The 125,773-nt window shown below is 41.4% G+C and overlaps 2 protein-coding genes and 1 long non-coding RNA gene across 4 annotated transcripts; 1 reads left to right on the forward strand and 2 right to left on the reverse strand.

Annotated features, from left to right (window-relative positions):
- Positions 1-10,832: 10,832 nt before the first annotated feature.
- On the reverse strand, positions 10,833-19,085 carry CIPC (CLOCK interacting pacemaker). 2 transcript variants are annotated; one of them, XM_033061581.1, is made up of 4 exons: positions 19,024-19,085; positions 16,948-17,122; positions 15,872-16,041; positions 10,833-12,344 (listed from the first exon to the last, which is right to left on the reverse strand). In XM_033061581.1, exons 2-4 carry the CDS (start codon positions 17,012-17,014, stop codon positions 11,466-11,468), a joined length of 1,116 nt encoding a protein of 371 aa, XP_032917472.1. In that variant the 5' UTR covers positions 17,015-17,122; positions 19,024-19,085; the 3' UTR covers positions 10,833-11,465. The 2 variants fall into 2 exon arrangements, with proteins under 2 accessions (XP_032917472.1, XP_032917473.1); XM_033061582.2 differs by lacking the exon at positions 19,024-19,085 and adding an exon at positions 18,537-18,813.
- A 12,647-nt stretch (positions 19,086-31,732) lies between these two features.
- On the reverse strand, positions 31,733-66,618 carry LOC116998362. Its single transcript, XR_004418366.1, has 4 exons — positions 66,313-66,618; positions 48,746-48,871; positions 47,770-47,923; positions 31,733-32,504 (listed from the first exon to the last, which is right to left on the reverse strand). It is a non-coding gene; the product is annotated as an uncharacterized LOC116998362 (long non-coding RNA).
- Positions 66,619-73,977: 7,359 nt separating this feature from the next.
- Positions 73,978-77,545, forward strand: IRF2BPL (interferon regulatory factor 2 binding protein like). The gene has a single exon (XM_033063424.1). It carries the CDS (start codon positions 74,594-74,596, stop codon positions 76,805-76,807), a length of 2,214 nt encoding a protein of 737 aa, XP_032919315.1. The 5' UTR covers positions 73,978-74,593; the 3' UTR covers positions 76,808-77,545.
- Positions 77,546-125,773: the final 48,228 nt, after the last annotated feature.

Genomic DNA, 125,773 nt, shown 5'->3' on the forward strand with positions numbered 1-125,773 from the left:
ACTACAATTGAAGTGGATGCAAGGAAAATGTGACAACCACCCATGTATTTGGAGGGTGAGAAAAATAATTCATGTTGGACAAACAAGCATCAACTAGAAACAGTGTTCAGTTAAAGAAAAGAAAATTATACATTAACATTTCAAGAAATACTTCCAAACAGCAGTTCTTCCACCATCAGCCTTTGGAATAAACTTTGGTTGGTGAAGTTGAAATTTTCAAATCTAGGGTGCTACAGAATGAAGAAGGTAAGGAACACTGAATGAGGAAGTGCCTGCTGTTGCTAGAAAAATAAATAGTCATAGTGGGAAAAATAAACCAGGGAAGCTTCCACTTTTTACCTAGTTGTTCAAGTGTAATCCAAGAGGAGCTATCCTTTTCTGTGTTTCACTTCTTGCCACCTCATCTGGGTTCAAAACATTTATTAGTATCAATGCTAATTTATTCAATAAAAGTACCAGGAAACAGAAATAGTTGTGTAAATAAAGTTATATATAGGTGATATGTGTTTAAACAGTGTTTTGGTCTTCTCTTCATAAGCATGGTATCAGAGCTTGATTCCCACATGGTTTCTGTTTGTAAACGACTGAAATGAGGCAATGATTCAGCAATGATTGAAAGAAGGCCAAGAATATCACAATGTTATATTCCTAAAGTAGTTTTTGTTCAATGATGAGTTACAGTCCTATTTCTCAGAATTTCAATAGGACTAAAAGATACCCTTAAGCTGCTTATGTTTCTACCCTTTTTCATAATTTTATGGACTGTCAGAATGACCACTCTGTGTCTGTGCAAATTGAAGAAAACATACTTACATTTCTATTTGACTTTTTCCTAACCTTGAAATGAACAGGGTATGTTAACTTCCTGTAACACAACTTTCAGATGGTTGGAAAAATGATGCCACCTAAGAACTGGTGATGTCAAGACCCTCAAATAGAGCAGCTACATAAACACTTGCAAACCGAGATGTCATAAAAGATTTAAGACCACTTTGAATTCTGACTAAATTTTAAAACAGTCTTCCTTATTCTTCTTTACTCTTGCTCCTTTTCCCCCTCCTTCCAAATAACACATGGAAATGTTTGTGATAAAACACAGTAGGTCATATAGAAAAGATTTACAGGGAAGAATTGGGAGACCTTTACAGTATGTAGGAAATACCAAAGATGAGAAAGAAGACATTTCATTAGCTCAGCCATTATTATTTATGAAACAACTAGAATGACCTTTTATACTTCTTTGATAAAATTTACTTACTGAAACCCCAGTAGAAATGTATCTAATTCATAATTCAGATTTCCAGCAAATGCCTAAAATTAAAGTTCATATTTAAGTTGAAGTGTTAAAAGGCTGTACAGATTTTCACTCCCCACATGAAGTCCCTGAGGCATAAGAAGCATTACTCTGATGGTCAGAAGTCTCCAGCACTACATCAGAAAAAGTAATGATTTTGCAGTTAACTACCCAAATGTTGAATCTTTTACAAATGTGAATTTTGGGAGGAAGGCTCAATCATCTGGTTTGTATAAGTGCACAAACAGCAAGACTGTGCCCCAACAGATTCTTCAAGGCATACAGAAATTCCACTGATTAATGCACTACTATAGATCAGAAGCCATCTGAGATTATTTCAAAAATTTACACTGTCTCAAAAGTCAGTACTTAGGAGTCCTGATCCTTTTTACCTTAGGCTCTGACAAATCCCAGCATCTCTCCAACAAAATTGTGCAAACTATGTAAACACATGAAAGCAAGCACGACACAAGCTTCGCAGATGAAGACAATAATGAAAACACTCAGTCCTACAGGTAGCACAGACCTGTATCTCAGTCCAGGAGAAAAGATTTGAGCATATTTTTAGCTTCTGTCATAGACATAATCCCATAACTGCAGCTGCACTACTCACACCATTTAACTAATGTGTTTTCCAGATATGCTGATTAGACTGCAGTACTCAGTAACTTCCAGGACTGCATTGAGGGCATTTTTCTGATTTCAAATATTGTATTGTTTTAGGTAGAATAATGTGACATCTGAAAAGTCTCCAGGCTTTTGACCTCAGTTTCATATGTTGCATTATTACAGTTATATGAAGAGCTTTATATGCTGGAAAGGAAAATTACATGCGTGGGCATAAATTAATACATGATGGAGGGGCACAGCAGATGTCTGTTGAAACCACAAAAGGCTTTTTTTGTGACTGCAACAAAGCCAGCTAACACTCTAGTCATTCCTCTAGACTTATCAACCTTGAGATATTTATAAATGTTTCCCTGGATAGGCATATAATTAGAGATTTTAGTCAGCTGTATTTTTTCCTTTCAGTTTTCCAAACCAAAAGAAAACAGTGTCTATGCTCACCTGTGGAATTACATTAGGCAAATTAACCCAGTGAGTATGGAGTTTAATCTATTCACATGAGACAAAATGTAGGTTAGTATAACTACACAAATGCTCAGCCTTTGGAATATCTAGCACCAGAACCATGATAGCCCACAGCTATGACTTGTTGTTCCAATTCTTATACAAGAAGCTTGAAGTGCTTTATAATAGGGAAGAAGTTTTGCTTTTCTCATTTTACAGCTGAGAAGATAAAAGTGCCTTCTACAAGGGGAAACAAGAAACTGAGCCTGGGGGCATCTCAACTCCAGCCATATGTTATTGTTTGAATTATTTCATGCAGCAGTACCAATGCCAGTGCCAAGTGCTTTTGAGGTGGGTGTGATTTGTGGGATTAAAGCAACAAATTGAAGCCTACAGCATATTTTTTGGCTGGAAGAGAGAAAGGAGCACTCAATGAAAGCAGCAAGTTAGTTCCTCTTCAACACCAAGACACATTTCAGCTTATATATCTAAATCAAATGGGGAAAAATCTTTGTGCCTAAAAATAATTTAAAAAAAAAACAACCTGGAAAATTGGTCTACTGTGTGGACAGTTACATTGAAATCTATTTTCACGCATCTGTGAGAATCATCTTTGGTAACGTTGGTGTTTAGTATTCTTTCCATTTCCTTTGCCTTTGTTCTTTCTCCTTTACTAACAGCTGCCACCTACTTATGGCATTAATTTTGTGAAACTTACTTAATCTTTTTCCACGTTCTTCATGTCAAATTGCCGAGATTTTAGGTGTCAGCCATATGGCAACCAGTCCCTCACTCAAAGTTCTCTTATTTTATCTTCTACCTGATGTGACAATTTAGACTGTAGAAAAGCAATGGAAAATTACAGTGCATTGACAATAGTGTGTGATTTAAAACAAATACTTTCTCATGCCAAGGAATTATTGAACATTAATATAATCTCTAAAGTAAGACTGAGAGCTGATGCTACACATTGCAAATATCACATTTTCATCAAGATCTTTTTTGAGTTAATAAGAGACAAAGGGCAAATCTCAAAATAAGGAAGAAATTCAAAAGCATATGTAGACAGTGAGTGCCTACGGCACTTGTAGGACATTAAGTGTCAACACAATTGCCAGTATCAATTTCATGCTGTTATTTGTGCTTAGGTTAGAGAAGTACTCACCTGGAGCTTGGGTGCCATGGAAATGTATGAAGATCCAAGAAGAACTGAGTGCTGCTATACTTGTTCTCATCCCAAAAGGAAAACAATCTCAGGCAAATTGAGACTTATTTTTAATCATATTATATTTTGAAGAGGCCTAAAATGGATGAAGTAGCCCATTTACTGAAAAATGATGTGTTAAGGACTGATCTTGCATCAGAACAGGGCATGATAAAGAAATTACAAAAGCATGCCTAAAGATAATCTAAGATGTGGAGAACAACGGAGTGTTTTCTTCCCTTCCCCATACTAATATGAGAGGTAGGCAGTGGCTTGTTATTGTTGATGTAATTATATTTTATGAAATAGTGAATGTCTGTGTGGCTACTGAGCACTTGGTTGTTACTGAGCTGACTGCCAGAGCAGGGAGATGAAGCAAGAATGTGGCACTCCTCTGAGGTGCTCATCTGCAGACAAACGGATGTTATAATGTGGAAAAGTGGTATCAAGGCGTCACTTGTCCCCTGGAATGGAAGATATCCATCTTCTTCCACTCACCCAACAAAGCTCACTGATACACATTTCACATCAGATAGCTGTAGTGACTCAGGCTGATAGGTGTTTAGATGCTGGAGAAGCAGTGGAATTTGAAAAAAAAGCAATTAGAAATTGCAATTATCCTTCCCATAACTTCGCTGGCTCCAGGATCAGGCAGAGGCAGTGAATCATTCTGCTTCTCCTAACAGCACTGTTTTAAGTTTGGCTGTGGAAAAAATGGAATGGGGTAACAGTTTTAATGCGCAGGCAAGTTGATCTTTGCATCCCAGTCTTTCAAAGAAATATAGGTTTTGGCCATGAGGTGCATGTTCAGATGGCTCAGCTTGTTTCTGAACTGCTAGAAGGCAGTCAGGGCCATTGTTTTATCTATGTATCCACATTTCATTCTCAATGACAATACCTCTCCCAGTTACAGTCTCAACATTCTCTACCCAAATGCTGCTACTGCACAGGAGCAGGAGCACTACAGCAACAGACCTCAGTGCAGTTACTGCTCTGCTCTGTCCCAGTTTGGGTTGGCTGCAGCTCCCACTATGCATCTGGAAGCGTTTCACTATTTAGATGATTACCATCAAGCTCAGACTTTAATCCTTGCAAAATAAGGATCAGTTTGCAATCAAATGCTTTGGAATACTTTCTGGCCATTTATCACACAATTAATCTCAGCAACCCCCTTTCAGAATGTTTTAAAAAAGCATTAATGTGTAAGTGTTCTGCAAGCATGGTTAGCGATAGGATGTTGAACAGTGAAAATAATTTTCACTTTGATATAGACTATCCTATTCTGGCTTTTGAGTATGTTTGCATATGTATAATATTACCATTTGCATGGGAGACAATACTTAGCAAGAACACAAAACAATAGGCATTGCTAACATTCACCCTGGGTAAAACAGCTTTCCCACTGTCCACTCGTATTTCACACTTTGCACACTAAACACTGCCCATTTAACAAAATAGTCACTGCACTGAACTTTGCCTGGGGCAAATGTAGAACAAGACTTATCCAGCATCATTATCTCTTATGCCATACAAAACCAGGTTTTTTTTCCTCACTTGCTCGGGATCACTCTATTAGTCTCCTCTCCCATTGCAAATAACTGAACAGCTTTGACTGGCTATGTGGGCTTCTGCGTCATCACTGTGAGGTGGTGGAACCACTCATCAAAGCTGGGGTCCTGTTTCTTGTACAGGCAACCCAAAACAATCCAGGTGAAGGAGATGAAGGTTTACCTCATTTCTTTAGAGAAATAACATCTCCCTTTCCCACAGTCCAGACTATTTCTGTAGTTCTTGAGATTCACTGAAAAATGAGTGCTATGACTAACACTGAAAAACACTTAAGCTTTCAGCCAAATGAATTCTTCATTTAGAAAAAAAACCCACCTGCGTTTTCCACTGAAAATGTAGAGATTGTCCAAACAGTCCTATCTGTTAAAAAAACTCCTGAGGATTAGTTTTCTGTCTGTTATTGGATTTCTTAGTCCTGGCCTAAGTACATGGCCTAAAAAGAAATCCATACTACTGCTATGGAAAAAAAGTAAGATTATGTTAAGCAAGTATGGTAAGAAACATTTCGGTTCCCATTAACTAAATTAGTTTAATCACAGTAAGGATACAAAGAAAACAATTCAGAAGCTGAAACTCCCCTTTTGGCCCTGGAAAGTCCATTTCCTCCATTTCTTAATATGCATGAGATGCAGAAGAAATCTTTGCTGGCGGTGCTTCAGGTCAAGATAAAAATTATAATGCTGCAGTGCACAATGGCAAAAACATTTCACAAAAATTTCTGTTGAGCAATTAGAAAAAAAGATGTATTTTTCCTCTTGGATCATTACAGTAGCTTGATTTCCACTTCAAAAAGTAATTCAAAACATTTCAAACAACAGTTATTATGCATTTTAAATTAAGCAAGTCTGAATAAGTTGTGACTGAAAATTTGACAGGGCTAATCAAGAAGCTCTCTAGACCATTAATACTACTTAAATGAATGTCACACTTCTAGGAAAGATTTCAGAGGACTGAGGGGAGGAAAGAACTAATACAGCATCAGTTTTTCAGAGAGTAGGCAGACCGATTTATTAAATTGACATAGCAGGAAATGGAAAGAAAATACAATAACCCATAATTTCCGATCATTCCGGGACATAGAAAGCAAAACTAACTAAAATTACTGAAACTTTTAAGAAATAGAATTGGTCAGATAAAACTGACTCTTTATACTGATCAGCTAGAATTAAAAATTGGTTGAAGGCAAAGCCAACACATGTAGTATTTATACTACTGATGGGCATTTAAAAGCGTACCACATGACAGACTGAAGCCAGATTTACACAAAATTAACTGGCTGGTATGAAATATGTTGCAATTATGGTTTCTGAATTGCATACAGACATCCATTAAGCACAACCTTCTATTTTAAAAATTGATTCTTTCCTATAACATTGTTTAATATTATTTTCAATAATTGAAATACAAGATAAAATTATCTTTCAAATCTCATCTAAAGATGAAAAAGTTTCAAAGGAGAAAAGCAGAGAAAAATAATGAATACAACCAGTCACTTCCTAAAACCAGCTTGCTTTGTTTTCTGTCTGCAAGCTGCATTCAAAGGAATATAGAAACATACAGGGGTTCACCAACCACAGAATCAACAGGCACAGAGATTATTTATACTTCAAATCTGATGTCATGGCCAAGACTGCTATAAAAATGAGGTAGAGTAGCAGGAGAGTTGATACTGTACAATTCTTTTAGCAGTCCTGTTTTGCTACTAGTGTTCCAATTAAATATGCAATTAAATTATTGTAAAGGATGCAAAAAAGAGTGACACAGAGAGAGGATCCAGAAGACTTGAGTCTATTTTGAAAAAGGAAGCTGAAGAGTGACTTGTTCAGTTTGTAAATGTCTACAGGGAAAACAGCATCATCACACCATGCCCTTCAGTTTAGCAGACAACAGACAAAAGATCTGACAGCTGGACATGGAAAAATGACAAATTCAGGCTCAATGTAAGAGGTCTGTGTTTAATAGTAAGTAATTACACTTTAAACAATTTGTGTGAATTCTTAATTCTAGGAGCTTTCAAATGCAGGATGCTTCTTCTAAGAAAAGCTTTTGTTCAAACAAGAATTTGAGGAAGTCTTGGAAACTGTTCAGCAAGAGAGCAGACTGAACACATGGTGTTTCCTTCTGCCTTCTGAATCAGATTACACTGGAACTGTTAAGTTTTTCTCATGGAAATACCTCAAAGGAGGTAGATTTAAAAAGGAAGGAGAAGTGGGCATGAGCATTTTGGACATGCAATACAGTAGGGACTGTATGGCTGCATTACACTACCACCTGAAAGAAGCATCACCTAGGTACAGCAAGAGTACAAAACTGGGTAGGTAGGGAGGGACTCTACATTTTTGCAGTAGAAATTATGAAAATGAAAGCATAACAGCATGCTGTGTTCAATGTAGTGGATGCCAGAAATTTTGCATGCCAGGAGATTGCTCAGCCCAAGCCTACAGGGGTACTATTCCTTACAGACCATTTTTAAAATGAGAAAGAAAAACAAGACAGATGCAACGTACCCAAAAGAAGAAATTGACCTTGGTGATATAAAGGTGAAGAGGCCTAACACGCTGCAGATAAACTTAAACATGTAAAGGAAAAGGTAGTCAGAAGAGACAGAAGCCTGAGATTTTCCTGCTTGAATTGTATCCATGCTTTTGTGAACATAAAATTTGCAAACACTGAGTTCCTAGTCTCAAGAAATAAAATTATTCCAGTTGATGGCACTCCTTTTTGGATATAAGGCAATGAGATTCAAGTTGTCTTGTCTGGTGCCAAGCAAGAGCTTTGACCAGAATCTCTTGTATCTTAAGATCTCATGCCATGAGGCTGCTGGGTGTTTTAGGCATGACTGCCTGGTTCTCCCTGCAAGAGTCATGTCTGAACAAAAGAAACACCACATAAAGACAGCCACATTTTGAAGAAATGTTCTGGTGAAAAGCTGGTATACAGATTTAGTTGGAGAATTTTCTTCAAGAGAAGAGTGCAACATTTTTTACTCCAGTAATTCTTCCAGTAGCCAAGATTCTTACTTCACAATTTCAAACTTCTGCATACCCATCTGACAGGATTAAGACACAGTGTAGGAGTTCACCCTGCACAGACGGTGAGCATAATGTACAGTCATCATGGAGACAACAGCTCAGAAATGGAAAAATCCTTCCAGGTTGTTCATGACAGATCTATGGCAGCGGTCACCCACCACAATATATTTTTAGAGTTCTGTACAGCCTCTTTCTATGCATGCTCCACCCAGAGACCCTTTAATTCATAGATACTGTTAAAGCTCACATGACTCTCTTCAGGGACATACATCATAGTATCACTTCTGTATCTGCACTTTCCCAAACAGGCAACATGCTGCTGTGGAGCTGTATTTAAAACATGCTTTGGAACCAGGGACTTTGCAGTTCAACAGCACTAAATAATCCACAAACTTTTCAAGTATATACTTTATTTCATTCATATTTCACAGTCAATTTCTGCAAAGTTTTAGCAAAAAGGTCATGTTCTCTAACAGAGGTGTTAGGCTACAGTATTCAGAGCTAGCAATGGGCTTTGAAAGTACAGAAAATATTTACATTCCAACTATAACAGTAGAATTTCAAAAAGACATAGTAAAAATAATCAAAAATACCAACATTTATTAAAACTTAATATAAAACCAGTCTGTCTGACCCCTCAAGCTACTTATAAGTTGTCAGCAACAGCTGAAGCTGCAGCAGGCCATGTGACTGATTAGATCAAGACAGCTGTCTTCAGCTGACTTCTTCATACCAAGTCTTGCTGCTTCAAAGATCAAAAAACCCTGTGAGATCATAGCTTACAGTTTCTGTTCAGAGGCTAACATTTCTGTTCAAATCTACTGGACCACTTTCAGATCCTCCCCAGAATCTGGACTTATGCAGTCAACTAATTTTTTGAATGCATTTCCAAGCTAACCTATTTTATTACATTGCAGCCAAGAAAGGAAAGCCCTTACTGTTTTAAAGCTTTATCAGGGCTCCCAGGAATAAAGGCAGCTAAGAAAACTGAATAGAATGGTGACTGATGAAATATTTATCACCAGAGACCTTCAACATCCTTTTTTTTAATAGATGTTGAGTTAAGGTTTCCCATTATCTAGGGATATGCTTCCTAAGGAGCCCCAGGTTTAAGTATGAGTTCCAGAGTGGATTTTTCTAGTTCAGTAAATACTATTTAAGTCTGGACTGATGCCCAGTAGGAGACTTCTAACCAGCTGCTGGACATTATTCACAGACTTATTGAACATATATTTATACAAATTACACCAGCTGAAAGGCCCATTAGCTGTAAGCACACCCACTTCAGCCCATCCTCCATACTGTCAGGGAAAAAGTACATGTGGTACTTTAAGGGCTGTGAGAGATTTCCACCAGCTAAGTCTCCTTAAGTCAGAAGGTACTGCCCTGCAAAGCAAGTTTTTCATTCCTTTATACTCTTCTAGAGCAGTGAAAATAGAATGGAGGTCACTGGTAGACTCATTTTTCCTTGTCTCAAACAGCTATGATTGGACTTCATTTTTCCTGCCTCCCTTTCATCTCTAGGTACTCTGAGCCCATCATCATCTTGTTTTCTAGGGCAATCGTTTCCTAAAAATACATATTCTGAACTTCAAATTCTCCTCTATATTTAATAGGTAGAATAAGAACTTCAGGAAAAGTAGGAAAAACATATGCTTTATCTCATACCTCACACTTCTAGGCCTATTCCATGTATTTCATCAATGGAATTGCCTCCTCTCCTTATAGGAAGTTCAGATGAAAGCAAGATCTTCTTCCTTCATAAATGGACAAAGGTATCATCACATCTATCCTGCCAAATGTCATCTGGTGCAGATATCACAACTGATAGATTATGTCTATATTGGACATGCCCTGCATCCTGCATTATTACATTGTACTTGCTGCCTTCTGGGTTTGCTGGCTGAGTTCTGATATCGCCAGGCTGCAAGTTATGAGACATGGTAGTATCACAACTATAGCAAGTATATTAAAAAAAAAAGCCAGAACAGAGTCTACAAACATTTTTAAACGATACCCATGTACTGCACCAGTCTTCAGCAGGTAGGCAGGATCCCATGAAAGGCACAGCTACTAGCTTGCTACAGCTCCACCAGAGCAAACCCTGCCACAACATTTCTCTTTAGGCCCATGGTTATACAAATAGGACTCACATGCCTCAGTTTTGTAAGACACATAAAGCATTTCTTTTCATCTGTATAAAAAGGGTGAAATTCCTTACAAGACAGAAGTCCCTTACAATTTCTGTAATCCACCTATTTCAGGAAGGACTGTAAAAGTATTCTCTACAGTCTTCCACAATACTGATTCCTAGAGGCATCAGAAAATGTAAAGATCTAGTCACAAATTAACAAGACATCCACTCTACTTTCTTCTTTTAACAACCTGAAACATGATAGAAGGAATCAACGCATCAAAATACCTAGTCACCTAGATGCCATGAGTTTTTGAAAACATTGTCACATAGAAAGGAACATACCACAGACATCCATATTCCTTAATGTTCTTAGACAAAGCAGTTTTCAATTTTCTACACAAGCTACTCTGGAAAGAATCCCTTCAGATTGCAGGGAGCAATGTAGTTAAGTGTCTAGGCAACTGCAACGAAATAAATGTCTGTAAAACAGCTTTTGTAACATGACTATGTGGCTCTCCACTAGCAAGGCCAGTTATCTTATGCACACTGTGGTGTTAGCAATATCTCAAGGCAAGCAGCCTAGGAATGCTATCAATCTATATGAAGGAAAAAATGTTTTGGAGTTCAAACTTAGGTAGATAAAATTTTTAGCAAGTTTGTCCAAACTGACACACCTCCCACCCTCACTACATTCATCATATTTCTCTAAATAAAATAAGGGGATAGGAGAAGGACCTATTTCACCTCACACCAACTCCCTTCACCTACTTGGAACTGATGATGGCCCAACAGTGAGGCCTGTTCTGCTGCTGCACTCTCAGAAATGACTATCTGAAGATGGGAATAAGATGGTTGCAGAATATTTCAAATGACTGTCTTCACTTCAAGAATGGGAACATGCCAGCAGAGCACATATAAACTTCTTCAGTCCAAGGAATTACACAGAGTAAGCATGAAATTCAAGGTCACCCTGCAAACACCCTGGGCTCTGTCTAGAACCCACCATGCTATTCCAGTCCTATAGCTGGCTCTAAAGACAAATTGTTAATGGCAATGCAACTTTGCAAATCTTGGTCTCAAGAAATGCTTGAAGTAGAAGTTTGAGACAGGAAAAAGGAGGCACAGAAATAACTTGACCAACAGCTAAGCACATTTTTACTACATGTTGGGATAAGTGGGGTCTTCAAGGTTGCTATCAGCCTTATCAGATCCTGTTAGAGATGCTTCTAGCTCTGCCCATGACTGTGGAGCATTGTTCTTTATTGCCTCTATGAAAAGCTGTGTTTGGTGCTTCAGCTGGTCCAGCTCAGCCTGCGTCACCTGGTTCTGATGAATGAGCTCCTTGGTTTTTAAAGTGATCTCCAGCAATCCCGACCTGCGTAGCACAACAAGTGTATTCTGAAAGCGTCTGCACTTGCTTTGTTGTTGCAAGAGCAGCTCAGGGGTAGTGCAAATCTCCTCTGGTATCAATGGAGGGCTCCACACTGCAGAAGGCATTGTAGTCTGTGATGCACTCTCGCTCTCATGAAGGGTGCACTTTGTTGCCTGCAGAGTTCCAAAAGGCAAAAGGGGAGTCAAACCTGGCACTTTCTGAGTGTCACTGGAAACATGATGAAAACCAGGAAGAGCTGACAGTTTTCCATTTGTCACCAGAGCTGAAGAACTTTGCTGGTTAGAATCCTGAGGGGTCTTAAAGCTAACTGGTACATGGGAAAAAGGACTAGTAGGCAAGCCTGTGCTCATTAGTAGAGGAGAAGTCTCCATCTTGGGTGCTTCTGTGCAGAATCGTTTATGGCAAGTGGCTTCCTGACATTCTTCTAGATCAAAGGAGTGATCTCTTTTGCAGGGCTGTGGTGCTATTTTGGGAAAAGAATTTAGGATGGGCAGATAATTAGTGGAGTCACTTCTCTTTTTCCCATCAGGGTGAGGATTAATGGGAGGTGGGATTGATGGACGAAGAAACACTAGCTGTGGCTGAGCTGGAATCACTTCAAATGATGGCTGCACAGTCCAAGACTGGAGCTGTGATGAACTCCCCTGAGAAGCACAAACAGCGAAAAAGCACAAGTCTTACAAAAGCATTGCAGAAGACAATAAAAACAAACTAAAATGAAACAGGTGGACTGTGCCATTTTTCCACATTTGATATATACTGTCCAATTAATGTGTTATGAAGAGTTTTCTATCAAACTCATCCTTCTCTTTCTCTGACAATGGAGCATAATGGAAAATAAAGTAATCCATAATCCTCTTACCATGCAACAGCAGGTATATTTAAAAACAATTCTTTCTGAATTTATATATGCTTTCCTAAGTGAGGATTACAGTGCAAGCTTACATTGTAAATTACACGTTTATTAAAAAGTTTGACCCAGACTTGGGGTCAAACCACAAGTGCACAGGAGAGCTGAAAAATAATTAAGTTTTCTGTTATGAAATATCTTAAGAGTCAAGGAAAGACTGAACAGACATTTTAGGAACAATTCAGGTTCCCTCTTTATTGAAAGACAGCAACTTAAATCTTATCAAATCTATCCTTATGGCAAGATTTTGAAATGGTTATTTAAGATACACAACAGCTGTTCAGGAAGTCTTGTAATCTGAAGTACAATACACAGTTTCAGTAAATTTAACATTATGAAGCAGAAAAAAGAGAGGCTGAATATCAACCAATGCAAGGAGAAAAGCCTGCAGTACACCCAGAGGAGTTTAACTTCGTACCTCTGGTGAAACAGTGCACACTGATAAACCTTAAAATTATTTTATTTCAAGAACAATGCCCAAGGTTTTATTCCCTCCCACAAGCCATACTCTGGAATACAGGGGAAAATATTAATTTTTTCAAGACATTACCTCTTTTTCCTCCAACACCTTACTACAGATCTTCATGAGATCTTCTGGCCAAAAACATGATTGGTTTTCTCCAAAGACATCAAATGGTCTAGTAAGAGACACTATTTCTTTCTAAAGTAAAATCTCACTTCTTAATATATTTAAGCCATTACTGCTACAATTATACTAATATATTGCCAATTTCAATTCCTTACAACTTGGACCACAATCGGCAAGCTTGCTGAAGGCACAGTTTCCAGCTACCACAAATACATCCTATTATTTTTAGTACTATATTAAGTTATCTGAAATCCATATCCTTTCCACCAGCCTCATAAGTTTTAAACTGGCAAATGCTAACATGCTTTGCTAAAGTCCATTCCCCCAGTAAAGGATTGGAACTTACCAAAAGCAGGTATTACCCACTGATTAGGACACTGAGACTTGGAGATAAGATTCAATTACCTACTCTGACACAATGTTTCTTTGGTTCAGTGGGCAAGATGCTTATGGAATAGGGGTACAGAAGAGCTACCTGTAAAAATAAATATTACTACCTTAACACAGAAGAAAGAACATTCAAAAGAAAGATGTAAGGAGTGAGGAAGCATATAAATACTGTAACTATACAAACACAGGACAGAAAATGTAGCCTTAAGGAGCAAGGGTTTTGAGCCAGAAGTTGCCATTTACTGCACCGCTGAACAGCACCTAGCACGGCAGAGCCCCAGTAATCATTGAGGCCAAAAGAGCTGTAGTAACTGTTTATCTTGCTCTTGGGTTTCTTCCTATCTGTTCTTTCTTCTTTTCCTTCTCACATAGCACTCTGCTCTTGTTCTCCTACTCAAAAGTTCATTTTTGGTAGAAAAGGTAATTTTTATTTTACTAACTCAGCAAATTGTTATGTGTTTTGTTGCATTTTTTAATGAAAGTTATGAAAGCTAACTTCCTGATGTATCAGTGTCACTTGTCTAAAAAGCCTTCCTACTAATTAAAGACTTTTATGAGACTTACAGAAACCTTACCACAATCAGCACTGTGTTCTAGAGCATTAATCACCACTCGATTTTTTCTTTAGCAGTATTAATGTTAGCTGTCTACATTCTGAAATTGGGCCAGCAGGAAACAGCAGGTAACCACCACTGTAGAGGATCACAGTGGTTCCAAGACAGAAGGATGATGTTGATTGAAACTGAAACTGGAAGAAATAAACAGCACTATCTGGATGCTTTTTTTTTTTTTTTTGGTCCAGCAAGCCCATGTGTTGAAAAGAACATTTTAAAAACATGATCATCTGAGCTAACTAGAGCTAACTAGGCATAATGAAAAAAGGCAGAAAGACATTATTACTCTGACCTAGACTTGGTGCTTTCCAATATTGTAATAAATGCTTTTCAATTTGACATTATTATCTTTAATCACAGGTAGTTAGATATTATGATGCACTGCTCAAGAGAATAAAATGTGATAATTTTATCCATCTCCAACTCCCCCTTGCCAAATTTCCTTTTTGCTATACTTTTTTTATATATACACACACATACATGTGTGGTTAGATTTTTTAAAAAAATCTCTCTATATATAAGCTACTTATTATTAGGTCTGCTTCCTCTTATTTGCAACACAACTTGCAGTTTAACACTGGAATCAATACAGCTAATGTCTTAATTTCTGACCTCTGGGCCAAAGGCTATCAACCTTTGGTGAAGCTTGCCTGTTCCTGACTTTTTATATAAAAACTTCAGCATTTGTTGACACAGTATTTTGTCCACACATCCAGGAATGTGACTATAAAATAAAATTGTCTCTTGTCAAGATAAAGCATGATGCTCAGAGAACAGAACCACCTTCCCCATAACTGCATAATCTGCTAAATACTAACAAGTTAATACCAGGTCTTGCTTGTTGTAGTAACGGGTTCAGTAGAAAAAGAATCAGGATCCATATTCTTTTCTCCCTTTCCTACTATATTCTGAGAAGTATTCTAGTTAAAAAAGAAAAAAACCCAAACAAAACATTGAAGAACTTTTGCTTTGCTCCAAAAATGAGTGAGTACAGAGTGGGAGGTCTAATAATTCGACAGTACTTTGGACTTCTCATATCTTCTGTTAAATCACTGAAGTTACACAGGGCGTTTCACAGATGTGCTGGAGAACTATACATTACAAAAGTACTGGAGAACATAAATAGGGAATATAATAGTTGCAACATGAGCCATCATATGCAATTAAGTGAAACAACTATTGAAGTAGAAGTACCACAGCTAACTTCAGACAATGATTTAACTTTTTCATTTATAACATTCTAGATTAGTGTTTTCCATTACATATAAAGTAATTCTAGAACTTAAGAATGAGGAAACAAATCTGTCATCCCACTTCACCATCTTTACTAAATGAAAAAGACAACACCAGTTTTCTCAAAAGGAAATCACCCTTTTCTGTTTGATCTTTGGTGCTATTCACAAAACAATCTTGAATATGCATTTTGGGGGGATTCACTTGAGACAAAGAGGTTTAGTAGATGGAGATGGAGCAGAGTTTCTCTATTTCATATTCCATCTTAGTGATTCCAGCTGCCTCTCAAAAGAACAGAGAGTCACATAAGAACTTCTTAAATTACCAGTTATCTTCTGGACTACAACAACATCACAAAATCTTTTTAGAAAGGAAAAACATTTTTTAAAAAATTAAGAACATGCAATATTTTTCAAGGTATTATTTCTTCCCTACCTGCTTAACCAACACATTTTTCATAACGACCATAGGAGACAGCGCAGGGAAGGAGCTGCTTGTGGTCCTTGGGCACTGCCAAGGTCCATCCTCTGCATTCCAACACAGCGCATTCAGCACATCCTCGGAGTCCGTCTGCTCCATAGCACTTGGGCACTCAGAACTTCCATCTGCCAGATGCAGAATTCAGCTGTTAGTTTTCCACATGTAACATGCTTACTACTGCCTTACAGTTCTAATATTCTGCCTTCTTCAACCAAGTCACAAAGAACAGCAAAGTTTAGTTCTGTAATATTAACAAAATTAAAGCTGCTATGAGAACTGCCAGAGAGCCTCTAATAAAAGGCTTTGTATTGCAGGTCAGCTGTTATCCAGACATTTTCTCCCCCAAAATCTATTACTTTTTGGCTTTTTGTGTTTAGTCTCCAAGGGACTGCATAGTACTATGAAGGTTGCTTTGCTTAAAAACTGATACAGAAAAGCACCACAGGCTCCAGCATTGCCACATCATTGTTAGCGATGCAGGCATTTTGTGTCTTGAGATTTCCTATCTAAAATCCAGTAAAGCAGCTATCTCTCATAGAAGTGCTTTCTTTCTCATTTAAAGGTAACTTTTGTTACTTTTGGCACACCTCATGCCTATTATTTTACTCATGTTACAACCATTCCTCTCTGGTTTATCCGGCTCTACTGACAGTATGGTCAGATCATAAGAGACACTGGGCAGCATTAATCCAACAATTCATTCGGCAAATGAATTCAACAATTCAATCACTGCAAAGAACAAAAAGTAATTTTGACATCTCCACTTTAGACTCTGAAGTCTAAGATTCTTCCATTAATTCTAAATCCCCATGCCACTTAAATTCATAGGATGAACTTCGTAACTTGGTAATGTTCCACTTCAGAACACTTTGGTGGCAAGACGATTGCAGGTGAAACACACCTTGCACAGAAAGGCCTTCCAAGGTAATGAGACACAGACTGGAAGGGGTTACTCAGATTTGTTAAACATCACAAATTAAAGCACAGCCTCAGCACAGTAACACACAGAAAGGGTAACTGTTTTTCTAAACCTGAATATCCGGAGTCTTTGTCAGATTCAGCTGCCGCCATATTGAAGCGATGGTTGAAGCTCTTCATTTCTGTCACTTTGCCCAACAAATCCTCAGGGGTGTCAGCAGGTGACTATTTTGTCTGAGTGCTTCCATAGTGCTGTGGGCAGTTTTTAACACCTTCTCCATTGAGGAACTACAAAAACAGTTAAGAACAAAACTTTAACTGAATCTAAAGAAAGTTCCATCAGTATAAGACAACACTGGAGGATAGTTGCTATCGCCTTTTATACTGCCAGTGAGCTAACTGTAGACTTTAAGAAATATCTCAAAATGCTGGAAGAATGAAATTTAGATCAAAAGTTCATGTATTGGAAGTGTCTTTCCACCCTAAAAGGTAAAACAAACTAAAAATTAAAGGCTATTCATAAAAAACATTAATTTCAAGAATTAAAATTACTCAGGGTGTTATTCAGCTTATGCAAGCTTTGTTGTCCCAAGGGCTGAACTGCAAAACAAGACAGTTGTGTTGGGTGAAGCACTTAGAACAAACACAGCTGAACCTGCAAAGCTGTGCTTTTGCTAACAGTTTGCTTCATTCTCAAGAGTAGAGTAAGTCATCAGACAAAAGAATGAGTGATCAGTGAACACACTGGGGGCTAAAGAAATCCATGCTGCTGAAAGAGCAACACACACTACAGTACACTCCTAGGGGAGACACAGCCTTAGAAATGCCCACACCCAGAGTGAAAACTTTGAAAGACTGAAACTAAAAGCTATGAAAATCAGAAATATGTAGTAACATTATGGTCTCCCACACTGCATACTTGTCACAACCTTCAGCTGCTTCCTGCGGGTGGGCAGCATCGTGTAAGACCAAGTTTCCTCTTCTCTTAAAGAAAGTAATTGAGAAATTGGCTAACATAGAACTGGTAGAATTAAGCGCAGAAATTATGTCTACTATTATTTGTAGAATTTTTTTTCCTATAAAGTAACCCACTGAAGTCATGTCTCAATGGTAAATTTTATATTTAAATTACAAAAACAGGAACTCAGGAGTCTGCATCATAGTCAGGCCAGCAGTCCATCAGCAGCAGGATCCACTACAAGCTACTTCAAATGACATTACAACAGACATTCTGGAATAACCTACGCCAAAATGCAAGTTTCTTATTCGGGTTCTGCCAACTTTGTTAGAAGTGTGCTCCAAAATCCTAAGTCTTAGCACCAGTACTGAATTCTGAAATGGGAACATGACTGTCTATTACAAGAACGATGGAATAATGGTCAGCAGAAGAAAGTTTCAGCAAGTAGCTACTTGCATCACTTTTACTTTCCATCTTCAGTCACACCTGCCTGGCTGCTAACAGGTATGGAACAAACAAGGTTACACAAGCGCAACCGAGATGCTATGCTTGCAATGGAAGAAGTGGTTTAAGTCCTGATCCACGTTTTCATTACTTAGCCCTTTCCAAAACAGATGTATTTTTTAAAGAAAGTGATACACAGAAATGTTAATCTAAAATAAAACCCCAAAACCCCAAAAAACCCAAAACCATCTCAAACCAAAACAAGAAACAGAAAGAGGGCTAAAATTAAATTAAGAACACCTCATCTGCCAGTTCTGCATCACTGAGGCTTTGAGAAGGGCTGACACATCATCTTCTCCCACAGAAGGAAGCAAAACACCACAACCACAACCGAAAATAAACAAACCAGAAGCGCCACTCCCCCGAGACACGGCAGTGAGAGCCCTCCTGCCCATCCCCGGGCCAGAGCCGCCCCCGGGCCCGGCGGGCAGGACCTCCGCCGCGCACCGCCTTAGAACCGGGGACCACGCTGTCGTCCAGGGCCGTCCCTCCGGCTGATCCCACCCAAGCGCCTCCCGGGCCCACACGCCAGACTCCGGCGGCACGAGGAGAGCCCACGCAGGCGGGCCGAGCCGCGCGGTTGCCGGGCCCGAGCCGCCGCCCCGCCACACGGCGAGGCGCACCAGCTACAGCACAGTCCCGGGGCCCCAGGGCCGCCACCGCTCGCTCACGGTGCGGCCGCCGCCTCCCGCCGGGCCGGGCCGGGCCGAGCCGGGCCGCCCCTCACCTGGGCGCGGGGCCGCCACAGCTCAACCGCGCCGCGCATGCGCCGCACCCGCCCGGGCACGCCCCGCCCTCACGGCCGCCGCGAGGGAGCGCGGGCGCCGCGCCCCGAGCGCGCATGCGCAGAGCGGGCTGGCGGGAGTGCGGGCCGTGAGGGAGCTCGTTGCTGTGACCCGGGCGTGTGAGGGAGCCGGCGGCGTGAGCAGAGCCAGGAGTTTGGGATGATGCCGGGCTTCCCAAATACTGTACAAAAAATTACGGTTCTTCCCCACACAGAAGGTTTGGCATTCATGCAGCCTCTCTCTCCATGAATGAGAGAGGAAACATAGGGAGACACTTCACATTTGAGGAAAGCAGCATCAAGGAGATCTCAAACTTGTCTCAAAGAGGGAAAACACGACAAGAAAAGGAATCACAGAATCAATTAGGTTGGAAAAGACCTTGGATCTTTGGGTCCAACCTATGACTTAACACCACCATGTCAACTAGACCGTGACACTAAATGCTACATCCAGTCTTTTCTTAAACGTTTTCGGGGATGTTGACTCCATCACCTTGCCGGGCATCTTGCTCCAGTATCTTTTCTGTGAAAAAATTCCTTCTCATCTCCAACCTGAACGTCCCCTGGCACAGCTTGAGGCTATGTCCTCTTGTCCAGTCTCTGATTGCTGGGAGAAGAGGCTAAACCCTGCGTGGCTACAGTCTCCTTTCAGCCTCCTTGAGAGAGTGATAAGGTCACCCCTGAGCCTCTTTATTTGTGGGGTGAACACCCCATTCTGCTTCTCACAGAACTTGTGCTCTAGATCCTTCACCATCTTCATTGCCGTTCTCTGGACTCATTCCAGCACCTCAATGTCCTTTCCTGAATGGAGAGACTGAGAACTGGACACAGAATTTGAGGTGTGGTTTCACCAGTGCCAAGTACAGGGAAAGAATCACTTTTTCCTGTCATGAGTGAAAACAAAAAAACCAACCAACTTTTACGTGGTTGGTAAGTGTTGGAATATGTGGATTTGGTTTACATGAACTGTGCATAAATCAAGAGCAAATAAACAGGAGGAAGTGAGTCCCTGGTTCAATGAAAAAACTAGAGTAGCTATTCTTGTTCTGAGAACTGCATAAATGCGTGCCAGCATCCAGAAATTTGTCCGAATATTTTGCATTTGGACATGAAAGCCGTTTCATTAAAGAAAGCTGAAAAGGCTGTGTGGAGGACCTGAGCAAAGACACAATGAATGTCTTAAATAGAAATGGAAAGAAACACTTTCATTGTTACGATGGTCTGGTTAAAGAACCTGAAATATGCTGATTAAAGGGGTCAACAAGATCTAATAAATTCCTCAATGAAAAAGAGAAGAACCTTAAATCTCAGCATGGTCTCATAAACTGTTTGTGTTGTCAAATGCAACACAAAAATGTCCGAGGTTACATGAAATGACACTATCATTTTAAAAACTGTGCACTGATGGGTTCCAGTTCTACCAATCTGAAATGCTGTGAGAGAACACAGTGACTCTTACTCTTAGGATGTATTTTTGAACACTTAAATGCCAGAGTTGGCTTTGATTTCATCTAAGCTGTAGTGTGAGATGTGTGATCCCTAGACTCTGGATTTGGATCCCTTACTATTCAGGAGTTCTGAGTTCTGAGGAAAAGCATGTTAAGAATGCTTTGTATCATTTGCACAGACATGGTCCTGGATTGCCTTGTACCCAGAAACAACCCTTACTGTTCTCCAAAGATGCCAGATTTCTGAGGATGTGGAGTATGTGTGGGTGCTCAGTGAAAATGGCTCACCAGAGAGCAAGTAACCTGTGTTCAGGACAGACAACCTGCTGTTGAGTTCAGGTGATTCAGAACAGATTTGGAAAATGTGATACCAGGCCTTCATCCAAGGGGCAGCAGGTAGGAGAATGAAATATTATACTGTTTAATAGAGAAGCTTTCTTGGATTGTCAAGGTAAACCTCTGTTCTAAATAAATCAAATCTTATCACCCGAATTGTCCCAAATTAAGTTGACTTAAACCTTAGGTTTATATTGAACATTATCTAAATTATTCCTCCTCCAAATATGCTGTTTTTGTAGTTTTAATAATATTTTTGTCATTGCCCCTTCTCTCCCTTTTCCTTTCATTTGGTTCTTCATTGATCCATGGTCTTATTTACTGTGTGAGTTCAGTGATGACTGAACTCACAGTTCAGTCAGTGGCAACAGGATGTTTTCCTTTTTCCTTATGTTATACAGTGGCTGATTTGTTTATCCTAAAGGTGAGTGTTTTGACTATAAGTATGAACTTTTTGTTCACTTCCCTGTTTATTCTGGTCATACAACAGGAAAAGAGTGAAAAGAATGTGTGTGAAGTATGACTGCATGTTTATTCAGTCTAGGTGATTCAACACTTATTAAAAAAAGGTGTTGAATCTCTTCTTTCAGGGGAAGATGCAGAAATCATCTTTCATGGCTTAAGAGGAACAAAGGCAAGTTTTTATCTAATGAGATAGTTAAATAATAGGTCTTATGTGCTTACTGAATGATTAATAAAGGCGTTGATGCATAGACTTCATAATGCTTGTGGTACAGAGGATCTTTTGTCCTAACACAGCAGTAGAAAGAAATGTTTGGCAAACTTTGGAAGTAAAGCATAGCCAGGTCAGAATGTGGTTTCGTATTACACTGTCTGAACTGGAAAGGTTAGGTCTGAAAACACCATGTACTCAATCTTTTTTCTTCACACGCTCATTGCTTTGTTTTGCTATCACAGACAAAATACAATGTAACAAGTACTATATTGCATTGAGTTAGTTTGCAAATAAATAATTTTATTCATCTCACTTCATTGAACCAGTTTAATTGTTATGATATTGTAATCCAGGTATCTTTTTCCTTCTGTTATTCACTTCTCTAATTTTAATACATAGATAGAAGAATATTGTTCAAATAATTCCTCTTAAGTTTTCAGTGGTCTCAACAAAAGAATGAATTCATGCAAATAAAGCATGTTGTTGGACACTAAAACAATATTAAAGCTCAAAATCTCTTTGAAAAGAAATTCCACGTATGTATTTTTTTAATAATTACTATTTTATTTAGTAAATATCAAAGCAGGAAACATTGTATGATCATATGCTCTGACCTGCAGTCTATCACAGGTCACAGAATTTCACCCAGAAGTTGATTTAACAAGATTTTTCTCTAATGGAAGTACTTTAGTAATGGCTCCTTTTATTCTAAATTTCATCTTTAGGTATGTATTCTTTTCAAAGTACACATCTTTCATGTTGCTATATCCATCTGCAACTTCATCTTTACCATAAATACATCCAATTTAAGGCAAGGCAGAATGAAGGTAATTTAAAAATAAGAAATTATTAACAGAAATGGCATATCAAGAATAAAGCACTTTTGATGCTCATACACTCTTCTGTACTGTTTTACGTTGGAGGAGAACAAAGGTGGATTTAATGTTCCCTTTACAGCTCCTGGACTTTTGGGCCAACTGAGGATTTGGGAAGCGGTTCTTAAGAGCAGCTCCAGTGGCTTTTAACCCTGGCAGCATCAGGCCATTGCAGCAGTCCAGAGTACTCTGGAGAGCAGCAAGCTCTTTTGTGTTCCCTCACCTCCCCAGCACCGTCATGTTCTCTGTCTGCTCTTCAATATAGTGTGTGGGAAGCTACAGGATGTAAGAAGGATAGCTTTACTTAATCAGTGCAGTGCTGTCAGGGAGATCTCCTCATGATAGTGGTTTTTCTAGTGGAAAAATCTACAGGATTTACACTGTTGTCATGCAAGAGCTACTATTTGCTCCAAAGCAGACTAGATTCATGTTGCTCTGGAGTTCAGAAATTATTTGGGTTTGTATTTCAGATGTTGGCTTTGGGAGCTTTTTTTCATAAGTGTTGAGTTTGCTAAGACCATCTCTACAAAGTCTTTAATATGGATTGTAACTTGTCTTCATTTTTCTAGTTGCATCTTAATTTTGTGAACCTGAGAACTGAGAAAAGCGTCTTCACATTGTACATGGCTTCTGTATGCCTGCGTTACTTGTAATAACCACTGGGTGTCGTGAGCTGCTTTGGATTACCGGATACCGAGAAGGACAAATTTAGTCCAATCAAGGACTGCCTATGGACTTTTTTTTTTCCGGGTGAAAAGGCCTTTGTCTAATTTACATAGGATTACAATAAGGAGTCCCTAATCCTACTTTAAAATAATGTTATTTGTTTAGGTAAATGTATGATTCTTGGGGCTGTCCTGTGCAGGAACAGTACTTGGACTTTGATGATCCTTGTGGGCTCCTTTCAACTCGGAATATTCTGTGATTCTTTATTTATGTACCAGAGGCAACTAATGCGAGATAGGAGTATTACAAACAACAGCTTAATTCTCTATATGTTTTATTCCTGTTCCCATTTAGTCATTCAACGGAATGACACCTTGTTTGACAGAAAAACACTAAGATATCAGTGGGCAATTAAAGAAATCCTGATATCATAAATGTATAACGTAGCAGAACTAAGGATGAATTGGTGATCTCAAATCGGTATTTTCCTAATTTTTGGGAACAATGTTTGACATGGCTGTGTTTGAGATTATGATTTTGGGAAAGATTTTGACCTGTTACTTTCATCATTTTGGCAAGCAAAGGAAAAGGCATGAATATATCACTATATACAAGGATAAAAAATGTACTTCGTGCAGAAGAGAACTTGAACCTTCGGTACAAACCTGTGCTGTGGAGGATTAAAGACCAGCCATATTAGTTGCACATGGGAGGATTACATTTCCTACAGACTAGTCAGTAGGAGATCATATGATGTGGTAACGTTGATACAGCCATGTGCTGTGCCTCACAGTATGGATAGATGAGCCAGGGATATAGACTGGAGGTAGGCTTTCCGAGAAGCTCAGATGCCACTGTGACTCAGTTGCTTTCCCTGTGGGCTTGTTCTGTTAGATGGCTGAACTAATCTGGTGTGTGGGGGTGCTCTTAGTAGTGGTTGAAGCTTTGCCTAACAGTATGGTTGTGAAACGTTCAGATACTAGAACCATCTGAAAGACACATATAGAACTATCTCTTGTTTTGCAGGGCAAATATTGTTCCCCTATTATAGGGAACAGTAGTGGGATATATTTTACCTTTAGCTTAGAAACCTGCACTGCACTGTCTAGCACAGCAAAACACTGAACAGTTTGTGTCCAGTGTGGCAGGAATTGTGAGGGCTTATGGGAGCAGATCAAGAAAAATCTGCTAAGTGCTGATTTTTACAGTGGATGGTGTATAATGTAGCCAAATTGAAGAGATTTTTTTGACACTAGAAAAAGTTGCCTTGGTCTTAGTACTTCACAGATCTTCGGACCAACTTTTAAAACTTGGTGAGTGTAGCAGCTCTTCTAAAGTCTTGTTAAGAGGATGTCAGTATCAATTAAAACGTGCTTTTGTTCTGGAGTCATTTATGGACCCTGCTGAGGTCCCTAATTACTGTTTGCAACCTATGATCAGGGAGAAACTAAAAACCAGTTTTTATTTGAAATGGTATAGCAGTATGGACAGAAGATATAAACTGGATTTCCAATCTGACTTCTGTTGTGCTGAATTCATGAGGAGCTACTGGGGGCTCACCAGTCTTGAAAATGGGACCACTTGTTTGTATGTCTGGGAAAATAACAGAGTTTCTATGAAATGTCTGACAGTAATTGTCTTTCATATTGTATTGATTTAATACAAGAAAAACCTTTAAGGAATATCTGTCAATATCTCTGAAAAGTTCACTGAAAAATTACATAGTTTACTTGTGAATATAATGTTAACCAGTACAGTAAAGAATTAAAAAGAAATAAAATTGTGGCAACATTCCTAATTGAAATCATTGAAGTCATTGGTTTTGTTAAAAACTTTTGAAATATTGGACTTTCCTAGAATGTAAAAATACTCTTCTTCTTTTATTGAAATTAATATAGCTCTCTAAATTTCTAACCTTCCAGAACAGTTTTATGTTTATCAGATTTCTCAAGTGTGACTGTTATAGTGGTCAGATAAAATGGAGGATTGCATAGTGGGAATAGGAATGCCTGAAAAATGTGGTTTTCTGATCCTAAGATAGTTTATGTAATTGAATTTGTGATACCCTGCTGTATTTTTTTTTCTTTGTAGTATTGCTGCATGGAGAGAAGTAGCATTGGTATTAAGTGTTTGTATGTTCCTGCAGACCAGAAAGAAACCTGTAATGGAATATCAGAAATGACAAGCATACCCAGGCTGTCACAATCTTGTCCAGCTCTGCTATGCCAGCAAATAAACTGTTTCAATAGGGCAAAAGCAAAATGTACTAAGGACAGTTGAATATTTACCAGATGTTATGGCATTTGAGGCTCCAGGACTAGCTCTGTGTAGATATAAGACTGAATTAGATTCTTTCTGTTTTGCCAAGGGCAGGAAAAATCATATCTTGTTAGGGAAGACAGTTTTTCTCTTTTTTAAAGGAAATTCTCCACATGATGGCAGTAAAAAACCTCTGGAATTCAGAGGAGGTTTGTTTCACCTTCAAAAGCCATAGGGAAAAAAACAAACCAAGATGAAGAACTGAGTATGTGACTGAGCTTTTAAATTTCCCATTTTTCTCCTGGTGGGCCTTAAATTCCCCAGATAGTTTTCCAGACAGCAAGGCTACATGCAGCCTGGAACAAGGAGAATAGGTCACCTGTCACATTATACTAGGCCACAGTGTCACTCACAGGCATGCCTTCAGAAGATATTTTTGGTTTCTTATGCTGTGTATTAATGTGCAGAGGGAGAGGATAAAGAAAAAAAGAGGTTGTGTTTAATTCCTATCCACAGACTTGTCTCTGCCCAAAGAACTTGGAGGCTGTAGCTCATCATTTCAAGTCACATAATAGAGAGCCCTTGGATAAGCACCCAGTTTGCCCCAACTGGGCATTTGACCAACTTGGTTTGATTGCTGTAACAATGCCAGACAGAGATTAGTTGTGGAATGAGTTTGCAGTTGAAACTCAGCCTGTCTAGAGTGCTTGGATATCTTGGCGTATGGAAGCACTTAGAGAGGAGTGTATTTAAAGAACCCAGAAGCAGCTGTGTGGCTAAAATTAAAATGCGTTTTTCTTGTATTGTTTTTGCTTGGTTTCCTGTTGCACACTCTGGACCTGTCTTATGAGAGCAAATGGGCAAAGGAAAGGGATGAGTCCAAGGGATGAAAATCAATCCTAGAAATTCCTGCTTTGCTTTTTACAGCCTGGATACACCAGATATTTGACATGAAAAGGCCTGTGGCTAAAACAGTCTTTGAAAGTCTGCTCTTTATATTCGTATGCCTTTCATTCCATTCTTCAGTCATTTAGCCCATAGATTTCCTTTTTGTGTGTGTACAAGGATTGCTGCTCCATTCCTTTCTCCCCACCTTTCCTTCCCAGAACACAGGAGGTCTAATTCTACCGTAACTAGCACCAAATGTGCTATAGCTGATCAAAATGTTTGTAAAAATATCTAATGTAAGTGGCAGAAAAGTACTGATGTGTAAGTGAAAGGTGCAACATTCAGATGTATCAGAACAAGATCTCTGATAAAGCAAGGTTAAAAATATAAAAATATAAAGGTTAGTTTATAATCAGTAGAGCAACTGCTCTTTTATCAGAAAGGTACAGTAATTTCATGACTATAAGGTGCACCAGATTATAAGGCGCACTTCTGGATTTCCATCAAAATTTTAGGCTTTAAGGTGGGCCTTATAGTCGTGAAATTACAGCAATTTTCTTTGAAAGAGTATATTACTTAGAAGTCTTAACATAAAAGACATTTAGCAATAAATTTATATTCAGATACTTCTGATGTGGGGAATTATTACCCCAGGATATAGTACAGGGAATTAGGAAATAGTTTTAAAAACTTGGTCAAGGTCATATAGGAAGTCTGTGGCAGAGTCAACAAAACATGAGAATAGTAAGAGCAGCTCCTGTTCACCACTTACCTCTCTGATCATGTGCCTTATAGAGATTGTAGAGCTTTGCAGTCAGACCAAAAACTTGTTTAGTCTGGTGCCCTAAAAGCTGCTTTGAAGCTAAGCACAAAACTCTTAAGTTATGGGCAGCTTGGGATATGATTCCATATGATCTTTTTAGCAAAGCAAAAGGACATGTTTATCTGTCATAGTGAATGTAAAGGAGGTATTCAGAGAAGCAAAACTGCACTCAACACCAATAAAACTAGTCATTCCATCTGCTTAAAATGCTCTGAAAATCTTTTTTAATAGATTAAAAAGAAAATAAGAATACAAATATGTGTTAAGCCATGCAGCTTTCCTAAAGAGTAAAAATGCCATTAAGGAATGAGATAAAATGACCAGCCCTCCTTGCCACTGATAAATGGGTAAGTAGAAGTCAGGGGTGTTAACTCCCCGGGTTTTGAAACCGTAGGCTGGTCAGAAGTAAGAAATGTGATTTCATGTGGCTCATCTATATTTTTTAAGGGGTTTGCATTCTTTGTGTACGTGCAGCTTTTCTGTTTGTGGCAAGTAGAGTTGCATACTGTAGCCTGAAACCCCAGGTCAGCAGCACTGGAAGGGTCATATTTTCAGTTTGAATGGTCAAGGTCTACTCTAGAGAAAAAATGAAACCTAAAAAACAGGGAGTGGTTAACAATCTGAATAAAACAACAAAACTGAAACTGTTACTTGTCTAAGTCAACTTCTGCAATCAGCAATCATTCTGGCCAATGTTTTGTGTATTCTGCTGAAATCTCTCAGGGGTGAAAGATTCAGGAACAGTAGCCCCATTAAAGGCTGCTAAAGACTGTGGCTTTCACAAGTACCGATTTTTTTTCTTTTTGTGGTTATACAGGTAATGCATCTCTGGTAACCTTGTACATTTTCTGAAAGAAGAAAAGATGGTGATTACATTTTCTGGTTTGTTTTTCCTCTTCAGAAACAGCTCAGTTGTGAATGACCCTGTGTGATAAGTAAGAGAAATTCAGTATGCAGTTTTGGTGCTACAAAAGGGCCCACTGGCAATTTCAGTGCATATTTCCCAAGTCTTCGGAAAGGTCATTGAGGGTCTCCATTACACGCAGTCTAGAGCCTGCTACAATTTTCTCATACAATTTAATCTGCTGCCTGGATGGCCTCCAGTGTACAAGCAACTGACAATCTACAGTCTTTGGAATTGATTTCCTGGAATTGTGGAATGCCTGCTTGGCCTCCAGATGACAGATGTGTGCTGGAGCTCTCGGTGCTGCTGCTCTACAGAGATGAGAGAAAATTTGCCTGATTTCAACATTTTCTGTAAGCTTTTAAATCTTCTTTTAGTGATTTTAGGGATGAAGTTATCACACAAAGGTAACTTGAAGATACAAGCATCATTCTGAGTGGGCATCATTAATAAAAATCCTTTGCTTTCTGTAGCATTTATCATGTAGGGACCTTTTTGGGCTTATAAACATTCTCTAAGACAAACACTGTATGAATCTGATAACTCTTGTCATAGTAATTTTGCACTTGGGGAACCAAAAATTAAAGGATGGATAAACGAGTTGCCAAAGTTCACACAGCAGGGCACTGTCACCATCAGAAAAAGTTTTTAATCTTAGAGTTTACTTCAAGCAATTAATGTGGATTCATGCTATAGCTCTTTTGTCTTCAGTAGGATTGTACCTGTACTTTATTTAAAGCATGTGAAAAGTACATGTTCGTCTTAATAAGCAAAATATCTGCATAAGTAGGAGAGTGAGAAAATAACTTGAGATTTATAACCTATTTTCCAGTCTTAAGACCAAATATTCCTCTCATTTTTCTTCTGTGTATAGCAAATGCTCCTAAATCTGGAGTACAGGTGCCATTTACTTTCTCTTACAGTATATAGAAGCAAACTTCAAATCTCAGACTGAGTCAGCAGAAAAAAACCCAAGTGATGAATGCACAGTGGGAAAAATTTGGGGTTTTCATTGGAAAAACTAATATAAACAGTTCCTTGAGAATGGGTGTTTTTCCTTTGATGATTGGCTAAGCAGGCAATCTGAAACGTGAATGACGTGTTCTCCTTTCAAATCTAGAAATGTTTCTTCACACACAGAAATCTGGAATAGAAAATAGTAATTGAAAAGCTGGGATTCTTAATATGAAACTCCTACTCAACTCACATGGTAGTGGTTTGTTAAAATGGCTCATTTGGTGGAAATATGAGGGCACACATGGTGGCTTGTCCAGAAAGAGGATATATACACCTGATGACAAAATAGGGAGATTTCCATTGCAATCCCAAGCCAGAAATACCTATTGTATAAGGCTTTAATTCAATTTTGGATTTTGTGGGGTAGCACTTTTTTGGGGTGTTTTTGCTTTCTTTGAGAAACTAGCCAAATGCTCAGCGGCATGTAACTTCATAAAAACAGGGAAAAAAGTAGACTTCAGCAGGAAAGGAATATACAGTGACAGAGCAAAAGAAAAAAAATGTGTCAGCCTTGATACAGAAAGTAGAGGAAGCAACTAGAGAGGTTAGAATAGCAGCTTTGTGCTAAATAGAATGTGGATGGGAACATGAGAATGAAAGAGAACTTGTGTGAACATGAAATGGAAGTATCCATGATCATTTTGAAGGGAAGGAGGGAGAACCACAAAGTAGAAGAAAAAAGATTTAGAGAAAGCAGACTTCAGCAAACTCAGGATACTGGGAGATCACATGTCATGGAAGAGAAATTTAAAGGAATAAAGGAATTAGGCACTTCCTGATGGAAAACATGCTCTTTGGAATTTAATGATCCCAATGCAAGGAAAGAAAGCAAGTGTATAGCAAGAAGTCATCTGGTTAAATCATATACATTGACCTCAAACATGTGAGTCATACAGGAAATGAAAACTATGTGCGATTACTAGGATTAGTATAAAGGAATGCATAAGTATGTGGGGACAGAAATCAAAAAGAACAAAGCACAGGAGAAGTTATAATTAGGAGGAGCAAGACTTACCTTTAGTAAGCTATCAGCTAAAAAAAATCTGTTTTTATAAAGGACATTACTGTTTATGACTATGGAGTTCCTACTTGAATTCTGTAAGGAATAAGAGAAAGACTGAGAAACTATTCTAAGCTGAGAGAGAAAACTATCAATATCTTGATCAATTTAGTGCCTTTTTTGTTTCAGTATTAACTACAGAATGTAATGTGGCTAATATAATTATTATGAAAAATTAAGGACCGTGATCTTACAGACTAATAAAACAGACTCTATCTTATTTAGAGCACTAGCCAAAACTATTTAAAGCTGTCAGCAGGGATCTCTGATAACATAGGAGATGCTTGCAAAGGCTCTAAGGGATTGAAAAAGGAAAAATGTAGTGCTTAAAGGATAAAAAAGAAGCCAGGGAATTTTTCATCAGCCACTTTAATTTCAATTCCTAAAAAAATGCTAGAACAAATAAAATGAACAAATAATCAAATGAGTTATGTGTAAACATCTGGAAGATAGCAAAGAAATGGCTGACAGACAGAATGGATCTGTTGAGAGCAGCCCACATCGAACCAGTCTGTTTTCCTTGTGCTTTGCGCCAATAGATCTGTGAACAGAAGAGCAATAATAAATGTTGTGTATTTTGACTTCAGCAGGTTTTCTCACCATCTTTACATATCATATGTATGCCACGTTTTCCTAAGCAAAGCAGGAGAACTTGATTTATGAGGAAATTTGGAGAACTCTATGAGATAATCTGAGGTGAAACATGTCTTCAGATGAGGCTTCTAAGCTACTCCAGAAAGAAGGAGAATAATTTTTCTCCATGTTCAGCATAGGACAAGAAATACAAATTTTAAAATTAAGCTAGAGAAATTCTAGTTAGATATTGGGAGGAATAAGTGGAAATAATGAAGTACATGCATACGTCATGAAGAGATGATGTCAAATCTCTGTTACTGGTGTTTGTTATGTTCACATTACCTTGTACTCAGAAATGTTACTCATATTTTTGCCCTGCATCAGGACAATAGATAGATGGGATGAGTTTTAAAGTGGCATCTTATGTCACAAATTTGCCCTTCTCCAACCTTAGCTGTCCCAGTCTTGTGTCTGTGTCAAAAAATTTTTAGACAAGTGTGATGACAACCAAGCACTTTTCAGCGTTTACTTTCAACATTCACTTCAATAACATTTTGTGAAAAGGAAAGAGGTATTCTGATTTTTTAAATGCAAATGTCAGAAAGAGCTTCTCTGTATCCATGTAAAGTTGGGGGCAGAAACTGTTAGACTTATATGCAGTTGATATTTAAACCAAAAATAGGTTTCATTGCAAAAATTACCCACCAACTGTAAGCCATCTTCATTTTTCCTTTTCCAATGTTTTTCCTCCACAAGCTTTTTAAAATACTGTATTGGAAGCTTCAAACTGACTTCCAATTTCGTTAGAAATTTTTGGCTTCACATAACAAAATTCTGGAAGTGGTATCTGCAGTTCAGGTGAAAATTGTGATGTCTATGTAAAGTGCCATCTCACCAAAGGACATCACAAGGCTTTAGCACTGCCCTACTTACAAAAGAAGAACTTAGAGCATTATTGTTATTGCCTAGTAACATGGTAAATCACAGAACAGTGTGTGAACTGTTTAAGAACAAATAAGTTTTAGACCTACAGTGACTTGAAAAATATCAGCATTCTTAAAAAAGAAAGAACCAAAGAAGTTAGGTCTTGTTTTGCTTTTATTCATCTCCATTTTTGTACATTGAATATTTATGAAATAAATATTATAAAACGACAAAAAAAATTGTACTAAGCATAGTTACAGAACTGGAAGCCTTATGGGTGAAATTTATTATATTCTTAGCCACAGGAAAAGAGACATGGAACTAAATGTTTGATATAGTGAAGGAGAAAATTGGTAAGAATACAATGTAATCAAGAATGGATTTGATCTGCTAGAAATTAATGGAAGATAAGTCATTGAATGTCATGATTAGCAAATCTTTTTTACATTCTCCAGAGTGTTACCTTCAAGAAGTGGTTATTTTTATTTTTAGTAAAGGGGATAGTTTTTTTTATTAATACAACAAATAGGTAACCTAGAAGTAGTTATAACTAAAATTTCATGTATATTAACGTGCATTGAGAAAGGCAATATTAAAAGACTTAGTGAGAAAAAGTGATTGGAAAGACTGAAGTTATGAAAACAGCTCATTTTTCTGAAGTGAAATGTAAGCATTGTCAAGAGTTGTTAAATCTCAAGATAAAAAGATTTCACACTTATTTCAAAATGAAAATTAGTTTCTTCAGAGTTTCTACATCAAATGATTGAAGCTTTGTCTGTTGAAGTAGAAGAGAAAACATGGGTTTGATGATCTTCCAAGTGAGACATCTTCAGTGTCATTGAAAGTTAGCCACAATGAAAATGTAATTCCCTACACTAGGTCTTCCTGCAGGTCTTAACTGCAAACTCCTTTCAGAGCATTCTCAGTTCATCTTTGAAAACCACAATATGACAGATCAATTGGTGACTGCACCTTAAAAAAAAGACAGAAAAAGAAATTAAGTCAAAGACTTGAACTTGATAGAAAGTTGCAACCTTCTTTTTTTCTAAAAACATCATCTTCAGTGTAGCACAAAATGAGCAATTTGAAAGTGATTGAAGCACTTTGCCCTGAATACTCTCGTTCAGACAGATTTAAATTTGTGGTTTCATATTAGATACTACAAGTGAAGAGACAGAGGAAAAAAATTAAAGGAACAACTAAAAAAATCAACTTTGACATTAAGGCAGATGGTTCATTGCACATGAGAAATGATCCAATAATGGGTACAAGTATCCATAGAGAAAAACGGGTTCCTGCTTGATGCTATCGATTTTGTGTCTGAAAAGAAAAGCAAAGAATAGTGTGTCCAGGTTGGTATGGATGTTGCCTGCAAGTTCAGAAGAAAACCAAAGGAGGGATCTTTTTATTTGTTCTAATAGTGGAAATAAGGAGAATAAAGCTATTTACCTTAAAAATCACTTTAAACATTTCTAAGGTAGGAGTTTCGTATACATTGATAGTACAGTTGTGAAATAATGTAGCTTTTCACACCATTATATGGCACATTTTGGATGTTGAAAGATTTTCCTGCAACCATCTATCTCATATTTGTTTGTGATACGATATCCTTAAAAACAAAGAGGATTGATGCTACACCTTCTCAACAACATTCAGAGGAACTCTGAATGGGCAAAATTTTGGACTTGATTTTTATTTGCAGAAAGACAATGACTTGCATGGCATAAAGTGACCTAAACACACCTCTAAGTCCATTTTACAGGGTCCAGGCAGTATTAAGTAATTTTTTGGTGAAAGGAAATCAGATCTAAAAGGTCCCTATACTTTCATAAGAAACAACACAGGCTTTCAAATTTGTACTGAGCCCAAAGTGTGGTCAAAACACAACAGACTTTACTGTTGTTTTTTTTACAGAGGTGTTACATTTATGAAAGCTATTGCAATGTGGGTTTGGCAGATAGAAATTTTATGGACATGCAAGTCTACAATCATGGTCATCTAATTAACAGCTAGAACCACACAGGGAGAAAAAAATATTCTTTGATTATTTCTAGAATTTTTATGATTAGAAATGTTATTTAGCCAGCATCATTGATTATTCATACAGTTGCCTGGTTTTTGTCTAAATTAGGAAAAAGTAGCAGAAATATGGAATGTAGACTCTAAGCCTACTTTTCTTCCTTCTTTTAACACTAACAGGCTTTGTACATGACATGTATGGGAAGAAGTGATGCCACAATTTATGTCAAAAGAGTGAAATTTGGGAGATGAATCACAGTGAATAGATACTCAAATTCTGGCAGATGTCAGTTTTGCAAAATATATACAGTTCTGTTCAGCAAGCTCGGTATGCGTCTCTGGTGATTCAGATTTATTTGGTTGAACAGTTAATCTTTGAAAAACAGTTTTTCAGTAGTCTGGAATGGCTTGTCAGAATCCAGCTGCCAAATACCCTGAGCATTCTTTGTCTCTACTCATCTTCCTTCCTCCTGCTGGATCTCCTTTATAAAGGGAGAACAAATGGTCCATTTCCCAAAACTCTCTGAACAGATTAGCATGGACCATGATTTTTCCAGACATTGTTATTCTGGAGTGCCATGGTACCAGAGGGAAAACTGGTAAAACCTTTTTTCTTGCATCTTTAATCTGCTTCCTCTTGCTAAGAGTGGGAATAGAGTAAATAAAGCAGCTACCTGACTTAAAACAGAATGAGGGAGAAAGGATAATCATAGGTCAGTTAGATGTACAGTATTTGTCAGGAATGTAAGAAGCACAGAACCAAGTAGGTTTGGTAAACAGAAGAGGAGGGAAGGAAGTTCTTTAATAGCAGAACATGTAATTAAACCTGAGTCCTGGTGTTCTTTCGCTATCATAAAATATATCAGATATCTACTAGCAAAGTGCATCTGACTTACTTCTATGCTGTGATCTATGTTGCATTTATACTGGTGATTTTATTAGTGGAGTCTGACTCTGACAGCAGCATGTACTGAGAATTTAAAGATTAGAACCCTGTTACTACAGAGATCATCATCGGTCCATTTGATGGAATTTGCATTCACCCCTAATTAATTATTTATTCCATGGCACTGGGAGAGCACCAAGGTTATGCTTACATTCTAGAAGGTGACCAGACTGTCCCAAGTAATTACAGATCTGTTACCCTGGCTTCAATCCATGGTAATACTATCGAAAGTTATTAAGAATTTGGTTTTTTAAAAAAGAATTAAATAATGGAAATACAATGAATGCCAGTCAAAGTTGATGTAAAGAAAATCAGTCTAGTCAGTCTGTTTGACATTTATGTTTACTAATTTACAGAGAAAACATATACGTATTCTTATAAGGCAGTTGAACTGTGACTAACAAAAACCAACCTAATTCAAGAATGAACCTCATACAGTCTTGAAAAGGCACATGCTGCTCTGGTTGAAGGACTTGCAAGACAAAAACGTAGTTGTTAATTGGGAGTCATCATGAATGGAGTTTACCTTGCACCAGGCTGGTGGATGGCTAATGTTAATCCATATTTATCACATTATTTTAACAAATAAATGGTACCAAGCACATTTGTTAACATTTGCAGATAATCTAAAAATAGGAGAAATAGAGAATACTGAGTGAAGCCAGGGAAGTCTTACAGGACCACTTGGACTGGTTGAGTATGTTATGGCCATTCAAAGGAAGTTATATTGTAACACTGACAAAAGAAAGATCATGTCCTTATGAGCAGAAAACGCGCTGTCCGTTCCTCTGTAGGAAGAGGAGCTGTTTCCTGGAAAAACAGATTCTGATAAAGATTTCAAGGTCACAGTGGACAAATGAATCAACATGGGTTCCTACTGTAATGATTTGGCAAAAATAGGTAAATTGAATTGGAAATGAACCACTTGAGAAGTCATTTAAATTTTGCATATGGAATTGATGCTGTAATCCTGACTAACTATGAGACTTGCATTTTAAAGAGAATGGTGAGCACTTTGAGCGGATAGAGAGCCACAGAAATAATTGTGGAGAATTTTTTTGTAGTTTGAAAACTGAAGAGCCCAGTCTGCCTATTTCATTTTTTTTTAATAGAGGAGGAAAGAGAAATTTTTCAGAGGTGATTTGATTACAATGTATAATTACTTTCCTGTAGAGAAAATCTGACCTTCTAAAGAGCTATTCATTTTAGGGAAGATAGGCATAGTACAGTAGCATCCCTTTGTTCTGGAACCTGGATTCAAATAAATCCGGGTTAGGAACAACACTCAAAAATTTTTGGTGGTGATAGGCCAAACTACAGAGGAAGATAGAGATTCTTCAACCCCTAAGATGAAGATTTGAAAGTTTCTCTAAAAAAATATGAATAACCTTCAGACCAAAACAGGACTGGGGGCTATTTTCTTGCATTTGTGAAAAATAAGTAGCCTTAGTATGAGATAAAATTTAATAGACTGTGATATACCAGAGATTCCAGTGAAGGGTTTTAAAAATCTTTTCTGACCTATGAATTTAGAGGGGGAAAAAGGCATTTTACTAACAAAAATACCTCAAAATAGTTTTAAAGTCATGCATTCAGAAGGGGCAAAACAGAACGTAGACTTCCTGAACAAATTTTCTCCAAACTGCTATGAAATAGTCCAGTTACATGTTCTTAGATGTTTGAAGTCATGTGGAAAATAGATAATGCATAAAAGGTACTGCTTGGATAGAGCAGTGGAATAGTACCATGGAAATACTATGTGGTCATGCAGTTATAAACTTATTCTAATGAATATATATGAACAAAACTACTGCTGTCATTTACAAGCTTGTGAATGCTTGTATATTTAACATCTGTGACCCTTTAATGGGAACAGTGAGGTCAAAGGGAATGAGAAAGAGGCCAAGGCAAGTAAATAGGAAGAGAGTATCCTGAAGGCAGATCTCTCTGAGATGGCTATAGGGTACTTTAAAAATATTGTGGAAGAAAACAGACCTCTTTTAGGGTCTGTTTCCACATTCAGAAGAATTATTTAGATCCAATTCCTCTTTTACTTTGTTCTGTTTTAGGTTAACTTGGAAGAAATCTTAAAGGATATTATGTTTGATTGATCGGTTACCTTGTTTGTCCCAGCATACTAAGTTGGCTGAGCAGAGCTTGATGGGAGTCTGGAGATGCTGGAATGAAAGAAAAGAGATGCCATTTCTCTGAATTTTGTACATGTTCTCCAGTCTCAGGGATGATGGAAAACTATGATTGAAGAGCTGTGAGAACTCTACATTTTATTTCACATTTCTGTAAGCTGAAAATGCAGATAGAAGAAATGTCATAACTCTCTGAATAAAAGAGAATAAGAACTTAATTTTAGTGATTTCTCCCTGTTCTTAGATGCATATAATGGCATATGGATGGCTTTTTTCTGATATATGCTGCCTCAGGAAGAACTTAAATGGGCTTTTCTGTTGGAATAGTAATAGTAAAAAGAAAGCAATACAAAATAAGAAGCAAATATAACAAATCAATGAATCCACGTGCTCTTCTGTTTACAGTCTATAAACTTACATTTTACATGGTATACACTTTTTTGTTCGATAGAATTTCATGGCATAAAACTTAGATGTTTATTTCCCTTTGCAAATCTCCCTCATCATTCTCCTTTCATGAAATAAGGAATGAAACCAATGCAATAACTTTTTATTCCCACTAAATGGAAAAAATGCAACCATCTTGGTGCCTCTAGCAGGAAGCAGTGGTGCGAATTATATTTTCTTGTGAATGTTTTCATGTTTTCAGTGATACTCTTCTAATAACAGTGAGCCAAATTATGTTCATGGAGTTTCCTTTATACTCTTTTATACTATGTTGACCATTTCTTATATCACATTAACCGTAGTGCTAATATAAGATGTGTACTTTAGTTCTTTTGGTGACCTACTGTATTTAAATATGAAAAGATATTTTATAAGGTGCAAGTGTGGTCTTCATGATTTGACAATTAAATGTAGAATAAAGATAATTACATTCAGAGGGCAAGGATAGTATACCCAATGGGAATAATGATAGGATAATAGAAATTACTATCACCAGTTTGTAAGAATGTAGAAAATTTAGAGTTCTTACCTGAGAAAACAGGAAACCTGTATTATGTGCCAGAAAGAACTGGCACTTGAAATTGCAACTCCATTAGCAAGGATTTTTAATTAATCTTTCAATCCTGTGGTGATACAATGGGATTGGCATATATCAAAATTTGTTTGTTTTTAAAAAGAGATGGGAAACCTACAGGATTGTTGTTTTGACCTTGATGTTGTGCAAGGTCTTAGAAAATGTTTGAAAGGGAGGAACAATCAAGATCATGGAAATAGAGATAAATAGAGATAAAATATGAGATAGTTTGAGCAAAAGTAGATCAAGCAAACCTCATATTTCTCTGATAGGATGAGGGTTTTCTTCAAAAACTGCAGTGTAGTGGACCTGATATATCTGGGTTTAAACAAAACATTTGAAACTGTGTTCATGGAGATCTTAATTTAAGCAGAAGAGGACACAATTTGTAATTTAAAACTATCTGAAGACTTACAATGACTTTTTTTTTTGAAGGAGAGGTTGTATAAACATAGAGAATTGATTTATTGATTCATTTTTCAAAATTAATCTTATGACTGATTCTCTTTACTCATTTCACATTAATGAACCTAATTCAAAACCCAGTTTGTGCTTGTGAAATTTGCAGATAATGGAGAGTTAGAAGGTATTAGTAATATTGAGGAGAATTTGCCATAACAGATTACAGTCAGCAGGAATCATCACAATGAGAAAAAAAATTAATACTGCAAAGTCATGCATTTAGGGCCTTCTGCTGTGAGCTGGAGGCTCACTGGTCAGCAGGAATGCAGGAAGTTGAACCTCTGTGTTTAATAGGATAAATGCACTGGTAGTATTTTTTCAGCTATGAAGAAGGTCTTGTAAAAGTCAAGCCCAGATTTCTCCTTGGATATTGGAAAATATTGATACAATTAAGACAAAATAGTGTTAGATCTCATCTAGATTACTGGTATCAGACTGAGTTTCTTTACTGGAGAAAAAAAGTGAATTTTAACTGGAACAAACCCAAGAAAGGTCTTCAAGGCCCTTTAATGGAATGATTAAAAAGTCTGCTGAAAGGAGATTAGAAGAACAGGGCTTGGTTTGACTGACCAAGAGGAAGATTCAAAGAGGCTATGACTACTTCTAGTAATACATTTGGGGGCAAATAGCAAGTAGGGAGAAGAACAATTAAAGTTAAAAGATAAGATTAGATGGATATGAATTAATCAATAATGCATTTAGACACGAAGTTGAAAGAAGTTCTCAAGCCATCAGAAAAATGAACTTCTAGAACTGTCTTCCAGATACAGTAATGGGTGCAAGGAATCTTAATGGCTTGCAAGGTGAAGCTTTGTAAATTTAGAGCAGACTAAAGATGGTCATGAAGTTAAAAAGCAAAGCTTGTGAAATAAGGCTGTGTGCGTTTGGTTTTCTGTCATTCTTCTAAGAGCACTAAAGGAAGGTTTTCTCTCCATGTACAGATGTGTCAGGAAGTATTTCGTGGCACAAGCTTTGCTGTAAAATTATTAAGTAAAACAGAATAAAGCCAGAAAAGCTGGTAATGAGATACAATGGAATAGGCAAAAGGAAAAGCTAAGTACTGGCATGGTTTCTGTCCTGTGGTACAGGACAGGAAAGCAAAATGACTGTCTGCTCAAACCCAGGTTCCAGTATGGGCTGCAAGGTTTCCATGGCTGATATGTGCAAGGACAGAGGACTGAGCCCACCCATACCCACTTAATAGGTAAAGTTCTCTATCTCCTGTTGGATCATGAGCTATCAGTAATAATTGTTTGTAATTATTGTATTTTATTATGTATCACATGCCTCTGAGTTTCCATTCATTGCCTAAGGAGGAGGAGAAAAAAATATTTTTTACTTCACTCCTTTCTGGTAGTATAATTTCATTTTTGAAATATTTTTCACTCTCCCAACTTTCTCTGATAAGATTGGCCATGAGATGAGCTTTGATGGGATTTTAGTTTTCCTGCACTGATTTCAAGTCAGAATGAAAACTGTTTTAGTGGTCAAATTGGCAAGGATCTTCTTGAGGGAGCAGAATGGGGTGGAGGGTGCCTTTCCTTGTATGAAGAGTGTTTCACTTCGGTGTCATTTGAGTTCAGCCTAACAAAACCCCTGTCATTATAGGAGCCTCAGAAGTGATTTCTGGAAGATGGAAATGGTGCATGTTCTTTTACCTGTACTGTACTTCTCCATTCTGTGTACCAGGATTGAACTGACACATGATATTGATATGATATTGATATGATTCAGAAACTATTGTTTTATTGATGAAGAATAAACCCAAGTTCTTGTTTGATTTTATTACCGCTTGGTAACATTTTTCTCAAGAATTGAATTTCTAACTACAGCTTTGTGATGAGTTACCAGCTGACTGACTGCATTCCTTCTAAAGTTTGAGCTAGGCATGGTATACTTCATCACTCCCTGAACTGCTGTTTAGTACTGCTATATGCTTTTCTGCATTTGAGAGTTTGGATTTAAATTATGGGACAGAGAAATTTGTAATCCTTATCGTGCTGTCATGAAGAGAGCAGTTTCTCAGACACATTGTGCTGAGACATTAACATTTATCATCTTAGATTTTTATTAAGTTATTATGACTTTACTATTAAATATGATATGAAATATAAAAACATATCCTACCTTAAAAGGGGTTGCAATGATTAGACTCCAAACCAGACAAATAGTAAAGGAAAACATTAAGTGAAGTAGTTCACATTGTAATTTAGGGTAAATAAGTGTTTTTATTTCCAGAAAAGAAAAATGCAGCCCAAATGCCAGGTGTAAGAAATAATTTAAAGGACAGATGAGCAGTTCTAATGGGACAAAAATATTGCCTTCTACCACTTTCTAGCTTTGACAGAGCTCTTGACGTAACTGAGCTACTAATAAAATATTCAGTCTGCTTTTAAAAACTGTGAGCTAAATTACCGCAATATTCCAAACATTTGCACAGAGGTAAATGTTGTACCTATTTATAAATGCTGCTGTGAAGGATACTGAACTTACAATCTAAGTGCAATGAAACCAATTTATTTATCAGAGATTTTATTTTCAGATAGTCACACTAGACATTGGTTTTCAGAAGAAACCTTTCTCACGAAAGAAAGAAATTTGTAAAATTTTAAGTTATTTTTTTAAAAAATCTTGAGGGTAGGTTCCTGACATTTTGACCTTTCTCAATATGGCACATGCATTCCCAGTGTTTGTTGTTCCAGGACACAGATACTGCCTTTATGCCATTAGAAACTGTTAATGGGATATGGTATTGAAAACCTTTCGCTAGGGGATCCAGAATACATTGTATTTAGATGCATCCAGAATATATAATCTGATGTATCCGGAATACATCGGGGTACTATTCTTAGCTTAAGAACTTTGTCTTAAGCCTCTCCACTTAAACCTAAAAAGATAGGAGCTCTCCTAAAAATCATGTAGGTGTGGCCAATACAGTGCTTTTCATGGAATCTTTCAAAGGAGGAATTCTCGTATAAAGTAAGACTAGAAGAAGTTGTAGGGAAGCCATGGCCACCTCCTTCACTTATAGGTTTCTTTTTTAGTTTCTTGCTGCCTTCCCTGGGAGAAATGTATTCCTTCTGCTCTCTACCCTGGATTTTATAGCCTCCCCTACTAGGAAGAGAAAGAGTTCTTCTTTCCAGTAATCTAACAAGTCACAGCTGTTAGTTCAAGCAGCATGAAGGAGCTGCTTTCCTGTTTTCACACAGGGGGAGAATTTAAATGCAGAGTGAACCAGGAAGGGGTATATGCGTGTTATCCCTGACACTGAACTGTTAAGGGGTTTCTAGTGCAGAAGTTTTCATTTTCTCAGAAGAAATGAAGGAAACCAGCTCCTGTAATTATGAGCAAAGAAAGGAAGAGAAGGTGCTCCAATGGTCTATTGCATCTGTTGATCTGTTTGGTCAACAAGCAGGGACTTAAGCTTCTTGCATCCAGACCGACTGGATCATTCATCTATAGCAATGTGCCACTTAACCTGGCCTGGCCAAGGTTTCACCATCACCAGCAGCTCAAGTACTTGGAGGTACTTGTAAAGGAAATATCAAATAATCAGTTACTGCTGCCTTATCATCTCTAGGAATCATTTTCTCTGAATTAAATGAGGGTCCAGGAAAATTACTACTTTGTGTAAGGGAAGTCAAAGTTTAAAGACAACTTTAGGTTACCAGATTTCTGAAACCGATAGATCCCATCTTTCTGTCATAAACCCCTCAGAGTTGAGGGCCTAGCTTTTGAAGCTACACTTAATAAAAATCATGTTTAAGCAAGAGAACACCTTTGAAGCCATTGCTGATAGTTCAGGTAGCTCTAGAGTTCACTTTCTGACTTCAATTTTTTTCCAGGCATTCTGTAGCATGGGCTATTGGTGCTAAGATTCTGCTCATCTATCACCCATTCCTCTGGCAGGAAACCTTGTTTATATACCTGTCACTGCATAGAAATTCAGGCATTATCCTCTTTCAGGGGAATACTACTGCAGATGATTTTCAGACTGGCTTGTGACACGCCTTGCAAGTATATTTATAGTCAGGTACACTCACAGCAAGTGATCAATTAAAACCTTTTCATTTTTTTTTAGACGGAGAAAGAGGGGTAAGAGTTTTGACATGGGAGAAAAAAGAAGCAAAGCAAGGTCTTTATTTTGCCCACCAAGTGTGTACAGTTAAGTTTAATCATTCCGTATAAAGCTTTAAAAGATGGTATTAAGTGTGCCTTCTAGAAAACAAAAAAGTGGACAAGTAGAAACAATTAGCCAGATGGAATTGGCATGCTGGCACCAGATACCTTAGGTTGGTTTGTTCATTGGTTTACTCGGTCAATTTAAAAAATGAAGATAGTTGGGGGGGAAAAAATGGCATAGAGGGTGAGTGTGACTTCCATTTGTGTCACAGCACACAGAGTAATTTTTGGAAAGTGGCAGGTTCAGCATTCTTCTTGGGCAGACTTTTCTTAGTTTTGAATTTTTAAGGAAACCACTTTCTGGTTACTGGTACATGGAGCATTGTGCAAATTGAGGATTGTTGTGGCTGCCTGCATCAATCCTTCTTTAGAGAGAGACCAAAAATAAGGAAGATAGGAAAAACCAGAAAATAATTTGTGGGAAGACAAGGCACACCACTACTTGGGGGAAGAAAATATTAATAGGAATCTTAGTTCATATTCTAAACATTAAAGAATCATTAAAGATTACATTCATTAAAGATTTATCTAAATGTGGTGGCACAGATATCCAGTACTGTCTCCTCACTCAACCATTTGTGTAGCTTTTTTAAAGACAATTTTTAAAAAGCCCTAAAGGAGAGATAACAGATATTAAACTGGGTAGGAGAAGATGAGCAGGAATGCATAGCAATTCCAATGATGAAATTTGTTCCATCCTTGTCTCCTGAGTTGTTCAGTCTAACAACCTTCCGGTCCACAAACCTAAAAATGTTGCCAAATAGCTGCAGAAAAATAATTTCCAGAAAAGGGTGGCATCTGATTTATTTCCTGCATCCTATCCTGTCTTGTTGTGGTTTTGGCTGCAAGACTGCAAGTCTAAAACTGAGAGAAGTGTCATCAGCCCCTAGAGACAGTGTCCAAACAATTGAACATGTTTGGAGGAAAGGTTTATTCTTTGGCTCTCTCAATGCTTGTAGCTGCCAATTATTGAGTAGTTATGGCCAGACAGACTCACTGTGGTTCATGGCTGGCTCTTGGTTCAGAAGTATTTGGAATTTTTCAAGAAAATCTAGGGAAGTGTCCAAACATTTCCTCAATGTTCCTTTGATATTTTGTGTTGTTGATGGCCTTTAGACAAGATGGTTTCTCTCAGAAACTCATATCTCAGAGACTGGGCTAGTATAAGAACTTAAATAGGGAAATGTGAATTCCTTTTCTGTTCGTCTGAAAAACTGGATTCACTGAGATCTCTTCAGCCCAAGGCAGGCAACTTTTAGGAAGAGCTGAAAGCCACTGTGGCTGAAAGCCACAGTCTGATTTCAGGGCTTTAGTGAAACTTGGCTGTTGCAGGAAATCTTTCCATTTCTGGGATTAACAGCAGTCCTCTTTTAGGAACTGGCTACTTTCAAAGACAACAAGAATCTGTCAGATCAAGAAAGAATGCAAAAAACCAAACCCCTCTTGACATTGTGCCTCTTTTTGCCCCTTCTAAAATAAATAAAAATTGCCCCGATATCCGAAGTTAGAAACGAAGTTGAATATAGATATATTTGCATTTATGATTATAAGTGAGAGATCTAAAGCCAAAGAGAAGATGGTTTTATTTCTCTCATGATGATGCTTTATCTTGCCTTGTTTTTTGAGTCATTTGTTTTGAAAGGTTCAAAAGAGTAAGGATTCTGACTAGAAACAGAACCAAAGTCTTGTCCTCTTCTACTTATGGTATCTTTTTCATGAAACCCCTGGGATTAGCTCAGTTGATAAGAACATGGTGCTAATAATGCTAGTGTTGTGGGTTTGATCCCTGTATGGGCTTTCATGTAAGAATTTGGTTCATTTATCCTCATCCTTTCCAGTTCAGAGTATTCTGTGTTGAACTGCCTTTATCTTGAAAAAACGCGTGGAGAGCAATACATGGCCATTGTGAAAATGTCAATCTTAGAAGACATTGCCAGGAGAAAGAGTTTATATTCCCGTATTCTTTTCCCAAATGCCCACACTCAATAAATATACACATACTGGATTTAAATTTCTGTAGTTAGGACAAATACCTCAGTAGAAGGAAATTCTCCATTCTTTGCTAGAGAACAGTAGTGCATCCTTTCAATATTCAGGATGAATTTGTGTCTCTAGGCTTCTGAATCATTTCCACCTATTTCTCAGTAGAACAAGAAAGTACATAATGTTCTTGGTGGGCTGTGACCATTGCCTTTCAAGTTGCAGTCCTTCAGATCTTCATTAGTCCTTAGGCTATCATTGAATGCTTGGCAATGGTTTTGTCTTATCTTTGTTTTTAATGTCTGCAGGTGAATATCTAGAGGACTTGCTTATTAAAGATCAGTTTTACTGTAGAGTAGTTCATGCCTTCTGGGAAGCATTACTTTCAGAATCTCTGTCTTAATAAGACTTCTTTTGCCCCATTTCAGATTCTTCCTTTGACAGAGGCCACTTGGGGTCTCAAAAGGACTCTAGTTTGCATGTGCTTAGACAGCTTCTAAAATTTAGTGTAGACAGAAGATCAAGCTATGTCCACTACAGAATACACAGGTTACATTATGTGTTAATTTTATACTGAAGAATGATATGCACTTTGAATATGATCTATACCAGAGAAGGAGAGTTTGAAGTACAAAATAAGCATTTGAAGTTTGGACTTGATGCATTTTCCATCAACACATCGAAGACTGGATCCAATACTGACCAAATATACTTTGATGAATGTGTTATTCTTTTGGCCTGCTCCAAAACTTGTGATTGGTTTCCAATCAAACAAACCCAAGCAACTCTTAAATAATAGAATCACAGAATACCAAGTTGGAAGGGGACCTTGAGAATCATCTGGCCCCACCTTTTTTGGCAAAAGTACAGTCTAGACAAGAAGGCCCAGCACTCTGTTCAGCTAAATCTTAAACTGTCCAACTCTGGCAAATCCACAACTTCCCCGGGGAGACTATTCCAATGGTTGATTGTTTACATTGTGAAAACTTTCCTGTTGTACCTTACAGAAATCTCCCCAGGATTAGCCTGTACCCATTAGCTCTCATCTTTTCCATGGAATTCCTGGAATAAAAAGGAGTCTCCATCTTCTTTGCCCTGTAAATACTGGCACATGATGATCTCTCCTCTCCGTCCTTTCTCATGCTGAACAAACCCAGCTCTCTTAAAGTTTCCTCACACAGAAGGCTTCCCAGCCTTTTGATCATCTTTATGGCCCTTTTCTAGACCCTCTCCAACCTGTCCACATCTTTATTTTGTACGGCAGGACCAAAACTAAACACAGCATTCCAGGTGTGTCCTGACAAACACTGAATAGAGCGGGATAATGAATGACTTCTTTATCTCTGCTGCTGATGCCCCTTTTGATGCAACCCAGCATCCTGTTGGCTTTCTTTACTCTAGCATCATACTCTTCTTTCAGATTAAGCTTCTTGCTCACCAGGACTCCCAGACCCCTTTGACAGAGCTGCTCCCCAGCCCAGTAGATACCAGCCTGTGCTGCAGTCCTGGATTATGTTTTCCAAGTGCAAGACTTTACACTTGTCCTTGTTGAACTTCCTAAGGTTCTTGTTAACCCTCTTTTCCAGCCCATCCAGATCTTCCTGGAGGGTTGGCTCTCCCTAGAGAAGAGTCTACTTCATCAATCAGTTTGGTATCATCAGCAAACTTTGGCAGAGTACACTTGATGCCATCTTTCAGATCACTTCTGGAGATACTAAACACTATTTGGCCAAATATCAATCCCAGGGGACCTACACTTGTGGAAGGTTGCCAATTTGAAAGGGAGCGAATCACCACCAGCCTCTGAGTGCTGCCTGTCAGCCAGTTCCCCACCCACCATTCAGATCACATGAGTTTCTCTGGGAGGAGGCTGTGATAAACCATTTCAAAAACACTGGAAAAATCCAGATGGACAATGTCCACTGCTCACCCCACAACTACCAAACAGGTCACTTGTGTCATTGAAGGTGATCAGGTTTGTCAAGTATGACTTGCCCTTGCTGAATCCATGCTGGCTTTTCCCAATCACGTTTCATCTGACTTGTGATAGCCTCCATGATAATTTCTTTCATAACTTTCCCAGGGACTGACGTAAGACTGATAGGGCCTGATCTTGTAACTTCCTGGATCCTCCTTTAAGCCCTTCTAGTAGATGAGGGTGACATTAGCCATCTTCCCATCTTCTGGGATGTCCCCTGGTCTCCATGAGAGAACAGCTTTGCAATGATATCAGCCAGCTCTCTTATCCTTGGGTGATTATTGTCAGGGTCCTTCCATTTGTAGGGATCAAGCTCCTGTGATAGCTGACATACTAACTCTTTCTTTACTGATGGTAGGTTTGTGTTTGCATCAACCTGGATTTTTGTTCCCAAGGCATGCACCCCAACAGTGCTGGTAAAGACAGATGTGAAGAAAGCACCGAGAACCTCTTCCTTTTCAGTGTTGTTGGTGACGGATTCACCTCTCCTAGTTAACAATGGGCCAGTATTTTCCTTCTGTTTCTGCTTGTTGTTTACATACCTGAAGAACACTTTCTTGTGTTTTTTTTTTTACATGTCTGGGCAACTTCAATTTGAGCTAAGATTTTGCTTTTCTAACTGCACCTCTGCACACCCTGGAAATGTTTCTGTAGTTCTCAATGGGTGTTTGTCTGCTTTTCCATCTCTTGATATGCTTCTCTTTTGGTTTTGAGCAGACTGAGAAGCTCTCAGATAAGCCAAGGGGGGTATTGCTCTGCTTACTTCCCCTACCTTTAAAGGGTTATCAACTGCTTTTGAACTTCATGTTTCTCAGGTGAAAAATACCAACATAGAGAAAACTTTGCAATCAGTATGTTATAGCCTACCATTTACATTAACCAGCTCCCTTTTCTGTCAACCAGGCTACAGTGCTTCTTTGTGCACCAGAAAGATCTGATAGCATCAGTTTCATGGCAAACTGTGTTCATTCTCACAGAGTTTTTCTCTTTAAAGAAAAAAAAATTGAGGACATCCAATCCTGGGCTTTAGAAATCAAACATCATCAGAATAGGCTTATCCAGATGGTATCTCTCGTTCCAGGGCAGTCCACTTGCCAGATTTATGCCCAGAAGAGTCCCTAGAAATTGTGACATCCAAGCATCTTTCAACTTCAAAGGTGGGACAATGATTCTACCCTAGCTCTGGTTTGCCAACAGCTCATCAAAAGAGATTTATATCTTCTGGATGTGTGGTAAACATGCACATTAACAGAGCTCTTCCACATTCATTGCTGGAAGGAAAAAATGTCATCTTCTTTTACTTCAAGAGAATACTTGAACCCCAATCTGCTTCTGCTTGCAAAACAGAGAAACTAGAGCTTATTTTCCAGGCACAAGAGACAGACACAACTGAAACAAAATGTAAATAACCAAAATCTCTCACTCCTTCTTCTAAGATTCTGAACAAGGAAGCAAACTCAGTCTTCCATAACCAAGTTATACAGTATTTGAGAAAAGTGCCTTACCTCTCCCTCACTGCATTCTCACTCAGCTCAACAATCAGCTTTGACTTTGCTTGGTCCAAGCTTCTTTGCACAGAAATTGCACAGGAAACTCCTGGCTGCCTGATGTTTTCAGTCTTCCCATTGGATCTCTGTTGGTTCAGGGTAGGAAGGGATACTACAGAACAAAGGAGTTATACCTTCACTAATCATGAATCTCACAGGTAAAGCTTCAGACTAAGTTACTAAGGCTATTAAAATCACAGATATGAGGTAATATTTTTATGAATTAGATGCATATTAAAATGCAGAACTGTTAGATTTTCCACATGACAAAAGGTTAATAGTGAGGAGCCACAAGGTACGATACTAACTACTCCTATTGCACGTAATATATTGAGCAGTTACTTATAAAAGGGGGAGTGAACAATGAGATGGCAGATACTGCAGATGAAACGAAAGCTGGAATTCATATCCAGCTCTCCTAAGAAATCTCCCTGATCCATTGCATCTTTTATCACAGCAGATTCTTTTAGTCCTTTTCACTGTATTCATGAATGTAACTTTCACAATACAGCATCCCTGCAACCTTATGCTTCCCATTCTGCTGAGTGTGGTTTAGAGCTTTTCATTTTTGTTTTCAGCCTTGGGCTGTCTTGTAAGACTGAGTCCATGTCCCAGCCTGCAGACTGGAAGCACTTAATTAGTATTCAGGGCAGGTACTGAGGGAGGCTGTCTCTATGCGACAGCTCTCAATCCACTCCTCTGATTATTATGGCTCATAGAAAAGAGAATGCAAGTGAAATGGAAAAAAAAAGTGGAAGAAAAAAATCACTGCATTTTCAAATATAAAAAAATGATATAAAGTATCTGGTAATATCGAGTAAGAGAATGTATGTGGTTCTGTATTAGTTGACAGTCATTCCTCCAGTTAATTTAAAAGCAAGTGTCTGTTAAAGATGGTCACAAGGGAAGAAGCCAAACCTCAAATACAAATTACCTGTTGAGTTTATTATGGATGCTTTTAAGGGAGGGCTCATGACATTAATATGAAAAGCATTGTAGCACCAAGTAAAAATCCACTCTGTTGATAATTTTCTTGTTTTCTTGTTGGGCAGATGGCTTCCTATCAAGATAGCAAAGCCAAGCCCATTGTAAATTTCTGCATTTTTTCATAGGGGAAAAAACAAGGAAGTTAGGGAAAAGTATTATTATTATTATTTACCTGAGGTTTTTTAGGCAGCATATGAAACTATAGGCAAAAAATACTACATTTTGCTGTTGTCTTTCATCCTGATGATAGAAAAATGTTTCATAAATAATCAGATCCTCTCCCCTTTTTCCAGTTGCATATATCCCACGTGGCTGCTTATTCATGGCTAAAATACTGCCATTTCTGGGTAGTAATATTGCAGCTGTTTAACAATGGATTTTTATGCTATACAATAGTTTCAGTACTGAAAACTACAAAAGGAATCACATCTAATTTCTTCAAATGGGATTGTAGGGTGTAACCACCTTTTATATGGTAGTTGCCTTACCTTGTGCCAGAACTCTTGTCTTACCTTCCAAGAAGGTTCAATTATGCCATCTTCTTCCTCCCTGGGAACCTACCCTAACAGTTAACTAACTGGTTGAGGTAGGGACAGCGCTTTTCTTCCTGTTGGCTCTATGCCTTTGTGCTGAAATGAGCACAAGATTTATGGTTCCAGAAAAACGGCTGACAAGAAGGGGCAGGACTCACTCACCTGGGTACTCTGAGTTCTCACCGTTAAGATGCAAGCCCTGGGTTCAAGAGCATTTCACATTTCTCTCCCATTATGCATCTTTGTGCAAGATCACCACTAATCCTTTTTGAGATTCTGATTGGGACATTTAGTTTTCTGCTGGCACAGTACAGAAAGCTAAGGTACCTAATTCTTGAGGGTCAGGCAAATAAAATCAGTTGTTTCAATATGTACATTTTTGTATTGGAAGACAGTGGATTATTCCAAAGAGTGCCTATTTTATCAGAAGAAGAACCCAGGATTTTGATTTTGGAAAATTTACTGTGATCATCTACGAACAGCTAGTCTTTTCAATAGTGAGTAAGATGAAAACAACGTTATAGAAATTGTGGAGTCAAACTTCAGATGACCAATTCAAGATCAATTGTAACATCACTAGGAGAGAAACATTTCCAAGTTTCAGGAGGTGCTGGATTTAAATGTTCACCAATCATGTATAAACCAGAATGATCAGTTTAATTATTTGCATGCAGACTTACGTAACATCAATAATCACCACTGTAAGTGAAAACTATAATTCCATGAAAGAGAAGTGACACCAAGAATGGTGGAAATGAAATCCAAGTCACTGTGTGTTGGAGCTGAAATTTCCAGGGCTTAAGCTGCTGTGTAGGCAGTGTGTGTATAACCTAGCATCTACACTTTTTTCTGCTGTGAATTTACAGTTTATTTCACAGTCCAGTTTCTGTTTGGGGATGAAGCTGATTGTTTACATAGCATAATAATTATCATTTATGACTAATTTTGATGAGACTAAAACACTAAAGGGATAGACAGATTCTTATTGTTTTAGGGGCCCTCGGCACAGTGATGACGGCTCTAAACTCTAGTTACAATTAAAACTTTTCTCAATATGATATTGTGGCTAGTATAGTGCAGAATTTGTTATTAGAATTGTAGGATTTCTACAAGCAGAATCGATGTAGTACAATTTATAAATAGCTTAATACAGAATTTATAATACAATTTAGGAATTCAAATTGCCTAGACCCTAACTTAACTTATGGTTTCTAGTCACCAAGACCTCTGCAGATCAGACTAGATCTTAGACACATTTTGCAGTGTCTATATAACCAGTATAACTTAGACTGAAAAATCACATAAAGAATCCAAGTCACTTAATCCTCAGAGGAAGCAAATGACTGTGGAGACATCCTTGGCCACGGGGGTGTCATGGGTCTCGCTGTTTATCAGCATTTCTTGTCCAAGTTCCCCCTTAGGACTTGTGACTAAGACAGTGCTTTCTGTGCTGCTGTTGGGCTTCCCTGTCCTGTGACAGTGTCTGGGACCTGGGACCTTCCAGGCCAATAAGGAAGGAAGTAATCAGCCTGATGCCCAGGAATCTTGATACTGGCAAGGAGGGGAAGAAGAAATCTGTTTGCTTTGTGTATTTGGTTCACAGGAACTTCAGGGCCTGATAATGATGGGAAGGGAAACTCATACACAACTCGCTCTGTCACAGAGGATGACTTTGCCTCATAAAATGGTGCTAGATATGCTAACCATATTATCAGGAGTCTTGAGCAGGGTGTACCAGTCACAAACTCCTAGAAACATGAAGTAATTTTATCTCTCTTTGAGATAAACACAAGCAAAGAAAAGCCCTAAATTCATTTCGGATACAGTTCCGAAGCATCAAGGTACTGAACCTTCTGCAAACAAGTGTAAGGGTTTTTTAGCATTGACAAAGCAATATCATTGTCTGTAAGTAATTCTTCAGAAAAGACAGAGATATTTATGGTGACATTGTAAACTGTTTCAGCCTGAGGCTCAATGGCACAGAAAATTTAAATTACAAGCAACTAAACCAAGGCCTTGTAACATCAAGTGTTAGGTAACTAACATTCTATTTGACCAGGTCTTGACAAATGCAAAACTTTGCCAGTAAGATCTGAGACTGTAATAGGCAGGATGCATGTACATAGATACATGGGACTCAGAAAGCACAACTGATTAAAAGCAACCCTGACAGAGATCAGCTTTGTTTCACTGGCAGTATTTAGAGAAATCAATAAACAAACTAAGCAGACTAATTGTTGCAAAATAATATTATAAAGGGCTTTTGAATTCAGTATAATAGATTTTGTTAGCAAGGGTGTTCAAAACAGAAAAATTTATCTTGATCATCTCCTTTCAGCATTTTTAGTTGCTATAAATTGTGACATTTCTGAAGACCTTTGTATGAAATAATAGTCTCATAACAAAACAATTTACTTATTTTGGTAGTTGGCTGGAAACAAAACCACATATGCAAGTGTAAAATGGAATAATTTTATCTTGCAATTTATGTTAGTTTCTATCTTCTGTAGTCCACTAGCATTTATGTAGTGCTGTTGATCATTAAATGTTTTATTGTCAATTTATTCAAAGATACTAAAATAACTGAATTTTAAAAATAGATATAGTGGCAGTTCCATTTTTTTTAATATAAAAAGCTAATTGGAATCTCTGTTGCAGTATGTGGTATTATTACCCATACTAGGTGAGATTTTCAAAAGTTCTAAATTTTGACCAAAATACTAATTTGTGTTCTGTCTTAGATCAGAAGTTCTAATTTAATACAGTTACCATATATCCACACTAATTAGAAGTATAATTAATTTTCTAGCTGTATCAACACTGGACTACTACATCAGAAATGGATGATCTGCCAGTTACAGCGACAGTTGTTTGAAGAGGATGATCTGGACATTTATTGATATTTTTGAGAAATACTAGGCTTAACCTGGCACATTATAGTTTACCTGACCCAGGCAAGAGCCTACGAGACTATGCTAAAATTATTGATGCCCTATTGTATCTGTATCATACTGGTCTCCTCATCCCTTATCCATCTTTACAAAATACAGGCTTAATTTATGCAAAGGTTTTCTACTGAAGGGGAAGCTAATAGGTCTTGGGGCAAGAAAAACTTGCTTTGATTTGTAGGCAAACAGTAAAGATTCAACCTGTGCTAGACATTATCAAGTTCCAGGTCTCCAGAGATATCTCGACAGGAGTTCTGGCCTTGCAAGTGCAGATTCTTCCTTGCAAAACTTGGTGTGTTGCTGGTGGACAGTGAGAAATAGGAATTGATGGGAGGAGAGATAGCAAAATGTAAAAGTATTTCTGTTCCTTTTCATCATATTAATAAGTCTCTACATGACTGCCTCCCAAACCTTCTGCTATGTTCTTATTAGTGCCCAAATCCTCAATTATTTGTTTGCTCAGGATAAATAGTTTATTGCTCTCCTTGGGCTTTTTTGCAAAGTAATGAGCTAATTGCAAAATGAACACTGCCCTACAATAATGTGGCCTTTTACGTTTTTCAGAATTTTTAGGTGCTGGCACTTTCTTTATGTTACGTTCCCCTCACCTTCCTTTGTTTTTGGAAAACTTCCTTTGGGCTTTTTGTTTGTGCCAAAATAGGCATCTTGTAGATGTAGAGGGAGAAACTTCTTACAGTGCCCAGAGGGACACTGCATTGATAGGAGAAAAGCTTTTCTAGCATAGTAGAAGAGAGCTCCCACCAAATGCATGTAACACAGTGACTGGAAAATCACACTAATTAGCCTTTGGCTTCCTTTTAGGGACTGGAGCCAATGAACGTTCCTGGGGAATAAGACATCACTCATGAGAGGCTGAAGGGTTGGGTCGTGAGGGAAATCAAGGAATGAAAAGAGTGGCTACAAGAAATGGGGAAGAGAAATGACCATTGGTGGTGGCCATATACTCACATATCTGCATTTTCTGAGCATGCTGTGATTTCTGCTACAAAATAAACTCTGACTTGTCTCCCCATTAGGAAGCCAGACTCTCTGCCTACCCTGGTGTTTTTAAGATGTTGCTAGGTAGAACTCTATTTGCAGCATCCATTCTGAATGGAAAGGCTCTCATGGGCCTCAGTATAGAAGTTTTGGAGGACATGGTAACCTTGATGAGTTGATCGAAAACTCATTTATTCTCTATCCATCAGGAGTTCAGTGCTTGATGAAATACTCATGTTTGCCTCCCTGTCTGGTAGGACAGCATGACCAGGAGAGCATAAGATAGATCGCACTGATCAAACTGTAATCAATATCCTAATGCAGAAAATACAGGAATCTCATGTTCAGTGCTTACATTGTGTCATGATGTCCTTGTATTCTTCCTTGTACTCAGCAAGGTTCTGTAAGTCAGAAAGTGAAATCTCTTTTGAATAACTTTGTTGAAGGCCCTCTGCACCAGGTACAATTAATCCCTTGGCCCATTTCTCTCTGAGCATACTTTCTGGGTAACTGTCCTAGGATCTTGTGTTGTTTTTGCATGGCCTGGTTTTGATAGTGGGGGGTGGCCACAGAGTTGGCTTCTGTGAGAAACTTCTAAAAGCTTCCCCCATGTCTGGTAGAGCCAATTCTTGATGACTCTGAATACAGATCTGCCTCTGGCCAAGGCTGGGTCAATTAGAGATGATGGTAATGCCTCTGTGATTACATATTTAAGAGGAGGTTAGAACAAAAGTAATGGTACAGTTTAAATTCCAGACAGACAGGAGAATATGTGGTGAGTGTATGTGTGGGAAGCAACATTGAGACACCAAGGTCAGTGAAGGAGAGGGAGGAGGTGCTCCAGGCACTGGAGCCAAGATTCCTTTGCAGGCCATGGTAAGGACCATGGTGAGGCAGCTGTGCCTCTGTGGCCCATGGGTCCACAGGGATGCAGAGATCCACCTGCAGCTCACAGGGATCCACAGGGGATGTGGAGATCCACCCACAGCCCATGGGATCCATGGGGGATGCGGAGATCCACCCAAAGCCCATGGGATCCGTGGGGGATGCAGAGATCCACCCAGAGCCCGTGGGGGAGGTGCCCATGCCGGAGCAGGTGGATGCCTGGAGGAGGCTGTGGTCTAGTGGGAGACCCAGTGAAGAAAGAGGGCCCTGGTCCCAGGCTGGAGCAGCCCATCCTTGAAGGACTGCACCCCGTGGAAGAGTGACCCAGTGACCCATGCTGCAGCAGTTTTGGGAGGACTGTCTGCCCGTGGGAGGGATTCATGTTGCAGCAGTTTTGGAAGAACTGCTGGTCATGAGACTGGGCTCATGTCAGAGAAGTTCACAGAGAACTGTCTCCTGTGGGAGGGTCTCACAAGAGGACTCCTCTCCTGAGCAGTGGAAGCAAACCTTGGGTGACAAAGTGACCAAGACTGCTGGCCCCTCTCCCTCTGCTGTCGGTGGGAAGGAGAGAGAGATTGCATGAAGAAAAGGTGTTTTTAATGGCTTGTTTTACTTCTCATTATTCTCCTCTGGTTTTGTTAGCGATAAACTCACTTTGTATCTCTAAGTTGAGCCTGTTTTTCCCTTGGAATGTTTTGTCCTGGTCCTTATCTCAACTCATGAACCCTTTGTTAAATTTTTCTCTCCTCTGTCCGGCTGTAACAGGGGAGGGTGAGTGAACAGCTTTCATTGGCATTTGGCCAGTGTCAAACCACGACAGATCTCAGGGCAGCACCATTTGGGTATGTGGACCTGAGCACATCTGAGCTGGCCAGCTGACAATTTTGCAGTCACTGCAAAGCTAGTTGCAAGAGTCAGGAATGTCCAGGCTTTGTGAACAGGTCTCTGTGCTTTTGGACATGAGGATAAAGCCCATCATCGTCCTGGGCAGGCTCCAATTGTTTGCACAGAGTGACTCCTTATCTAAAGTGGTGCAGTCACTGTCCATCCTCTCTCTGTAGAATGTGAAGCAGTCCTCCCCTGCATGCTCAACTTCTTCCATCCTCTGTTTGTTGGAGAGATGTGTATTTGTTAGACTCTGCTATAGGAGTAAGCTAGATGATAAGTAACAGAGGTGTTCTGTTCTGAACAGAACAGTCTCCCTTTGTATAGAGTGAGGGAGAGTCTTGCAGCTCCAAACTCTAGTCACTGAGAACCCTTGTGTCCCATCCTACTCTGTGTCTAGGTTAGTTGCTCAAAGTCTGATCCCATCCAAATCCATAGCAGCAGAAGTTGCAGCAAGAGGCACCATGAGTATGTATCAAAGTTGGACAGTGCTGGCTGAAGTCCTGTTTGCATACACACAGGCTGTGTGATGCAAGTGAGTCAGAGTGGAACACAGGCTGCAGGGACTGCTGCTCCTGCTTATTCCGTGTGTGCTCAGAGAGTGTAGGCACATCTTGCCCTCTCAAAAGGTCCTCATTTTGGAATAGTATGTGCAGCCCATGTCATATCCCCAGGTATATAAAATGACATGTCTAACAAAGATGCAATGAGAATATGTGTTTTCCCAGTGTAGCCATTGTTACAATAAAGGCTCATAGTTACAAGTGGTGAGAATATATTACTTCATATATGTGTCTCTGTGTGTTTGCTTGTGAGAGACAAACTGAGTGGTATTCAATGTCTAAATTATTCAAAATATTTAATTCCATAATGAGATATAGCAGTAGGAATTTGGGTGAATCTGGGATAAAGGAATACATGCTAAGGTTTTAGGATGTAATCTTGGCTGACACAGAATGGGTGACATTCGTTTTACTCCCCTCTTGTGTGCTAGAGATTTTCTGCTGGTAAAGGGAGGTCTTTTAAAGGAAGTCCTCCTTTATTATAGCCAAAACTGATCATCCTGAATGCATAACACTGAATGCCACATATGTTGGTATGGCAAAAAAAAACAAAAGCAAAAGTTACAGCAAACTCTAAAGTAAAACCACATATTTCACAAGTCTTAAATGCTCTACATTTAAATAGGAAAAAGAAGGAATTGGTGTAGAATGTTGTTGAAGCTATTAGAAAAATATCACTAGTTGTTAGTTTTTAAGGTATGCACAAAGGTTCCCAACCCATAATTTTATGAATCTTTCTATCTTTAGATACATCTTACCTAGGCTCATATTCAGCTAAACATTTAAATATAGACATGAAGTTATTTATACTCTAACTGGCCGTGATTCGAGTGGGTCGTAGAGGAGCAAAATGCTCACCAAAGACACTATTTATGGAAAGGACTTGGGAAGCCATAACTTCCTGCATTACATAAACTTCCTGAGTCAAAAAACTAGAGATAGATTTGGCTCATGTTCCTTCAGCGTGCAAGGTCTGCTAATGCATAGCAACTGGCACAGAAAGGCTGACTCGAAGGCACCGCAAGGGGCCATCATGACTGCATCTCATGTAAGTGCAAGAGCTAGGGGGATGATGGAGTAGCCCTGGAAATAGGATCTGCCCTGCTAAGACTCCTGGGTGGTTGCAGCACAGAGACAGCTTGGGGCTGACTGACTGTCATTGTCTGAGCAGCAAGTGTTGCTTTGGCAGGGAAAAGAGCCTTCCATTTTCTGGAAAGTTCCCTTCCTACTGTTCAGTGAGCTCTGTGGAGTTTTGCCAGCAGGAGTCGTACTGTGCAGACTAAGAAATTCCTCCTCTTTTTCTTTTGTTTAAACAGACTAGGAATTAAAGTAGATTCAAAGTGGATCAACCTGCAAAACTGTCAAATCCATGCAAAACCAACAACCTGGCAGTCAACCGGCCATAGCTGTAGCTACAGTAGATCCCATGGTATGCTGATGGAAGTCAGGTTGTTAATTCTTACTGTCTTGGACAAAATCCAACATGTTTTATTTTCTGCTTCCTTCAAGCTCTTTCCTGAACTTCCAGTAACAAGTTAAGTAGCATTCTTCATGTCTTAGACTAAGCTTGTGAACTGTTGCTTGCATTATGCCCTGGGAGATGATAAACTCATATAGGAAACCATGTTATTCAAATGTACATACCTGTGGGTAAGACCCTCTGAGGTCCTGCACAGTGCTTAAATACAACTCTGTAGTTTTGCTGAAGAACAGCAGAAGGAGCTGAAGAAGGTTAAAGCTGAAATGGTATTAACAAGTCTTCACAGAGTGGACAGAAAAGGATACCGTGCAAGCAGAATTTTCTTCTGACTCAGCCTACAGATTTGATCTAGCTCACCAAAAAAAACATGCATTACAACATTTTAAGAAGTACAGCAAAGCCCATTTCTGCATTCTTGGGTGCTTCTGCTAAGTCCAAAGGGCAAAGTTGCTTCAGCATAGTCCATTGTTTGTTTTGGAATCTCAAAGATTAAAGATGTCTACAAGTGTTGGTAATTTTCATGATTATTGTTAAATATTTCCTTTTATTATCTGTATCATAGCAGCTACAGTTTACAAAAAAAAAAAAAAAAAAAAAAAAGAAAAAGAAAAAGGTGAGTTCTCAAGTGCACCCTCACTGCTTCCTGTCTCTGAGCACAGGAATGCTCTGTGCGTGAGGAGACTCCGACTCACACGTCCCAGGAGACCAGCCTGACCACCAGATTGCAAGCTGTTTTGGAGGCAGGCAGTCTCCACCCTTCCTATTGAAACTCTGCCATGCTGCAGAAAATAATTTTATGTTCATTGGTCCAGAGAAAGAGAAGGGGGGTCACAGGGAGTAGAGAAAACGTAAGAGAAAGCATGACTGTGCTGGTTAAGGCATCCATCTGACAGATAAAGCCTGAGATTCCCTTTCTGGCCTTCTTCTTAAATATTTCATATAAATAGTCACTAGATAAAATGCAGAAACAGATGCTTTGAATACTGTTCTCAGAGGTGCCTACTTTTTCCCATGCTCTATATAGGAAATCTAGACCCAGAACAAGAGGTTCTGAACTCCCCTCTAGGAATCCAGTACCTTTCACTTTGGCACTGTGGGGTTGAAGTTCTGTGTAACTAATTTTCATACAGGACCTGATCATCAGGCTATCACCTCAGAAGTCTATTTCAGAGGTTCACAGTCTCCATCATATTTCTCTTCCCAGGTATTTGGCACTGATGGGGTTTTTTTTGTATTCCTTCTTACAAGTGCTCTGTTATTCCTTTGGCTCTTATGGATAACTTTAAAATGAAAAGCTTCTTAAATCAGATCAAACTTTATCTTTGGCTAGGGTACATTTTTGTTTTGGCCTGTTACAGAATGCAGCCATTTTCCCATTACAGAAGTTTGACAATCCCTGTTTTCAGATAGCAAGCTAGATTGGAGTTGTTTTCCTAATCAAAAATATTTGTTACACAGTTTGGTGTTTTATGCATTTTCTCCTAACACTGCCTGGATTGGAATAAATACATACCCTTACAGATGAAGTTTTGGATTATATTTGGAGAAAAACTGACTTTGAAAATTAGGAAAATCAGAGAATCTTTCCCCCCTCCACCCATTCCCCACCCCCTTTTTTTTACTAGAACAGTCTGGTAAGCAATACAATTAGCTTTTTGGGGATTCCATTTCTGACCTAAACTTCTACACTTTTGCAGTGATTTACTTAAACCTGACTGGTTCAGCATTCTGAAAGGGAGCACTGGGAAGGGGTAAATGTGCAGTTCTTTATGACCAGGGGTGTCTCACTGGTGTGAAAAACATTTGGAAATGGGCTATGATGGTGACATGAGTTGCAGGACAGCAGTGAGGGCCAGAAGTGGCAGACTGATTTTCAAACACACTTACTTAAGAAATTAGGTTTTATTTCTGATGAATTGAGGATTGGGTTAAATTTTTTTAAAGTATTTGTAATTTGGATTGTGAATCAATAGCATTGAATTGTATATGTAGAGGTCAGCCTCTTTCAGGTCTCTAAATACCTTAACAGTCCTGCTTTTAACAGAGGAAAACCAGTGTGGCCTAGTGTTGTGAGTTACCCAGTTTGTTGGTTTAATCTGCTTTCTGGTGGGCAGCTGCATCAGTCTGGCATGCTTGTAGGCAAGAAAGGCTCTAGGTGACATTACTAAATGGGAACAGACAGCAAGACCAAATGTTTCTACTTACAAGGATGGATAGGAATTTCAATACAACACCAAAACTTTTGGACCTAGTTTTTTCAGGAAGCTTTGGCACAGAGTATTCAATGTCCTTCAGAATTACCATGCCTTGATAAAGCTGCCTCAATGTGTGTTGCCAGCCTTGAGCAGGGTTATTCTCTGGCCAGTGCTGTAAGGTGTTTCATCACACTCTTTGTTTGAATATTTCTAGTGGTGGAGACAGATGTTTCATTGAGTTGAAGAAAGTGAGCTTGGGCTGGTGGTTCAGGAAGCATTTTTGAGGTGATGAGGAGAGCTACTAACACAGGAAAAATTGTCTATAGAAGAGTTTTCTGTAGTGCCAGAACATTCTCTCTTTTGGCCAGGCCACGGCATCTCATCTGATCACTGGGCTTGCCAAGACACAGAGGAAAGAATTTGACTTCAGTGGTTCACAAATTACACAGGTGCCAGTATGTCCTTTCCAGACCCTGTTCTGGAAGCAACTCCTCCATCTCCAGTTACATATGAGCAGTCTAACATGTTTTATTACTTTCTCAAGCAGCAGCTTATTTCCCAGGTTCATTTGTATCATTTTCCTGGATTGAACCTGGTTCCAAACATAATAGGATGCTGGCTTTAGCCCCATTCAGCATTCAGCTTGAGAAGAAATTATAGGCATGGGCAGTGGAAGAGGACAGGCTAGCGCCTTGTTTTGGTTACAAGATCTAGGCAAACAACTGAGTATCTTTTGAACATTTGTACAATAAAAAGTGTGATTAGGGAAAGGTAACTCACAATAAATGTGGTTCCAGAGGTCTGAAATCCTGTCAGAGGGAAGGGAGGAAGGGAGGAAGGAAGGAAAAAAGAGAGATATGTTTCCAGGTGCATTTCAAAGCCTCCATTGTCACACATGGATGGTGAAACTCTAATTAGAGATTAAAAGATATCTGGGGTCAGGAATAAATGGCACCCAGAATATTTTTGTTTTCCACTGTATACAGGGATGCAAGAGAAGCATTATTTACAGCCGTACCAGGTAGACAGAGTTTTATGTTTCATCCCAAAATATAAAAACAAATCATAATCTGAAGAAACATAGCCATTCTGGGGGAAGAGACAGTAGCTGTTTCACTGCACAAGAGATTAACACTATAAAACAGGACAGACACCAAAACCCTCTCCTTATCCTGCATAAAAACAACAGTTTAAGAACACAATATAGTTAACTAGCTTTGCATTTTAGAGATATACTAAATTCAATACTTCCAGATTTGTGGGAAATGTCCTGGGAACATTAAGAAGATCACATGTCCAATTGGTAATTTTATTTCTCATTTGAAGGGTTGCATATCCAATAGCATGGGCACAAGTTTATGATGTAGTGATGAATTTTAACAAGCCCTTCTGGATTCCAAGTTTGCCTTGGTATTTTATCAAAGGGCTCAGCAGAGTGAATGCTATTTAGCTGTGAACCATAATAGTAGCAAATGAAGAAGATAGTGAAGATTTATATAGCTTTATATTTAATATGGGGAGTTTCTAGAAGGAGTCCGTAAGTAGGGACTGTTGCCCAGGCTCCAAGCTTTGGCCAAACAGTTCTTGGCAGGCTTTAGAGAGGGTGGTGAAAATGCAGCTTTAAGCCATCCTTACATCATCCTAGGGCTGTCTCCTTGCCAGTGTGGTCCCTTGTGTAAACTGTAACACCAGCAGAGCTACTGAATTTTGCAGGGGTTACCACTGTACCCAAGAAATTACTCTGGTAGCTGGGAATCCATGAGAAATAGGCTTTGCCCAGCCATTTCTAAACTGTATGCCTTTCACAAGGATTCAGGAAAGGAAGAGCCATTGCAGTCTCTGCAGTGGCTGCAAACCAGCTGAGGCTTTGCACTGGCTGATGCGCAAGTAGCTGGCTGAGCTGCCTCACAGACTCCATTGCAGTGATAATGTGGTGAAAAAATAGCTTTCAGTGTCTGGAGGATCTGGCCCGTATGCCTGTGTGTGCATATGCAGATGCATGTGATGTCAGTGAATGTCCCCTGCTCCCTGCAAAGGTCACTTTGTCTGAGATTTTTCATTTGCTTCAGAATAAAGCAGCCCCGAGAATGTAATGAAGGAAATGAGGTCTGAAATTTGTTTCCTAACATCCATGAATTGCAGCACCGAGCGAGGGGGAAAGCCTTCAAATCCCTCTCTGCCCTCTTGGATAGAATTCTGTTTGTAGCTCTGTAATAATCAGCAGACATCAGTGTCTGCTACAACTGAGTATTTTTGGTATCTAATTGGCACTTAGACACTAATGTGATAGGAGCTTTAGAAATAGCTAAAGCAGATAAATATTGCTTCTTTTCCTGTGTGTACGTCTGTATCGTCTGTGTGAAGCTGTGTATTAATGTGAAAAATTCCCTGTTGATTTTAATGGAATGCATCTCTCTGTAGAGAATTTGCTTCTTTCAAATCTGCAGTAATGTATAGAAGAGATAATTTTTTTGTGTGTGCTGTGAATATCTAGAACAAATTCCCGAAGTATTATTTGTGCAGAAACTGTGAATGCTCCCAGCTTGCAAATGAAGTCAAACCCTTGTTAATGTTTACAGTAAAACAGCTGTTCTCAGCATTTCTTCCTGAGCCTCAGCTACTTTAGCTCTACCATACTCAGCCTTACATCATAGCAGCTGCAATAATAAGAGACTGAAAGCGGTCAGAAGCAGCCAGTCCTGCTAAACCACACCTTTGTTTAAAAGAGATTTTGGATTGTAAAATGTCTCAATTGCTAAATTTTTCAGCCTGACTGGACTCCATGCATGGGCTGGGTCTTCAAAGACCTAGCTCACCAAAAGCACATAGGCACTGCAGAGTAAAGCAGAACACAGGCTCTTTATACATTTTCCTGGGAAACTTTCTGTAGATCCACACTGGGAAATGTTCCAAGGCTTCACAGAACTAAAGATAACAGTAATAAAAAATTGGACTGGAGCACACTGACTTTTAAATGAAATAGCTGAGCCTAGTACAATTGCATGGCAAAGCCTTTATAATTTGTGCAGCAAGACTTTACTAATTTACACAAATAAAAGTAAGATCACTAGAGATTACTGAATTTTAACAATTAGCAGGCATGTAAACAAACAACATTCTAGGAAAAGAGAAAAAGCTTCAGCATGCAGGTTACTTTCAAGACTAAAATTTCTTTGTAAATATTTATGATTGCTTAAATAATAAATGCTACAGGATATGTTTCATAAAAATAATTAGGTGTTAGCAGAATGCAAAATAGAGCCATTGCCCTGCTCAGTCTTCTTTTCAGAAAAGAGAGGGCATAATTTTTGTGCTAAGTATATAGTGTTTGGTCTATTGACTTTCTGCAGTGTCTACATTGTAGAAATACATGAATAATCATAGGAATTTAAGAACATTTTAACATTAGATGTCTATGTGTGATTTACTGAAACCTTTTCTGCTGAGTAGCAGAAATAGGTGGTTTTTAGCAGGTAAGAGAAAAGGTGTTTATTGTTGCTTTATTGCATTACATAGGAATTGGATAAAATATGTAATTTTTATTTTACTGACAATAAAAATTTGAAAATCAAAGTAAGTACATAGGATTTATACAGTTGAAAAAATTCCAAATAAATTTATAGGTCCAAGGGGTTATATTAACAGCATTTTCACAGTTAAAATTGAGTGTGAACATGACAAATACCACCTGTGACACCAACAGCAACCTTTGCCAGTCTTGTGATTCACAGGGTGATGTCACAGACTGTCAGATGATGTCACTGATGTCCTAAATTATGGCAATGGATTGGGAGAGAGGGACTGTCACAGTCAGACTGCTTACTGAGTTTACCAGATTCCACAGCATGTTGCCATCAAAAAGACATAGTAAGAAATCTCAAATGTACTTTACAATACAAGAAAGACAAGAAGAAGCAAAAGAGACCACACAGAAGAATTTGTAGCTTTTATTGCTACTTGATACAGATACTTTTTTAGGGACTGTAGATTCCATTGGTACATTGTAAAGACAGTGTAAAGTGGAAATTAGTGTGTCAAAATTGTAATAAATTGGACCATAGTTTCAGTAATGAATCATAATAATGGTGAATTACTTGCCTTGAAATAATTCTTTGAGATTCTTACAATTTCAGGTTGTAGTTGTATGAGGTATTGACCAGCAAAATAAAATACATACCCTTTCTTGAAGAGTATAGAGGCTAAATGTACAAGGACTATGAAAGGTAATAACATGAGATGTAATATCCAAGCAAATTATTTAAAGTAACCATAGGCACAAATGGTACTCCACACTTTTATCACAAAATCCTGTACTGTCTGGGGAAGAACTAAAGAACACCAGCCTCCAAAAAAGCTATTTTATGTACCTTCAAACATCTATATTATATATACATCTATAATATGTACATATATATATTTTGTATACGTAATTCACTGCCGAGTACTTTTAAAATATGCACATATCAATGACATAAACATTTTGTAACTACACACCCGAGCTAAATATTACTGAGCTGTGTGCATTTTTCTTTGAGTTTCACTGGTGCATTCAAAGCATGATTAGTTTGTTTCTTTTGGCATAAATTGTCACCTGAACCCCTGAATAAAAATATTGCTTCTACTCTGTCAGATAGAGAGAATATATTCTGACTCTTGCTCTAGGTACAAATGTGTCTGTCACATTTGAAAAGGCAACAGTTAAATACACGTTTCTGCTGTCAGAAATGCAGCTGTTAAACCCTAAATAATATCTATAGGATTAAGATCCAAGTACTTTACAAGAAATCTATATGCAATTACCTTTCCACATTTCCTCCCTATCCCCTATCATAGACTATGGAAGATAATTTAAGAAGAGCTTTAGCATGGATGCTTATCTCATTATCTCCATTTTCAGGTAAATGGAGCAAGCAACTTCACTCCAGCAGATTAGTAGCAAAACAGTACACATTCCTCTATGCTAAATGAATGAAAAAAACAGGATTGAGCCAGAATGGGAGCAGAAGGAGAGAGATGGGAGGGTTTTTTAAAGGAGTTTTCTGAATAATCAGGAAATCCAGTGAGATAAACAGAATGTGGCGAGAACAAGCCAGAATTATCAAATTACTATGACAACCATAGGCAAGAACCCAGAGAGAGTCAGGTAAAGATATTACCGTTAACTTAACTTTTTTTTTTTTAATAATAATCCCAAGAAATCCAGAAGGAATATTTTCTTTGGCCTAGCTCATTGTGGTGCAAAGGCTTGTAAAATACAGCCTTGTTTGTAATTTTGAAACTGCTTTGTAAATGTATCCAAGTAGCTTTTATCTGGATTTGAACATGCTGATTGTTTTAACCATCAGGATTTGATGTCAGATACAAAACTTAGAATCACATATGCTTTAATTTGCTTGAAAATTTAAGCTACAAGAGAATTCAGAAAAGGTAGAGGGGGTGTGTGGGTATGTGTGTACACACACACTGAAAGTGTGTATTTCTCTGTTACTCCTTAAAAATTGTCTCTTACATATTTTTCAAATGACTACTTTCTTCATTCAAATCTTTGATTAACACATTCACAATCAAAAAGCTTTAAAACTGAAGGTGGTAAAAAAAATTAAGTAAAACCAAAGTGGAGTGAAAATCAAATAAGTAAGACTGGCGGTGTTTATTTTAAAAAGTTACAGGTTAACCAGAAACTGGTTAACCAGATTATCTGTTGAATATGGCTTGAAATTCTGTTTTAATGTTTAATTTCATATAAGACTGTTCAGATATATTGGAAATATACAAGTATACAGTTCAGAAAGGCAGAGACCCATGTTTAGAGAAGGGAGAATGTGTTCACATGGGGGGTGATTGGCTTTTTTCCCCACGTTTAAACCAAGCTCTCAGGCTGTTAACAAAATTCCCCCAGTGCTTTGTCTTTCCTGTTTTTGTGGCACTATCTGAACATATACTGCATTTTACATGTTTCTGTAAACATAGATGCATGCCCATATTGATCTTTTTAAATGCTGCCCTGAAGTTTGCTGCATGGTCAGGGAGAGAGTGATGCACTCCATTGTTCCCTGCTATGATGTCATGCTCAGACTTCGCCTTGGTTAAACAGAATTCAGTTTACTGGACTGCAGCAAAATGTCTTTAGGGGAGATAAATCTATTGCTGTAGCAGAGATGGAAAGAAATAATGTGGGGGAAAAAAAAGACAACGTAGGGAAATGAATATAAATTCTGACTAAAATATTTGCTGCTCCTCTACACCTTTACAGAAGTAGATATGCACACTCATCTATACACACACTCAAACTGTGCATAGCTCAGGGGTGTGTTTATTTTAATCTTGAGAACTAGGACAAGCTGAGATTCACTCTCAGGACTTGCATCATCACTAAGATTGCTCTTAAACATGCAGTCTTATATCACTCTTTTATGTTCATTCTTTTCACTCACACTAATCACACACGTGGAGTGACATAATGGGTCTAATCCTGCTAGCTGTCCACTGATGTTAATGAGAGCTAAAGATATCAGGCATGCTACAACATCCAGTGGTAGATTAACTCATTTCCACATCATCTGAAAACTCTGTGTAGGAATAGTGAGGGAAAGAAAGAGGATAGCCTTTCAATTATGTTGGGAGATCCTGAGCTAGAAGAGAAATCTGAAGGGACTGAGTTGGGAGAAGGTGGTCTTTCCTTCTCACTTCCTCCCTCCTTCCCACCCTCTTGGCCTTCAAAAGAGCCCAACCAACCAACCAAACAAAAAACCCTGGGGCTAGTCCTTCCCGATTAGGGCCAGTTGGCAGGTATGTGTTAATCTTGTTCCCAGCACTTCGGAGGAGCCACGCACAGAGGCTCACCCTGTCTTTTCAAATCAGCACTTCCTGTCGTTCAAGAGTTAACCTTCCCTAGAACATTTATTTCACCATCTCAGAGAGAAAAAAAAAACAACACACACACACACGCACACACACACAGAGGAAAAAAAACAACCCAACAACAAAAAAATACCACCAAAACCCAAAAACCCCCCAAACCCAAACCTGCAGAGCTGAGAGGCTGCAGATCACAAGGCCATTCTGATAGCCTCCTGTCCCCATGGCAACAGCAACGGCATTTATCAGTTCCTTATGAGAGCAGGCACAGCAAATCTGCATTGCACATGGCAGCCTTCCAGCCTTTCAAATGAAAGAGCACTTTGAACTGCTGCCAAGTGTGGAAGGAGCAGAGCTGTCAGGACTGCTTAATGCTGGCAGTTTGTACTTGGGAGCCTTTCAGTTCCCAGAATCCTTCAGCATGGCAGCCTGCCAGGTACTTAGCGGAAGCTAAAAACTAACCCCCAGACCATTCACTGCAGTGCACTCAAAATTTTCCACATGTACCATGTCACAAGTGCAGACTGTACAATGAAAGCAAACGCCTTCTGCTTGGGATTCTAATTTTATTAATAATCCAGGAAAAAGCAATCAGAGATTAACTGGCTGACAGCACTACGGTATAGCCACTGTTTATAACTCAGGGTGTGTATGTCAAATGTGTATTTCATCCCTTAGAAACAGAATTAGCTCAGACAACAGGGGGTGCACAGCCCTAAATCTACATGCAGTACCTGAATGTGGGGAGATTGGTGTTAGCAGAAGGGAGAGGGTAGTTATTTACAGTGGGGTATTTTTTAGCAGTCATTATCAAATGCATAGCAGTGAGATGTGACACAGAAAAATAAGACAGTGTTACTGGCTGGCAACTATTTTTTGCCCTTACCCTCTGCATTTTGATGACATTGTGACAATCTTGGAAACTGACTGATGAGCATAGCAGAGATACATGGCTCTTGGTGGGTTTCCTTTCAGTGGAGAGTTTTCATTGAACTTTTTATTGTTTTGCATTACCCAAAGCACAAGGGCTTCTATTGGCAGAGGAAACAAATTGGCACCGTTCTGCTTTTTTTTTTTTTTTTTTTTTTTTTTTTTAATCTGCACTGAGATCAAGGGCAAGGGCTTCATTTTCCAGCACTAGTCATAAGCCTTTAGCACAAATAGAATGAAAATTGTCTGTCGCTCAGGCAGTTGGACAGGGTTCAGGAAAACTATGTCTGGCACTAATTCCAAAGGGAGGAAGGTTTGGTTCAATCCAGCGTCATTAATTTCAGTAAACTGTTTTCACTAGTTTATATCCCACTGTTCAAGAGCTGTTTATTATCTTTTACTAACTAATGTATTTTGAAGAACAGAGTAAAGAAAAATACCTGATATTACGTACATACATATATACTCTCACATGTATGTATACACATAAATGCATATGGTATGTGAGGATGTATTCTCAATTGTTTTTACTTTTCTGTTTTTCTAGACAATTGCTTGTTCCTTACCTTGCCTTCCCATTATAAAACACATTTATAATGCCGAATATAAAATAGTAAAAATAGCCCAGAAGCAAAAGAGAGAGAGAGATGAAAAATCCCTGGAGCAAGGACAATCTTCACAAATTTGTGAATTTCACCAAAAAAAACAAAAAAGGGAAAAAAATTAAAAAAGGAAATGTAGAGTCTCTTTTTCAGCTTGCAGCTATCTTTGGCTGCTGCTTGAAGATTTGACTTAATTCACCCAGGCAGTAGTGTCTAAAAGTAATACACCAAGACAGTTAATTTTGGCACTTAGTCTCCCTTAGGAATTTTACCAACAGTCTTTGAAAAGAAAGTAAATTATCTTTTTTTTCCTCTTGGTTTCTCATCATAGCTCATCTTGATATGTGCTAATAAAAGAAACTGCCCCCACCCCCCTTCAATTCTCACCATTATCCTCTGTCCATATCATCCTTCTTTCAATAACAATATTAATCAGCATTTGTAACATGGTCTTGGAGAAAAAGTGGGTTTTGTCTTTTCAGATGGCCTAGTTAGAAAGGAAAAGGAGGTTATGTGAGTGAAATAACTTAAGATAGTGTCAGGGTATCTTTTTCTTTTTCTTTTTCTTTCTCTTTTTCATTTTCTCTTCCCCCCTTTCCCACCTCCCTCATTTTTTTGGAAAACACAGTAAAGTTTTGTTCAGTTCTCAAGTGTTATTAATCACTGGTGGAGGCCAAAAGCAGGGATATTTTTCTTGGCAGCACGTTTTGATAAACAATCTGTGTATGGGGTGAAGGGAGGGAGGAGCCTGTCTTGCTGGTAACTAAGCTAATGTTTGGCAGATTCTTAACTGTCACGAAAGTGCAAGTGGCTCTCAGTGGGAATAGCCTTAAAAAATGTACCGATTCAGTTGATTCATTGTTGTTGATTGTTTACTACGTCCACAGGATGTAAGATGAAAACAGTCCAGGAAAAAGTAAAAATAACAACAGCGGAGGCCCCAGCTCTGCATATCCCAGCCTGAAACACTCTGCCCAGTCGCTAGTCCCTCGCAGAATGAGCAGAATTAATTATAGGTGTCTTATTTTGCACTGTGAGATTTGGCAAAGGTTAATGTGTGGAAATCTAGGCTCCCAGGCAGGTTTTCAAACCTTAAAGACAGCTGTAGAAAAATCAGGTGGGGTGGGTGTCAAAGAGGAACCCCTCAGTGCTTCCCAGGGCAGAAGCGAGGGGCTGTGGCGGGGGACTTGGAGAGCAGCGGTGGCTGCGGGCAGGGCAGGGCAGGGCAGGGCAGGGTAGGGCAGGGCAGGGCAAGGCAGGGCAGGGCAGGGCAAGGCAGGGCAGGGCAAGGCAGGGCAGGATCGGGCAGGGCAGGGCAAGGCAGGGCAGGGCAGGGCAGGGCAAGACAGGGCCGGGCAGGGCAGGGCAGGGTCGGGCAGGGCAGGGCAGGGCAGGGCAAGGCAGGGCAGGATCGGGCAGGGCAGGGTCGGGCAGGGCAGGGCAGGGCAGGGCAGGGCAGGGCGGGGCAAGGCAGGGCGGGGCCAGGCAGGGCAGGGCCAGGCAGGGTTGGGCAGGGCAGGGCAAGGCAAGGCAGGGCAGGGCAGGGCAGGGCAGGGAAAGGCAAGACAGGGCAGGGCAAGGCAGGGCCAGGCCAGGCCGGGCAGGGCAGGGCAGCTCCCGCCCTGCTGTGCCCTCGGCTCCGCGCTCCAGCACCAGCGTGGAAATGGGACCGGGAAAAGCAGAGGAAAGGAGACGCAATGTCTGCTAAGCAATGTGTGTTAAGAAGAGTTCTTAGGTGGGAACGCAATGAACTCTATATGTCAGCAAGGCTCACTACCTGAAAAATGGTAGGAAAAAACCAGAATTATAATGAGATGAGAACTGAAACAATAAACAGAAACATGTAACTACTCCTATTCTTTGTAACTGAGTGTTTTGACACTTCCTGGCAGCTTCTAGCAGAAGACAATGTTGTTTAACTTTTAATTTGACAAAATTATGCAACTTCTTCCTGAAGTGTTTGTGTTTTGATTTGCTGAACACACTCTCTTTACCACCAAGTGCTCTGTTCACTGCTAATCTCTGCATTGTTTTGAAGCCAGTCATTTGATTATGATGGATTTTATTTGCTATTCTGAGGTAAATCCATGTAAATTACACTTTCTGGAGTGTGCTATCCTTCTCGTTCTTGCATTTTTTCCCGGCTGTAGCTACTGTTTCGATCAGTAAAGAAAGAACCATTTCTGTAGGCGAGTGTCTGCAGAAGAGCCAGCTGCTGTGTCGGCTGCAATGATCAGTGCCAAAACTTTGTAGACCGAGCAAGAAAGAGTTAAACATATTCCCAGGCTGTGAGCATTCAGAGCCAGACCAGACTGTTCATTCCCAAGCTGCTGAGATCATGGGCTCCTAATTATTATCGCTTGCAAACTTTGGGGCTGTCCTATAGTCTGCATAATTAACACTGGACTGCTGATCGATAATCCACAGTACTCCTCTTTCATCCAGATCAACAGTAGCCCCCGTGTTTTGGGAGCTCATGTCTGGAAGTGGCATGGAGCAGTGCCTGGGGTGCAGCCAGGCCACCTGGGTTTTGTCACTTCGTCCTTCATGGTGTGTTGCATCCTCTGCTTTCTGTACCTGCTGGTGGTACTAGGAAAGGTAGCGGCCAGCTCCCGCACACTGTATTTTGTATGATCATTTTGATTCTTTCATTTAAATCAATGCTTCACCTGCTTAATTTTATTGTTACACAGACCCATATGTGCATGTGTGTACTTTCAAATAAAGATGCTCATAGGAATAAAGGGAAAGGGATTATGAGATGGCAGTATTTATCCTAGGACTGAAAGGAGAGAATTAGTAGATTTCACTTCTGATTGTGAAAATTATAGTCCTTGTCCCTTGGGACTACTGGCAGGTCATAAACTTTGGGCAATCCCTGCAGAATCCCTGATGCTGCATCCACAGTGCTGACTTGTGTTCCTGCACAAAAAGCAGTAGCTGGGTAGCAATTGTTCACAGCCGCAGCTCCATTCCTCCCTGCACTCCCCTTCATCTCACTAAACAATCTACTGTTTGGGAGATTCTTACGCTATTTTTTGTTTGCTCGCTTCTTTCTTTCAGTTAGCCAGATTAGACACCTGAATGGACTCATTGTTTGGGCTTCCTCTTTGCCTTCTCCAAAAGTAATATTAATTCCTGGATTATTTCAGAGCTAAATAAACATCAAGCGTGTTTAGTATAAATCCATCAAGACCGCTCTGGATTGCTCCTGTCCCATCACTCACATGGCAGAAAAAGGCAGAAGGTGAGCAGGAAAGCTTGCTGCTAGCCTCGCAAGGACAGACAGCGCTGCCATAGATGGGAAGCTTGTTACATTGCCACTGTTCAATCTATTTTTCCCTACCCAGATTAGATTGATACTGACAAGTCGTTCCCTGTGAAGGTGCCACAGCGTGGCATTTATTTGCATTTACATTGCAGTTCTCTTCATCAATCAGCTTTGCAGAGATCACTGCTGCTGCTGGCCATATTGTTGCTATGCTGACACTTCATTCTTAAGTGCTGCTTGCGTAATGGTACAGTACGTGCCCACGACCAAAGTTTAAATCAAAGTTTAATCATTATGGAAAGACAAACATATTTCCGCAACTGTGTATCCTGCAAGTAAGAGTAAAGGCAGTTTGGTCGGGTCACAGATGCTAATCTCTCTATTTTTCTATTCACAAACTATATAGGGAGTTGACAGCACCTGTAAATGGTTTTCTGAGGCTAGATTATATCTAAGGTGATTATTATTTACACCCACTATAAAGACCGCTCTTGTGAGCCAAGAAGTCTGTTCCTGTGAGGTGAGTTTACCAAAAAAGGGCTTTCTTGAAGGAGGATTCAGTAGAGTGAGGATCCAGGGTGAGGGGTAGTTCAAGCACATGGAATGCCTTGTCATGTGTTGGATTTGTGTAACCCGGGGACTGAAATACAGTCAGGATATGCTGCAGTTCTGCATTCCCAGACATGCGGGATGAAGGGAAAGCTTTAGCTCTCTCAACCCGTGTTTTTTAAGCAGAGGCTGACCTTTTACCACAGCCCAGTTCTGCTCCTCATATGAAGATCATCATGCGGGAGTAAAAGGATAGGAAAGGATCTAACATTCCAGTATGAATCAGAGGGAACACATGCTTGTTTAGTCAAGTAAAAACATATTAATGTAGAAATCCTGCAGCCATCACTAAATCACTGTGGCTGGAAGCAAAGACTTTTACTTTGACCAGCTTTCATCTGCCATACCTCTGTGAAGCTTCTGTAATGTCCGCAGTTTATGTGTGAAATTTCTAAGTGTGAAATTCACTCCCCTTCAGCGCATCTTCTTCAGCCAGTTTGCACACAGGCAATTCACATAATTCAAATACTTTTCTATCTCTACTTACTGCTTCTACCAGCTTCCCCTGAAAAAGTCACTTTGTCACAATTTGTTTTCTAATTGTATTTTATCTTGTCCTACCATTTCTTTAACTTCAACGTGTGCATTTCATTTAGCCTTCCCTATAAAATAATTCCACACATATATAATAAAACTCATTTGGCAGCTGTATAGATTAGGACCAGACACATATAAAATGCTTTAGACAACTGAAATTGGAAATGACGCTTATTGGTGATATGAAATGAAATATTTAAAGGAAGGTGGTTTTTGTCATGTCAGTTCCAAAACGTTATTAATAGAATAGAAGGTATCTTTCCTCGTCGGTGCTGCATGGCTGCTGAACGTGCCGGAGTAAGGGAGCCGTGGCACCTCGCCATAGAAATACTAAGTCTTTTTAAAGCACAGAGGGAAACCTGCAACGGACGGGGGGTTCGGCGTTTCTAGCAACAAAGGAATCAGGAAGAGGTATTGAAAGAAAGAAATCCATCCAACACAGCCCAGCTGGGAGATGTTCCTCGTTCGCCGAGCGTGCGGGCGCTTCCCCCCCGGCCCCCGCCCTCCCGCGCTGCGCGCTGTCTCCGCGGGCACCGTGCGCCCGGCTGCGCGCCAGTGACGCGATGCCGGTGGCCGCCCGCAGCGCAGCGCGCCGGGTCCCGGCCGAACCGCGTCCCCGCAGTGACAGTTTATTATCCTTTGGACGCAGGCAGCGATGTCGGTGTTTGCAAAAACAGCCGCCGACTGCAACGAGAGCAAAAGCGGGTTCTGCAGAGCCCCTCCTGGCCAGTACGGGCACCGGCGTGGCCGCGGGGCCGGGCGGGGAGCGGGCAACTTCGGGGATCGCGGGCGGGAGGAGGCAAGCTTTGGGGGGTTTTATTTTGTTTTCCTCCCAGTAAAATGAATTCTCGGCTTATTTGCATGAACCGAGGTTATTTTGAGTAATTTGCCTGTTAACAGTGTTATGCAAATGTTAGCTAGCTGTTTAAAGGGGGAAATAGAAGAAAGGGAAAAAAAAAAAAAAGCCGTGTGTTCTCACAACGCCGGGGAAATCCTATGTCCCTTTGCATTAGCGAGATGAGATCACAGCGATTACTCACCTGCCTGGCCTCTCCTACACCCTTGAGCAATGCACAGCACTATCTTTCCCAGCCCAGCCTTAAACACTTGGCAAACATGGCTGGTTTAAACAAATCAAAAGTGGAAGACCTTCTGATGCAGTCACAGGCTTACAAAAACTGTGTCATTCTGTCACTGAGATCACTGAAAGAGAAACACGAAATCGGATATTAAGGCGGGATCCCCCATTTGCCTCAGCAGCCGGAGCGCACGGGAATCCCACCGACAGTCGCGGTGGCAGAAAGCCGCGCAGCCGTCACGGAAGCAAAGCGGGGCGAACCGCGGGTTTACAAAATCCCGAAAGCGAGACATCTGAACTTAGAAAGCGCAGTCAGGAAAAAAAACAAAACAAAAAAACAAAACAAACCCCCTCCCCCCCAAAAAAAAACCCCAAACCAAAAAACAACACCAACCAACCAAAAAAAAAGAAAAAACCACCACCACCACAACGACGACGACTGTGCATGCGCGCCCTGGCCGCGGTGCCGCGGCGGGGGGCCGGCAGCGCGGCCGGGAAGGAGGGTGAGGGCGCGATCTGGCGTTCAAGTTTCCAAACATAGCCGGCAGCGCAGGCTGCCCGCGCCCCGCCGCGCTCCAGCTGCGGCCGCGCCGGGGAGGGCACGGGCAGCGCGCCGGGCATGCGCGCCCCGCGCAACAAGTGGGCTCCGCGCCGGAGCCGGGGGGAGGGGAGCGGGGCGCGGGCGCTCGGCGGTGACGCGGGGCCCCGCCCGGGTGCAGCCGAGCCGGGAGCACGGCGCGGGGAAGGGGAGGGGCGTCGCGGCGCGGGGGGAGCGCGGCGCGGCGGAGGGGGCGCGCAGCCACACGCGGCGGCGCGCAGCACCCCGCGCTCGGACTGCGAGCAGCGGCGAGGATGTGAGTGAGGAGCAGGCGGCGCCGCTCGCCACGCTGCTGCCGCCGCCGCTGCTGCTGCTCCCGGACTGGCACAGCTCCGCCGGCGCTCAGGGAAGCCGCCGCTGCCGGGACCGAACAGCTCCGCGCGTGTGCCCCTGTCTTGCTTACGGCCGTGGATCAGCACGTACCGAACTGCAAGCTCACGAGGCAGCCGTGGCGGGTGGAAGGTGACCCCCCCCCCCCCCCCCATCTTCCTCCGTGCACCTCCGCCTCCTCCCGGAGGAGGAGCAGCAGCAAGCGGAGAGCTAGAGAGCGCAGGGAAACAGAAGCGGCTAGAAGGCGACCCCCACCCAGCAAACCCCCCGGAGGAGCAGTGGAAGCGATTCCCAGCCCACCAGGGCAGCAGCGGCTGCACCAGGTAGAAGCAGACATCTCCGGCAGCAGGAGCCAACTAAAAGCAGACGATCCCCCTTGCTGAAACGGGCAACAGGATCAGGTACGGAGAGCCACCGCCCCCCCCTTGCAGCCCGGGGGGGAAGACTGAGCCAGCCCCTACGCCGGCGGCAGCAGCTCCCCAGCCAGCAGCACCATGTCCGCCGCGCAGGTGTCCTCGTCGCGGAGGCAGTCATGCTACCTATGCGATCTGCCCCGCATGCCCTGGGCCATGATCTGGGACTTCACGGAGCCCGTCTGCCGGGGCTGCGTTAATTACGAGGGCGCCGACCGCATCGAGTTCGTGATCGAGACGGCCCGGCAGTTGAAGCGGGCTCACGGCTGCTTCCAGGACGGTCGCTCCCCGGGCCCCCCGCCGCCGGTCGGCGTGAAGACAGTGACGCTCTCCGCCAAAGAAGCGGCGGCGGCGGCGGCCCAGCAGCAGCTCAACCATGTGGATGCCACCTCCAAGGCGGCCTCGGCAGGGCTGACCCAGTCCAGCCTGGACCGCTACGGGCTCAGCGCCGCCGCGGCGGAGCAGCGCAGCCGCTTCGAGTACCCGCCGCCGCCAGGCAGCCTGGGCAGCAGCCATGGCGCCCGCCTGCCCAACGGGCTGGGGGGGCCCAATGGCTTCCCCAAGCCGCCTGAGGACGGGCCGCCGGAGCTGAACCGGCAGAGCCCCAACTCCTCCTCCTCCTCTTCCTCCTCCCGTCGCGGGGCGCACGGGGGGCTCGTGTCTGGTCTGCCCCCGGGGGCCGCCGGCGCTCAGATGAACGTGCCCCCCAACCTGCTGCCGCAGACGCTGCTGAACGGCCCCGCCGCCTCCGGCGTGGCGCTGCCTCCGCCGCACGGGGGCCTGAGCGGCCGCGGCGGCGGGGGTCCTGCCGCTCCCTCCGCCTCTTCCCAAGGGGGCACCTGCGGCGGCGGCGCTGGGGGTGGCGGCGGCTCGTCCTCCGAGGCCTGCGGCAAGCGGCCGGGCTCGGTGTCCAGCAGTGACCAAGAGCGGGAGCTGAAGGAGAAGCAGCGTAACGCGGAGGCGCTGGCCGAGCTCAGCGAGAGTTTGCGGAATCGGGCCGAGGAGTGGGCCAGCAAGCCCAAGATTGTGCGGGACACGCTGCTCACTCTGGCCGGCTGCACCCCTTACGAGGTGCGCTTCAAGAAGGATCACGCCCTACTGGGCCGCGTCTTTGCCTTCGACGCCGTCTCCAAGCCGGGCATGGACTATGAGCTGAAGCTCTTCATCGAGTACCCCAGCGGCTCCGGCACCGTCTTCTCCAGCGCCTCCGGTGTGGCCAAACAGATGTACCAGGACTGTATGAAGGACTTCGGCCGCGGCCTGTCCTCGGGCTTCAAGTACCTGGAGTACGAGAAGAAGCACGGCTCTGGCGACTGGCGGCTCCTGGGGGACCTGCTGCCCGAGTCTGTGCGCTTCTTCAAGGAGCTGGTGGGCGCCGACATGCTCCCGCAGCCCTACCTGGACGCCAGCTGCCCCATGCTGCCCACGGCGCTGGTGAGTCTCCCGCGGCCGGGGGCCGGGGCCGGCGGGGCGCAGGGCACGGCCGCCGCCTCTAGGGGACCTGGCGGCGGCGGCGGCGGCGGTGGCGGCGGGGCAATGCGCAAGAGGAAAGCGTCTCCAGAGCCCTCGGACTCGGCAGAGGGGGCTCTGAAGCTCAGCGACGAGCAGCAGCGGCAGCAGTGGATGGCCAGCCAGAGCGAAGCGCTCAAGCTCACCATGTCGGCCGGGGGCTTCGGGGCGGTGCACGGCGGGGGCCCCCCGCCGCCGCCACCCCTCGGGCCTCACTCCAACCGGACCACGCCACCCGAGTCCGCCCCCCAGAACGGACAGTCCCCCATGGCCGCGCTCATGTCGGTGGCCGACACACTGGGCAATGCCCACTCGCCCAAGGACGGCAGCTCGGTGCACTCCACCACGTCCACCCGCAGAAACAGCAGCAGCCCCGTGTCGCCGGCCTCTGTGCCGGGCCAGCGCCGCCTGGCCTCCCGCAACGGGGACATGAACCTGCAAGTGGCCCCTCCTCCCCCCAGCACCCACCCCGCCATGGACCAAGTGCACCCCCAAAACATTCCGGACTCCCCCATGGCCAACAGCGGGCCCCTGTGCTGCACCATTTGCCACGAACGCTTGGAGGACACCCACTTTGTTCAGTGCCCCTCTGTGCCCAGCCACAAGTTCTGCTTCCCCTGTTCCAGAGAGAGCATCAAGGCCCAAGGGGCTACTGGCGAAGTCTACTGCCCCAGTGGAGAGAAATGCCCCCTAGTCGGTTCCAATGTGCCTTGGGCATTTATGCAGGGCGAGATCGCGACCATTTTAGCTGGGGACGTTAAAGTGAAAAAGGAGAGAGACCCTTGAGTAAGAAATCCAATCCCTTCAGACTCCTGAAGATGTAGAATTGTGAATATAACAAACTGCAAAAGTTAGTCTTATGTATAGACATTATTTTCGTCGTATGTTTCTATATTTTGAAACAAAGGTATGTACTCTTCTTCATTTGAAGGATAGAGCTGGTTTTTGTTAAACAGAATATAATATTGTTTGGTTACTACATAATACCTGTTCTCATTTCTTTGGCAGTGTGTTGGCTAGGTACAAAGTTAATAGCCCTTAGCGATTACCTGCTGCTGGTGTGTATTTTTGTAAATGTATGCACTTCTCTGAAAGAAGAAGAAAAACACAAAAGACAAAAAAAAATTTGCCAAGGCCAGTGTTGATGCCTAAAAAATTGCTACAAAAATGGTGACAGCTTATGTTTTACAAGCCCTGAGTGTTAGTCTTTCACTTTTTTTTTTTTTTTTTCGTTTTTGTTTTTTCGTTGAAAAACGGTGGGGGTGGCTGTGGGGGGAGGGTATTTTTTGTTGCAAGTTTGTAAGGAAAATGTTTCAGTTTGTTTCTATTGATCTGAACGTTTTTAATCTTCATGTGTTTTTTGTTTTTGCTTTTATTGATGCACGGATGCTTTTGAACAGTAGAGCAAAATGCTGTACATGAGAAACATGCTCTGTTTGTCCTTTATACATTTCTGTAGTTAACAGAACACTGTAATGTGCCTTGGAGCTTAGTAAATTGTAATAAATTCAATTGATATTAATACTTCTTGAGTAGCAAGTTTTATTTTTCTCTAAGCTTAGGCAGTATGCCCAAGCCATGTTGCCTTTTTCAAGGTCTCCATTATACCAAGAGTCTGCAGTTCATTGTGATAATTGTGGCACTTGTATGCACATTTTCACTTATATGTAGTAAGATGATGATGTTGATGGTGTTATCAAACTTACTTAAATCTTGGCACTGTGCCTATTTACATTTCACCTTTAAAGTTGCAGTAACGGTTGCTGACTAAGCATTTTCTATTTACTGTTCCTGCATCTCATTTCCTCCTCCCTTCTCCTCCCCCCCACCAGCTCTCCAGCTGCAAGCTGTTTGCAATACAGGACGTGTACATTGCCTGCCCAATTTAACAAGGCTTGAGATTTAAAATGAAGTCTTTTTTTTTCACAAAAAAGCCCCAGCATCACGTGGTTAATAATTTTAGTTGATTTTTAAGAGTGGTTTTCAAAGTTTGACATTAGCCACAAATTCATGGTAAGGCAGGACTGTAGCTGAACAGAGCACAAAAAAGGGTAGCAAGAAATAACAGCTTCTACAGTTGGTGTTGCAGCTGGTGAGTTGCTACCCCATTTAGGCACTGGCTTTTCATAACTTGAATGATGAACAGTTCAGGGGCTTTATTGTGTTTGTAGGCAAGGAAGCTTCCTTTAAACACTGAAGTGAACGCTTTCTTTTTGGCAATGATTATATGTGATTCTTTGTATAATTATCTATGCTGTGTGACATTGGCATTTTCTGGAGATAGGGGAGCAGTGTAATACCTGTTAAGTGATCAACAGGCAAAGTAAATACACAGGCCTCATGCTAGCTAGAAAATGCAAACAAACCTAATGTGAACTTTGTCCTTTCCAGTGAGGCAAATGGAGGAAAGAAAGGAAAACCTGAAACAAAACCAGCAACACTGCAGAAATTCTTTGCAGTTTGACGAGCAGAACACAGAGCTGCTCCAAATGCAACAGTATCATAGGTTATGAGCTCTTAGTTTTACTGTATAGTAAGGATCCCCCCCGCCAAAGCCCCATAGTTTTATAAAGGGAAGTCTGAATGGTATTTGGTATCTGCTTGGTCTTAATACATACTTGGTTTGTATTGCTGATGGGAAGGATGGAAGGATGGTAGAAGCCTTGAGACTATATGCTTAGTGTGCCTACAGATCTTTGCAGTCTTGTATAGATACACACTCTGGCTGTTTAATGTGTGCGGGAAGGGGGTGGGGTTTGTTATGTTTTGAGATTTAGTATTTGGCATCACTATATCTGTGATTTCAGACAATGATTTTGTGTGTATATATATGTATTTATTTTTCTTCTGCCAAGTGATATATCGGTGCTTAAAAGTCTCCAAACATACTGTTCTTATGTAATAGATCGAAGAAGTAATGCAGAAAAAAGAATGTTTTGAGTTAATTGTTAGAGTCAACCTTTATGATTTAACTGTTGGATACAACTTACATGTTTTTTAGAGTATGGATTTGTACTGATCCTATTTTCAATTATTTATAAGCATGCAATTCTCACACAGTAGTTTATTTTTAAATTGTGAGATAGGGGGACTAACATTGTAAGCTCATGACTGGCAGAAAAAAAAATTGTATACATGGTTAAAATTCAAGTTTAAACTTAAAAACAGGTAATATTCATTTGTGAGTGCAACTGCCATTAAAAGAGAAGAACTACTGGCTATTCAACATTTAATTATATCACAGAAGCATGAATACCCTGATTTATATAAACAGAACCACTCCTGTAATCTTGAAATCATTAATCAGTAGTTATAGCTAGAAAGAGACCCATTTGGTGGATTTTTAAAATTTCAGATAGTTTTTGAAAAGCTTTTGTTTTTTGAAATGTAAGCCCACTTATGAGATTAATCAGTTTGATTTTTAGCAGGCAAAGGAAAGGTAAGGTGCAGTAGACATAGGTGGAAAATAAGCTTGAAGTGAATTGCAATACTGCAGTTAATTAAAGTTAACCATAGCTACGGGGTGTTTGTTGTATGGAGGTTTTTTCTAACCATGTGACCTTTTCTTTTACTCTGGCTCATTAAGCAGCCAGTCTGGGCATATTAGCCAGCATTTCTTTGAACCCACTCCATAGGTTTTTATCTTTCTGAAGATGTCCACAGCTGACAAACAAGCTGTAACCTTTTTTTGAGGAGGAAAAGGAGCTGCCGAGTGAGTCTCATGTACAGAGATTCAGCTGCTTTCTGTATTTCACAGTAATGCTCCCATCCCCCACACTTGCCAGTTATTTAAGGTACAGCCCAATGTTTGCTTGAATAAATGGTGTAAGTTAATTTATTTGTCCAGGTGGTCACTTATTGTGCTTTCATTCCTTCTTTTAATGGGGAAGTATTTAAATGGTTTATTTTCCCAGCGAGGGTTGTTGTGTTTTGCTTTTTTGGTTTTTTGGGGTTTTTTTCCCAGTTAGATTATTCTTGACATTTCTTTTAATAGCCTTGTAGCCTATTTTCTTAGAAATGGGTTAGAACATGTGTGTCACTGGATGTTTGTTTTTAAGCATTGGCAGCTGTGTGTGAGTTGGAGATAGATATGTTTGTGCAGTGAAGAGCTGCTATGTCCATTTGGGGAAAATACTACACAGTTCCAACAGGAGCTCGAGTTTACCAATGGTAACTGGTGTAATTTAATACAAACCTTGTTATCTTTCTTATTTGCTTAGCAATGTTGTGCATATGAGCATGCTCACCTCCCCAAACTAGTTAGGACTAACATTGTTTTGAAACTGCAATCTCTTCAAATAGGCTGGCTGCCAGCACAGCTTTGCAGGGCTGCGGCAGTCGCTGGAAAAAGGGTTGTCTGCTTCTTTATGTGTCTTGTGAGCTGAGATTTTCTTCCCCTCAAGGGAAAGGGCTTTGTCTTCAGAGCTCTCAGGTTCCCAGTTTACTATGCAGTAGTTGCCTTGCAGCTTTCCTTCTTCCTAGGTCTTGCCATTTTTCTTTTTTTTTTTCAGTATGCAGTCATTGTCCATTCATTGTAGGATGGATCGCATTGTGCATTAGCAGCCTCTTTCTCTGCCAAAGTGACACATCCTGTAGATCTGCAGCAGAGTACTGAACTGTCACTGTAGTGCTGACTCTTGTAAGGCTATTCTTGAAGCAGAGCAGCTTGCCCCTTGGCGTTCAGCCATCAGAATCCATTACAGCACGCATTTTCTACCCAAAACATAGCTCTGTCCTTATAGAGTTGTCCTTACAACTATCCCCCAGAAAACGCAGCGGGCATGGTTATACCTTTCTGTATAGAAACATGCACTGCTGGGTTTATCTTCAGAGTGTCTGAAAGCCATGTAACCAAGCTTTTGCTGTTTCAGCCCCTGCCTTAAAATCTCTAATGCAGTTTTGGGAAGTGGAATGTCTCTGCTGACAGTGTGGTGTGAAAAGAACAGCATACAAGGTCTTTTCCCAGATGTATGTCTTAAAAGAAGAATTAGGCATGTGTGCACTGACTGAGGCTACCACAGGGCTCCTCTGATGAGCCAGACAAACATCTCTGTCTCCACGTGTTTGCCACAGGGTAGCCCAGCCCCATGCTGCCACCCCTGACTGGAAGGCTCTGCAGGAATCCAGTTCTTCCTGGGAATGGACTTGCCTAACTACATGAGAAGAAACATGGGAGATTACATGTCATTTCAGGTTTCTGACAGCAAACCCACTCTCTTTCAGCCACTCAGGGAACTGTAGGGCGAACAGCAGAAGGGAGCAGTTAGACATGTGAATGGGAGGGGGAGGATGCTCACCAGAAGTCTGTCTGGCCAGTACAGTCTGTGACTGGTTGGACTGGCTGAGCTACTTGGGGCTAGATAGGTTCAAGATTCCAAAGTCTGACTGCAATGAACCATGCTGGTGTAAGTCTGCGTTGCCGAAGGTGGACGCAGCTACCCTGAAGTGTCCTCTCTCCCCCTCACAACCCTGCCTATTGCCGTGTTGAGGCTGCATTCTCCTCGCTGCTGTGCCTTGCCTTCCCGAAGCGTCCTTGTAAGGTTTTTTTGGAGGCGGTGGGTGCAGGGGTGGAGGTGAGGAAGGTCAAGCTTCTTAGGTTTCAGCTGATTTGGCATCCGCTCACAGCCCTCCTCGCCCTCCCCCCTCTCCGTAGCCCTGCTCGGCCATATGCACTCGCTGCTGCTTTTATGACCCTTTGCAAAGAAACCTATAAGACGTGAACTGCTGCCAATATCAATTTATTTTCAGGAAAACGCCCCCTTCCTACACGATCATTTTTAACAGCGAAAAGACTCTGGTTTTCTGTCGTCCCCAAAGACCCTATAATGGAGAGCCGCGTCTGTCTCTCTGGCTGGCACTGCTCTCCCGGCAGTACTGGGTGTGCCAGGCCACCCGTTCGCTCAAGTCTGCATCATGGAAGCCGAGCCTGGCAACTCCACCGCAGCGCGGAGCGGCTTGGCACTGCTGCGGCATGGCAGCTTAGGCAGGGACTGAACCGAACTGAATCAAACCGGGCTGGGCTGGGGAGGGTCGCCAGGGCATGCAGTTGCCGCTGGGTTGGGCCGACCTAGACAGCCATGTGATTGCCTGCCTGTCCGCCTGCCCTCCTGCCTGCCCGCCTCTGCGCAGGGGTTGGGAATGGGGACATGAAACATGTCTGTGCAGCTTCAAGGAGCCGAGCAGAATTCCCCACTGTCATCATCCTCCTCCCCTCCCTCCCTGCAGGCTGCCAGAGGGGAGGGCTGATTACAGCTCCGCTATTGTTCAAGTAACCTACAAATGGATTTGCATGGAGGCAGGTTGGGAGGGGCAGAGGGTGGGATTTATTAGCAGCAGCTAAATTCGTCGGGATTACTATTAGACTGAGAGCTTCTCAATGGGAATGATCCCTGGGTGAGCGATGGGGTGGAGGGGAGGGACTGGAAAGCTCCTTTTCTGCAAGTAGGTGAAGGGGTGGCTGACTCCAGCCGAGTAGGAGAGGCAGGCAGGGTGCAGCTGGCTGGGGACGGCGCTTCACCTCGGTTTAAACTGTAACCCTCTATTCCAAGCACGCAGCTCCTGGCAGCGCCGCTCATACCAAAGCCTTGACTCAGGGTTATCTGCATGCTGGGTAATAAGCAGCGTCACCAGAGGAATGTGCAGAGAAAGCAGCCATGCTGCTGCAAGCCTCCGCTCGCTCCTCAGGCAAACCACTGATTTAGCAGCCTGCTTCTGTTTCTGGGCTGCCAAACTGGCGAGGCGTAGGGGGCTTCTCCGGGGGGGACAGCCCCGAGTCGGTGTGAAGCCAAAACAGCATTTTGTCCTTCCTTAAGCAAGTGCTTTTTATGTAAAGGTGCCTGGGACTTTGCTAACCATACTTGAGAGCTGTGCCTAGGAAAGCGTGAAGCTACTCCTCAAGTTACGGCATTAGTTTATCCATTTTCTAGATGGGCAATCTTAAGTGTTTGAGCCAGGGTCACACAGCAAATGCCTATCGGAACAAGGGAGACGATGGCCATTGGTTGCTGCCTCAAATGCTAGTCTCCCTTCCTCTGGAATAAAAGCATGGTATTGCAACAACTGTGCAGCTGAACTGCAAAGCACTTGTGTGACACAGGTGTTTGGGAACAACAGCGTTCAGTGCCAGGCCAGTTGCCTGTGGTGTGCATGCGTCCTTCACTCTGATAGCTCCAAGGCTGGAGGCTGTTGCTGCTCTGTTCTTGCTGATGCAACATACAGAGGGCTGGGGTGAAGGAGAGTGCATACCTGTGTGTCAGAGGTAGGAGCTCCCCTTTGGCTATGATGGAAAGCACACCCCGTCCAAATCAAAGACGGGACAGGGTTGCTATGAATTGCTGTATTCCGGATTATCTAAGGCAATCTTACTCTTCACTGCACACATGGCAACAAGAGACAAGATCATAGTGTAGCTCAGGTTTTCATTTGAACATGTCCAGACTGGCACATTGTTGGAGTAAGGACAACACACTTTTGTAGGTTTGATGTATGTAAGAGCTAGGGGCAAAATTAGGGAGGGAGTGGGAAGCCTGAATATCTGGTCTGCTACTGGAAAATATAGGCCACTGACTTGTAGGTGTTGGAAGTTTATTTGATCTAACTTGATATGCTAGACATTTTCTCTTAGAACTCTCTCAGTGTCTATTACTGATTTCTGTAAAATAAAAAGACTTAGGATAAAACATTTGAGATTAAAACAACTGAAAGAGCTCTTCCTGCAGCAAAATTTTGGAGTATTTTTTATTACTTGCTCAAGTATTGTTGATATTCTTGACTCCCGGTTACATGTAAAGATAATTTCTTCCTGAAGAATTCAGACTGCTTTGATAAGAAGGGTCAGTTGGCACATTTATGGTATCCCATCTCCTGCAATGAAAGATTATGCTGTGTATCTTATCAAAAAGATGCAGCCTTTCAAGAGCTATACCTTGCTAAGTGTATATACTCATTTTTGACAAACATTTACTGTGGTTTTGAGTGGTTTTCTGACTAACCCCCAGTTCTTCACCCTCCCTTCAGCAGTTACTTTTCTGTTTATCCAACTGTACTCATTCAGCTGTGCTCACTGCACCATTTCTGCTGGAGGGGAGGCAGCAAGAGGTGCAGGCATCAAGGACAGTATCAGTTGTGTGATCTGTGGATATCTAGTAACGTTGTACTAACAAGGACCCATGGCCTAAGATAGATTCATTAGTCAGCAGCCTTGATAGAAAGTCTAGTGGCTTATGTGACACTTAAATATCAGGGAGCAGTGCAGAAATTCTCATGCTCTTTTGTACCTGTCTTTCCTTATGCTAGAACCGATGACAGCATTTCTTGAGAACTATGCTGCACATGCTTGATACAAAGAGGAGCTCCTTTCAGGTTTTTGCGTGATTAGTTGCAGGTCTCTGCACAGATCTTCCGTGTTCTGATGGCTGGATTTTTACAGTACATATTTTGCAAGTTACAGCTTGAAGCTTCCTCCTTGCAGAAGGTTCTGTCATTTGAAGGAACCCCACCCTGCTCTCCCTTGAAGATGTGCAATCCTAGGCTGTGTTTGAGCATGCCTGGGGAGGCAGGTGCAGCCTGGCTGGATCCTCAACATTGCCTGCAAATAAACACTGTTTAAACAAATTGCACTAAAAAGAACACTCAAGATTCAGGTAATAATCAGGACAAGTTTTATTCTGTAGTCTCCATTCTGTGCTTTTCCCATCCCCTCTCCCTCTGAGTTATAACCCAGAATATATGACACGATCAGATTGCTATGGAAATAATTTACAACATAAACTATATAACAATAAAAGTTCTTAAGAGCGCCTTTGTTGAGCACAATGTTGAAAACAATAACATCAGGTTAAAGTCACTTTAAAAAACCACAGATTTTCTTTCTGTTGTAAATTTATTGGAGGGCATATGCAAAATTAAAGGTTTATTTTCTAATATTTTAAGGGAAATCATACTTCCAGCATAGAACATGTAAATACAGCTGTATTCTTCCTCATTTCACCAGCACATGCATAGCTGTGAGATATGTCCTTCAGCTCAGAAAAGATGAAAGATGCTTAAAGCCAGTAAAATTCTTCAAACCTTAGAAGGAAGGGATCAGATTAGAGCAAGGTTATTTCCCTGCTAGAAGCAGGACCTTCATGCTCATGTCTTTGTCTGAGTCTGTGGGAACTGCAGGCTATCACCTGCTCCAAATAATTTCCTCCTCAGATGATCTTTGTAGAATTGCCTGATTCCTTCCCAGCACTCTGAGAGCCTCCATATTTATATTACTTGCTGCAAGCATTTAAAGCATCAGTCCTTGGCAGCGCACACATCCTTACTCTCAGGATCTTGTCCAAACTAAGTTCTGGAGTTTGATGGGGACCCATCCCATTACCACACAGACTTCTCAGTCACGTTCTCTTTCAGGGTTGCAGAATCTGTGTACTGATACAGCAACTTTTTTGATGCCTAAAGATGGCTGGATCTGGATAGCTTTTTTACTAAGCTTCTTAAGTCTTTTTGGTTGTTGTTCCCTAAAAAATCCTGGCAATGTAGTTACCAGACTTCTCTTGGTTTTTCATTTGGTTCACAGTTCAGTTCCCACACAATTTAAGACCATTTGGTCTCAATTCAACGTTACACCACTCACTTACTACACAGGAATTTCTCTAACTGCTCTGTTGAGCAGCTCCATGTCTCAAATGGCACACATATCTGTATATGATGGGCACGTACCTGTATATGCTCCAGTGAACAATCCCTTCCCTTGTGCAAGTTTACATGTCAGCTGTGTATCATTGGAGTATCCCTGCTCTCTGGAGGACCTTCTGTAAGCTGGTGTAGGACTAATAATTCTTCTTTACCTCTAGTAGCAAAATGCTATCGTTTGACATGAATTCATTCCCTCCATGCCACTTCATCATGTTGCTCATGGAGGAATTCTTGGGGTGGCAATCCATTTCAGATCTAGCAGCACACCCTGTGGAAGTCATTCCAAGGCTGTTTTCATCTCTGAACACACAGGTAGTGATGTTCCCTGGGTGTAAATGAACTCATTACCCATTAATGTAATGCATCCCAGATGCATTATGGAGCCAGTCTCAGCCTGGCCAGAACAAGAACCAAATAGCTCAACTCTCCAACACTCTCTATGCTGCATGGCCCTCGTTTGTTGAGGGGAGGTTTCCTGAAGCTACTCAACTTTAACCCTCCACAGCAGCAGCATTAGGCATCCAGAGATCCAGGTGTGCATGTGTGTTTTAACTCCATCAGCCCTGAGCTAAGCTGGCCCAAACCACCTTCTGCCAGCCCAGCAGTACTCCCAAGGCCCCATGATGGTGTACTTTGCAGCAGTCTCTCCTGCTGGAGTGCCAGCTGCGGTTCGAGTTGCTTTTGTTGACTCTGCAGGAAGAGTGCCTGGTCTGCTACTGGTTTTTCACCAGCAGATAAATGACATTGCTGTCTTTCCCTCTCACAGCACAAGAGTCCATTGAGATGTACATACCTATTGGTTTTGCCAATATCTTTTATGTAATTGTTTTTTTCTTAGTAATACTGTCCATTTGTCCATCAATGTGCTTCGTGGTGCACAAACTTTTGGTTTACTTTCCCCAAGGATTTCTCTGTCTCAGGGTCCCAAGTCCATTCAGTCAGCAATTTGTCCCCTCTTGTGCATATCTGCTTGCTGCAGCAAGGCAAACCACACAAATTCATCCATTAAATTTGCTCCCACTACTAAGTCCTTTCTGTAATTCCTCTGGCTCCTTCTCTGCTGGGTTTGATGATTTTACGTAGTTGGTTTGCTCCAGGATCACGGGTAGATAGAGGAGAGGCAGGCTACATTTAGCAATTTGTTTGTAGCAATGTTATTTGTGGTATAAGCACAGCAACTCCTACAAAACATTTTTTTTCTCTTTAGGAATTTGTGAGGTGAAATTAGATTTGTATGACAAATACAAATGATGAAAGGCCATGAGTCATTGTTCACTTGGAAGTGTGATAGATGTCAGGATTAGAATGAAGTACACCTTACTTGGGACAGAAGAACTACTGTTGTTTTTTACCTTCAGAGCTTGAAATACGTATCACAGAGTTCACAAAATATTCTGAGTAGGAAGAGACTCACAAGGATCATCAAGTCCAGCTCTTAAGTGAATGGCCCATACAGGGATCAAACCCACAACCTCAGGGTTGTTAGCACTGTGCTCTAACCAACTGAGCTATCACTTACAGATACATTCACATTCTTGGCCTGCAGGATTTTCCCATGCCTCTTACAAATTCCTGAGCTTACAGAGGTGGTGCTGAATTGCCTCTGTATATGTTTCCTTCTAGAAATGAAATTGCTGAGTGTTGAAAGGGAGGGTTGCTGTCAGGAAAGATCAAGAATTGGAAATGTATGTCTTTTGGGATGTGTGTCAAGGAGATCTGGAGATCCTTAACCTGAAATAGAGGATGAAGTAAGAACAAGTGCCGGTGGCAAAGGCAAGAAAGGAAAATTATACAAACTCTATCCTTCAGCAGGTGAGGATGAAAAGGAAAGGAAAACATGCAGAGTTTTCTGGGTTTAAATGCTTGAGAGATGTTCTGGAGCTGTTGTGATAGACAGAAACATAAAAGCCAAATAATTGCATAGTTATGAGCAGCAAAACTTTGCAGAGCAGCAGAAGTGCTGGAAATAAAATTAATTGCAGTTGATCAATAGGTTGTGAGGTGGAGAGTCCCTCATTACCAATTTGTTGATGAATAAGAAACAAAGAAGTTCCTGCAATGAGAGGCAATTGATAATGAGAAGCAAGATTGTCACAAGGTGATGGCTCGTAAATGTGGATCTTGTCAAGTACCTTGGTGATTCTTGTGGTTATATTCTTGGATCAGCCAAAGATGTGCAACATAGTTTTTAGAAGACAAATACATGGTTGTCTTAGAAATGCTTATGATTTAAATCTAAAGGGAAAAAACCAAGAGGGGATGTTGAAATGTTTGAAAATTCTATTTGAGCATAAAAAAAAAAAAATCATACCAGTAGGATTTGGCACACTGCTGACAGGTGAATGATCCAGATAGTAGCAGGTTTTATTTATGGCATATGCAGTCATGCATACTGTGAGGAAATAATTTTCCGAAGTGTATTGCCTAGTTTTATTAAAGGTATCAGGGTTTTTGTGGGGAAGTCTGATTGGCACTGGATAACTTATTGGAAGCTCATGTCTATAAAATGGGCATCTGATCAGAAAGTGAATGCCAGGATGCAGGAGGAATGAAAGGCTGGATGCAACATGGAACTTTGTACTGCCATGACAGGAACCAAGATCTGCCCTTACCTGAAAGAGTATTGGAAACCCCATCTGAAAAATTATAATGAACTGCTTAAAGGGGTTTGGAGATAAGCCCATGAGAACAGTTAGGGACATGCAAAAATGTCTCTGCACCACAGCAGAAGTGCAGTTGTTTATTTATTCTACAGCTAAAGCCCCTTAGTATGCATAAGAGTTTGTAGACAAATAGGACAGGTCTGTGCCTGAGAAGTTTGCCTTCTGAGCAAGATGGAGCACAGCAAAAGGAAGCAAACCAAAATAAATGTGTTGGTACATGTGCAGAGCAGGGAGGCAGTAGGAGGCAGAAAGAGCCATGGGAGAGGAGAGGTCAGGGTCAAAGGTATCACCAGAGCCCTCCCAGGGTGTGCACTTACCTTCCAGTAAGGCAGGCCCCTCTAGTGTTGCTGTGGTGAGGAAAAGCTTCTTGTTTCATCTGTGAGGTGTGACCTGTCTGCTTACAACTGCAGTACTGTAGGAAATACCCTCCAGACTCCACAAATGGTTTGCACTGGCTTCCTTTTCTATATATTCAGATGATTTTACGGCAGTTCCATATTTGTGTGCAACAAAAAGCAGGTGCATTGCACAAACAGCAAAAAAAATTCAATTGAATTCAAAAGCAAATTTTGGGGGACTTGTGTTGCTGTGCTTTAATATTCATGAACTCAAGATTTCATTTCATACAAATGAATTTTAAGTTGAATTCTAAACATGAAAAAGGTAATATTGCCCATTTTATTATTAACTTCATGCTAGGTTACCAAACATGATACAAAATCGGTATCATTTGAGATGTGTAATTAGCCAGCATATCAGTAGACCTAGAAATGTTCATCAAATAATCATTTTGAGTGATGAAAATCATGAGTATTTTCTAATCCAGTTGCAGCTAATTTCAGTAGAGAATAAAATAGTATTAATAGAATATGTTTTTTTGTTGCATATTACTTGCTCAGTTCTAGCATTATATATGCAAATCAGGTAATTTTGTACCTAATTGCCTGATTTGCATGCATAAATGTAGGTTGCACATGTGCAAATGATTTCATTCAAATTTAGTATATGCCTAATATGTAAAGTGGCTGAAAACTTGAATCTATGTATCTGAATAACTCAGAATTTTTACTTAAATAAAAACCAAAATTTGCCACCAGCTTTGGAGGTCAGATGAAGCAGATGGCCTTCTTTGGATGATTTTGCAGGTGCAGTAAACCTGGAGTTATAAATTTTTCTAGTGAAATGAAGAATGTTGTGAATGCCCAGTGAGAGAAGTAAATAAAAAGGTTCGTGTTGCTTTAAATGCCATAAGAAAATCACAGAAAAATGTGACACTTGCCAAGTGGAAGAAAACAAAGTCACTCAAAAGAAAATGTGGCTTTCATAGTCTTAGATGATTCATCAGACAATGAAACCTAAGATGAAAAGTGTGAAAATACAATACTCAAATTTAAGTGCATTAAAAACTCTTTCAGGTAGTATCATGGCTATGAAAGGAACTGAAAGTTCTTGTGAATTAAGTTCTGTGACTTTAGAAGAAGGAGATTCATGGGCAAAGGATAGAACAAATATGCATGCCATGCCATGCATTTCACCTCTGATCTGGAATATAAAGAAGATCCAGACTTGGAAGATTAGCAGGAAAAAAAAACCCAGGCTCAAGAGCCTGTTTTGTTATGAGTCTTTCTGAGGAGCTCCCAGTACTGGGATCGAGTGCATTGTCACCAGCAGTTTTCATAATGATGTGGAAGAGCAGGAAGTGTCCCTGAGGAAGGGAACTAAAATTACCAACAGCATTTTTACTGTGGCATCAGCTGTAGTCTAATAAACAGTGGTAGGCTGTTTTTTCCCTATTACTCAGAGCTCCTCTGCAAGCTTAATTTGCATACACATGGGTGACAACTACTGCTAAAATAAGCATGTAGAAAAATTGGAAGCAATTTAGAGGCACATATGGACTCACAGTTCCAAATTCTCATTCACACTAGTAAGAAGTGCAAGCAGGGTCAAAACAGGTATGATATATGCTTCTTCCAATGTTCTTTCATATTGGCAAGAACTCTAAAAAATTATGGGTGTAAATTAGAATTTGGCACAAAATCCTTTTCTGTCCTTCTAAGGGCCAGTCTGTCGTAGCCCTGCTGACATGAGTATGGTACAGATGATTTCTGACCTGTAGCTTTGCTAATAAGAATTTCAGTGTGTTGATGTGTTTATAATAGCAAAGACATGCCTTTCTGGGAAGGGGCTATTTTATTTCAGAGAAGGAGACAAGATGGAGCACATCTTACTTTCTGTAGGAATACACAGCAGCAGGCATGCAGGGGAAGGTAAGGAGGGCTGCCAAGCACTTTTGCATGGTGTGTTTGGAAGCTTGTGCTCTGGGTGGGAAGCCATGTGAGAGCTGGGGCCACAGCTCTTTCAGTCTCCTCACCTAGTGAGCCTGTCCCATGCACAAAAGCATGGCTCACCTGTAGAAGCATATTTGTGGTGCTTTCACAGGTTACCTACCCCAGAGAAATGCTCCCTAATGCAGACTTGACTTTGAGCTCATTATTTTTGCTCCCAGGCATACAAAATGGTTTTGATTTAAATGAGAATCAAACTCACCTTTTTCCTCCTGTTCTATCAGTGGGAGAGAAAGCACTGCTTGACTAGCTGTCTTACCTCTTTGTTTATATGATAACCTCATCAGAGCAGCACATGCAGAGGTCTGTACAAAAAAAATAAACCCAAACCCTGGGCTGTATTCCCAGTTCACTCTCTGAGTGTTTAGCTAAAGCAGAACTTCTGTTGGAGAGGTGCTCTGTTGTTTGACTAAAGACTGTTATTTCTACTTATTATCATTTCATCATAGAGTAAAAAGACACTTTCTGTTTTCCAATTTTTCAGTATGAATGAGAAGCACTCCAAGATAACCTTGGAGATTGAAGGTTTCTTGTTTTTTCACAGAGTGGATATAGCTTGGGTAGTATTAATTTCCTTCTCTCAACAGCTTCTTGCTCCTCCCCAGTTTAGTGTTCAGGACCTATTCCATTCTTGATCTCTATTCTGAGTCTCACTTGGTGTGTTTGCTGCAATTGAGGCAATTGCTGCCTGTTGCAATGCAGGATTTGGGGTGGGCAGCAGCCCTGTGGAACTGAGCTGAAACGGGAAGGGAAGGGAAGGGAAGGGAAGGGAAGGGAAGGGAAGGGAAGGGAAGGGAAGGGAAGGGAAGGGAAGGGAAGGGAAGGGAAGGGAAGGGAAGGGAAGGGAAGGGAAGGGAAGGGAAGGGAAGGGAAGGGAAGGGAAGGGAAGGGAAGGGAAGGGAAGGGAAGGGAAGGGAAGGGAAGGGAAGGGAAGGGAAGGGAAGGGAAGGGAAGGGAAGGGAAGGGAAGTCAGCACATCACCTACCTGGTTGCCTGAACCATCTTTTTCTGCAAAACAAGACCCCCATGAAGGGCATGACACTGTAAATGCACTAGGACAGGACAAGCTCATACCAGAATCCCAAAAGGGGAAGAGCATTTGCACTTGCACCGTTCATCTTTTTGTGTTGCCTGGGAGATTACTGTAGTTTCCTGACTCAGATCTTATGTGGCCTCATAATACATTTTTACAAAGAGATACAGCTTTTTCCTGGTTGCCTTTTCGCCCTCTTTTTTTTTAATCCCTGCTTGGCAGCTAAAGTGGTCTAACATTTTATGTAACTAGTAGCAGAAATGATTGCCAAGGAGTGAATTCTTTTTGAGAACATCCCTCCCCTTAGGTTAAATATAGGTTGCAGCATCCCAGTGTAATGAAAAGATTTGAAAACATTTACACGCTGGAGTATTTTCTGCTTTGTAGTAACAGAGTAAGACATTCACAGTTGTGAATATCATACCTGCAAAGACAAGTTTACTCAGCCTCCATCTTTACTGTATTTAGTCCATACACTAAAACATTTCCCATTTAAACCAAATTGTCTAGCCCTTGTGTTTATTGCCTTGTGATGTGCTGTTGGCTACAGCATACTGGTTTATTATCTTACCATGTGCATTGTAGCACTCACATTGGCTTTGTACTGCAAAATTGCACGGGATGCTGGACCAAGAATGTCCAATCCTTTTCGTTATAAAATATGAAAGCAAATCTGGAGAGGTTTTACTGCTACAAAAATTAGATCTGTATTGTGTTATTGTTACCAAAGATATTTGATTTCAAATGCATTTACAGTTGCCATAAACTCTGCTTTGTAACCTGAAATAATCTGTATCAGTAGGATTAAAATCTTTAATTTCAGAAAATTGTTAAAATTCAAACTGGAAAATAAAGCCTGAGAAACATTTAGCCTTGCTAATTCCAACATCGTCTCCATATCTTTTCTACATATACACATGTATGCATGTGAATTCCCAATCTTGCATATACATTTACAAGCTCACACATTCACTAGCTCAGACATTTACAGGCACGCTCACACAGAGAATGTGTTCTGCAGTATAGCTGGTACACAGGGTATTTTTGAAGACAGAACAAGATGACTGTAAATTGACACTTCCACCCACTAATGAAAAAAAGCCAAGAAAACCTCAGCAGAGAATGAGTTTTATAATTAATGCTGAACAATTTTCATTGACAAAGCAAAAAGAAGCAAGTGGATGGCTGATTTAAATGTTGAATGATTAATGCTCAGAGAGGCGGCTGAGGAAAAAGACAAATTCAGGAGCAACTATGGAAATTTATGTATGAGAGAGTCAGCACCATATTCTGATCTCAGTTACACAGTTGTAAATCTGTTATCTTAATGGAAGTGTTCAGCTTTTATATTTGCATAGCATAAGTGAAAATAGAATTTAACCCAGAATGCATTTTCGATTGTGTATTTGCATGACTGAAGGGGGAGAGATGCGTATGTTTGCATGTGATAAACTGCAAATACATGAGACTTTTTGTATCTCTTAGTAAGAAATGTAGAGAATGAATATGTGTGTGATTGTGTACGTGTGTACCAGTTGTGGGGCTGTCTGACAGTGAGTGGGAGGGTGAGAACGTGTTTGTTCCTAGACTCTGTGGTTGAGTGAAAATGGCTCCTGGAAATGTCGTTTCAGATTAGAGAGCAACGGCTGGAGAGGTGGATATTTCATTATCTTCTTCTTTGTGGGGTGTTTTGGAGTTGGTAATATGAAAGCAGAGCTATATATAATCCGGTCACACATGTGGTGTCTTCGAGATTTATAGTGCCTGCTAATGCCAGAATCTTTGGGGTGTTTCACTGTGCTAAGCAAAATGTCTCGAAGACCAAGGCAATACAGACCCCTCCTGACTTTTCTCATGTACCAACAAAGAAGAAATTATCTTTCCTACAAGATGTCCAATTTTATTCCTAAATTTGTGTGTGATGCCTGTCACAATGTAGAGTGAGTGCTGTCTCTTGTCCTTGCCTTGTGAGCTGGGGCCAATCCCCACCTGCCTTGGGTGTGTATGTGTGTGCTGGGAGAGGAAGGTGTGGAGGTCACAGGCAGTAGTTTGCTGTGTACAAGCATCTGAGATGCAGAGTCTATATTTTTAGCTGCTCCAGATTTTCTCCTGGCTGGGATATGATGCTGAGGAGTTTATTGCTGTAAGGATGTGCCTAGAATACCAGGCAGCCTCAGAAATTTACTGTGCCGCAGAGCCCTGACTCAGTGCTGCTCTGTGACTTTCCTGTGTTGCTTCTGCACTGGAAAGAGAAGAAATGGTTCCTGTGTTCCTGGCTGCTGCTGGCACTGCAGGGACAGCTGCTGTGATTTACTGAGAAGCCCTGTCATAGGGAATGACAGCAGCTCTGGATCTGGCTAAACTGTAGTTTACTTGGTGAAGCTGCTCTCAGATTTCTTCACAAATATTAATATACATTTTTGCCTCAACAGTAGGAGTAATCATATTCTGCCTTTGATTTGTGAATTTCCCAAACACATCTATAATGCTTCTGCAAGTATTTTTTTGCAACTGTACACACTAAATGCTTCCAAAATCTTAGAGACTTTTCACAGGTAGTTTCTTTATAGGGCATTTCAGGGGAGAATGAGGAGACATGGCCATGAGTGGATTTCTGGCTGTGAGGGAGGTGGACAGCCAGACAGAGGGGTGAGAATTTGATATGGATACACCCCATGGTGAATCCTGTAGGAAAAGAAATTACATTCATGGTCCTTCTGTCCCACTGATGAGGGTGCACCTTCAGGTTTGAAATGGTGGTTTCAACCTCAAAACCCTCTTTAATTGTGAGATCCAGTACATTTACCAAGTTAAATTATATATACGAAAGATCAGCAACTGACTTCTTGAAAATCTAAATTCTGAGGAGCCCAACTTTTCCCTTGCGTGTCCAATGAAACAGCATAAATACTTGATGAAGAAAAATTATTTGTATCGTCAGATTTTTTTAGAAACAAGAAACAAGTATCAGATACCCTGAAGAGCCTGAGCAGGATGCTCCTAAGTCCATCTGCTTGAGAAACACGATAAAACCCTGTGTATTCGCTTGGGGTTTGGCTGTATTATATCCCGCAAGAAGTGAGCTTTCCTCCATTTTCCAACCTAAACGATTCTATGAATCTATGATCGCTGCCCGAAGGAGACTGGAAATAAGGAGCGGACACCCGCCTGCTCTTGCTAGATCCCGAGCTCTGCTGGAGGCTCCCTGCTGCCCTCTTGTTGCTGGAAATGACACTGAAAATACGCACACTGTTTTCACGTTGAGATGGGAGCTTGACTAATATCCTCACATTTGGGGGAAAATCGTAGACCTCACATAGGAATGTTTGTCTCATTGCTGTGGCATCCGGAATAACAAACACGGCAATCGCAGCTATGGTGCCTAGCGCTTGTCTGAGCTGCCGCGTACTCGGAAGAACAAACACGAGGGGCAAGATCCAGAGAGGATTGTAGGCAGAGGCAATATATTTTTTCAATTTTTTAGTCTTGCAAAATACAGAGGAGCTTTCAGCCATACAAGCTCTCCCATCATGCTTACTTTCCCCACATGCTTACTTCTCTAAAGTGCTTAGGGCATCGAGACTACTGCTTTAGTAAATGATAGAGACTGAGACTAAAGTGATGGGTGTTTTCATAGCAGCCCCGCTGAATGCCACACACACAAGGCTTGAAGCTGCTCTGTATGAATATGGGAGATTCTGTATTTTAATTTTGTATTATTAATTCTTTACTTTCCTTAGGTCACTAGTACTCTGACATTGTTGTCATCCTCATTGTATTGATGAAATTTATTTGAAATAATTTTTGTGGCTTGCAGCTCACTTCCTGCTTGGTTTACTGGTTGGTTTCTCTTCTGAAAAAAAGAAAAAATCAAATTGGATTCTAAATTGCTCCTTGTTTGCAAAGATCAGTGGCTATGAATGGGATACAGAGAACGAACTCTACTCTGTCCAGTCATGAATGGTAGCCGGGTCAGGGCTGAGCTGCATTGGCAGGAGGCAGTGATGTGGGAAGGTTGCCCTGCCATTATCTATTCTGTAGACAAGCAGCGGATTTAATTCTCAGAGGATCTCAAGCCTATAATAAAATCTCAATGGGAACAAAAAACCCTGACCCAGAAGGCAGTGGCATGTTCTACTTGTCCTCCACAGTCATGGGTGTAAGCGTGGCTGTGCATCAAGGGAGCTGTGTGACAATTTTGTGGAGCCTGTGTATCAGAAGAAACCCATCCCCCAGTGTTCTGCTGGAGTCACTGTGAGGTATATATTTATACTGCTAGTGAAAAACAGAAGGAAAAATGAGAGTGTCTCTAACACATGTAATCTGCAGAAAAATACACATTTGCATGTTGGTTTTAAGCAGGGAATCTTTGCTGCTAAGAGAATAGCAGTGTGCATGCTTCTTTTCCTCTTGCTTGCTGTTTTCCATGTTCCACAAACATGTACTGAAAACCTGGCATTTTTCTCAAGTTGGCATTACTGGATGACCTCATACACCTATTTGTCATCTCAGCAGTTTCAGCTTCAGTGTTCTTCCTTAGATTCATTAAGAAAATATTTAGAATCTGAAGAAAGGAAGCACCCTGTGGCCTGCTGTGTCCTACAGCCAGGCCAATAAAAACAGAGCCCCAGAGCACTTTGTGAGGGTGCAAGGGTGACTCCAGGGCACTTCTGTTCCCTTGGAAACAGGAGAAATGGGTCACATCTACAAAAAGTGACCCAACCCTGGTCGTGATGACCTTCTGCATTTGAGGATGTTTAATAAGATCTTTGTAAGGTGATTCACTTTTTAAAAAATCTTGTTTTCTAATAAATCATGCAATTTAGACTGAGAGGCATAGATGAAAATCTGCTTTCCCTTTAGTTTGGGGTTTTCCCCTACAAGTTTCTTTTTAGTCACATGGGCACAAGCTTGTTATCAGAAAAGCTGCTGGGGACGCCTGAACCTTTTTGTTCTAATGTAGTATGTGCCTGATTTTTCATTGACGAAAACAAAATGGAAGCTATTATCTGCAGGCAGCTTTCATCGTAGCAGCAAGGCGGGGAGCAGCTCAAGTATAATAAGACAAAATGTGAGACAAATGTTGCCTCCTCTGAGCCAGCATTTGACCTCGACAGTGAGTGCCTTCCACTAAGCTGGCTGTTTACAGCCCCCGCTCCAGCATCCATCTTGAGGTTTGTGGGACGTTGTTTTTGTTCCCATCCCTCCATCTGATCGGGCACAAGCATCATATATTCCTCTGCCTTCAACCCCGACCCTGAGGTATGCTGACATCTTGTTTTCCTCCCCTCCTCCACCTCTCTCAGCCCAGCGAGGAAGCTGGGAGAACAATTTACGGAGAACGAGCAGGCCTGGAGCCAGGGAGTCACCCTGCTGCTGTGGGAGGAAAGCTGCATTTGGGAAGTGAGATTTTTCCTCTGTTGCCGAGGCCTGGGTGTGCAGCACCATCTCCACTTGACCCTGCAAAGCAAAATAACTCAGTAGTACGAGCTCGTCTTCTTTTTCTCCCCTCGCCTTCCCCTCTCAGGAAAAAAAGCCACCAAGTGCAGCAGCAGCATGAGCTGATGCCAGCAATGGGTGTTCGGTCCCTTCAGAAAATGGGGCTGGGAGGAGTGATGGAGGAGGGGTTGCAGACCGTGCTGCTGACCTGCTGAATTATGACTTTAATGCAGTCACTTTAATAACTTGCTGTAGCTCCAACCACCAGATGCAATTTATGGCAAAGCAGGCGCCTAGGCATTTTTCTTTCTATGAAGACTAAGCAGATCTCTGATTACCACCCCCTCCCCCCAAACCATTACCTTCCCCCGCTTGCTCTGCTAATGGAAAAATGTTATGTGTCTATGTGCTTTTTCCCCAAGCCCGTTTTCAGGAAATGGTGGAGAATGAGAAACTAACACAAGCGCGCACACATGCTTTTGCAGGAAAGATTGCTTTAACTCCATTCTTTAACCACGCAAAATTCCTCCTGCTAGCAGAATTGCCAGTTCTTTTTCTAAAACATTACAACCTCAGCCAGATGCAAGGCAAATTCCAGGACTGATTTGTAGGGAAAAAGAAAGACCCCTCCCTCCATCTGACCAAAATCATCTAAGTTTGAGTGATTTCATTGCACAATACAAAGCCTGCAGCCCTTTAGATCTCCCTGCTGTAAAGAAAGCTTGAATACAAGCCACGAACAAACAAACAAAAGAGATGAACCTGGGACTGATGAATAGGCAAACTGAACTCAACTTTTAATTTTATATTTAATGTTTGGATACAATAGATGGGTACATTGAGAAAGCAATGTACAGATAGGCAGCAGATTCCCCGCCAGTTCTCCTATTTTAAAGACTCATTCATTTACCATCTAAGGGATGAATTCTTCCTCCCACTCTCTTCTGCTTTCTCTTTTTCTGTGATTTGCATGATCATTTGCTACATATATTATGAATTACCGTTTATCTTAATCCAGTCTGCAAAGCAACTTCCCAAATAAATTTCAATGGATCAATAAATTCAGATTCTGTTTTCTCTTCTAAATTGAAGGAAAGACAAATAGTTAAGGCAAAGTAAATGTTTTGGTTTTAGTTAAATGGAACAGAAATCTGAGTTAAACACATATGCCTATTTCTGAATTCTTAGGGCTCACACAGAAGCCCTGTGATTCAGCTGTTTTGTATCCTACTTTTGATTTTCCTTTCCCTTCCTGAAAAAAAAAAGTGTACTTGGAACTGTGGCCCTGAGAAATGGTGTGTACTGCTTTGAACCCACTGAAAGAGTGTCCATACAAGGACTAGCAGATAAGTCCTTCGTGACTGTTAAATATTTATCAGCAAGGCAAATTCCTGCTAGGTTACAGCAAGTACAGTTTGGAATGACCTGTCTCTGTGCTTTCAAAAATGAGCAGCAAATTCCTGCAAAACATCCATCTCTTCATTCAGCTAGGATAACATTTTCCTCTCAAGCTTTGAGATAGCTTGATTAATTTGTAACATATACGTCAAATTTCTTAGGGAAAAAAAAAAAAAGTAGTAACATATGGGAACATTCAAGTTCCAGAAAGGAGGGTATAAATTGGACATTTCCATATGGGTTCAGTCTGATGTGTCTATCTATCTGTGTTTACAGTGACCTGCCCTGATTGTACCAAGATTGCATTACTGTCTCCAGTACTGCAAGATGCACCTGCAAGCACACACTCAGCCACACGGGTATTTCTTTTAGGTGTGATGAGTTGTCTTTGAACAACTGAATTTATCTCTGCTTACTCCAGAGGCGGCTGAAACCAGATTCCCGACTTTCTGAGGGTTAGAGTTAGGTGAAATGAATCTTTGCTCAAGCATTCAACCACAGCTCCTTGGCTTGTGTCGTTAGCTTCCTGAATTCCCAGATGACTTCCCACCACAGCTTAGCCAGGCCTGGAACTGCTTATTTTCTCAGAAGGGACGAGGTGAAATGCAGTTAGTTCAGCGAAGCCAGTGGCATTTCAAAATTATATGTGAAAGTATGTATTTGTAGTCTTGTTTTGCAAATGTTGTCATAAACATGCTTAATTCTTAACAGGCTCAGAATACTCTGTCCAGTTGTGATGATTTGAAGAAATCCTGTTCAAATGTTTATCAAGCCATGAGGAAAGCCGCCCATGCCGTGGTCAGTAAGGCAGTAGTACGTGCACAGAATGAAAGCAGACGCTGTCGTGCGCTCCTGCTGCCGCCGGGGCAGTGCCCAGCCCAGCTACTGCTCCAGTTCAAGGCCCGGAGAAGCCGCCGTGGCTCGGGGCCGTGCCCGGCCGTGCTGGCCGCGGGGCCGCTGCGTGCTGCCGGCTTGCCCGAGGTGGCTGTGCGAGAGCTGGGGCAGAGGCGAGAAATTCGGGGAGCGGCCACGGAGTTGTGAGGAGGTTATTAATGGTGGTGCGTGTGACTGCAGGGACTTGGTGACACCGCGGCTCATTCTGGAGACTCCTCTGATTCTGCTGTGTTTTTCTGTTTTGAACCTGGCCTTTGATTAAAAATGCCTCACTTCCAGCTCACATTGCCTTCTAAATGGCTCTGTAAAGCCCTCTCGCGGTTCCCAGCTCACATCAGAAGCAGGGCTGGAAATGTTTCACTGCAGAATAAACATACGGGCTGTAAATCCTGTGATTCAGAAGATCGCCTGCAGTATTCCTCTCCGCTGTTGCCATAGGTAACCGAGCTCTGCAAAACACCATTTACCCTGGAATGCAAGGAGACACGGAGCTCAGCAAGGGCACTCCGGTTAACCCTTTCCTAGCAGGAAAAAAAACCTCAAACCTTCTGGTGATCCCAGCCGAAACTCCTCTCTTATGCGTGTAGGTTCCCACACAATAAACCCGCACCGTGCACATTGAGGCAAATTCCCCGCACAGCGCGGCCCCAGGCGTGTGCACATGCAGCCTGCGGGAATGGCGGGGTCCCGGCCGTGCTGCAGAGCCAGGCACCGCTGGCAGGCTCTTCTCGGGACTGCTGACTCACCGGGGCTCTGTGGCTCGGCCTCGGCCGGGAGCCCGCGGGACGGGTTAAACTGGCACCAGATGGAGGAGCTGAAAGGCGACTGAATAAGGCTGGCCCGGTCTGCAGTCCAAATCCAAGGTTTGTGGAGTGGTACTTGTTAAATTACTTGAGACAGGACCTTAGGAAGGAAGACTTTGAACTCATACTCACCACAGAACTTTCTGGGTTTTTTTGGTAACTAGCAGAGGATCCCTAAGGTTTTCAAGGTTTTGCCAATGCCATCTAATGGAGACTTACCAAGTCAGACCGAGTGCAAGTTTGACATTTCCTTTCTGCCTCACACTTCTTCGCAGTCCAGGCACTTTAAACATCTCCTCATGTTCTTCTACTCCATTGCCTGAGGCACTGAATGTGGACAATGAATAGTTATCTGCAGTTTAGGAGGCCAGGGGCAGAAAGTAGCCCCCATTTTTTTCCTCCTCTAATTCTGACCTACCTGTGAGCTAATGTGGATCCCAGCAGAGCAGAAGCTGAAGTAAGGTACTATGTCTGAACAGTATTTTTTTGCCACAGCCACAGCAGCATTGCTGCCCAGAGAGCAGGTAGCAGCATATGCTCTGCCGTTGCCTTTTTTCCCACGTGAAGCTGAGGATTATGTGTGTGTGAAAAGTAAATTCATAGCCCTGTGTTCAGGCAGGGGTTAATTTATACTGCAGAGAAGCTGCAGTTGAGACTGAAGACTTGTCTCATTTTTCAGTTTCACAAACGCTGATACAAGAACCTAAATATGTTTTGTTCCAAACCACTGCTGTCTTCTTTCTCATACTCCCCTCTGCAGTTCAATGCATGCACAGATACACACCATCAAATTGGTTTTTTTTATGACACAGTATTGCTGCAGGGTCATCTACATATAGGTAAAAATGCAGAATTCCTGCTCTGAAGTGTGAACAGTGTTGGTTATTTTTACATCAAAAGTCTGATGGGAATACAGAGAAGTCAGGAAATGTGGATAAGGCTGAAATTACATTCATAAAAGATCATGTAGTGGTTGGGAATCACAGCCCATGCATGGACAAACCTGTATTGAGACTGCTGTAATCCCTGGGCAGAGCAGGGGGGAGCAAAGGGAGGTCGGTGTGCTTTGTGGGATTCTCTGGCGTTACTGGGGCAAGGGGAGTCAGTCCTTCTCTGTTATTCGAACAGTTAGAGATGATTATTTTTTAAGGATTTTTTTTTTAACGTTGCTAGAATAAAAAGCAATAGGCAAGAGAAAATGACCCCAAATCATAAGGGGATTGCTGTCTGTGGAAAAGTGCAAACACAGAATGAAATTGTTTTTCTGCAAAATTCTTTTTTTCATGGCTTGTTTCCATGCCATCATGGAGAATGGTGAAGAAAATTATATACAAGGAAAGGTACTTCTAAAGATTCCCAAAAGCTACTGATTGGGTGTTGCTGTTTCACATTCTCCAAATTGCTGTTACATCAGGCTGGATGATGGAGAAAAACTGTAAGAGAGCTTAAAAGCTATGGAGCAATGCATGGAAGCACAGTGATATTTATGTGTGTGCTGACTTTTTTGATTTATAGGATTTATTTACATACTCCCTTGGCATTGCCAGAGCCTCTCTGCAGAACTAACACTTGATTCCCTGTTGTGCTGAGTCCCCTGGGAGCTGTTGGCGTTGTGGGGTACCTGCTGAGGTGTCAGGGACCGGTTTGTGTGGGTAGGAAAATGGGAGCGCGGGATCAGAAACAGGATTGTCTGCAGGGCAGAGCAAAGTGATAGCTGGACTAGTTGGCCTCAGCCATTTCCTGAAAGTCTGAAAACCACTGGAAGCACTGAAGAAACAGAGGCTGGAGCCTGTTCCTTTTCCTGGTTTTATACGATTGCCTTAAGTCAAGGGTATTTAAATGTCAAGGTTTTATGTAGTTCCTAAATTTACTTAGTTTTGGGTGTTTGTAGCAGAAGGTTTGTGTCCTTGTACACTCCTATCTGTGTACTTGAATGATGATAAATGCCAAGGCTTTCTTTTGGGGCTTGTGTTTTTCCACAGCCGAGGTGACACATTCCCATTAAGTTTAACCTCCTCCCCCAAGAGTTGATACAATTTATTTCTTTTGGAAGGAAAATATCAGAGCTGTAGCAGGCCCAAAGCAATTTTCTTTGAAGGCTGCCTTGGTTGCGACTGCAGATACAGTGACAAAGAGGAGATTGTGGCAGAGCGTGCTAGATGGGCGCTCGGGCAGGAAAGGGTTACTGTCTGCACAGCTCTCTGTGTCTGGAGCTCCAGGCAAAACCCAGAGAGAGACAATGATGTCAGCACTACCTCCAGGCCCAGGGCCCCTTGCCTGACAATGTGGGCAATCCAACACATTCCCATCTGCCACAACAAGAGCATTCATGCTCCTATTTCCTGACCTCTTTGGATTAAAGCATGTGGAGTTAAATATACATCCAGCCCCATGCTCATGCACTTGCATTGCACCAGAAATAGACTTATGGGAAACTGGCTGCAGCTTTTGCCACCCGACACTCAGGATCTGTCTCAACGTTGTCATCGAGAAAAAGCACATGCTGCTCTGGTCGGGAGATTGTACAGTCATGTACACATAGCTAAAATACAGATCGCTTTTGTGCCTGGAAATACTGCATGTAATCAGCACGCAGTCAGAAAGAGGGGGGGCGGGGGAAGGGCAGCTTAAATAGAAAATGAAGATTAGTCAGAGGCAGTGATTTCAGCGTTTTAGCCATCTGAAACTTGCTGAGTTTTTCAGTACCACATAAAAAGTTCTGACAGCAAAGACAGACCTTGGCTGAGCTGTGTGTCTGCACTCCAGGCTGGTGGAAGAGGGAGAGCATGCGGCAGGATTTGCATGCTGCCATGCCGGGCTGGCAGACACAGGGAGTGCAGCTCTGACAAGGAGAGCTTTTTGTCTGCTTTATAGTGAAGCCGGTCTGGTAGTGCAAAATTCTAGTAATTAGAAGCATTTTATTGCTTTTATTCAGGATGTGTGTGGGGGAGATCTGGTGCATGCACATGGGTATCATGTTGTTTCTTTCTCATGTCTGTGGGTGCTGTGTATCTGTGGCTGTATGCCCATATGTATCTGTGCATCTCCATATTTATCTGTCATTCTGTGTCTGCATTGCTCAGTCTTTTTCCTTTTAAGTGTCGGAGTTGCATTTATTTTCTGTGCACAGATGAGTTTTCCTGTACTATACATAAAGGGGAAAAGAAATGTAGAGATAGCTTGCATTTTGTTTATGTCTTTGTCAAGAAAGTGCTTCACAATTGAGAAATATGAGTGAAAAAGAAAATGAAACTATTTATTTTCCTTTCTTTCTCTTTTGTCTCTTCTGTCTTATCTTTCCAGTCATGTATTTTGTTTCTCTGCCTTTTCCCCCATCACACTGCAAACTCTCGTTCCTGTAACAAATGTTTTAAATGTTATCTATCCTGCTTGTACAATCAGTCCCTTTTTCACAGCATGTTTCTTGTACAGTAATCCTTTTTTTTTTTTAAACAACTCATAGTAGTCCTTAACACAGCAAAGTCCTGAAGGCAGTTTGATTTGTTGTCTCTCTCCTTCATATGGCCTCTTCTTATGACACTCAGAATCTCACAGGGCACAACACAGGGAAGGAGAACAAAAACAAACTCCCCAAAATCTATAGTTCTCCAATGGCTCAAAGAGGTCTTGGAAGAGGGTTTAGCTGATAAAATCCTTAGAGGGTGGTTGGAGGGGTGAGGCCAAATGGTTAATGTAGGATAAAAACTGCAAACCTCTTAATTCTCTTAGTGTTTGGCTTAACTTTACCTTGACTGTAAAGAGATGGTGATAAATAAGGATGAGCTTGTATTAGAAATAGGATTCTTTCTTTCTGCCCAGCCTTGCCTGTGCCAGTGCCAGTATTACAGGGCATCAGTGCTACAAAATTCTCTATCAGTTTCTGCTGGTAGAGGTTTGGAACTGCCTCACTTCTCAATTAGTATAATCAAAGCCAAGACCCTGGCGTCTTTCCCAGGAGCTTTCTTCTCCCTGTGAAACACAGAATACTGAAAACCAGTCAGAAAAAGTAGAGCCAGACTGTAGCAAGCATTGGATTTGACCGGTGGTATAATAAGGAAGCTGCCTGTAGTGTCAGCCACTCTAAAGGAGACATGCAGACAAGTTAAAGTGGTAATATGCATAATGTCTGTCATCCAGATATTTCAGGGCATATAATAAGCTGTGATTAAATCATTAAACTAACAACTTCGAAAGGGTCTGGCTGTGTAGACTAAGGATCTAAATGCAAGAAATCTCCAGTTTCCTTTCTGCCTGGGTACCTGATTTGCTTCTGCTGTAAGCTAGTCATTTCACACAGATCTTTAATTTTCCCATCAGCACCACCAGGAGTTAATACTACTTAAGCAGAGCAGTGCCTCTTTTCGAGTTGTTTTGAAGGAAATGGAGACTTACTGAAGGAATTTGTGTGTGAATTTGCATGCCAGTTTGAAGTTCTTCAGGAGCAAAGTGGAGGAAGCATGTTCAGCATGAGATCATCATAGAAAGCATGAAGGTCTACAAGTACCAGGGGAAAGACAGTGTTAAAAACAGGAGCACTACAGTTTTCAGGAGCCCTAGGCTGTGGAACCTAGGAAGAGTCAGGTTTGCAGTTTGAACTGAGACACATGCAGTGCTTATGACCCAGTCTTGGTGCCTGATGGATCTCTGCTTTTATTATTTGCTTCAACTTCACAAAACCAAGTAAATAGATGAGAACAGAATGTCTGTGTCCTGACACCCCATCTCTTGCCATGAGTACTTAGACCAGCCATGAAAATTGTGAAGACTATGTCCGGAGGTTTCCCTGCTTTGATTAGGACCATTATTTTGATGATGAGCTCTGTTTTTTCTCTAGAAATCAAACAGCTTCTCTGTTTATGGCTACACATACATTTCATATGTCTCTTTTAAGCCAGATATCAGCAACCTTGTGAGTAGTACTCAGGATCTGGCTTGGAGCAGGGTGGAGGAAAAGAGGAAGGCTGCAAGTCACATCCTCCTGATTGCCTTCCTCTTCATTGATGTGTGCAGTCACACTGCCCAAAAGAGCCATTAGAGGAGGTTTGAGAATGTATGGAGCAAGTGCTCCATTTCACTTATGAACAAGATAAACAAGGGCATCGGCGGAAGCAGAGCTTCTGAGGTGTTCGGTGTAATTCAGTGCCAGGCAGTAGTGACTGCTGCTTAGGAGATGGATTTATTAAGATTATTAGCAAGTGTTATTTGGAGGTGACTGAAATCGCTGGGTGGACTCCAGAGGATTAGCTTTCCAAAGATAGCAAATGCAAAACAAAAAAAGCAACCCCAAACAAACAAGTCACCAGTACCAGTTGTGTTTATTTAATAAAGTCTCTGCACAGGATTAGCTCACAAGCATTTGCTTGTTTTTGTGACTGGAGATATGGGGGATGGGAAGGAGGAACCATCTTAGCATGTAATTCCCCAAGTAAAAGCAAAGCTGCAGCACAGCATCTGGCCTGGTTAACAGAGTAGGTGACAATGTGCTGTGAGCAGGACAGGCAGAGGAGGAATCACCTTTCCTGGATTGCACCGGATTTAGGCAGCCTAGTGTGCAGCAACTCTGATACAGAAATAACCTGTGTGAAGGAGGCTCTGCTCAGGAACTGTCATGTCCCTGTATAAAGGGCATGAGAGTTTTAGGCAGGGCATCATGCTGATCTGAGCCCAAGAAGTGACCTGTGGGAGAGACAGCTGCAATCAAAAATAGTAATTTTCTATAGTGAGCCTATTAAGAGGACCTCAAAGTGCTCATAGACATGAATTCACCAAACATCACCCCCACAAGCCTGTCTCTCTGGGGTGGAGGTTGGTGATGCTAACCCCAGATGTCAAACTGGATGCAGAGAGAGCTGTCCAAGCTCCCACAGAGATCAGGCCAGATAGGAACACCAGGAAGGTAGCAAGAGGGTAAGATAAAATCAGGAGGAAAAACCATCCCTCAGAAAAAACTGATGGGGGAAGGGGCTTAAAGACCAATTTAGCCCATGTTTTAATGTTGCTAATGTTGCTAGACAAGTCCCTCCAAAATGCTGGTGTTTGGTGGCATAGAACAAATGAGTCAGTTCTACTGTGTAGCCTGGCTGTCCTGCTTCAGTACTGTCACTCAGAAGTAGAGACACATGGGAGCTCCCTGCTGTCCCTTCAGCCTTCCCCAGCTTTGCACTACCAGAACTTGATCACCCAAAGGAGAAGTACCCTGTTGCTTTTTTTGTAATTCATTTAGGCCCCATTGGTATGTGGCAAGAAAGACTGAGGGATTCTCCATTCAAGCCAAGGTACTGAAAAGGTGACCAGTGCCCTTGCAATTTCCAGGGAAATTGCTTGTTTCCTTTCATGAAAAGCTGCTTACTTGTTTCCTAAATCCACAGGGGTTGCACTGGCTCCTCTTCCCTCCTTCAGAGAAGTCCCTTATGCGAAGCTAGGCCTGGTTGGCTATTGCCTGTGTTTCTCAAGACTTTCCTAGATACCACAGCAAGAGCAGCAGAACTGTATTTTGTAAACCTTTAGTTTTATACAGCCAGAGTAGAATGGGACCCATGAATACAATTCAGTAACTTCATTCCTCAAGGGTGAGGGTTGGGACTGGGAGGATGGGAATGGGAATGGGGATGGGGATGAGGATGGGAATGGGGATGGGGATGGCGAGAGGCAATGCACTTCTTGGTGTAAGCTATCATAAGTGGAAATAGGAGGAGGGAAAAGCTGCAGCTCACTGAAGTGGAATAAAAAGGACAAGAACCCAGTGATGCAGTTTTATACTGAGGGTACAGAATTGTCTGGTAACCTGTGTACTTAATCCCATGCCATGATTGAAGGATATGTCTGCAGTAAATAAATAGAAACACAATGCAAGGTAGGGAGCCCTGTCTCCGAACTACCCAGTTTTTACAGATGTCTTCAGTGCTAAAATTTGTGTTATTGAAATAATTGATTCCTACTACAGAGAAGGTAGAGAGTGTTGGACTAGGAGGCAAAGGAAAAGGGAAGAGAAAGGAAGAAAAAGGGAAAAGGAGAAACAGTAACAGACTAGAATTTCAGGATCATATTTTCATCTCTTTCTACTGGGCTTCACATTTTTTTATAGAAATCATAATTTTCACTTGAGAAGCTGATGGGTGAAGAAATTATTTTCTCTCATAGATAAAATTAAAAGTTCTCCCATTAAAATAAAGAAGACAGGATTTTTCTTTTCCATGAGCTCCTCATACATTGGAGAAACATCCTCATTCTCAGGAAAGGAAAGCTACCATTTATTTGGAAAACACTTTACAGTAGGAAAAAATGATAGTACAGGCCTAGTCTGCTCTAACTCTTGATTTACAAAGAAGTCCAGAGAGTTTATTGCTTTCACTCTGTGAAGCTGGTCAAGAGGTACAGATTGCAGTGTGGTCCTGGTGTATAGATTGGGCTCTAATGTAGGCCCTGGGCTGCTGGAGAGTCTCACTTCTCCAGACAGAGAGAAGTGCTGTGGCACATTTTACTGTCAGGTAAAGGGTCTTGACTTTGTGGCTGTGACTGATTTGCAACATCTAGAAAGAAATCAAACCCCTTGAGTGAGACTTATTTTCCTGTTCTAATTTACATCAGAGAACCCAGCACATTATGACTGGTGACACCAAGGGTAGTTTAAGACCACCTCTGTCCTTGAACTTAATACATACATAGAGTATAGTCAAGACTAAGGATCTGTCTCTTTCTGTGATAAATACTCACTTTTATGGGACTGTGGCCATGAGTCCAATTTAACATCATGAAGTAATTTTCTGTGACAATTCAGGTCCCAACTTCATCACTCTCATCTGTCTGTCTACCTGATATATTTTAGTGTTTGGTATTATGCCTAATATGGAGAGATTCCAATTAATTAGGTGAGGCATTTAATAAAAGTTATGTCTGGACAGTGAGAAGTTTTTTATCCCTGAAAAGTCTTCCAGTGATTGTTGGAATATTCTACCTTAAAATGGGTTTGGCTTAGAAGGGCCTCATTTGTATGATTTGTCCTCAATAGAAATTAGAGCCTCTCAGTATTTCTATGTGGTGGAATGATTATTTTTTTTAGTTATTCATTATAGTCTTCTGAACCTCCCAGGAGTCCATGAGCTCTTTATGAGCCATATAAAAGGATGCAGACTCACTAGCAGAGCAGAGAAATTCCCAGGAGAGAGATTTGTAACTAAACTGAGATGGACAGAAAGAGATGGGAAAAGTAAACTTCAGAAAGCCTGGAATAAAAGCAAATTCTTTAACAGCCTAACAATGATCTAGACTCCTACAAGTCAGGAACAGAGCAGGCTATACTGAGGATGTTTAGAAAAAACCCCACAGGACTAACCTGCAAAGTTTTGTTTCGTATCTTGTTTGGCAGCTAGAGAAAGATAGAAGAAGGTTTGTTTTCTATGGCTTTCTCAAAACAGTGACCCTGAAAACAACATGCCTGTTACCTTCAGAGGACCTGCTCATCTTACTGACATGCAGAATACTCTCCAAAAGAAGAATAATTTCTTCAAAGTACAATAAACATGGCATACAGGTCAAAGTGAAAACAGCAAACCTGGTATTTCTGAGAATTTACAAACAAAAGAATTTAAAGAAAACGCAGACAGAAATTGTACATACTGTAAATTCCTAGGTCTCTTAATAAACACTTTTGGGATTCCCAGACTGCTTAAGAAAACATTGCATAGCAAAACCCTTTCTCACAAAGAGACAATTAGATAAGTGCCACCTGCTGATGGCAAAATTGGCTAAAACTTACTTACATACAACTTACAGGCTCAAGCTTATTTTCCTACCTGGAAACAAAGTCTGGTAGAGCTGCATATTAAATGGAATGTAACAGAGCCAAAGCTAGCTAAATAATGGAAATATTTATGAATATTTGTTCAGTGAAAATATTGCCCAAATTCTCAATATTATTGATAATGAATTATTTAATCACCTCCAGACAAAACTCTAACAGAATCCTTGTCTGCCAACAAGTATTAAGCATTCACAGCACTCCCCCCACCGTGACTGCAGAAATGCACTCTGCTTGCCAGTCTCCAAGAAAGGATTTGACTCTGCTGCTATCAGCTAAGTCAAAGTTTCACAGTACTGACAGGGCTACTCAGTCAGGGATGGACTGAGCCAGGCCTATGGGCAGAGCTGGGCTGGTGGGTGTGCTCAGGACGGGGATACACAAGGGATATGCTCAACCAGAAGCCTCATGTACAAATAAATGGGTGCATACGAGACACCTGTTTAGCACATGGTAGCGTTTCTCCCTCCATGCACTTTAAAAGCTTGCAGCTGTGGGACAAATACACCTTTTTGGCCACTGTGCATTGGGGTAGATGTGTCTATGCAATATGGGCTGTCTTGCCTGTGCACTTTGGAGCACTGATCTCCATGAACAGTCTGAGGTAAAGGGAATTCCATAGGACTTCATTTTCTGTCTACTCCTCTACTTTGTCTCATTTTCTGCAAACAAGTCCTTACACAGCCAGGATATGGATGGCCCTCGTGCACGGCTATTCAGAACTGCACAGTGCTGCATGGAGCGGTTGCAGGTGTCAGCCCAAGGATGCCTCTGCCTCTTCCCGTGTCATCTGCAGCTCACCAGCAGCAGTTTCTCCTTTTGGCCTGAGGACTTTTGCCTGGGCTCACTCCCAGATCTACAAAGGGCAGAGGCAGCACTCAGTGAGGAAGTCCTGCATATTTCAAGCTGTTTTAGGAATGTTTGTTCCAGACGGCCCAGTTTGTTGATCTCACTTGTTTTGAACTCATACAAGGCACATAATTCAGGTCAGCTCTTTCCTCACTCTCCTCTCTGTGCTGCCCTGCTGGAGAACATGCTATTTCCAGATGAGGTCACACATTCCCCCCTCTTTCTCCTACCACTCTTGAGACTGTTCTTTCCATTAGGGTTTAATGAGAGGCCCACTAGCTGTGGCAATCCCAGCCCTCCAGTCACTGCTGCAGCCAAGGTCAAGCCCGGGGCAAGAATTGTCCACAAATACAGACACCGGAGCGAAGGGAAGGAAAGAACAATAAGAGCCATTTACTTCCCAATGCACTTAAGCGCCTGAGAGAAACTACCCCCCCAGATTGCTGAGTCAGCAGCGGCTGATAAATTAGTCAACAGGATGATTGGGCCTCAGCTCCTGGCAATTAGCATGGACAAAGCTTTGTGTGTGCTTGTGTGTTTTCCTATTAGCTGTGGCTTGCACGCCTGTGAAGGGAGGAGGGACTGGGGAAGGAAATGGCTTGCTTTGACTTCAGGAACACATGGAATTTGCATTCCCAAGGTTGCATAGAATTCATTTGGCTTCCTGTTTCAGCATCTTTACAGGCTGCAGCCATTAAGAATAAAGTATGCTGAAAGCCTCCTAAGAGGGAGGTGCATCAACACAGCTGGAGGAAGGGTGAGCCGAGCCCTGAATTATAGCAGCAGAGGCACTTCAGACTGGGAGGGGTTCAGTTTAACCCATTAGTGTGGCTAACAAAACTGGTACTGTAAGGGTCGAGGAGTGTTGGCAAGGGTTGGATAGAAGAGTTTACTGCTGAGAACCGCGTTGCTAGTATATTCAGTATGAGAGTAAGGAAGGTGTCACAGATCCAGAGTGAGAGGCTTTGGCAGGGCTCAGGGTGATGAAATGATAGAGACAGAAGAGGATAAGGACTGGACCAAAAGAGGATTCTGTAGGTCAGGAGTTCAGTGTCTTGTCAAAGCGATTTGGGAAGCTAGGGGCTAAAAGGTGGAGCTGCAGGTCAGGATTAAGCTGAACGTAGGAGCTGAGTTCTGTCACCATTTGGCAGAGGTCACTGCCTCCAAAGCAGGCTGTGGCGGTCATGGCCCATGCTGTGAACAATGAAATTTCCTGGATTCAGCTGCAATAGAACTACAAACACACTTTGCTGTTAAAAGCCTGTGCATCTCCTCTTGTCTTTCCATCTCTGAGGCCATGGGTGCTCTCAGACAGGGTGTGAGTTGCAAGCCCTCAGAGGACCCAAGAAGAAGGGTCGAGTACATTTGGTTTTTTTAACCTCACCTTCATCCACTGCATATCCATGTCTCTGGTAAGTCAAACATTACCATGTTATCATCCTCATTTATGATAAGTTGGTCAGAGTGATTTAGCCAAAGTTCAGTGGTGACCCCAGCTCTGAAAGGCCTTGCCATGACCCGTGAAGGTTTAGTGGGCTTTGTTCTGGGTGCTCAGAGACGCATCTCTCTGCTTACAGGCTTTCACAAAAGCTGAGCTCAACTGAGAGCTGCACAAGCATTCAAGTTATCAGTCCTTCCATTTATGAGAATGGGGTAAGAGACAATGTCTTTGTGTTCTGGGAACCACTACATGCTCCTTTGCTAAGCATAACTGGAATCCCTGGACTTCAAATCCTGCTACTGAGAGCCTAGCAACAAGTGAATGTATCTACTTAACCTTTTAAGGAAGGACTAGGTTAGTGGAGGTGAAAGTAGGTCAGAATGTTTTATTTTCTGAGTTTGTTGGATTTCTTTCTAGGAACTGTAGTGCTCTGCCTTGTAAGTCCCCCATGTATCAAGACTCTAGCCATATCCATTTACACACCTTTGTATGCTATGCTAAACCTGGGAGTTAATTCCTTTCTGTTGACAGACGACAGAAGCCACAGTAGCCTCACACTACTTCACCTTTACCAAAGGAGATGAGTATGCACCAAGGTGCTTCCTGCACACCAGCTGACACTCAGCAGCTTGATGTTCCTATGGTGACCTCTCTGTCTTTCACCCCTGGGAATTTTTGCTCGACTGTAGACTGATTTGAGGCAGACTTTTACTGATCTCTTAGCTGCTGAACATTGCTTTCTGAAATTACTAGCTGGTATCTATCTGCATAATTAGATGTCTAAGTAGCTATTGAATCTGGGTGTCCCTTCCTGCATGCTTTGATTCTTCTTCCAGTAAAAAGGTCTAACTGTATTTTGGGCTTGGGTCAGGGTTATACATCTACACATGAATGTGGCTGTGGAGGAGCTGTGGCTATCTAGGTGCTCCTGTTCTCCTCTCAAGGACTGTGGCTAGGGCCTTCCTTCTGCTCACCTGTCATGGCAGTGGTTTCACAGCATTTTGGTTATGCTGCTGTGCCTGAACTTCAACACTTTAACCTATGAATTTTCTCATCCTGTCAGCCAGGACAGGGAGTTACAAGGAGCAAACCCATTTCATCCAGGATTCAAACCACTGCATGCATGGAAATAGCGAGTCCTCATTGCTTGTGTTTGGATTTCTGCAGTACCAAGAAACTTTGTATGTCTTGCACCATAAAAAACCCCCACAGCTATCTATTCCATGTAATATACATAATTTATCAGATACGCATCCCATAAGGAACCATGGACAAAGATCACCCTGTTAACCTTCCTTGTGAATGTCAGAAAGTGGTTTATCTCTTTATCACAAGAGATAAAGTTCAGGATAGCTTTGCTGCAAATTCAGGCCCTCAGTTTTTGTTCCATAATTTTGCAGCACTTAACTTTCTACAATTCTGTGATATGCTAAACACCACACTTGTTCATATGAGGTGCATGTGCAACTGCAGTAAGATCCATGCTGACTGCAGCATTTACAAGACCATATGAAGGGGCATCAGGGTATCATAATGAAAAATATGTTAAGGACAAGGTAGTGCCCAGGTATTATAGCAAAGACTCAAGGGTGTCTAAGATACTGTAACTTTGAGAGTCAGACACTCATTCCAATGAATTTCATTCCAAATGAGCTACGCTTCCTGCAGCAAACAAACCAGGGATGGAAACAGTGCAGGGGTGCAGAGGTATTTTAGTAACATGGAGTTACAACAGATTGTTACTAACAGTAATTCCCAGATTCTCTTTTCTTTCCTGAAGCACATTCCTAAAGCAGCTGCTTTTGGCAAAGTGCCCATGAGTAATACTCCCTGTCTGACTGATACCCACTTTCTCACCTTTGCTCTTTAAAGTGGGTATTTTTTATGATGGAAAGTACTCAGTTAATTTTGGAGTCTAAAAGGTACATGCAGGACAGGGCACGTTTCTTTAACATGGCCTTGACATTATTCCTCCTGCCCTCCTGGAAGTAATGTGCCTGAGGAATGCAATGGCCTCTTTTCTGACCTGGCAAGCAGTGCTATTTGTAGTGTTGATACTTGTCCCAGTGGGACTTGGGCTGAGATTTTTCCATCCTTCCCTTGCCCAGTTCATTTTGTCCAGTGTGCCAAAAAGGTGTCAAATGGCATTTTTGCAATTATCAATTTAGACTGGGCTGGACCTGGTGACATGGAGGTGAAAGGATCTGGAGTCTGATTTCCTATCCTGCTACACTAGCCAGTATCTCCTTGTGCTTATTCAGCAGGTTAACTCTGACAATGGCAGTATGAATATTTTGCTGCCATTTAGCTAATAGCTACATTTCCTGTTGCAAAATCATGTAAAGGGAAATAAGGGAAAAGGAACTGCTATAGCAGGAGACAAAGGCACAGTTCAGCGGCTAACCAGCTGTGCTCATGCTGTAGGTCGATTACTTTTTCACAGCACGTCTGGCAAAATGTTGAGCATATATCCCTGAAAAGGGATATTTGATTTTTACAAACCAAGTGCTTAACATTTCACCATTACTGCTAGCTGTTCTTAGGTCTCAGATACCACGTGCAGACCAGATCCAGCCTAAAAAGAATGAAAGTAGTATAGCATCTAAATAAGATATTATCAATGACCCCCCATAATATCGGTGGTAAAAATAATTAAGTCTTTCTACTTCTCTAGTGTGTTCCATCTGAGGGTCTCAAAGCATTTTACAAGCATTAATTAATTAAACTTTCATCTTCTCCCTGAGGCTTTTTCTGTGCTGGAGGTGGTTCAGTCCAGTTGGGTAGATGTGGTTGTTGAAATCACAGCTGATTCTCAAACCAGTGGTTAAAAATTGCCTCTGGAAATCTTCAGTTCTTACAGCTGCTGCCCTTTCATTCTGCAACTGTGCTTCTCCATCTTAGTTTGCTGCATGATTTCTCTTCATCTGGCCCATGGATGCTCCGATCTGCAGGTCCCATCTTCTAGCTCTGTCTCGTTTGAGCAGGTGATGCCATCGGCATGATCCCTAAGAGCTAAACTGACCTGCCACTAGCCCCAGAATTACTGAAGTATTTAAGTAGCTTAAAGACACTTTGAGTTCTGTAATCCTCCCTCCCACTTAGACCAGGGGATCTGGACAAGAAAGAAATTAAAAGAGAAGGGATAAAGATCACTAAGCACAAATTTGAAATTAACTCTTTAGGTAAGCATTTCAATTTGAAATATGCCAAGTGTTTACAGATAAAATACAGAAATTGTTTATCCCGTTGTTGAAATGCAGTGATTCTTAGGGCTGAATATGACAATTATTTAACAGTACAGAGTAGCACTTTCATTATCTCTTATGGAAGGAATCAGATTATATCCAGCTGAAACTGAATAGAAGCAGAAGATAGAACTGCCCTAACTGGGAGGTAGTCATTGGGATTTTGGTCCCATCTGAAAGGAAATATATTAGAGAATCTGGAATAACAATTACAATAATAATTAATATACTATATTAGTTGACTTTTAAAAAAAGTTAAACCAAAAATAGTAATAGTAATAAACAACAATGCAAAGGGTGCAGAAACTGTTGGAATACTTTTGCATTGGTATTTGTATAACATCCTTTGTCTTGGGGATCCCAAACTATATCACCAACTGCAGCAATAAAAACCTCCTGAACGTGGCAAGCCATATGTTGTTCACTTAACAACATAATTTTGGAAATCATCTGTAGCATTTCTAATCAGAAATATGTAAAGTATTTGATTTCATTAATTAGAGTTCAATATTGTGCATTCCTCCCCTAGAAACCAAACCAACTGGCACATTATAAATATGCTGGCATATAGAATTGTAGGTGAATGACTAATTTAATAATGTGTACTATATGTATCTTTGTGAGCAATGAAGGTGCTTTACAAAGGCTGGTGAAAGTAGAGAATGATATTTGCAGTTTACTGGAAATGCATACTTTGTTCCCAAGATACGCAATTATCCATTCATTGAATTCTACACTTTTCTTGTGTTTAGTGTGTTTTAGTGCCGATGTTTTACAGGTAAAGTAATAGAAGGGATACATAAAGCCCTTCACAGTCAGTGGCAAGGCAGGGACAAATTAAAGTCTCTTGATCCTCTCTCTCAACATTGAAAGCATTGTTTCTCTCTGAGTTTCACTGGGCAAGCAACACAGAACTGGAAGAAAGGGTTTTCTAGGATGACCTTCTGGGTCATCCTCTCCTGTCTCCTGCCTTCAGGGGCAACATGTTCTATTGTGGCTTTTGTGACTGTGACAAAGAAAGAATGAGTCACACTTCTCTGCTGGACACCAGACCACTCATTGATACAGTCCAGGTTGCCTTTCTGAAAAAAGGCAATGATGGTATCTTAAGGCAGCTTGCAGTGGAAAAAGGCTAGTCTGGTTTGTGTTCTGGGATTAGAGAAGAATGGCAGCCTTCCAGTGGCAGGTGCTGGGAACTTGAAATAAAGGTGCTGCTGAGTAGGGGTTTTCTCACAGACTCAACTTCAGCTCTACACTGCCCTAGCCGTGTCAAGCAGTACCTTCTTCAACCTAGAAGGCTACTTTAGTTAAGACACAAGAGAAAATGAATTCAGGAAGCATCGTCTAAGAGCATCCTGCAGACTACCTTTTAAACCAATGTCTGAGATTAGTTAGGTTGGTCACAAGATTGGAAAGTAGGATTAGATCATTCCATTCATCCCCTTACTCCCCACAGAATAGTATTCATGGCAAATGTTAGATGAATTAGTCCTGTGACTAGAGTCTCCACATCCTTCTCTTAGGTCCTTCAGGTCTGTTCACTGTAACAGTTTACCTTCTCCCTCACCATGACTCTTGGGCTGTTTTATGCCTTTTTTGTGCTCTGCATGAGCTAGTCCTGCCTGAAGAGGTAATTAGCTGGGTTATGTGTTCACAAGTCCCTGGATGTATTTGGTTTAGTTTCCTCCACCCTTATGTCATATCAGTGAATGTGCACAGGTGTCAGCAGGGCCGTTAGAGAAGAGTCCAGGGAACACAGTGGGAATGTCCTCAGTCTGAGAGCTGGGAAGTCTCAGCTTGGCTGAACTTCATGTTTTCCTTGGACTATACAGTGCTTAGCAGGCTGATGACAAACAGGAAGTAGCCAGTTCTGTAGCCAATTTTTTTCTTTCTCATTTTATTGTCAAAGGGAGGGAAATTCACAAAATATGTGAGGATATCACCCACTTCCCCTCTCCACTGCAGAGCTGCTAATTTATTTTTGTTTTATACTGTAAATAGTTAGAGAAGCAAAGCTCTCCAGACCTTGAAGTTAACCGCAGCCTGTAGCACCATACATGGCAAATCTGTGTGGTCATGCTTCTCATCTCTATTGCCTGCATCCTCCATACCTGGCTAGTATAATTTGGCTCCTGTCTTAGCTGTCTCTCTCAAGTTTCAAAGCATGAGAGGGGCAGAAATTGGATCGCAGGGACAGACAAGAAGATGGTGCAGAAATAGGAAGAATGGGGAAGTATATGAGTGACAGCAGAAAGGTCACAGGAACACTGATGAAGCCGGGAAAAGCACAAGCAATCATAAAGCACTCTCCTATGGAATCTGGATCATAATTCATTATATCTGTATACTGATATTTCTCATCTGTCAGCTTACAGCTGTGAAATCTGCTGGCAAGGTGTGCATCACTGTCTTTAGTAGGAATACATTTGAAAAAACATCAAGCTTTCTAGTAGTCCTAAATCCCTTGTGCATAAGCTCAGGCTGTAAGAAGACTGGAGAGGGGAAACTAGACATTGAAATGTGAGTTTGGTTCATTTTGCTGGACAGGAAGGAAGGCTGATTATGTCCTCATTTGCTGAAGAGATGTGTGGTATACTAAATAGTCAGGGATCCGAAAGAAGTGAGAGTTAAAGACTGGATTGCTGCACATGCATTTCTTACCTCTGCTGGTCTCTGCTATCTTTACACTTTATATGAAGGTTTTAAAAATACCGTGTATAGTGTGTTTAAATTAGTAGTACTCCTTTCCCCAGACACATTAGAAACACTTGCCTCTGCTTTGTGTTTCTTACTATTTAATTCATATGCAAGCTGGTGAAACTTCCTCATGCAAGTCATGGGTTAGAACAATCAAAACTTTCTTTTTAGTTCTTAGTTAAATCTTACCAAACACCAGATGTTATGTCATGGTGCTTTATAATCTTTGCTTCATCCCTGTGTGCCGTTGTGAATCAGACCTGGATGGATACCTGAAGGGGAGTCGCTGTGTTCAAAGTGGAGGCTGTGGAGAGCTGTGTCTCTGTCTGCTGTCTCTAAAGAGAATCTCCTATCAGATATACTTGACTGAAACACTCTGGAGGGGAAAATCTGGCACTAACTTCTTTTCCCACCTTCTGGTTGAAGAGTCATGGGAACTAATAGGTCTTTTCCTGCCTAACATCTGTGGTTCACGAAATTTTCTGTGGCTGACGTGGTGTCAGGATGCAGAGGGGTTATTTTGGGGCAGAATCCTTTCAATTTGTTTTGTTTTCCTCTTTCTATAGCAGTGTAGCAATCACCGTCCTGGCAGCAGGCATGCCCTGAGGGAAGGGAGAGGAGTCGCTTCTGAAGACAGTCAGAATACTTCATGGCTGCTTGTCCTCTCTTTGACTGCAGCATCAGCTGGGGGCAGGGGGAGGAGAAGTGCCTCAGGCTCATTCAGAATTGACCCATAGTTATTTTTAGCTCCTTAACGTTCTTTCCAAGCCCCCTGCCCCTCCCCTTCCTCCCTCCAGTTCATTTCTCTCCTCTTGGCAAACGGCACTTTGTGAGCTACTCAGTCACAGGTTAAAAAGCACTGAAAAAAGTCAAAGGGCAGGCAAGGGAGGTTATTCCTCCGAGAGAGGCACTTGAAAGGTCAGGAAATGCCTGAGCCGTGGGTAGGAGCCTCTCCTAGCCTAGCTATGCTTATTAAGCAGTCTAGCCAACCCAGGCAGACAGGTGATGGGGCTCAGATCTGAAAAACCATATGAAGGAGGGAAGAGGAGACAGTAAAGAAAGAGTAGGAAGAGATATAGGGAGATACAATAGAGTTGTGGTAAGCAAAGGGGACTAACTGAGGCGGAGGACAATATGCACTGTTTGAGCATGACTGAGAAAAAGATGGAAGAGGAACGAAGAGCAATTTTACTTTCCTCAGTTTGGAAGCCTGGAAGATCTCTCGCCAAAGGGCTATGGGCTTCCTCATCCTCTGTGGAGTCCCTAAATATCAAAGCCAGACCCAGCTCCAGAGATGTGAGGAGAAGACACATAGCAGCTCCACTTAAAGGACATACCTTTTACCTTTCCATTAGATGGGACTTGCCAGTCAAAAATGAACAGCTGTCAAGCAAGAAGGTGCTGGGTTCTGGAGAGAGTCAGGTCTTTGTCTCTAGGGAAAGAATGAGACAGTCATTGTGGAGAGGTTTTCCTGTGCTTTGCAGAGCTGTTGGCAGCCCACCCTTGCTCCTGGCTGGTAAAATATCAGATGAGGTCTGAAGCTGGGCCCAAATCTTAGGACCTTGTTCAAAGCAGGTGTGCAAGATCTAAGACTTACCTGCACCAGGTAAGTGGGGTAGAAAGCAATGCAATAAAAGAAGTTTTAACTCCTGAGGTGCTTGTCTGTGGAGGACCTCAGCATGAGCCACTCTAATGTCTCACAGCATCTTCTGTCAGCATTTGTTGTTTCGTCTGTCCATCCATAATGGTGCAGGATTTGAGCTTTCCAAACAATATAGGGCTTTTTCTCACTGTGCCCCAGGAGGCAGGATTATAGTGTACTATACTCCTCTTTGCTTAAGAGCTGGGGAATGGCTCCTGCAAAAGACAGGGCAAACCCTTTCCCCATGCCCATCCTATAAGAGAATAAAAAAGCTGCTCCCTTTCCCATGTCTTGGTAGGAACTTGGAAAGAAGCAGCTGGATGGCTCAGTTGGCTACTGCAGCCAGGTCCAGTGTCATGAAGATCCCAGGGCAGAAATAACCTGCTCAAAATAACATGGCTCCCCCTGCACCATTTCCCCCGCGGCCCCCATGTAGCCCACTCTTTACAGTAGCTTCTTCTTAATTTTCCTAAGTCCCAGCTGTGTGTCCTTGTCTCAGGCAGGGGAAGCAGGTTGCCTGGATACAGTCCCTCTGCTGAGCAGTGCAGTCCCCTGGAAATCAGTCTGCAGTCCCTCCCCTCTCCTTCCCCAGCATTGCTTCACAGTGTGAAAAATGGATTCGGGTCTCTGGAGGACTTTGGATGCAAAAAAAAGGCAGGGTGGGAAACAAAGCATCACAAATGTCAGCATTCCCTCTTCACCCCAAAGAAACAGTCAGAGGAAGGTATTGCAGAGAAAGGCAGGGCAAGGAAACTGTTCCACCCATTGTTGGAGGCCAGGATGAAGCTGGTCCTAACCCAAAAAAAGAGGATCCCACCCCTGAACTGAGCCAAGAAGCCACTCAGAAACTGCATCACTAGCAACAGAGGCTAGGTCTGATTGATATAGTCCAGCAAGAGCAAACCCAACTGAGCATCCCCAGATGTCAGGATAATCATTGCTCTGAAAATGAGGTTGCACAGAATGGGGCAGGGTTTGGAGGGGATAAAACAATTTCCCTTCGTCTTGATGTGTGAAGGGATAAAACAATTCCCATTCCTCTTGGTGTGTCTTTCTTCACAGTTTCGCAATTGCAGAGCTTCCTTGGCAGCAGACAGCTTCCTTTGGCTAATGTTGCTAGAAAAATCAGCTAATCTGGAAAGGCACCGCGATGTGCTTACAGGCGTCTAAACTCTAAAGCCCACAAAAAATGTTCACATTGTTTCAAAAGCCTTTAACTAGGAAGAATATAAGAAAGATGAAAGAGCATTTACTATCAATATCAGGAAAAAACCTCATTCAAGTAAGTCCTTCTTGCTTGCCTTATTCCCTATTTTCCTCAATGCAAAAAGCCACACCTGCTTAATTTCTAGATAAGAAGTACAAATCCTTACAAAGGATAATTTCTCAGCAACATTGCATAGTCTCCATAAAACAAAATTCTGTAATTGAAAATTACTGTATTACTGTAATAATTCTTGTACTCAAACAATCTGTCATCATTGATCTGTCTCCATCTTCCCCATAATCCTCTGACATGGGCCAGTTTTAGAGAAAAGGTAACAGTATAATTGGACTTAACTGGTTGATTCCAGAAGGAAAGTTCATGTTCCACAGGTCCAATAAAGTAGGTGGCTTTTGTAGCAGACAGTAAAATGCAACAGATTAAATGTAAAATACAAATATATTTCAGGACCATAAGGAAGAAAAACCCCTTAAACTAAGACTCTTCTATGCAGTTTGCCCTGCCAGAAGCACTCAGCCTGTTTGTCACTACAGGCAGGGCATCAGCAGAAGTGTCTCTGCTGACTGTGGCACTGCAGGATCTCAGTGGGAGGTAGGTATCTCTCCCTTACACTGGTCTTACTCAGGGCTCTAACGCACCAAAGGAACCTTTCACATCCCCCAAGAAAAGCAATGGCCACCCACTGCAGTTTGGCAAGCACTGGTGATTCCCAGTGAGAAAGTCTATTCAGCTGGCAGTCATCTGCATTCAACAGCAGTTTCAGTTTCTTAGTGCACTGAGAGTACATCCCCCGATGCAGTGCTTTAGAGCACATTGAGCATGACGTAAATCATAGATGACAGTAGGGATTTCTGCTCTGAGGGGAATGATTGCAACCCTTTAGCCATATTAAGATAGAAAACTGCAGTCGTGGACACTGGCATGTATGGTAATCTAAAAGCATTCTGGCTTTGATACATTCCCTGTGGGGTGAATTGTGAAAAATGGCTCCAGCATCCTTGGTTGCTTTCTCCAACCCAGCACCTCAGTGATCTCTTGATGTAGTGTTAGAGAGTTACAGTCAGGCAACTGCAGGTTAAGTCATTCAGCTGCATCATATATGCAACAAGAAAAAGACTAACCACAAAGCTGGGATTCATCCCTGTATACAGAATGCCACAATGTGTGCCTTCTTGCTGGCCCTTTATTAATCCCATATGAATGTCAAGTAATAAAAGTAGCAAAACAGAAATGCATAGCACCCAGCAAGTGCCCTGGAGCAACTAGGATGCTCCTAAGATATGTGTGGAAGCTTGTGGGCAAATATCCTGAGGGCAGGGCAGGGAAAAGAGAAAGAGAAGATTGATCTCTAACAGCAGCAACGATGATAAGGATGGGGGATTTCTTTCTTTAATCTCAAAAATTGTAATTAATCAGTACATAACAGGACAATACTGATGAGACTTTTTAACAATGGTGGTTCCTCTGCTCCATTTTTTTTGCATCAGACACACTAAAATCAAGAGGCCAGATATAGATGTCTTTGGGAATTGGAGTCTAGCTGAGGAGGGAAGAAGGAAAAAGGGAGAGAGAAGTCTAATCACAGGGGTTTTTTTTACAATTTTTTTTCCTCATTCCCATTTCAAAGACGGAGAAAAAGAGAAAGACACACAGAGAAAGAGAATGTGAATCATTTAGCATGAATTTTGCTTGAGTGAGGACTGACATAAGTGTGTGAAATAGGAAGGCAATGTATGAATAATGCAGAACAAGACTCCGTGCAGACGGAAGACTGTTATTGTGTCCCTGTTTACAGCTACTGAAAGCACAATCAAATAGATACAGAAAGAGCCTGCATGGTCATCTCATGATGAAAAGGTGTTAAAATACATTGTAGATCACAAAATACCACTTCTCAATCACTGCTCTGAATTTGCTCATCTACTCATACCAAGACAAAGAGGAGTTGGTGCTGCTTTCACTTAGAACTGCAATGACTTCTCTGCAAGTTAGGCTTGCTCTGAGTTGTGCCCAAGCTGCACTGGCTGCTATGGTAGACAAAGGCAGAAATATGGGGGAGAAAATATGCTGAGTACCTCTGTCATGCAGTCTTTACTGCAGAACTACAGAAAACAGGTATTATTATGAAGGTGACCCCTGAAAGAATCCACATGTGTCCTTCTGCTTGTTTACAGCTGGTACATGCAAGAAGCTGAAATAATTTCTTACTCCTTTTATGGGAGAAAGTATGGCTAGGAACTAGCACACTCTCCCAGGACGCTTGGGACAGCTGGTTTCCATTTGTGGTCCTGCCACTGGCTGGTTTTGGCTAAGTATCATCATTTTTGTGCCACTGGTGAAACACTTTGAATTCTAACAAAAAGCAGCATGTAAGAGCTGGATATTAATTCAGATTCTTCTAACAAGCCCATCATCATACCGTGTGGTCTCTTATATTCTGTAATTAAGGCACACTTCTGCCCTAAGGAGGATATTCTTATTCCTTCCCTTGTTTTATTCCAGTTCTGGATGGAATTTTGCAATAATTTCTGAGGTAGCCTGTTGGATCTCCTCCATATGGCTGGTCCTTTTCCAAATCACATTCCAGGAGTTCATCTGAGTAGTCATGGGAGACTGCCTGTATTGTGTGCCTTAAGAATTCAGTAGCGTCAGAACTCACACATCCATCCATTCGCTGCTGAAGATTTCTCAGAAAGCTTTAAGAAAAAAGGGTGTCATACTGAATAACTGTCTCTAATTTATCATTGTATTAGACTAGGAAGAGATACAATGTAACATCAGCTAGGTTTATAGAGGTGACTGGGGAATGTTAATATATTTTGGCAATATTGAGAAACTTACCTGGAGGTCTAAGGAAGGCGTCTTAAGGAGAAACAGAAGGAAGGCAGGGGGCAAAGCCAGGACATTAGGGCATAAAGCAAGGGAGATTCAGAAACACTGGTATTATGTTTTGGATTGAGAAGAAACAAAAAAGGGAAGTGGTAATGTCTTTGAGGACAAGAGAGTAAGGTAGCATGAGAGCCTTGGAAGAGAAGGAATAGTTTGTAATATAAATAATATGTGCAAATAGGCATTCTCACATTCTGTCTACCTAGTTAACCCAGTATCATATAAAATGGCAGACTGTGAAAAGTCCTTTCGCACAGAGACACACACAGTTGTAAGTACAGTACTACAAGCAGCCAGGGTGGAGAAGCAGTGATGCTGATGCAATGCAGTGATGAAAATAAGCATTCCTGCTACTTCAGGGATAGAAAAGGCACGTCCCATCTGCCTCCTAGAAATCTGCTGCACCCTTTCACCAGCCAAAAGAAGCAGATAGCTTGAGTCAAAACCAGTCTGCTTTTGATTCCTCACCTCATGTTTGCCCATTTCTTCTTTTTGCCTGGGAAAAAGGAGAGGTCAGCAGGGATTGCCATGTTTCCAATACTCTGTATTTTTATGGTAATATTACAGTGCTGTCTATTTGCTTTTTATCTTTTCACCTTGAAATGGGAGCTGCAGGTGCTTGTATGCTGTGCAGCTATTGCACATAATGAAAAGTGACAGGGCAGTTCAGTCTCTGGGGTCCTTTCAGTCCACAGGCTTCCCGCTGAGAAACCCAACAAGGTGGGCATTTGGGTTGATATTTTTTCCTAAGTTGTTCTGACATATCTCCTCTGAGAATTGTACTGATGCCCCCTAACTCATATCATGCAAGCCCCCTGGCTGTATCAACTAGCATTTATTTCTGGTCACTCACTGGTAATCTGAGCTCCTATCAAATCACTAGCCTAAATTTGAAAGGCTCCCTGCTGTGGAGTCCACAAGAGTCCTGTGGTGTTAGATGCTTAATAGGTGATTAAAGGACAAGTCACACTCTTTTCAGCTGTGCTTTGAACTGTTTTGAGGGAGGATGATATGGAGGGTGGTGATTAGTGTCTTTTGGAAACAAAGACAAGAAACCTGAAGCAGCCTGAAGTAGCAGCTCTAATATGCAGTGAGATCAGCTTTTTCTGCAGACTGTGCGATGCAGCAGAGAAAAATCATGCCATCATCAGTAACAGGTCTGATGTAAAAGTAGATTGGGTTACTGTGCATCTTTCCTTTTCTTCATAGCACTATACCCACTTAATCTTACTTCACTGTGCTCTGAGGAGCTGTAAAGAAGCACTTCCTTCTCAGACATTCAGATAGGCTGCCACAATGTTGTCATTCTGGAATACATCATATCCCTTTCTCTGCTTCTCTGCTACAATTAATGTACAGTTCATATTAGCTCCCTATTAAGCATGATAAGGAACAGTGAATCCAGCTTTTGTAAGTTAGGAAGGCCACCAAATCTATCTCTGCATAAATGAAGAACTGCCTTTAGACTGTCTTCTGTAGACAAAGATATATTACACTGAATCCACGGGCTTCCACACACTCTAATACAAATTGAATCTTTGCCTTTCATAAATGGGAAAGCATAAACAGATTTCTAAGTCAGTTGCTCTACTGTGCAGAGTCCACACTTCCACTGTATTGAACTTGCCCTTGTCTTCTCAGTCCTATTGTTGAGCTGAAATTCATGTATCCCTGTGTTAGCTGTTGAACCATATGGCGTCCAAGCCTTATACATACATACATACATACATACATACATACATACATACATACATACATACATACATATATATACATATATATGAAGGCCATACTGAATCATCTCCCCATACATGGAGAGACATATTCTGTCAATTTGCTCTGAAAGTAGATGAACCTTATTTAGTCCAACATACCACCTCCTTTAATGAAGGTTGAGATATTGATCTCCCTGGTAAATCAAGGTGAGATCTATAGATCCCTCCCAATAAATGATGGTGGATTTATTGATTCTTTTCTTCCCACCCCCTGGAAGTGAAAGCAAGACATATTAGTTCCTCCCCATTAAATGAAAGTGAGCTGTATGAAGGCCACCCCCATAAATACAGGGTGGGCTATGCTGACTTAGACCTTAACCACATAAATGGAGGTGAAATGTATTGATTCCATCTTCTGTAATTGAAGGAGTGTTGTATTATGGTGCTCCTTCCAACATAAATGATGGAAACATTTATTGATTCACTCACTCTTGAGTGAAAGGTGAGTTTTGCTGAAAATTCCCAGAATGAGGAAGGAAAGCCATGCAGAATTTAGCACCTTATTCAGAAATTTATTTTGACCCATTATTTACACATGGAGGCTTTTACTGTATTTGGATGGCAGAGATGTTACTGCTTAAAAGCTCTGGACACAAACAAAGTGAAAAGGAACCACGCTTTCACTGAAGGGATGTAGTATTTAAGTAGAGGGCCTCCTAAGTTCCAGTCCTTGTGCTCTTGTAGACCACCTGATTTAGGCAAGTGTCTTGGCTCTTACGTGTCTTGTTTATCCATAAGGATAATCAGCTTCCTCTGACATTAGACAATAGAATAAGTTTGTTCATGACTGTCTGTTTGTTCATGACAATGCTCTGTTGGTTAATGGGACCAAATTCTGGAGATGACAGTAGCAGTTGATGAAACATTATAGGGTAAAATTTTTTAAAACTAAGGTGTACTGTATAAGCCCTGTGCCCTAAGAGAAGCTAG

The sequence above is a fragment of the Catharus ustulatus genome, chromosome 6 (genome assembly GCF_009819885.2).
Source record: "Catharus ustulatus isolate bCatUst1 chromosome 6, bCatUst1.pri.v2, whole genome shotgun sequence".
Taxonomy (NCBI): Eukaryota; Metazoa; Chordata; class Aves; order Passeriformes; family Turdidae; genus Catharus; species Catharus ustulatus.

Excerpts from the sequence above, each read along its gene's own strand:
- CIPC (XM_033061581.1), bottom strand. The coding sequence starts at position 17,014 with ATGAAGAGCTTCAACCATCGCTTCAATATGGCGGCAGCTGAATCTGAC. Across the intron at positions 16,042-16,947 it reads CAAAGACTCCGGATATTCAG|ATGGAAGTTCTGAGTGCCCA; the intron begins GTTTAGAAAAAC and ends TGCATCTGGCAG. Across the intron at positions 12,345-15,871 it reads AAAATGTGTTGGTTAAGCAG|GGGAGTTCATCACAGCTCCA; the intron begins GTAGGGAAGAAA and ends TGTGCTTCTCAG.
- IRF2BPL (XM_033063424.1), top strand. The coding sequence starts at position 74,594 with ATGTCCGCCGCGCAGGTGTCCTCGTCGCGGAGGCAGTCATGCTACCTA.